The sequence below is a fragment of the Oreochromis niloticus genome, linkage group LG17 (genome assembly GCF_001858045.2).
Source record: "Oreochromis niloticus isolate F11D_XX linkage group LG17, O_niloticus_UMD_NMBU, whole genome shotgun sequence".
Taxonomy (NCBI): Eukaryota; Metazoa; Chordata; class Actinopteri; order Cichliformes; family Cichlidae; genus Oreochromis; species Oreochromis niloticus.
Genome location: NC_031981.2, coordinates 22,714,087 through 22,840,921, shown reverse-complemented (window position 1 = coordinate 22,840,921; position 126,835 = coordinate 22,714,087). Strand labels below are relative to the sequence as shown.

Below are 126,835 nucleotides of genomic sequence, written 5' to 3'. Positions count from 1 at the left end.
GTAAATGGAGAGTCCTCTTCACACACTAAGGTCAATTATGGTGTTCCACAGGGTTCAGTGCTAGGACCAATTCTATTTACATTATACATGCTTCCCTTAGGCAGCATCATTAGAAGACGTAGCATAAATTTTCACTACTATGCAGATGACACGCAGCTCTATCTATCCATGAAGCCAAGTATCACAGACCAATTAGTTAAACTGCAGGAATGTCTTAAAGACATAAAGACCTGGATAGCCGCTAACTTTCTGCTTCTTAATTCAGATCAAACTGAGGTTATTGTACTCGGCCCTGAAAATCTTAGAAATATGGTATCTAAGCAGATTCTTACTCTGGATGGCATTACCTTGGCCCCAGTAATGCTGTGAGGAACCTTGGAGTCATTTTTGACCAGGACATGTCCTTCAACGCACATATTAAACAAATATGTAAGACTGCTTTCTTCCATTTGCGCAACATCTCTAAAATTAGAAATTTCCTGTCTCAGAGTGATGCTGAAAAACTAGTTCATGCATTTATTACTTCCAGGCTGGACTACTGTAATTCATTATTATCAGGATGTCCTAAAAACTCACTGAAAAGCCTTCAGCTCATCCAAAATGCTGCAGCAAGAGTCCTGACAGGGACTAGAAAGAGAGAGCATATTTCTCCTGTTTTGGCTTCCCTTCATTGGCTTCCTGTTAAATCCAGAATTGAATTCAAAATCCTGCTCCTCACATACAAGGTCTTAAATAATCAGGCCCCATCTTATCTTAATGACCTTGTAGTACCATATCACCCTATTAGAGCACTTCGCTCTCGCTCTGCAGGCCTACTTGTTGTTCCTAGAGTATTTAAAAGTAGAATGGGAGGCAGAGCCTTCAATTTTCAGGCCCCTCTTCTGTGGAACCAGCTTCCAGTTTGGATTCGGGAGACAGACACTATCTCTACTTTCAAGATTAGGCTTAAAACTTTCCTTTTTGCTAAAGCATATAGTTAGGGCTGGACCAGGTGACCCTGAATCCTCCCTTAGTTATGCTGCAATAGACGTAGGCTGCCGGGGATTCCCATGATGCATTGAATTTTTCCCTTCCAGTCACCTTTCTCACTCACTATGTGTTAATAGACCTCTCTGCATCGAATCATATCTGTTATTAATCTCTGTCTTTCATCCTGTTTTCCTTCTTTCACCCCAACTGGTCACAGCAGATGGCCCCGCCCCTCCCTGAGCCTGGTTCTGCCGGAGGTTTCTTCCTGTTAAAAGGGAGTTTTTCCTTCCCACTGTCGCCAAAGTGCTTGCTCACAGGGGGTCATATGATTGTTGGGTTTTTCTCTGTATTTATTATTGTGCTATCTACTGTACAATATAAAGCGCCTTGAGGCGACTTTTGTTGTGATTTGGCGCTATATAAATAAAATTGAATTGAATTGAATTGAATTGAATCCCAGAATTCATAGCGCGGCCCAGCCAAATTTCAGCTGCCATCAATGGCGGCCGCTACTAAGTTTTAAAATTAGTCTTATTAATCTTTCTGGGTCACAAAATAAACTTTTAACATATTTTCAGGCGAGAAAGTAGCTGTGTAAACTTCAAATATCTGCTTGGTTTATCAAGACATCGCATATTTGCAAAAGTGCGCTGACGTTTTCGGAGATGTCTGTTACCCACCCGCTCGATAGCAAGCCGGGGGGGGTTCAATGGTCACTCCAGCCGGCGAGAGCAGCGGACTCCCGGCTTCATCGTTTTCAGACCCCCGCTTTTTCGCTACTCAGGTTAAACATGATATATAAGTCACTCGGATAACTTAAAAATGTAATTGTTTGCCTTTTTTCGGTGTTTTGTTCCGGAGTAAATCGGGTTGGCTGAGATCAAAGTTATTAGATTATTAGATTAAATAAAACTTTATTAATCCATCGGGTGGGTTCCTCCGGGATTTTCACACAGCTGAATAAACGTCAAACAGAAAACTGATTAAACCGAAGTGTGAGACGGTCGAGAATTTACGCCAGTGTCCTGTTATATTTTAGATAGCAAGGAGCAGATGGCCGAGTTTATTAAACTCCACAGACACAGCGGTGACGCAAATCTGAAGGCTAGACCGTCCCATTTCACAGCCTCGCACTTCCGGCCTTCTCGGTCTTTGAAGGACCCGGCCCACGTAGACCGCGAAGGCCCGGTCCTCAGAAGGATGCAGCCGACGTTTTGGGACACAGCTGGATCCGTGTCCGCGAGGCTCCTCACTACGGTAGCTGTAATGCTCCGACAATCCATGAAGCGGTACGGTTTGTAGCTTACCAAAGTCGTACTAAAACATTTTTGACAGATTTTTGAGCACCGTGTACCACATAAAATTGGTTCGAGGTCAGTAAGCACAGCCAGAATTCATACATACATAACGCGGACCGGATTATAAGGTGCACTGTTGATTTTTAGGAAAATTAAAGGATTTTAAGTGCGCCTTATAGTACGGAAAATGAGTGAGTGAGATGGTCAGAAAAGCTAGAATCATATTTGGGGTTTATATTGTGTACTCCATAAAGTTGATGTTTCAGTTGGTGACCTTTTGATTATATTGTTCTCTCGAGTAGTACTCACGACTCTGTTGTTCAAAAGAGCTACTGTTTTATATTCATGGTACTATATAAATCCATGTATTCATAACTATGGTATTTTAAAATGATATCGCTATTATGGCAACACACATGATGGTATCCTAAATTATTATGTAAGATCATACAGTTATACTTCTGTGTCGTGAGATTAAATAATTTGAAAATGCATGATAACTTTGAAGATGAATTGAACTGTTAGCCTTGTTTTTATAAATGTTTCTTTTAAACGATCGTAAAGTGTGACTCCACCCCATCATCGAGGTTGCACAGCTCTCTGAGCTCTGCGGCAGCCGTTCTGTTGGAGATTTGCTGCTGTGCTTGGATCCTTGTCCTGCTGATGACCCAGTTTGGTCCCAGCTTTAGCTGTGGGACAGACGCAAAAGTGACAAAAGTAAAGCACACACTGCTTTATTGCAACATTTTTATTTTGTTCCAACACACACAGTAAAACTCTGTGACGGCGACCCGAGCTCGGGATCACCCTTCAAACTGTAAGTGACACAATGCACAATAATGGCACCAATGACGTACGAGTTCGACTGGACACACACTAAGCAAGAAAGAACTGTAGAAGAGTTTCAGTGCTGAGCTTCACAAAACTGTCTGCAAGTTCTGTCAGTTTTTAAAAATCTTTTTTTGACAGTCATACCAAAGTGCATTTCTCAGACCCCAGATGCATCCTCCACGTCCACGCCACGCTTCTAAACGCTGAGGCGTAAGAACCGGCGCTGGCAAGAATTCAGCTCCGAGCTCAGAGAAAGACGATTCACATTTACAGCAACTTTTAAAAAACAAACCTCTAAAGCAACATCTCCACAAGAATAACTTTGCAATGACGAGTAGAAACAGAATAGTTAAGCAGTAGTAGTAGTATGTACAGTACATCTGATATCTAAGAGTGACATGGAAACTATTTCAGATCGAGCGGCGACCGAACCGAAGTACCCAACCGTCGAGGATCTGAGACGGCTGACAGGTAAAGACTTCAGGTGTGGTAAGCACAAGGCCACAAAGATGAATCATTTCACAAGTGGCCAGTGGCCTTTTTACACATTCATTGATTACTGAAGTATTTGCACAAACTTAATGCAAGGTGTCGTCAAAATAAAAAGCTGTACTTCAGCATTGAGTCAGAGTTACCTGGTTTAGTATTCATTATGGGAACAACTAGTAAAGCAATTTAAAAGCTTTGCTCGATGTGCCAAAATGTAATTATTATGGAAAAACAAACTGTAAAATTCAGTTTGGTATGAAATCAAACTGAATTTTGATTTCATTCATCTGAAATGTGCTCCGCTTTTCCCACCATGTATGTTGCAGTACACTTCCTAAAATGACAATAAATTTTGATTGTAGACTGTAGGAAGTGCAGAGTTTGGGTTATACATTTTATAAGCTTGATGAAACTTTTAGCATTTTACCAAATCTTTTATGTGGATTGTTCAATCAGCTTTTGTGATTCATTCTAAAGTCATAGCTATCCCAAATTATTACACTCCACCGTCCCCCAAAGTTGAGCTCTCATTTTGACGACACCCTGTATGTCCTGAATCGAGTGTAAAACTTTGGGTTCATTGAAGTCGACCACTCATCTGCTCAGTAGACATTCTCTACAATCATTGAGGAATGATGGAAATGTGAATATTCTTCTGCCCTTCATGTGAAATACTCGAGATGATGAACAATGAAAACTAAATCGCTGAATAGAATCTGATCTAACTAGCAGACACTGATGCTTCAATACTTTTCTGTACAGATCGAATTTGACGAGTCGGTCTCAGCCATTTGCAAACCGACAACAGGGGCCCAAAACCAGCAAAAACCTGAACTGTGGTGTTTTTTATTAAATGTCCGTGCTCACTGGTTTTCTTATAATGCCCGAAAAATCCTTTCAAAATTTTAAACTGTGGCAAAAACAAAACCCAACAAAATGCATTTTAGTGAAACGCACATGTTTAAAATACTTTTAGTCTAATACATACTAGACTGTAGTATGTGGCATGATAAAAATGTTAAATGACTAAATGTTGGGTGTTTTGCTCATTGGAAACACTACAAAAAATCTGTAATTAAAGTTAAAATAGAAAAAGCTTAGAGTTCAAAATGAACAAGAAAACAAACCGTTGTGAAGGAAGTTTCTTATAAACTGTCAAACAGGATGCGTACGCGTCTGTTTTGTTGCACTACAAACGCTGGATCACACATGACGTCCAGTGAAATGTACGCTAAACGTTTATCAGTGTAGTGCTTCTTTATAGGAAGTCACTGTGGGCATATATAAGAAAACCACTGACTGCATCGGGACATTGAAATGCAGATATTTTTGTAACTTACGTATTTTGTACTTTCTAGTCCAGATTCAAAGGTATAATTTGTAGTTGTGTAATAACTGACTGCACCCATAGATGGTGAAAAATCTGTTTATGTGGGACCCAGAAGAGCTCTGCTGATATGCTGAGCAGATATGTTTCCGTGACTTCGGGCAAGTAACGGGGAAACTTGTGAGATTCTGTCTCCGATGTCCATGCTGTCAGATACGGTCCTTTTCCTCTGCCAGTCCGATCGGACAGTCCAAAGCTCTACAGTAGTCCTAACGTTAATCTACAGCTCCAAGCATGGTGACTGCGTGCTGGTCGCCCACGGTGGGAAGCAGCAGCAGGATGCTTCCCTTCTTGTTCAGCAGCTCGGAGGCCTCAGTGCAAATACAAACTACAGCTCTACAACCACAGTCTCTAGCTTCTAAACTGGCCTCAAACACGCCGAGCGGCGACGGATGGCAGCGTGGGGACGGCGTTCCCCTTGACTCGTTTGTGCCCTCTTGTTGTACAGACCTAGCAAACATTCACACCGCTAGTTTGATCACGATAAAGTTCGGCTAGTGTTATGATGATGATATTCTTCTGCCGTAATTTGCAGCAGAAATCTGAAAAGTTTCTCATTTTTCACTTCTGAAGTTTGGTATCTGCAGCCATGATGGAAAGATGACGTAAGTGTCTCCAAACATCCGATTTGTGCTCATCTTGGGTTCGCTCTTTAGTGAATGTTTGCTGGGTTCTTCCTGTGCAGCAGTCCTGGCAGTTAATCAGCAAGCTTGAGCCATCGGGGTTTTTAATTATCGACGTGTGCGGTAGGTGTGGCAGTGCGTAACGATGGAATCTACCGCCGCCGACTCCTACGCCCCAAAAAGCCAGGAAAGCTGCACCACGCGAGACGACGGGCAAAGCAAAACCTGAACCTAAAACGAAGGTTTGAAGGGGAGAAAGAGGCCAGTGTGCTTGCTGGTTTTACAGCGACTCCTGAGATTAAAAACATAAATAAAAATGAAAAACCACTGACTCCGTTCCACCTGCGCCTCAACAGACGCAGCTCGTCAACGCTCCTCCGAGCCCACGTTGGTGTGAGTCAGTCCAGTTCAGAGGGCAGGGCTGTGGTTGAACATGTTGGTCAGTCAGTGAAGGCTCCTTAAGGCAAAACTCCATCCCATGCTTTAACACCAATTCAAAGAAAGAGACTGATAATAGTTTTCTCTCGCCCAGATGTTCTATGTTGTGGTTTTTTGATTTTGATACTGATGATGAAGTGAGTCTTCTTCTGCAGAGAATGGATGCCTGAAGCACAGGAGGTTGGGGTGTGTTCACAGCCTGCAAGACAAGCAGAAGGGTTTAAGCACAAAGGGAGGATTTAGTCTAAAACACAAAGACATTTGTTTGGATCAACAAGAAGATGATGGATGCAGAGGTAAATTCAATTTAAATTTAGGGTCAAACTTTTTATCACACATTAGTTTCTGAGGTAGACGGCTATCAGACCATGTCATTTATATTTATACACTTAAAAAAACTTTTCTTCATAACAGAGTTTAGGGTTGGCCTTACTCAGACCTGACTGGGTTCACTGAAACTAGTCCAAGATATTTACACACTTCCTCTAGAAAGATGTTGCTAATCATCATTGGTAGCAATGATGATTAGCAGGGTTTTCTCCGGGTACTCCAGCTTCCACCCACAGTCCAAAGACATGCGACCTGTCCAGGGTGAACTCTGCCTCTTGCTCTAGCTGGAAAAGGGTCTAGCCCCCCGCGACAAAGATAAGGATGGATGGATGCTTGAAATGATTTTTTATACCGTGAATAACCTTAAAGCATGTTACAAATCAGGACAAGCCCTGACGTTTCGGGTTTGACTCACGTCTGGAGGTGTCCTCATTATGTCTTGCTGGCATTCTCGTAGATGACGTCCGAGGTGATGGACTGCTGCTTTTTCTTCTGCCACATTAGCATGACGCACTGATGGATGAACACGTACTGCTCCTGCAGACAACAAACACATTTGAACTAATCGTCCACCCTTTGATACTCACGATCACAAATTCAGGTCATTGAGGACACGTTGGCAGAATCCAGTTGACAGTTTCTAAAGTGTGGACACTTAATGACTTCTTCAAGTAACTGTCTTATTTACACATGTATGTGTTGGTGTGATGTGCAAGTGTCTGACCTCAGTCTGGACCATCGACAGGCGATGCGATCGCATTTCCGACACCATGCCCAGGATGTCGACATACTCGTGCTCTCTGATGTGCTGCATCAGGCGATCCAGAGCGATGAAGGTCCCAGTCCTGCCGACTCCAGCACTGACACAGACAGGCGGCATCATCAGAAACCAAATCGCTCCTGCCGCTAGTCCACTAATGGACATCATAATGGCCATTACATCATCTCTCTAATTGCATTTTTATGACTCCGACTGTCAGGAAACGAGTCGCCTTCCTGCTCTGAGAAAATCAAACCTGCAGAAATCAAACTCGGATAAATAGATTCACTCCGAGAAAGAATGAGGACATCTACCCACCGCTCGTGGGACGTCAATGGCAGGTGGGTCAGTTTCCACTAATGGAGAACTGACTCAGTTCTGGTTCTAATACAGAAGCAATATGAAAAAACATGGACCTCATTGGGTACCAGAAAATACCAAGAGGAGGACTTTTTATGTCTCAGTTACAATAGAAAACCATTAAAAATCTGTCGAGCACATACCCATCTGTCAGAGTCAACATGGTTCCAAGTATTTCTACCGAAGAAACGCTCCACGGCTCTAAAAGTTATAAGTGACATCTAAGGAAGGGGGTGGATTTAGGGTTTTAGGAAAAGCCATGAAATACGAGATGATGGGGTTTGAATGTGACACATTTACACGATTTTTAAAATACCAGGTGGTCTAAATGACCCAGTCGGTGGTTCTAGTGTTAAGATGGCTACACAGCTCCACAGATTACTGGTCCTGAAGTTAGAAACACTGAGATCAGGGAAGGGCTACAGAAAGAACCTCTTCAATGATTCCCACATTGCCACAAACCACCATTTTCTTCCTTTTAAATAACCCCAATTTTTTGCCACATCACTAATTCTTGCGCTTACTATTTACTGGACCGGGGTTCGGTTTTTTACTTAATCCAATTCCATCGAGGATCCTAGGATCTTTGCAACCATCCAGAAAATCCAGCCCATGTTTGTAGAACTGTATTGAGTAGAACCATTAATAGTGGCATATATCGTGCACTAATGTTTTATTTTGAAGACCTTCTGCACCACCACTGGGTACGCTGTTTCATATTATTTCATTTCATGAGCAGGAATGATGAAAAGTTTCAATAATGGTGATTTATTTGAGATTTTCCATGTATCCACCAGAGGACGCTAACAGATGAGTCACAGCAAGATAAAACATCTACAGATGTTTTTAAGGAGTGGCCTTACCTGCAGTGGACGATGATGGGGTCTTTGGTCCTGTTGGCCTGCTGGCGGACGATATGGACGAACTGCAGGATGCTCTCGATGGCGTTTACCGTGGGGACGCCATGATCCGGCCACGAGGTGTAGTTCAGGTGGAGGACGTCCTGACTCTCATCAGCCTGCAGGTTGCAGTAACAGTTCACGTTAGATAAATGCACTAACTGGACGCTTTTGTCAGTAGCCATTTGGAAGTCAAAGAAACTCACATATCCAAGTCTGAACTTCCTGATGATCCACTCTGGAGACTCGCTTTCAGATAGCAACTCCACGCTGACCTCACCGTACATCACAGGGTCCTCATTGAAGGGCCAGTAATGATCACACTTCACCTGATAACATGAAGAAAATTACGGCCGCATTAACAATGACCACCAGGGGGCAGAACTGTGCAACTTCTGTCATTTTACTCCCACACTATTTTTTTTAAAAGAAATGTTCATCTTCAGAGTCCCCCCAAACACAAAATATTTGTGTGCATGTATTTTCTCCTTATTTATACTAATTTAGCAAGATGACATTAATAACTTCATTGTGCAAATAAAAAACACAACATCTTATTTGTTTTTATTCTTCTAATTAAAAAATAATCTTTTTCTGATCTGATGACGAAGCAGCTGAAAGAAGGTGAGGATTGTGATTCTGTGCTGAGCTGTAGGGGGATATGTGTAATGTGACTGTTTGTTGATTGTGTTAATCACATTACTTGTGCTCAGTTTTAATAAAACACCAATAAAAAAAAAAGTAGAACCCTTCGAAAACCATTTTTAGGAAGTATTTGCTACTACAAATTTTCTTCAAAACATTATTTATTAATCAATCTTTTAATACTTGTTCTAATGAATCATCTTTAATGGCAAATTCGTGGAATGTCTGTCTATTTTTACGTGTCTGTTATTTTTTTTGATATAAGTATAAAATTTGAAGCTGCTTGAAACCTCCAGATTTTCCACTTACAAAGAGTTCAACTGATTAAACCTAAAGTCTCACCCGGCGTCGTTCGCTGCACTGTGTGAGCATGACGATGATTGGGGATTTTTGCTGCAAAACCATCTTCCAGAAGTCATTGCGGGTCTCAGGCAGCGGACCCTGCGTGGCGATGTACTCCTTATTGTGTCTGTAGCCCTGGAATCCAAACACGAGCACAGCTTTACAGAAGAAAAAAGTAATTCATGCAAAACATGGACTATAAAAGAGATGAAAAACAAATGGATGCTAATTCCTCACGTTTGTGTTGTGGATGTACTCACGGGTATGTAATTGGCGTTGATGTAGTCTGAACCTTCGTCATTGTGCATCGAGATCAGCTTCACCCGACTGAAGTCATCTTAGAGCAGATTTTCTCTCGTTAGTCCCAAGATAAACTACAGGTTGTCACCAAACAGTAAAACTTGACCTCGTACTCCGAGGAACACGAGCACAAACGCTCACGTGACTTTAGAATCAGAAAAAACGAAAGCTCTCCGTTTCTATAAAGGCACTTAATAATGGCGTCTTCACTGTAGTGGTGTGCGCTGGTTTCATGATACAACTCTGTCGATTTGATTTTTAAGTCAGAGAAAAAGCACCGCGGGGCTCCATTTTACACATTTATTGCAGACCTGTCTGATGAAGGTAAATTTTCTCTGGGCAATAAATCAGTAAAAGTGGGGGCTCATGGTTGATTTTATAGTTTCACCATTATCAGTGTGTTGCTTTCAGTCCGGTCCCGCCTTCCTCTTTGGTCTGATGATCTTGTTTATTTTTTTTTATAAATCTAGACATATATACATGTTAGTGCAGACTCACAGGGGAGGATGTTGGTGTATCTGTTCTTGGGCCTGTTGATGGGAAGGTCAGCGGCATCATGGGAAAGATCCAAACCGATGCTCTTCAGATCCTGGGAAAAAAAATTAGTTCTTAGTAATCAGCACATTTCAGTTAAGTCCATGAAAATTAAGCATCATTTAAATCTGATTCAGATTTTAAAATTAAAATGCTCTTAAAAAGCTCAGAGATTATGTGAGATTTAGAATGGACCCAATGGTCTTCTCCTCATTTCCCGTTCCTGTGCTGGATGTTCATATTAAACATGACCAGAGTGCCTAATAATCAGCTCAGTGCATGTACACAAATCCCTGCAGCCTGCTCTAAGCAGTGTTTATCGCAGTTTTTTTTCTACTCTTGGAACTGTATGATGTAACAAAGGGTAGACAGAAGCCCCACCCACCTCCTGTTCAAGTTCAATCACAATAAAAGTGATTTGATTTTGATTTTGATTTCGATTTGATTTTTGTTTTCTGTTTCTGAGGGTTAGAAGAAAGCTGGTTTAAATGAAGAGGAGCTTAAACAGCTTGTTTCAAAGAGCAAATGAACTGAAGCTCGGTATCAGATAAAGAAGGATTATTCTGAAGTGTGAATCATGCATAGCTGCTTGAACAGACAACAGTAAAAAAATACAGGTGGAAATGAGGGGAATGGATCCACTTTGAATAAATTTATAATACTGGGTTTATCAAAAAATAATCAGGTTTTAAAAGGCTGTATTTTTTAAGGAATGCTAAATTTCAAAATACCTGGATGAATATAAAGTTTTACATAGAAAACTTTATATAATGTCTACATGTGTCTCCCCTCGAATGAGCGGCACGTGTCCATATGACAGTAAAATCCATCCCATGCTTTTGCAAGCAGGTCTGCAGCAACTGCTCTTGCCATGCTACCTACCAGCATGAATGTGTTCTAACAGTACATATTTTGATTGTTACCGGTGAACGGCTGTGGAATAAAGCAGTCTAAAATCAGATGACACGCCCACTATAGCATGCAGAGGTTTAAGCCTCAACACCCCAACACCCCTGAAAGGCACACCCATGCATCTGAATAAATATATAACTAAAAGACATATTTCATGTAAAATGTAAACATTTAAACGTTATATGTAAGCTGATGAAATATTTAAGATCCTGCTTACTTGCTAACATCAGGTGACATATGAGAGCAGCGTTCACTCCTGCTGATCTAAATCGACCTGCAGACGTTATTTCAACACTGACTAGCCTAGAAGCTTCTCAAGGTCATTTTGGGTCATTTATTTACTTCCTCTTTTGGTTTTTGCTACAGAAACGCCACCAGAACGAAAGTTAAATGATATAAAAAAACACAGAGAGGGTTTCAGATGCTTCCCTCTGCCTCTCAGGACAAACGTCAGGCCTGTTAGTCTCAGAAAACGTGATTAAAGCTGTACCTCAAACTGCAAGGAGAACTTGTAGGCAGAGTCTTTGCTCATGTCTTTGAAGAAGGCCTCAAAGTCGTCCAGCTGCACTGGGCTGAAAGCACAAAAAAAACACTATCAAATGGCTGACACCCACCACCGTCTTTACATTTCGCTTTTAATCTCACCGGGGACGAAAGCTCCGGGTCCTACAGGCAGACGTTTGCTGCACAAAACCTTTAATGAGCTCTAATGTTAGACCTGAAGATCTCTTCACCCCAAACAACCTGCAGCTGGTTCTATGAAACCCTCAGGCTTGTATATTCAGCTCACCTCGCCAACATTTCTTTAGCTCACACTGCAGCAGTGTAGAAGCCTTGATGCTGTCAGCTCATTCATCCATACGCCTCACAGGCCAGCTTGCCTTGTGCAAGTCATCTTTTCAGCTATCATAAGAGAATAACCAACGCCTGATTCAGAGTAGCTAAGCTACAGCTAGCTTGCTAATGTTAGTTTTTAAAACTGGAAAATTTTAAATTAAGTAAGTTTAAATAAATCAGTCAAGAAAAATAAAGAACAAGCTGCTGTAATACAATCCAATTGCCCTGAATGAAAGATAGATGGGCCTATGTCTATTCAGCACCAGCTCACAGGTAGGCAGGTAAGTAGGTAGAAAGAAAGATATATAGGTAGGAAAATAAATAGGTAGGCAGGTAGAAAATAGGAAGGACATAGTTAGGCAAGATGGGAATAATTAGGCATGGAAGAAGGCAGGTAGGTGGGAAGAATACTGAAGATGCAAAGGCAGGAAGGTAGGTAAATAGACATGCAAGTGGGGAGGTTGGTAAAGAGGTAGTAAGGCAGGAAGAAAATAAGGTAAGGTAGGTAGTTAGATAGGGAGATGCTAAAGTAGGTAGATAGAAAAGTACTGTAGATAGGAAGATGGGAAGAAAGGTAGAGAGGTATACGTGTAGGTAGGAAGGGAAGGTAGAAAGATACTGAAGTTTCAAAGGTAGGTAGGCAGGCAAGATAGATGTAAGTAAGGAGATAGGTAGGTAGGCAGTAAGGGAATAACACAGGGATTTGGTTAAGGAGAGGATAACATAGGTAGGTAGAAAGGAAGGTAGGAAGGGAAGGCATGTAGTAAGGCAGGAAGAAAGGTAGGGAGGTAATTAGGTAGGTAGGTAGGTAGATAGGTACTAGGAAGGTGGTTAAGGAGATAGGTAGATAAATGGCAGTTTGAAGAAAGTTGGAAAGTATCAGAAACATCAGGCTTCAGACTTCTTTTACATTTGTTGATCACCAAAAACTTTGCATTGGTTCTTAAAACACTGTTACAGGTAACCAGCATAAACAGGTAATTAACAGATAGTCACTACACCGCACAGGGAACACTTACTCCATAATAATAATAAGATGCAGCAAAAATGTGTCTGTTCCCACTTAAAGGTCGAAGGTCTTCCAATGCATTAATGGGTTCATCACTAAGGTAAAGCATGAGCAATTTCATGCACTTTAATAAATATTTTGTCCTGAAATAATTTATTAACAAACCTTTAAACACCCACAAAAGTCAGAAATCCCTCTGAGCACAAGTACACAGTTAATGTTGGTTCAATTTCTCAGGAGACTGCTGGATAAAACTGTTTTCTGGCTGAAGGATGGTATTAGTGGTGAACACACGCGCACACACACAGAGAAAGATGAAGCCCACAGGCTGAAAGCTGCATGCAGTCGTCGTTACCTTGTTAGCTTCCGTTTCTTTAAAGCAGTCTTGCTCCTATAAAATACAAACATGTCAAGTCCTTGTGATGATTTCTGACCCATCCTTCACTCACATCATTAGCTCATGTTGGGCTTTGACCGATGCAGGTTTTTACCCCTTTATGTAGTATCACCCCTTGCTGTGTGGTTTGTTTTCAGTTCGTTTGTAAATTGCTCATTAAACCCAAAAAGCTCCAGCAGAACAAACACAGTCCAGAGGTTCAGTTCAAGGACTCCAATTAGCTGAGGTGAAGCCTAGCAGACAGCTAGCTGCTACACCTTCCTGTGTTTCCATATACCTGACAATCAAAGAGGCCACACCCCTAATAATAGAAACTTTAAGCCATATTACAATTTAAACATGTGGGTTATAACAACATATAAAATCTCACTCCGAACAGTTTCATATTGTCTCTGACTCCTGGTATGCACCCCACTTAAGCTGTTAAAATCTTCTTCAATATATGATCATTCTGTAAAAAAAGTTTAATAGAGTTATAAAGGGGGAAATCACCTATAGATACGGCTGTAAACATGTTTGTTTCTGCTGTAAAGTTTTAACATGGGAGTCTAAAAAGTTGATTCTGTTAATTTGGATGTAGCGCAGTTTCTTGATGATAAATCCAAACTGTCATTACCATTGATCAACAACCACTGATCAAAGACCTTTGATCAATGTCAACTGATCAATGGCCATGAGTACCAATCACAGCATTGTAAGATGGTGACAGATGTACCCTTAGGCCTCCTCTTCAATTCAGAGATGGTCTTTCCCTTTTTATGTAAATGGCCTCCTTGACTCTGCGCTCACACCAGCGTTCCTCCCTGTCCAGGATCCTCATCATTGAAAGAGTGTCCACTGGCCTGTAGGCGTAAACAGGCCGTGAAGTCCTGCCTGATGAGGCAGCTCTTCTGTGTTGTGCCATCCCGTTCGCCAGAGGTTGTTTGGTTTCCCTGATGTATAAATCACCACAATCCTCCTGGCACTTAACAGGGTACACTATATTACACTGTTTGTGCCAGGGGACCCAATTTTTGGCGCAGCGTGTTTAGAGTAAAATGCATCTCGACTGTTCCAATACTCCTGATCACTAAGGGCCTTTGCCTAGGCAGCAGTTGTTCTTCTCTCCTGGATCGCCTGGAGCTTTCTCTCACCATTTTAGAATACTGTGATTGCAGCCTCTGCTAAAAATTAGAGGAACTGCAGGTTTTCAGCATTTGTGCCTATTTGGAGGTTGAAGGTTCAGACTTTAGTTCCACAGTTAAGAGTCATGGGCAGGTAAAATATTCTAATTAAAGCATTTCTTTTATACATTTCTTGAATTATGGTTTGTGGTTATTATTAACATGACAGGTTATTCAGTTTTAAGTCATGTGCTGCTGAGTTAAAGCCTTTACTAAAATATATGCAGACTTTAAGTGGAAGTAAATGGTCTATTTTAGATCAAATTTGTAAACTGCCACAATGCTTAAAATATTAAGATATTTGATAAAACACCAAATATCTTTCTTAAAATGTATTTAAATGTTATCAATAATCACTTAATTTTTACTGACACAGTACAAAAATTAGAAATATTATTTCTTTTTTGGGCCTTTTTTGATAGGAGCAGTGAAGAGTGAGAGGAAAGTGGCAGGAGAGAGAGGGGGGTGGGGGGTGGACATGTAGCAAAGGGCCACGGGTTGGATTCAAACCCAGGCTGGCTAGGTCATCCCAGTGAGCTAAACCAGGGCCCAGAAATATGATTTTTAAAGCTCCAATCAAATCAAAATCAAGTCAGTTTCCATTTGTAAGTACAATCAGTATGACAAAAATATAAAATAATATTTTATTCTACAATAAATCTTACATTTCATTTTTTGATGTGAATAAAATTTCCAGGTTATGATGAATGAGCAAATATAAATGCCTGTGTCAGTATTAGTTTGTTTTTTTAAATGATGCACCATGGCAACATTTCACAAAGGAGTCCATTAAATACCAAATACCAAAAATTTGGAAATCATCATCATATAAGCATCAAAACTGAGGGTTAGAACTGTCCAAAAATCAAATTTCAATTCGATTCAGCTGTTTCAGTGGGGTTTTTTCTTACGGGACCAATTTTGCTTCCATCATTATTTTTGGGTTATTTGAACAATTCTGAGTCATTTGTATAAAAATAAAATATCTAAACTGTACATTAATTATTCCAGACACTTACTGAATTGCATAAAAGCACCAAGTCATTTTGTTTTGATTTTATTCCCGGACAAAATGATGAGTTGTAGTTTTTGGAAATTTTTGCCTATCTGAAATCTTATTGAGGTTCCTATTCTGTCATATATCTATGCAATAATAAAAGTGACCTGCTTCAGTAAGATAGATTCACACAAATCACTTTTGCATACAAGGCCAATACCGAACCCAAGCATCGGTCCAACCCAACAAAGCAGAACTTCAAAAAAAGTCGACCCATCAAAGCAAGACAATGTCATGCTCACAAATACTGTCTTCATCTAGATCTGCTACCTGCTTAATGCTACAGTCACACTAAGGAAAACAAACCACGGCAAAACCTTAATTACTGCAAAGGTGTGCAATAAACTTGCCTTGCCTCTGAAATAATTTTTGAATTTGCTTTGGAAAAAAGGGACCAGGTCTGCAACCATTCAGTCAGTTGCTGGCTTCAAATGTATCAACACAGCTTTAAAATAACAAAAAAGATAGAGTCAGTCTGCTATCAGTTTACAATTACATTGGCTCAAGTTGGCAATAACATGCAATCTGTTTGTGATAATACGGCAATTAATTGGGATAAATTTGCTTAAATCACAAATCTGTTGCAGTCAACATACACAGAAAATAAACACACATTCATCTCATAGATTTAAAAATAACAAAAAATAACACAGCAGTTTACCTGTACATACAAGCTTACTTTTATGTAGGAATATAATCAGAGTATAATCAGTTGGCAACCAGTTGAGTTGAGGTCGTTATTACAAAGTGATGGATTGTAGATGAATTGCAATTATCAGTGCAGACTGACTCAGACTTCAGTATATTGGAAATCTTTCTGCATTTATACATTAGCAAGATCTTATTTGTGAATCTTCTCCAATTTTTTCTGAGAGTGATTGTAGTCAGTCCGAGTTGGAATGCGACCGTTTTTAAGACAGGTTGCTTCCTACCCGGCGACCTGTACAGTCACCTTATGATTGCCCAGAGGTTAAAGGTGTTACACAGTTAACCTGTGGATTACCCAGGAGGTCAAGGAGGTTGCCGTCCTATTTTCACCTTAGTGTGACTGAGCCATTAAGTATCTCCACAGTCATGCATCTTCTGTAATTTTTGCTCTTCATACTTCGGTATCTACGTTCAACCATTTAACACAAATTGTGTTAAATTGGGCCAAATTTCCCCCTGAATCACTCACGATGTCCTGAAAGTTCCTTGGTTTACAACCAAGTTTTCAAACATCAAGTGGGAGGAAATCTGGAGACGCTAAAACACAATCCGCTAGTTCATCTTGATCCATCAACATGCACATCACATCTACAATCTATGAGAGAACAGAAATCACAACTGAGTAACAAAGAGTCTTCTAAAGAGAAAGTCCACAAAGAGAGAGACAGGGAGCATGCAGACACCAAAGCCGGAGTTAGCATCGAGAGTTCGCTTCATGCTGAAGTACATCCAACATGTTAGTAGAAATACACTCAATGTGACTTTGAAGGTTTAACCACAGACACAGCATTGCAAGACAAAGTTCAACATGTCAGAAATCACATCTGACTACCTGTTTACGCAGGGAGTTCCCTGTAGTTTTAAAATGAAGTGTCAAAATGCTAAAGAAAAGTCTGGTGATGTTTTATATATTAAGTTTGATATATTTTTGTTCTTGTCAACAAACAGTCACATATCCAATCCAACACTGAGTGTTGTCTCCTGCTAGCAACTAACACTAAAGAAAACATTACAAATAAAAATAATTTATAACACAAAAAACCTAAAGGGTTCCAAAATGGATCCCTGAGGAACACCAGATTTCATATCACAGAGTATAAACTATTTATATTTATTTATATAAAATGTTTTTCTTGTTTCTTTCTTTTATTTGACTGGGTTTTTTTTTTTATGTTTATCTAGATATAAACATGAATTAGTAAACATGAATAGTAACAAATTACAGCTGATTATACTAGATAACTTAAAAATGGTCACATTTGTTTTTTGGTTTCGTCCCAAATAAACTGATGAGTTAGAATTTTGTGAGCATTAAGTGTAACACAATGCTATAAACACACACCCAAAATTGTATTCAAATTTGAGTACTGAAGGTCATGCATAAATAAAACAGTAAATCCCTGGTGACACAAAGATAGATCTTGGGTGCATTTGTAACATAAACTACGTATTGCGCTGAATTGAGGTAGCGGTTCTTACACAAAAAGTACCAAACTGAATATCCTGAAGCTTGGTGGTGACGTGGAGCATGGATTATTGAAGAAACCTGTTACATTTTGGTTTTAATCCCCATCACTTTAAACTTGCAAAAGAAGACAATGGCTTTACAATTAGGCTAATTCATCCAGTCATATTAAATGATTCTGTCCTGGAAAAACAACACAGGCCTTGAAATTAACCCTTGTGAAAAACTAGATTCAGTATCTAATCTAAGTAAATTTTCAGATAAAATCTTAGTGAAGACAATTAGAGAACCATCACAGGACATTTTCAGCCACACCATCCCTATGCAGTTGTGATATGCAATGAAGGCACTAGTTTCTTAAAAAATGAACGAGTGTAATTTGGCATGGATAAAACTGAGGGAGGAGCTCGAGGTGGTTGGATAGGTCTATTAATGTTGTACTTTTAAACAGGACATGACTATTTGTTTTCTGCCAACCAAAACAGTCACTGCCCTACTTTAATTCTGTGGTTATTATTTTAAACTTGATGAAGTGGTTATTTTGACCCAAACCACAATACTTTCCTGATTGAAATGCACCAGAACACTTATAGCCAATCAGAAGTTATTTCATTACTACAAAAAAGGATTAATGGTTTTGACCCATTAATCCTTCATTTCTCTTGTTTTATGTGGACCATTGTTGACCAATGAAAAGGACTCTTTTGTTGGCAATAGTTTGTTTTTCTTGGTAATTGATATTAAGAAAAATATTGGCCTAAAAATAGAAAATATGAATGATGAAAAAATAACAATAATTTTGTGACCAAGAGGAAGTATAACAACAAAAAGAAAAAAGATTAAGGGCCAGATTGAAACCCTGAGGCACATCACATTGACAAATGGATTGTTGTTTTACTCCATACAAAACACCACCAGACTTATTTGTGAACTCTGGATCCAGAGGTGATCCGTGACTCCTCACTTTGGTTAATTTTGAGAGTAAAACAATGTCTCTGATCAATACTGTCGGCTGTGGCTCTGCTTAGACATGCCCCTGAAGTGCAGTGTTTTTGGCCAGCAAGTGCTTACTTACCAAGGATTAATATAAAAAGCCAAAAGATAGTCAGTCCAAAGGCAGGATGGCAGTAGGGTAAGGAAGGCAAAGAGACTTCTTCGCCTGAAGGGGGTTCAAATAAAAACAAGAATAAAACAAAAAAGAAAAAAAAGAAAACAGACACGAGGGGGGTGATAGGTTGGGGACAGAACATGGTGCTCCATTAGTAAAGAGGCACAGAGCGTCGAGAGCTTCACATTAGTGCTGAACACAGAGTTAATGCATCATGCAGCCGCTCAGAGAGTGTCCTGTTGTGTCTCTGGAGGACAACAGGAGTCTGTATGCTGCTGGACGTCAATGGCCACTCTGTTTCTTTTACACAACCCCCCAGCCTGAGTCTGTGACATCACTGCGTCCTCCCCGCCATCCCACAATGCAACCCTCAGCCAGGACCGACACCATGTATAAACAGTTCTCAGTTTGTCACTTGGCAGTGACAGCCGCCTTTATGAACCTGATGATCTCATTAACATTTGTGGTGCCTGGGTAATGACCCCACTGATGCCGATACATTTATGAACTCCTCTTTGTCCGTCTGGGTTTTCCCGAGTTTTCTTGATGAAGCTCGCGAACACAAACATTAAAATTTAAGTCACGTCAAACTTCTACATTTTATTGGCACAGACTTAAATATCTCTGTAGTGTCAGGTAATAAAAACTGAGTCTAAAATTAAAACTAAAACAAGTTACTGGATTAATTATCTTGCTGACTTGTTCATAAAAATGAGAAAATATTTAGCCATTTTAGATAAGAAATTGTTTACACAAATTTATTGTCCGGCTACATACACTGGATAATGCACTGTTAGTTTTGTTCCAATTTTTATCTTTGAAAAATATTTGCATCACCTTCTTGCAAATAAAATGATCTAACGTATGTCATAAAAGTGTAAAACTGTGAATTTAAAAAATGATTGTCCCAGGAAGTGAGCTTTGAGGCACACCACACTGGTTAACACTGGTTAGTTTTGGACTTTTGTCAGGATTTGTTGAAAGCAATCAAAGTATTCAGATAAAAATCAGGTTAATTAGAAGGTAAATTACATTAATTCCAAGACTTATCTTCTTTAACTCTACAATCATTTTTGGGTTTCTCCAAGGGTAGGTCCATTGGAAGAGACCACCCTTGCTAAATTCCGATGCACTATAAGCAACAGAAACCGCTCACTTCATATAAGAACTCCTATTAGGCTTTCAAGGCATAAAGAGTTCAATCAGAATTAAACACAACATTGTACAAAACACATGGAGAATTGTTCATCATGATGTGTTTCTTGCTTATACCTTTCATATTTTACAACTGTAAATAATCTAACTGTACATCATATTTATGTTGTTTTGCTCTATTTTTTATGCTGTTTGTGGTTTTTGTTTTTCTTTAAGTGGTTTTATTGTTATATAACATAAAAAAGGATGATTTTGTTCTTTAAAACTTGATATATTCAGATAAATGCTCTCGAGAGAACTTCCTTTTGGAGCATCAGTGGGGGCATCACGTTTTCATCACATCCACACTGCTGTGACATCGCACAGTGAGTCTGTCCACATGCACATTAAAAGCAAACTGCACCGTCACATCAAGAAGAAGAAGACACTCTGATGGAAATGTGCATTTAGTGATGGAAGGTCAAATACAACAGCAGATGGAAGCCAAGGTTCTGCCTTAACTGACCGTCTTTCAGCTGTTATATTAATCACAAATCTCCAAATGTTTGTCAGAAATAACATGTGAGACTGAATCTGATCCATCAGCCACTTCACAGTTTAAAAACAGGCACTTTTTGCCCCTTCTGCTTGATTTTAAAGGAGAAATAAAATTGAATTATCTTTTCTCGTTTTGAACAAATTAACAGGACTGACTCAAAAAGCAACATTTTGTCCCTTTAATGTGAGATTAGGGAAAATTCAAAGCTTTCATCATCATCAAACACCCCGTTTCAGCTGGTCCAAACAAAGCAGGCAAGGATGTTGAGCTCTTTGTCATCATCATCACCATCATCATCATGGTCATCGTCACCTCACGCTGTATAAAGCACCACAGATGAGCTATAATCTGTGCCTATATGTTCAAATCCCTAATCTGCCTCTTCAATCCCCCTTCTGGGCTGCTAATCTGCCTCTGATTGGGTCTTTCGAGGGTGTTTGCACATCCAAACTGAGGTTGTGTGATTACTCTAAATCCAAGCTAAAACAACAGCGTGAACGCTTAATTTGTGATCTGAAGATGAACAAACACATGACGAGGCTCGTACCAGTTATATGGAAGCTTTCCGTCTCTCTCAAACGAAGCAAAGTTGACAAAGGTCTCCGCGCCACACTCTCTGAAACAGAAATTAAAAAGCACATGTGGTGAGAACAGCTCAGTTTGAGGAACTCAGAAATGATAGATGACTTATCAGGAAATGGAGGAAGCTGTGAAGTGAGTATGAAAAGAAACATTACAGTGAAGTAAAGAATTTATTAAGCCATCTAAAAATAATGACTTTCTTTGCTCAAACAATTTAGAAACATTTTAAAAAATAAAAATTAAAAAAGGTGAAAAATAAAAATTAAAAAGATTTTAAATTAACGTCAACATTTTTAAATGCACCATTTTAATGTCACAGCATTTATATCCTGCATAAATATGATACAAAAACTCATAAATTGAATGTGCAAAGTAGAAACCGATTTAATACATGTAATCATTTTTATGATTACATGTATTAAATTGATTTTTTTCACAATTTTCATGTTAAAAAAGTAAATCTTTTATTTTTGTCATACATGTAGTATTTTTTAAGTATTTTTTATTTTCCACATTTTATTTGAAATGCAGCATTAAGATACATTAAAAAATCAGTATTTTATTTTAGTAAAAAAAAGAATACCATTAATTTATAAATCTGTGAAACACACATATTACAGTACACACAGTTTGTGTAATACTGTGTAAATATTGTTTCCTCAATAACGTGCCTCGTAAACATCGCCCATGCCGCTCAGCCTTCTGACAAAAGGAAGTAGTTTGTGTCCTAACTCGTGCGTGTCATGATTCTAAGAATAAAAGGTGATGTGAATTGTGAATGCCGGTTAGCTGGGCGTTAACGGCTGAACCACAGCAGACCACATTGACCGCTTTACAGACTAGTGTACAGCATGCAAAAACGCTCTCAGTCATTTCCTCAGAAATTCAGCTGTGAATCACTCTGAAGCTCCAAGATTATTCATGCTCATAAACTCCAAAAACCTTGATCCAAAGTCCATCATTTCTATTCTAAATGAACAAATTTACTTTTCTTAAAACAAGAATAAAGTCCATAAACTGATCTTAATGGGCATTTCAAAAACAATGACATTCAGGACACTTGCTTTGTTTTTTCTATAGGATCTGCACACAGAAACTAAACTCATACACTACAACTCTTGCACAATAAACTCATACACTGTATCTCATTCACTATAACTGTTACACAGAGTGAAGCTGTGAAGGCCAAATGAAAAATAGATTACTGACTGACAGCAGGGGGCACTGCTGCCGTGCTGACTTTGAGTTACCTGGTCATCTGCAGGTGTTTCTTGCGCAGCACGAGCAGGAACAGAATGAGCAGGCTGATGAGCAGGATGCTGAGGACAGCCAGAGCCGAGATGGCAGCAACGCTTGGATTCATCTCTTTGGCTGCCGATACACAGACAGACAGACGCACAGACAGATGTTGTTACCTCTCAGCACAGTCCTCTCCGATTTCATCAGTTTTCCCAACACAGAACCCTTCCTGTATGGTACTTTCACATTAAAGTTCTTTTATTAAGCGGGTGGCCTCCAACTGTACTTTGCTACAAACATAGACTATAACCTGTAAATCAATGCTCATTGGTTAACACCTGTTAGAACAAGATGTTAACCAATGAGCTTGCTGCTCCTCTGTGACTAACGGCACCAAAACGTTTCACTGAGTCGCTGCAAGCAGCTGGAAAGAGTTCACTGAGCTCAGCTCCACAGCACAAATCTTCTTCATGTCATACTCACCCCCAGTGACTGCAGTTGACTTTACTGCTTGCTGGGGGGACTAAAAACTTTTTAAATCTTCAAATTAAAGAGCTGCACTTAGTTCAGTTTTCACCTTTAAGATGTTTCAGGCTCAAATAAAGACTGCCCTCCTATGGTGCAGGTAAATGTTGCCACCTACCAACGGTGCTGACGCTGATGTGTGTGGGTTTGCTGGGCGTGCTGTAGCTGAAGCTGGTGACGGTGCAGTTGTAGCTGGAAGATGGTATCAAACCAGAAATGGTCACCACGTGCGAGGTGGAGGTCTGTGGCTCGAGGGCCTGAGGAAGAGGAAGAAGATGTCAGATTTGTAGTCCAGATGAAGACAAAGGGCTGAGCGGCTGCTGTCCGCAGCCTGGTGCTGAGCAGGAAGACTGAATCACTAAAACTGTAGTTTTGTTTATGACCACACACTTCACATTTTTCAAAACTCTTTGGTGTTTTGTTGTTGTTGTTGTTACTACTATAACCCTGGTTCCAGTATGTGCTTCACTGCTAAATCTGCCAACAAGTTTAAAAAGAAGAAGCTAAAAATAATGATACTGTCTTAATTTTCCAAAATATTTACATGGTTACGTGGCACTTCCTGTTTCTGCAACTCTAAGTTTAAATTTGGTCACACGAGAGACTTCTCACTGGACAGAAACCACTGAGCAGTGCACACAAGTTTCGATCATTAACGACTGCCTGAAGCTTTCCTTGCCATTCTACGATCAGACGTCTTATCGACCTGCATCTCTGCACACGTGCTGCCAAATTAACCTTGGCAGCACTAGGCCTATCTAAAGCCTTTTTGTTAGTCACCTGTTCATATGGAACCATGGATGTAACCAAGTTTCTGTTCTCGAGGTTCAGACCTCCAAGACCAGGTCCTGCTAATCTCCCTGCAGTCATTCACCTTTATTTTACCTGAAAGCTGGACTCATATCAAAAATTTTCTCTGAGTGAGTCAGCTCCCGTACAAACCCACAGCATCCCACAGATAACACGCAGCACATCCATGTTATCTACAGCCATCCACAACGAAAACATGCCTCCTTCACCATGTTCTTAATTATGCTGCAGAAAAAAACCTGTCTGATGACTCCAAAAGCAGCTGTTTTGGAGCACAGCTGGAAACAGCTGGAAGTTTCCTGCTGTCAGAGGCTTTGGGTTCTAACGTGGAGATGATCAGAGACGTTGGGGGTCAAATCAACGTTCAGTTCTCTTTTTAAAAGTAAAGCAGAATTAATTTCCAAAATAAAAGATTTATTTCACTTTTAAGCCTTTTAATGAGATTAGCTGCAATTGATCCATATGGGAAGAAATGATCCATATAATCGATAAGGGAAGAAAAGCGTGTTTTCTAAACGCTTCTCCTTTAGACAATTTTTTAAGACTGACGGACGCTCTAAAAATCTGATCAGAAATCAGCAGATTTTTTTCGTTTCAGATGCCAAACATCAACAGATTTCCCAAACATTTGTCATTATTTAACTCCTTAAAAGGATATACGTCAGCTGTATAAAAATAATCTTGTTTTACTGTCCCAACAATATCAGGCCGATTTCAGTCGTGCTCTCTCCACCTCAGCTGGTGTGGGTCAAATACAACCGATCACAGCAGAGGTGAATATCAGAGTCCTCACAGAGTTGAGTTTGGTCTCAGACCGAAAGTGAAAAGTTTCAACTGGTTTATGGTGCTGAAGAGCTGGAGTTTTTGGACCTCATATAATTTGACGCTGACTCATCCTTTTACAGTTAATATGATTCATTTCGAGACGCCATGAAAGCTTTTCAACTCGCTGCAGGACACCCCAACCACAAGACCCAGGCCTTTCATGACATGTCATCATGTTTTACTGCAGACTTCAGGCTTTATATGAGTTTGTTTTGACTCAGTCTGCTCTCAAGTATTAAACAGCTGAAATAAAAGAAGAAAACAATCAATCATCTTCCCTTAGATGTGCACTCACTCTATTCTGCTTTCAGCTTTGATCACAGTTTCAGTTCTTTAATTAGAGCCGGCGTCCAGCTCGTTAGCTTAGGAACAAACTCAGTTTCAAGCCTGCAGGTAAAAACATAGGATTTTACCTGCAGGATTACGAGCTGCTGACCCAGCTCGTTATCTCTGCACACCTGGTCCCCTGTGTCTGTGTCGGGGTTCATTACTGTGTTCAGGGAGCTTCAGTTTGGGATTATTAATTACTGCATTTTATTATCCTTTGGGTCATATGATCAGAAAACTGTTAATACAGATCCCATGTGGCCAATATGAAACAAATTCACCAGCCTGAGAGAGCCTCAATGAATTTATTCTCGGCGATGCTCGAAGAACATGGCTGCGACTTCCGTCATTCCTCCTCTTTGTTTCTACAGCAGCTAAAATCTGATTTGCAAAAATCTAACTTTTTGGTTGTAGGAGCTAAAATGAGGCTTGGAGTTCCCCAGGGATCGATCTTGGGTCCTCTGTGGATCTGTCTGGTTTATTAAACAGCACTGATGAGAAATAACTTCCACATTTCTGCGGGATTATCACAGAAACTTTCACATCAGCAAAACACAAAAGTAGTTCCTTTATTACTGATTTATCTGCGCATCACATTTTTAATTTATTAACAAACAATTTATCAAACAATTGCCAAACGTTTGGTTGACTTAATGTCTGAACAGCATAGAAAAATCTTTGAAATGAATGAATTTGTATGAGTGGAAACAGAAAACACTTGCAGAGCTGAAACTAACTTGTAATCTAGCTCTTTTGTAATCCTTTCCTAATCGTCTCAGACCTGCAGCTGAGGCAATGAAAGTTGATATAGAGCATGGCTGAAGCACTTTTACCTTGAGCTGCTCCTTGCTGGCTTTGCTGGGTCTGCAGAGAACCTGGTAATAGTCGACCACTCCCTCCTCGGTCCACAGCAGAGTCACGGACGAGTGAGTGGCGTTGACGGCATACAGCGACCTGGGAGGAGCCGGCTCTGCAGGAAACAGCAGCCAAAACCCTTGATGAGAGCTTACAGTGCAGGAGAAACTGCGGTGGTGAACTGCGGGGCCGAGCCGAGCCGAAGCTTGCTAAAGACCCCGCACTTCCTCTGAGGAGGACTGAAATAGTCTGATACGCTCAGAAGGGGAAGTGGAGAAAATGAAGTTTCATGTTCACTCTGTGAGTCTAACTTCAGACCCACAGCACAGATTAACAAACAGAGAGGCCGCCGCTCGGCGATCAGCACCGAGGCGCCTTTCCCATTTACATCCTTCAGGTTTTAAAAATCCTGCAGCCCAGCGTTTCATTTTCTCAATCGTCTCTCTTCTAACAGACAGAAACAACAAACACGTTTTACACATCATCATTTCACAAGGACAGAATTATTACCCCCATGAAAAAGGGGCTCTTCCAAACATCCTGGTTTTATTTTGGGTGCTTGCATTGTTTTAATTTGCACACAGGAACAAAATTATTCCCCCCAAAAAACCTACAGAATAAATCTATCAGCCCCTCATGCTAACACTTGCTTGTCAGTCCATTATGCTGGATAACAGCCTGCAGTTGTCTCACACTTATCTCCTAAATGATCCCAGCCCGTTCTTCTTTGGAGAACCTCTCATGTTCCTCCAGATCTGTCTCCAGGTCACACAACACACTTCAGTCTGACGAGAAGGTGTCTCTTCTGCAGAAGTGGAGTTGTTCTCGGTCTGCGGCCCCATTACTTAATATTATAACTTGATAACTTTCTAAATCCACCTCCTGCTTTATGAGCATAAGTGATTCTTTTTCTCAGGTCTAAAGTGATTTCTTTGGTTTAAAGCGTGATGCTTTATCAGCAACAGCTCAAACTTTAACTAGAGTTTAATACTGAGTGTAATCGGGAAGCTAACCCTCCCTTTAACTCAGTTTTACAGTTCTGAGAATTACAGAGTTACAGGTCAGTCTTTCAGTGGGGTGAAAATATTGTTCAGTTATTGTGTGCTAATATAAATCATTTATGCTTTCTAAAGAAAACTGGGAATATTTTGTTGAAAAAGCACTCGGGGAACTTACGGGGGAGTTAGTCTGTTAGTCTGAACAGCCGGCTGCCTCTTTAAGTTTTACGTATGAAACCCGTTTTTAACCGTTTAAACCGGCCCGGCTCGTTTCTCCACACTCATCACATCCTGATGTAGCGGAAACCTTGTTAACAATGTATAGCTGCATCATTATTGCACCATCTTTAAATTGCAGTGAATGCTCTCGAAACCTCGCGCTGACCCAGTTTGATGATGTTTGGCATGGACGTGTTCCTGCTGCGCTCCGTGCATGCCGTCACCGTCAGGTTGTAGATGTCTCCGGGAGGCAGAGGGAGGCTTGCCCGCATCACGTTCCGAGTCACCTGACACAGCACAACATGTAAACAGCACGTAAACAACATGTTAATAACACATGAACAGCGTGCACACAGCCAGTCCAGAGTGCCCCCTTCCTCCCTCTGATGGGGTCATATTCTGCTCTGCCTCTGTCCCACGCTGAGCTGCTGAAAGATTAACAGTGCAGGTATTTTCCTAAAATATCTTTTTAATCTGCCCTGAATAAAACTAAAAATATCCCTGCAGTAAATCCCCACAGCTGTCTGTGTCTCCGTTTAGTCACCGTGACCGTCTGCTTCCACCACGAATTAACGATTAAATATAAATGATCAGCTCTGAGTGTGGAAGCTTCATTAAACTTCTGCAGACCTGCTGACCGCAAACACAACAAGTCCTCAGTCTTTGTATTCTTATATCTAATTATAATTTTAAATTACATTCACCCTCAAAGACCGAACAGACTGTATATAAAAGATGGACATCACCAATGTGACATTAGCCATTGCTTTGTAAAGCCATGTCCTCTAACCTCCAGCAGAGGCCCCAGCACTGATGGAGTCCCCAGAAACTCTCAGGTTACATTATTAGGGGCGTGGCCTCTTTGACTGGCAGGTGGCTGTAGCTGCCAGCTGCCAGCTAGGCTTACATTCAGCTAACTGGAGTCCCGGAACTGGACCTCTGGACTGTGTTTGTGCTGTTAGAGTCTTTGGAGCATTTTCAATAACATTATCTGACCAATAATAAAGCTGCTGTGAGGTTATTATAGAGACAAACTTTGCTAAACAATGCTAACCAAGTTAGCTAGCATTAGATAATAACTTAGCATGCCACCCTCTTATCCAAACAAAACAAACACTTTATAAAACAAGAAAACAACGAGCCGGCGTCCAGAATGCTAACAAAACTAATGGATGATGTCATGGTGGCTATGTTCATCTTTTATATACACATTTGACCACATTTGGAAAAGGAAGTGTAATTTTTGGTTTCAGTCCTCGAGGTCAATGTTCATTACTGATATTTCTATTTCACATAAATTCTTCAAAATGAAGTTACATTTCTCTTGTTTGTTGTGTTTTTGTAAGCTGGTTCAATTTTGTACACATTTATCAGAATTATCAGTAGCAATCTAGTAGAAATGAAGACTGCTTAACATCCTGAATATAGCTGACATCTACACGCCATCTGTGTACGCTCTCAATTAAACCTCCAACATGGCTTGCGACCCTCAGACACTTGATCACAGAAGCGAGCTCAGGCTGCGGTGGTAATTGGACTCGTAGAGCAGCGACGTCTGCAGGTCATTCTTCTGCTGCTAATCAGACCATTGAACCGACCCGAAAGAGAGAATCAATATCAGCTCAGCTCGACCCTGAAATAATGAGCTGCTGCTGGAGACACACTCATCACCGCAGAAACGCACAAATAAACCTAAAACAGCGAGAACGTGTCTCAGAGTGTCGTGAACACCTAGACAGATGTGTCTGGACTCACGTCAACGGAGTACGTCTTCTCCGGTCCCTTCTTCCCGACAGCGACCACCTGCCAGTGCAGCATCCTTGAGTGTGACAGGTCAATGAAGAGCTCGCCGTATGTCCAGCGGACGTACAGAACGCCATGAGAGTAATCCACTGAGGATATGTGAGGCGCCTCGGGAGCTGAGAAGAGGAAGAGGAAGGAGACCTGCATCATACTTTTGCAGATACATTAAAGATGTGTCGTCTGAAGCTTCACAAGGAATATCAGCAAATAAAAACAATAGAAACAATAAAAATGCATAAGTTTTGTTCTTCATCAGTAAGCTGCATTATCAAATGAAATGAAATGAAATGATGTTTGTAAATGTGTCTTTATATAAAAACTAAACAAATCAGTAAAAACAAATCTAAAAGTCTATTTATTCTATTTTTAAGTCTAAGTCTGTTTCCTGGTGCAGCCTCCCTCGCAGCGTCCTTGCTGTGGTGGAGCGTTACCTGTGACGAAGCTCACGGTGGAGCTGTCGCAGCAGCTGAGCGGCGGGTCACCCCACGTCACCATGGAAACACGGAAATTATAATACCAGGCAGGCAGCAGGTCGGTCACCCTCTGAGAGGAAATAGAGAGAAATACGGTGAGGTGTACGCAGCATGGCGCCATGACATGTTTCTTGTGACGGAGACAGACTGGTTACCACTGAGGCGATGACGGAGGCAGTGGCTGCGATCTCGTAGTACGTGGTCCACTCAGAGGCCAGCGTGACAGGGTTGAAGAAGAAGGTCTGCAACACATACTTCCTGAAGGCAACGTGGTACGGACGCTGCCAGCTGAGGATCACCGCCGTTGGACTCAGGGGGTAAACGGTGAGCTCGCGCACGCCGGTGGGCTCTGACACAATACACCAACACAGGCGGGATTTAAGAGTGGAACAGGAAGAACAGGAGCAGTGAACAGGAAGTGGGACTGAAAAAGATGCATAAAGTGACACTCACCGATATCGATTATGACGGGCTCCGAAGGCGGGCTGATCAGGGGTCCATTGGTGTGATAGACGACCACCCGGTATTGAGCACCTGGCGTCAGGTTGGTGATGATGTCACTCGTTGAGTTTTCCTGTGATTAAAAAAAAGTGAAAGGTTAAATGTACCCGGCCTCCTGCCCAGAAGCCTCTGACCAAGGCCCCAAAGCCCAGAGGTCCAAAGTCGAGGGTTGAAGCTGGAATTTTCAAAAACTATTTCAAAACAAAAACATTTATAAAGTTTTATGAAGACATTTAAAAGAGAAAAAATAAATATATATGTATCATATATGTATTTATTTATTCAATTTTTTTTATGTTATACATACACATACAAAATAAAAAGATATACAAAAGAACCTCTGTGCACGGCCGGTGACAAGTGTGGCGCCTTACCTCGCTGCAGTAGGTGTTTTCCATTCTCTGGCTCAGGCTGGGTTTCAGGCAGGTTGTGGAAACCACTGACACCAGGCTGCCATTGTGGTTCTGCGAGGATGGCGCCCAGGAGATGGCAGCGGTGCTCGAGTCCAGCAGCCTGACGCTGACGGCTTGAGGACGCTCCCGCAGATCCTCCAGGAGCTCGCCGCTGGGACCTGTAACCATTAATAAACCAGAGAGATGGAGCAGGTCAACAGGAAGTGGATTACGTTAACAATTACATCACTAGAACAAAGGTGCATTTGATTGAATCCATCCTTCATTGCCATACACTGCTACATGCGCCATGATCACTTCCTGTACACCTACTGAGGTAGAAGGTGAAGGCGGTGTCGCCACTGCTCTCTCGGGGCTCGCAGTCTCCAGACGAGCTCAGTGTGGTCACCTGCACATGGTATATTCCCGGCTCCGTTAACTCTGTAAAGAACTCGTGAGTGTTTTCGTCCACGGTCGCTGTTTCTGTCGAGTTACCTGAGGAACAGAGTGAGAGATTCAGACGCCAACACAGAAACATCTGAGATGTTATTTATTCAGATACTTCCTGCTTACCATCTCTGTAGATGTAGACGTTGAAACCGTCGTAGCTGGTGGGTGGGCGTGGCGGCAGCCAGCGCAGTTCCAAAAGGATTGGAGGAAGCCTCGTGGGCAGAATGGAAGGCTCGGCAGGGAGTGCCATGGCCGAGCCCGGCTCGTTGGAGTCTTCATACTCAGGCAATACGCCATTAACGAACTCCTCATCCTTGTCGGTGGGAGATGGCTCCGTCGGATCCAGCCAGTAGCTCGAAGGCTCTGGCTCCTCCGTGCGGCTGCTGTTCACATCAATGGGGGCGCTCACTGTCAAGACTTTTGTGGAGTTGAAGGGGGCGTAAGTGACTCCTATTACTTCATCTGAGGTGTTCTCCTCAGCCTGGGTCTCCTCCTCCTCCCGCTCCTCCATCAGTGGGACATCCCGGGCCTGGCGGGGGGATCGCTGCCCGCTATCAAGTGGGAGCATGTCTGGGAGCTGACCCGGAGCCACCCTCTGGCTCAAATGGATGATCTTATAGGAGATATTGAGGGGAGGGTGGGGCACTGCGGGGAGAGAGGGGAGTGAATTATTCTGAGCAGGAAATGGCTAGTCAGCTCGTCAGACGAAGCTTCTCCCGTCTCATCGTATATCACTGTTTAAAAAAATGAGGCAGCAGGTCCTTGCTGGAGGCATCTGAACCGGGCCGCCATGTTCTCCAGACCTGATCACTGTATTTACTAAGGCAACGATTCCTGAGAGCAGATCTTAGAGCTTCATGCAGGAAGGTCTGCCTCAGAGCCTAATCTACTCAGTACAGAGCAAACACTGGACTCTCACAGTGGGAGGGGCCTCACCTGTCCGATGATGCAGCGGTGTGTGAGTGATATCACTGTGGGTCACCAGTGCAGTCTGGTACACCGTGGCCTCTGAGATCAGCTGGAAGGTGATGTTTCGGTAACACATCCCCGGTAACCAGTGTTTAAACACTGTCTTCCCTCTGTAGAAATCTACAAAAAACAAGCAGAAAGAAACTGTTAGCACAAAGACACAGCTCTAAAGCCACCCCCAGTTTCTGAGGAAAGTCAGTATCTTATTTCTGGAGCTGTGTTAACATCTGTCAGCAGTCAAGACACGAACACCAAAGCACTGAGCAACTATGAGTCTGGAGCAGCTGAAATCAGGTCTGGTCTTTCTCACTCACCATGTGTTAATAGACCCCTCAGAACTGAATCATACTTGTTATTAATCTCTGGCTCTCTTCCACAGCACGTCTTTTATCCTGTCTTCCTTCTCTCTCTCCAACATGTTCGCAGCAGATGGCCGCCCCTCCCTGAGCCTGGTTCTGTCGGAGGTTTCTTCCTGTTAAAAGGGAATTTTTCCTTCCCACTGTCGCCAAAGTGCTTGCTCATAGGGGGTCATATGATTGTTGTGTTTTTCTCTGTATGTAGGGTCTACCTGACAATATGAAGCGCCTTGAGGTAACTGTCGTTGTGATTTGGCACTTTATAAATAAAATGGAATTGTATTGAATTGAATTGAAATGGAGTTCCTCAGGGGTCGATCCTGGGTCCTCTTCCCTTTATATTTTCCTCCACTGAGGTGTGTGCACAAGAGTAGATAAACTTGAAATAAAGTGGTCCCTCGATATATTGCGGTTCAGTTTTTGCGGCCTCGATGTTTCGTGGATTTCTTTTGGGGTTTTTTTTGGGGGGGGGGGGGGGGGGGGGGGTTTACAGCGCATTGATTTCTGTGTCCTGATCGGCTGGTAGACCATTTTCAATCAATCTCATGCTGTGTCTCCTGTACAGTACAGAATGCGTCCAGCTTGTCAAATTTACATAACTCTTCGCTAGCAAAAGACAAGAAACACAACATTATTGACATCAAAGGATTATAAGGCGCATTATGTGAAACCAAACAGTCAGACAAGTCAAACTTTACTGAACTCATTCTTCTTGCTTCCTCTACTTCCGTACCATTGATTCATTAACATTGAATTCTCTAGCAGCTTCTGTATTCCCATGTTCTGGACCTGAAAACAGGGCTTGATCTTTGGTTTCATTCTATAATACTGGACTTATTTTTCTACGAAGGTTTGAACTTTGAGAGTGTTTAAACAAGAGAGAAATGTGTGAAAATGTCGATGCCTGTCTGAGAAAAGTGTATAAAATGTGTAGTGAGGGCTTAAAACATCTATAATAATTGTAAAAAATAAAGTTCACTACTTTGCAGATTTCACCTATCGCAGGTTATTTTTAGAACGTAACACCCACGATAAACGAGGGAACACTGTAACTTGGTTCAGCTCAATTTAGTTTTATTTATATATAGTGACAAATCACAACATCAGTAGTCGCCTCAAGCCACTTTAAGTGGAGTAATGTGTTTTCAGAAATGCTTTCCATTAGAGAAAGGCAAGGGCCTTCTACCCAATGAGAATCTTCAGTTTGGAATTTCGCTACTCAGGTGCCTCCACCTGCCGGTCAGACTGTGAACTACAACACTGTCCTCACACTTAGGCAGCAGGCTCATATTAGTTTACGAAACACACTAAATTACACTAAATAACACCACTCATACATGCAGAATGAAATGTTTTACCTTTATAGAGCATCGATCGGCGCTCCTGTCCTTCAGCGTAGCTGATGTTGACTCGGCTGAAGACGTTTCTGGTCGGAGGATCAATTTCAAACACCACGCCAGTCTCTGGAGCCTCCTTATAGTCCAATATCTGAGCGCTGCGGACAGGAAGTGGCTCTAAGCAGATAAACGAAATTGAGTCGAAGATCACAATCATGGAACTGCAGAACAGAGATATAGGCCCTTCATTTGAACGACATGTCGGATATGCAAAATAAAAGAAAAAACATTTTCCGAATACTTACAACAACATTAAGTTTTTTTTGAAGGAGAATTATCCTCATGTTAAGAATAATTCTCCTTCATATATGCTCCTGTATTACACATTATCAATTAAACAAACCTGAAACACTTTTAAAGCCTAAATCTACAGAATAATCCAGATAAATCAGATTTCTACAGCGTTGACTTCTGCAGTCACTGATGATGCTCAAGCTAACAGAATTTGAAGATAAAAATAGTCTGCTGATTATTTCAGATCATCATTTAACTGGTTTGAAAAACATCAAAAAACAGAGGAAATGTCCAAAATGATTTTTCAGGTTATTAAAAATAGAAAGCAGTGACTCTCAGGTTTATTTCCTATAAAGTGAACAATGATGGCAATTTCCTCTAAAGACCAGCAGCTAAACATGGCGTGATCCTGTAATATCAGAATCAGTGATTTTGAACACCCCAACCCCCCCAGCCCAGTGATTGGAGAGGTTCTTACTCGTGAGCACGGCAATGGTCTTCATGGGGCGTGACCAAGCCTGTCCCCGTCTGAGCAGCAGCCCCACCGTGTAGCAGAGGCCATGGAAGGAGGCGTTGTACAGCAGAGGGTCGCTAGTGTTCACGAACTGGATCAGGATGGTTCGAGGTTCTCCAGAGATCTGCACCGCATACGCCGTGACATTCTCCTGCAGGTCTGAGCTATCCAAACTCGCCACAATCAAACCTTCATCGTTTACGGTCGCTTGGAACGCCGTCGTGCTCTGAAAAAGAAAGATGTGACCAAACAAAGAGGTTAACGTTGATTTCAGCTCAGATGAAGCAGCTCCTTTCACTCCGCTGAGCTCCGGTGAGGTCCAAACGCACTGGATCCTCCCCCTCAAGAGGCTTCCCAGAATGGGCCAATCAGAACAAAGTGGGCTCTAGGAAGGGGGTTATTAAAGAGACAGCTTGGTTCAGATAAAGAAGGATTATTATTAACTGTTCATAATGCAGAGCAGCTCTGGTGGAGTCCAGGAAGAAACATGGAACAGAATATGATTTATTTCTGAAAGTAAAGAAATGAAAAGTGAAAGCAGCTGAAAAGCTGCACAGCCTCTCACATTTACTGACAGCAAACCATCAGTTTTACCCCCTGCAGTCTCAGTGTCCACAATACGATTTCCCATCATGCTTTGGCCCCGGTGCTCTGAGAATCAGGCCAAAGAGAAAGAGAAGACACAATACTGAGGATGCAGAGAGGGCTACCATTGGCTGGTGATCAACAAATGACCAACATTACAAAAGTTTGACTGGGTGGAGCATCGTAGTTCCTGTCGTCTCGGCCTGTTTTATTCTGTTCTCTTCATTCTGAGCACAAAGATGATGTGTTTCCTGTCTCTCCTGTCCTGAGCTGAGCAGGTTGGTTTGCCTTCATTAAATCTGACATCAGGAGGTCGACTCCCCGCCAAGCACCATCCGTGTGCATAAAGGTCATGCTGCTGATGGAATTTACATGATCACAACACCAACCCTTTTCATTCAGTTACAACCCACTATCCGATACTTGTCAATGATTGGTTCCTGCTCTGAAACAGGAGACGTCAGCTGATTCCATCTTAAAGGTTATTTTTTAGATTTTCCCTGATGATAAAACCATACAGAAGTGTCAAACTAATTCTTAGATTCATGTGTTTTGGTTCTGTGTATTTATTACGCTGTCAGTTTGCATGTACAGGGAGTGCAGAATTATTAGGCAAATTAGTATTTTGTCCACATCATCCTCTTCATGCATGTTGTCTTACTCCAAGCTGTATAGGCTCGAAAGCCTACTACCAATTAAGCATATTAGGTGATGTGCATCTCTGTAATGAGAAGGGGTGTGGTCTAATGACATCAACACCCTATATCAGGTGTGCATAATTATTAGGCAACTTCCTTTCCTTTGGCAAAATGGGTCAAAAGAAGGACTTGACAGGCTCAGAAAAGTCAAAAATAGTGAGATATCTTGCAGAGGGATGCAGCAGTCTTAAAATTGCAAAGCTTCTGAAGCGTGATCATCGAACAATCAAGCGTTTCATTCAAAATAGTCAACAGGGTCGCAAGAAGCGTGTGGAAAAACCAAGGCGCAAAATAACTGCCCATGAACTGAGAAAAGTCAAGCGTGCAGCTGCCAAGATGCCACTTGCCACCAGTTTGGCCATATTTCAGAGCTGTAACATCACTGGAGTGCCCAAAAGCACAAGGTGTGCAATACTCAGAGACATGGCCAAGGTAAGAAAGGCTGAAAGACGACCACCACTGAACAAGACACACAAGCTGAAACGTCAAGACTGGGCCAAGAAATATCTCAAGACTGATTTTTCTAAGGTTTTATGGACTGATGAAATGAGAGTGAGTCTTGATGGGCCAGATGGATGGGCCCGTGGCTGGATTGGTAAAGGGCAGAGAGCTCCAGTCCGACTCAGACGCCAGCAAGGTGGAGGTGGAGTACTGGTTTGGGCTGGTATCATCAAAGATGAGCTTGTGGGGCCTTTTCGGGTTGAGGATGGAGTCAAGCTCAACTCCCAGTCCTACTGCCAGTTTCTGGAAGACACCTTCTTCAAGCAGTGGTACAGGAAGAAGTCTGCATCCTTCAAGAAAAACATGATTTTCATGCAGGACAATGCTCCATCACACGCGTCCAAGTACTCCACAGCGTGACTGGCAAGAAAGGGTATAAAAGAAGAAAAACTAATGACATGGCCTCCTTGTTCACCTGATCTGAACCCCATTGAGAACCTGTGGTCCATCATCAAATGTCAGATTTACAAGGAGGGAAAACAGTACACCTCTCTGAACAGTGTCTGGGAGGCTGTGGTTGCTGCTGCACGCAATGTTGATGGTGAACAGATCAAAACACTGACAGAATCCATGGATGGCAGGCTTTTGAGTGTCCTTGCAAAGAAAGGTGGCTATATTGGTCGCTGATTTGTTTTTGTTTTGTTTTTGAATGTCAGAAATGTATATTTGTGAATGTGGAGATGTTATATTGGTTTCACTGGTAAAAATAAATAATTGAAATGGGTATATATTTGTTTTTTGTTAAGTTGCCTAATAATTATGCACAGTAATAGTCACCTGCACACACAGATATCCCCCTAAAATAGCTAAAACTAAAAACAAACTAAAAACTACTTCCAAAAACATTCAGCTTTGATATTAATGAGTTTTTTGGGTTCATTGAGAACATGGTTGTTGTTCAATAATAAAATTATTCCTCAAAAATACAACTTGCCTAATAATTCTGCACTCCCTGTATCTTATCTAAGAGCGGCTGCACTCCAGCTGAGGTCGGGTCTGTCGGTCGGAGCGTTTCCTGTTTGTGGATCAGCAGCAGCTCAGTGACACGGTTGCCTGCAGCAGCTTCATGAAAGCACTGCGACCTGCTGTGACTGCAGAGCAGCAGATTATCCATCCGCACAGAACCTGACCCACATTTCAAACAGTCACGAACGTGTGCTGCACCGAGGCATGATGGAATCTACCGTGACGCCGTGAGGACGTTAAATATTCAGCGACAAACAGAGAAAGCGAAGCAGGTTTCTGGGTTAAATGTTAGTAAATGTAAAGTGTAGCAGGAGCTGACCTACATCCAGGAAGGAAACATTTCTGAACCCGTCAGCTTAGAACAGTCGTTATCACAGCTCCTCCATGAAGGACAAAGGCTCTGGTTTCACTGTTTTTTAGCACCGTGCTTAATAGGAATACAGTGAAACCTCAATCTAGACTTTACATACATTTGGATCGCTGTAAAAAAAAAAAAAAAAAAAAAAACTCAGGTTGATAACATCAATTTAATTCTATTTAAAGAACATAAAAAACACTGTGTAAATATATATGATCTAAAAATGATAAAACTGTTGACTTTCACACAAATTCTTTCAAAAAGCAATTAAAAAGATGAGGGAAATGTTCTGTATGATGTAAGCAGAGTCAAATAAAACTATCAGTTTTTATCAAACAGTCATCTTTGTCATTGCTGTGGCTGACATAAAACTTTTGTATTTTCCTTCAACTGCTGTTAAAACTCTCTGTGAACGACCTCCGCCCACGAAGCTTCACCTCCTCTAACAGCACGCCTCCACATTAGACTGTAGAAGACAAATATCTCTCTCTCTATATAGAAAGGAGGCAAATAAAGACTCGGCCCACTCTGGTTTGGCCTTTTAAAATGCCAGGCCGGCACTTAATGACTGCTGTGGTATTTGGACAGAGCAGGTTAATAAAGATGGGAAGGGAGGTGGGGGAGGAGGTGCTGAGGTCTATTTGTGGAGTTAGATAAAGAAAAAGGAAGAACATAGCTTTGTTTGTGGAGAGGAAACTGACTGTGTGGTGCACCTCAGGGCACAATCCTGGGTCCTCTTTTCTGTACTTACATCAACAGTACATCTGAGCTTTTTCCTGTATGCAGATGATACTCAACTGTACCTCTTTAATTTCCTGAAGCTGGAAGTCAGGTTATTTGGAGGATGTTGAATCCTTAAAAAGAAATATACTGTAAAAACAACAAAAAAATAAACACTTTGGGACTTTCATGCTGCATCTGTGGTCTATTAATCCTGCAAGGCTGAGATGGTTTATGTCAAAATTTCTGACCTGCTCTGAGCCCAAACTACATTTCTCTTTAGAATTGATTCAATCTGTTTTATAGAGAACATTTATGTGATAAAGATCTTTCTTTATTTTAATTTGGCAAAAACTACAAAAATTATGATGCTTGGCAGGTTTATACATCTGCTCCAGAAAAACAAAACAGGAAACCATGTAGGCATCTTCAGAGCTAAAACTAATGGTATTAAAAAAGAACATTTTTATTTTTTAAATCCCTCAAAATGAAAATGTTCTTCTGTCTGTGTAGGTTTTCTTTCATTAAGGTCATTGTAATCTAAGGAGCTTGGATAGAAAGGAAGTGGACTTCTTTAAGTTTCTTGAAGGCATTTCACCTCTTATTCAAGAGGTTTCTTCAGTTCTTAAAATAGTGGAGAGTCCCAGCTACCTAAAACCTAGTGGGGATTGCCCCTTATTTTGAACAACAAAACTTTTTTTTACAATTAATTCATTATTATGTCTTTTTTTAAATTTGATTCATATGTGGAACATGGCTCTCATTGTTTAGAGTTTAATCAATAGCCTGATGGAGGTGGTAGATGAGCTCATACTCAGGGGAACACGAACCTCCAGAACATATTTAATCACAATCCAAAAGCCGCTTTCTACTTTCTAAAATTAAAGGGTACCTATTCTTTATTTTCTTATTATCTGTCATGGATATATTGTTTCACTGTAGTACACCTCACAAGCTCTGGGTGCTGCCCCTCTCCAGGCCTGTGAAGTTAGTCAATCAAAAGACAGTGTGCTTTCAGGGAGAAGCTAAAACGTCTTGTTTCAGAGGACCAGTTAAGGGGCTGCACCAAGATCTCAAAAATCTGTCAAAAATGTTTTAGTACAACTTTGGTAAGCTACGAAGCCGCAACGCTTAATGGATTGCCGGAGCATTATGGCTACCGTAGTCAGGAGCCTCGCGGAGTGATACAGACTGTGCTTCAACATAATATTAGCGTATTGTGTGTGTATAACCTCTTTTCAAGTTTTGTGGATATTATATATGGTTATGCTGAGGATATGTCGGCCAATTTCCACTGGAAATGCCTTTTGGTTAAACTGTCAGCAAGGAAATTGCATTTGCACTGTTAAATTTTTATATAGCTTTAATGCACATAAAAAACAGCTGCTTGTTTAAGTGAAAATACATTGATGGTTTTTTTTTTCACTAATAAAGTTGTGGAGTTGTAAAGTATTTTGTCTTGCGTCAATTACATCGTCAGTTATATCGTTGTCGCAAATTTTCAAATATATATCGTGATAAATATTTTTGGACATATTGCCCTGCCCTAGATACTCAGAGTTGATATTCTGAGTTGAAAGAACCCTTCCCATCACTAACACTAAGCACAGTTTAGAGGTCAGTGGACAGACCAGTTTCTATTTATGACAAAAGCAGAAAAGTCAACCAGAAGCTGCACAGAAACAACCTTAAAGTATCGGTCACATAGTTACTGATGTTGTTGTTTGTATTGTTGCAGTCCTTATTTTAAAAAAACAAGCCTCTCATTTTTCCTGTGGTACTGCAGTATTCCTATATATGTAGTACTCTCTTGGGGATCAGTGATGAGTTAGGAATTCAAGTATCGTGACAACCCGAGCTGTCGCCACATTGCAACCATCGACATCAGCCTGGGTGAGAGTGGAAGAGAAAATCCACACTGACTCATTCAAGGCTCCACTGCTCTGCTGTCGCCATGGCAACAGAGATGAAAGGCGCACCACGTTTAGGGTGGGTGGCGACGCCGCAGGATTACCACGGAGACGCTGCAGAGCATGGGGGCTCAGTGCTACTAATGTACCCCAGCCCCCACATCGGGGCAGAATCACATGACCCCCGCTGTTTTCACTGCTCAGCGAGTTTGGTCAATAAGAAGATCCTCTGAGAGCCTGAACACCAAAACCTGCAACACATTTCCTCAGGTTATCTTTAGTTTCACCCACTGTTCACTCATTAACTGTCCAAATGATCCTCCAACTCCCAGAGCTACACACTCAGCACTGCTTACACTTTTCCAAAGATAAAGGTCTTCGACTTCTCTGCAGATCACAGACTCTCTGAGGGTCAAGCACTGCCGCACATACTCATACAGGAAAAAAACTATATCAATGGTCTGTCAGCACTGATCAATTTTCTTTCAATCAATGATGTCTGTAACTACACACTGTAAATAAAAGATGGTAGCAGTCACTGGTTTTTGGACTCATCTTAGAAAAGACTGTATGGGAACATCATACAGACACTGACGCCTGCTAATCAGTAACATCCAAATAAAATCCTAAAACTGGTGCTGAGACTTCCTGAATAGTGTGTTAGCACAGTGATCTCACAGCAGCCATATAGAGATTGAAAATGTGACGCCATTTCCGGGGTAAAAACGCAGGCTTTCACAAGAAAACAGTCACACAGCGATAAAAAGAAACACAAAGAACGGCAAGCAGCTGTTGTATTATTAACTGCAATAGCCGGTTCCATGACAGCCACGGGAAGCCGACGGGTAAAGAGATCGGTTTTTATCGGATTCCGCTGTGGAAGAGAAATTGTTCAAGCCATGTTTCCGAAGTAACAAAGAGCCGACGGATGGCCTGGATTGCAGCCATTCGAAGACCAAATATAACGTCCCAGAACACTCCAGCTCACATGTTAGTCTGCTCCAAGCATTTCCACAAAGGTACATCTTCTGTTGTAGTTATTACGTAATTTACCATAACATAATTGTTGATGTAGGTTACAAATAAGTCTTATATTGATTTGAATTGAATTCGTTGCGCTATGCTGCTTTCTTCACTGTGGCTTTGCGGGCTAATGTTTGTTGTGTTTTGTAGGAAAACCAGCCTACAAAATGCTGGAATGCGATCCAGACTGGGCACCCTCTATCAACCTTGGTCATACCGAGTTTTATTTGATCAGTTAAGAGGGAGAGCGATATCAAAATAATAACTATTTTCCAGTATGTTGTTTTGCAATGGTTTAGTTTTTTTTTTTTTGCATTGTTGATTTGTTTTTCACCGAAGCAGCTAATAAAGAATAATGGAATACAATTTTGCCTCTTTCTTGTAAGATTCTATAATAGAATGAAACAATAATGCCAGTTATAAATAAAGACAATAAATTGAATGAATTGGATCTGAAAATGTTGTGTAATACTACAACCTGAAACGACAAATGGATTGCGTTGGCCTGTACAGGAGATAAAGAAAAAAATTTTAACAACAGCTGTGAAATGGAATAGTCCCAATCACCAAAGTAAACTGGACCTGGGCTTGTTGCAGGGATCTGAAGTTACTAAACATTTTGTGAGTGTATGCACTCACACTTAGGACCATATAATTATAAATATGTGCGTGATGCAAGTTGGGCAGCACGCTAACGTCCTTACTCCACTCTGTATGCTCGTATGGTCAAACCCTTTCACTCCTTTGATTTTTTCCTAGTACTTTTTTTTGCGTTTTTGTCAAGTCTTTCTTTGTACCTGCCGTGTTCTCCTTCGTTTTGTACATAACTGTTTTTGGGGCAAATAAAATGCAAGTAGGGATTAAAACCGCAGAATTAACGATTACCGGTGCTGGAAATGCTAGTGCTTGATGCAGTGTTTTGATTTTGCTGCCACTCGTACCCACAATGCAATGCGCGAAAGTCAGGTGGTCTGTCGATCTCTATTGTTGGTCCAATAAAGTCATTAAAAATGCTGCCAAAGGCTCCAACAGCACAAATATGGTCCAGAGGTCCAGTTAAGAGACTCAAATTAGTTGACATAAAGCAGGTTTCAGGTAGAGGTCACACTTCTAATAATGCAATATTTAAGCTCTAATGCAAGTTGAACAGGTGACCTACAAAAACATTCTCTCCTTGTACAGTTGTTGTTTGTCTCTAACTCCTGATATAAACCGCAGATAAACTGTTAGTCTCCTTCTTCTCCCTTATATAAAACGGTGTCATCTGCGTATAGAGACACTTTTCTTGTCATTACTCTCTTTTACTTACTCTTATCTTTATTCCTTAACAAAAGTTTGGTAAAGTTGTATTGAAGGGGGAAAAATATCTATAGAGACCACAACACTTCTGTATCAGGCTGTAAACATGCTTATTTCTGCTGTAAAGTTTTAACATTACAGTCTATGGAGACTGACTCTGAGACTGAACTGCAGGTTTTGGCTTCTATTAAACCAGGGGCGTCCACTCTAGGCCTCAAAGCCTGGTGTCCTGCAGGTTTTAGATATCACCCTGGGTCAACACACCTGTATCAAATGATTAGTTCATTACCAGGCCTCTGGAGAACTTCAAGACATGCTAGCTGTGTCCCAAAACCTAGGCCGCATCCTTTGGAGGACCCGGCCTTCGTGGTCTATGTGGGGTGGGTCCTTCGAAGACCGAGAAGGCCGCAAGTGCAAGGCTGTGAAATGGGACAGTCTAGCCTTCAGATTTGCGTCACCGCTGTCTCAGTTGAGTTAACTCAGCCGTCTGATCTTGCTATCTAAAATATAACAGGACACTGCCGTAAATTCTCGACCATCTCACACTTCTGTTTAATCAGTTTTCTGTTTGACGTTTTTTCAGCTATGTGAAAACCCCAGAGGAACCCACCTGAGGGATTAATAAAGTTTTATTTAATCTAATCTAATCTAATCTAATCTAATAACTTTGATCTCAGTCAAAGCGATTTACTCCGGAACAAAGAAAACACTGGAAAAAGCCAAACAATAATATTTATAAGTTAGCTGAGTGACTTATATATCATGTTTAACCTGAGTAGTGAAAGACCGCGGGGGTCTGAAATCGATGAAGCCGCTGTTCTTGCAGGCTCTAGTGAACCTTGAACCCCTGGCTAGCTATTGAGCGGGTGGGTAACAGGTGTCTCCGAAAACGTCGGAGCACTTTTTCAATTATGTGATGTCTTGATAAACCAAGCAGATATTTGAAGTTTACACAGCTACATTCTCGCCTGAAAATATTTTAAAAGTTTATTTTGTGATGCAGACAGATTAATAAGAGTAATATTAAAACTTAGGAGCGGCTGCCATTGTTGGAAACTGGAATTGGCTGGGCCACGCTATGAATTCTGGGATATGGTGGGCCATGACGGATACACCCGACCCATTCTTCAAATTCGGGGAAAAGGAGGGGCATTTGACGGCTGGATTCGGAGGAGTCTACGAATTGGGACAGACTTCGTTGCGTCGCTGTGACGTAATCGGTCTACAAATGCGGCCTCAGTAGGATGCAGCCTAGGTTTTGGGACACAGCATCAAGGACACATCTAAAGTCTGTAGGACACCGGCCCCTGAGGCCTGGAGTTGGACACCCCTATATTAAACTGTGTAAATGAGCAGGTCCTGCTGAGTGTTTCTATTGTAAAACTTGTTCTGAACTTCTTACAACTGTAGGCTGATCATAAAAAAGATCAAAATTAAAGTAACACTAAAATGTCTAAATAATAAAAATGAACTGAAAGAAGCAAACAGAGCGTAGAAATTAAAACTAAAGACACTGAATCCTCAGTGTTGTGTCAGGACATCAGCTCGTCCTTTCATGAGGGAAAAGCGATTCTGAGTAAGTGAATGAATGTGACCCTGTGAATGGCTGCAGACGGGCGGGTGGGGGTGGAGTCAGGGTCAGGAGGCTTTGGCCTCAGGCAGCTGCCAGCATTATCATGCAAACCTGCAAAGCTGTGTGGAGGCAGGTGGGGGAGAGGGGGGGAAGACAGTGGGAGTTTTGGGTGGGTTTTTTTTCTTCAGACTTTTATGGCTCACCTCAAACTTTTTTGGCTTGATTAGAGCAGAGTAAATATTCCCCTTTTTGAATGCAGTCTGGTGAGGGTTCATTTCATAACTCTAAAAACAACCTGAGCCTCATAGTCCAAATTGTCCCTCTGTCACTGCTCATGTTTTTGGTTAGACTGCAGAATAGATTTCTTGTGGTGCTTCATTATTTTTGCTATAAAACAAAATCAAAACATTTAAAAAAAGGAGGAATAACATTTAATTTTCAGCAAAATCAAGTTCCTAAATAAAAAACAACTTAAACAGATTCCTCTTGACTCTATTTTTCCTGTGTGGAAAAGTTCAGCTTGGTGGGGGTTTTTTTTGATGAAATCCAATCTGAGGCCTTTCCTCCATCATGTTTCTGGCCTCTCTCTTACAAGAGTGTCACACTAAAATCTCCACTTTTCTTTACGGAGCCTGGTGAGGCTCAGAGGTCTTTTCATGCAGTGCTTCCTTTCACCAGGATAACAAAAGATGGCTGACAGCTTTCTGCCTCATTCACAGAACAATGAGAACCTTTCCAACGAGCTCTCCAAAGCAGGTTCCCACAGAAGAAGCTGCTGCAACAACCAAACCGAATGAAGCGGAACACGGAGGTACAAACATTGGGCATCAAACGCCGGGAAACGAGTTTACGGCTCTCAAGATCTGTGAAAAAACTGAAAGAGAGTGAAAATGTTTTTCCCACACTCAAGAAGCTGGAACAGGGACTTGATTGGTTGATTATTTCAAGAGCTATAACAAGCCTAATGAGGCAATATGACCACATTAAGATAAAATGTCCAACATTTAGGGCTGGGACTCATTGCTCCAGTTATCAAAAAATGGAGGAGAGGTGGTCCAAAAGGGAAAGTAAGTATCAACTCCAAAAGATGCAGTTCTTCTAATGTCCATTAGGGATCACCATATAATGAGCCAACCCTGCACCCGTCATGTTATCTGATGGTGAGGTCATTGAGGTTTTTCTTGACCCTGAACCAAGGGGTTCAGTGAACCTCGTTTTCATCGGCTGTCATTAGAAAAGATCCAGAAGGATCTCCAGCTCCATATATATATATATATATATATTTTAGATTTAGCCAATCAGACGGCCCCATGTGAAACTGTTGACCAATCAGTAACAATGCGTCCCTCCACGGGACTTTCTGTTCTCACTGTCTGAATTCTGAAATGAGACAAAGCTTAGGGGTGAAGTTGATCATTTTGAAGGACACTCGCTCACCTCCCCCTGTCTTCCAGCGGGGGGCATGCCATCCTCGGCCCTCTTTGTTTCCTTCAGTCCTTCATTAGATCCCAATGGATCACGGTGGTGGAGCTAGAGGTGGAGGAGCTTCTTTAGTGTCCTTCCTGATCGTTTCTTTAGAGCTCAGCAGGAAAAGTGACAAATCACCTTCTCCTCATCACCTCACCATCACCATTATCATGTGACTAACAAGACGTAAAAGGTTCACCAGCTTTGACAAAATCAAAGCCAACAGGAAGCATATCTGATTTATAGGACCTTTCAAAATAAACGCTCCCATCAGTAGGGAAATAAAAAGAAATAAAAAACCAAACTCGAGCAGGAAGAACCTTCCATGTTCTACAGAGAGGATGAAGGATGAAGGCGGGTCGTGTGTGGCGATTGGCTCCGGATCATTCTGGCACTTGCTCTTTATAAACCTTTGACCTAAAGAAGCTCGTCCAGCCTCTTTCTGGGTGTCTGAGGTTGTTCTCGTTGTTATTCCACTCAGCTGCAGCTGAATCCCCCATTTAGCCATCGAACATGGGCAACGTGGTGGCTCAAAGAAGAAGCTCAGTGTTTGCTCTGCAGATCTAATTCACTCTGATTAAATTCTAATCAGGCCTCTGTTAACCCTCCGCCGCTCTGATTATACCCTCACGTTATCACCCTGTGTCACATACAGGGATTAACCCTCCGCCGTAATCCGAGCTGCACATTAAACTCATGATTGTGTGAATATTCAGAGACCGTGTGGAGCGCTGACTTAAACAGATCTCTCAGTCACAGCCAGCGCCACGCAGTTACTGTGGGCTTACAGTCCAGACATAACCCCAGAACCATGATGCAGATCTGAGGACGTGATGGCTCACGCATTACCCATAAATCTCACTGATGATGTCACAGCCACAATAATGAGAACAGCTGACTGACATTGAACAATTTCCTAAAAATAAAAAAACTGCTGTTATTATCTGACCTCTGAATTCCAAGCTCATCCACGCCCCCTATTCCCACCTCTACACCCGCATGTACGAAAGTCAGCCATCCATCCATCCATCCACCCATCCATCCATCCATCCATTCTCTGCCGCTTATCCTTTTCAGGATCGCGGGGGCGCTGGAGCCTATCCCAGCTGTCTTAGGGCGAGAGGCAGGGTACACCCTGGACAGGTCACCAGTCTGTCGCAGGGCTAACACATAGACACAGACAACCATTCACACTCACATTCATTCCTGCCTTCACACCTATGGGCAATTTAGAGTTTCCAATTAACCTTACTCCACTACCTGCATGTCTTTGGACTGTGGGAGGAAGCCAGAGTACATCAGTAACAGCTAAACAGAAAGTTCTCTGAAGTTTTCAGGTGTCAAACTCAACATTTCATCAGGTCGCTTCCATTTTTGGTCAGCTTCATCTGAAGGCATAGGCTTCACTGGGGGGCGTGGCCACAGCATAGCACAGGACATGGTCATAATTTAGACCACCGAGAGGCACTTTAGAGTCCATTGAGACACTGATAGTGCCACTTCTTGGTGCTAAGCTAACTTAGCTGTTAAAGTTCCTGTTCAGACCTGAAATTACACCTGCACTGAGGAGCTTCAGGCTCGTCTCATTCTACCGTACAGCATGAACAGTGGATGGCTGCAGTGGAGAGATGAACAGTCTTTGTTCATCACGTGCCACATAAAACCTTCCCAAGGCCTTCAGCCCACGGGCCACAGTTTGGGAATCCACGGTATCTGAGGCCCTGGATGCAGGAGACCGAGAATATCCAGGAGTACCAGACCTGGCTTAGTGACTATCTCCTACTCTTGGAGGGCAGTCCTGCCTTCTGGGCAGTCCTGCTAACAAATCAAGGAGGTAAGTTACTGCTAAACAGTTAAATGTCCCATCAGCCAATCGCAGCACTGTTTATACAAATAGTGAAGAACTGAGTTGATAAACACTGACTCCCATGGTGCATTTCAGCAGGAACCAACTAATGAAGGAGTTCAAATTCAGTCTGAAGATGGCACTGATTTTAAATATGTTTTACTAACAGCTGCAACATATCAGTGATTTCACTGTGTTCCTCAGGATTGTGGCCAGATTTTAGAGAAAAAGCAGCAGATTTGGATAAAACATTTATTCTTCGAAATAAAAGTTCCTCACACGGTTGAATTTTTTGAAATGTGCGTCACGTTATGTCCAAAAAAAATTCCAAAACTTAAGATGCTGATGTCAGTGAAACAGGAAATGCTTCATCAATTCTTCATCTTCATACTCTTTTTATTCCGCGCCTCAAATCAGAGCAGCTGTCAGAGAACAGGAAATTGGAAGCTTGGAGCATCAGATAGCGCTCAGAGCAGGATATTAACGCCGCATACGGATAGCGAGGATAACGAGGATAACGAGGTGGAGGAGAACCCGTAACACTGTAAACCCGCCACGTTACTTCACAACTATCTCGACCCTGAACAGGAAATAAAAGTCTGCAGCTTCCAGATGATTTTACAGGGACAGGAAACAGAAACTCGCAGACAGGAAGTCGCTGGTCCTTCACAACACGCTGACTTTAACTGTGAAACCAACGCGTGCTTTATAAGTGTCCACAGGTGACATGTCACAGGGCCATTATCATCTCGCCATTTTCACTCCCGTGAATAGCGCTGCATGACAAAAGTGACATCATGTCTCTGCTGGTCAGGCACCTCTCTGTTTTTGTAATCTCACTTGTTTTACTGTGCCCACAAAAACGACACACAGTAAGCCCAAATGGACATGTCTGTGCGATGATGTCAACAGCTGATGGACTACACCCACAGGGGGTGCTATAGTAACCTCTGGCTTCAGCAGAAACATCAGGAACATCTGGCTTCACACATAACCACTCAGTTACTTTATAAAGAACAGACTGAGCATGTGCAGGAGGTGTTCCTTCACTCAGATTGCAGGAATAAAGGCATTGCTCTTAATACTTGTAAGTGTAAAGTTGATTTACCCATATACACCAGCTAAGTGTGAGTCTGTATGTGTGTGTGTTTGTGGCATGTGTGTGAGACTGTGTGTGCATGGGGGGGAGAGTGTGTGAGTCTGTGTGTGTCTGTATGTGAGTCCGTCTGTACGGTGTGGGTGTGAGACTGAGTGTGTGAGTCTGTGTCTATGTGTGTGTGTGATGCTGCAGCCGACTGACCCACTTTCCGCAGACACATCGAGCTGCTAGCTGTCGCGTGTCCGCCGCGTGCGCGCGTGCACACACACACACACATACACATACACACACCTCCCTCCTCCCCCTCCCCGGTTCCTGCGGTCGAACAAAGCCGCTGCGGCCGGAAGTGCGGCTCGTTACCTGGGTGAAGCAGAGCAGGTGGAGCGCGAGGAGCAGCGGGTGCACCATGGTGCGCGTGTCCCGGTCAGCACGCACGATCCCGGGCCTTCTTCCTCTCAGTCTGCTGCGCATCCAAACAATGGCGCCTCCTCCTCCTCCTCCCGCTGCTGCATCGGAGCGCGAGCCGCGCCGCGCGCACAGGTCTGTGTCCGCTCCGCTTCTCTGAGCGCCCACCGCCTTCACCATCAGAACCGCGGGAAGCAGCACTGGACCGGCCCACACTCAGAGACAGGCCGGGCAGCGGGGTCCATGCCGCGGCCCGCAGACGCCAGCAGGTCGGTGACGGTGTCGGTGATGGAGCTGCTGCTGCTGCTGCTGCGCGCTGACGCCCCGCCCTGCGCCCCGGAGCCGCTCCTCCTCCTCTTCATCAGCTCCCACTGAGAGGCGCTCAGTCTGAAATTACTCACGACATCCTGTCTCCAAACTTTATTTCACCGCAAACATAAAAAACACAAGGAAGAAAGCACAACCATCACGTGATGTCACATCACACATTAACATCACATCGCATCAGAACTCAGAGTAACAATAACTCACAGAAAGTAACTGTAGCTCAGGGTAAGTAACTGTAACTCAGATTAAGTAACTGTAACTCAAGAGTTACTGTAACTTAAAGTAAAGAGCCAGCATGTCTGGCTGTCTCTGTACTCAACAATAAGATTTTAGTAAAAATGATGATTCCAAAACAGATTTGTTGTTTTTTCAGATGGAGACAGAAATGAACAGCGCCTGAACATGAAGCAGTATCCACATGGAAGCCAGGCGTCTTCACACAAACCAATGTGCAAGCACAGAGACAAAAACATGTCTGCCTTTAGAAGCTGGAGAACATCTCTCACACATGGCTCCATGTCCGTTTTTAACGACCAACACTATGAGAGGTTCCAGTATAAACACAAGATCATGATGAAAAATAACTGTTACCTACCAAAGACCCAGCACAAAATACCTACTCCCCTAAGAGTTCTGTGGATGTCCACAAACTGACCACACTGTCAGGTCAAACGTGTGATACCAGCGGAGCTCCACAGCGCCCTCTCGTGTGGCAGTAACAAACAAGGTGACAACCAGCCGAGCTGGGTTAATGCTGGTCAGCGTTCTTAGAACCAGAGACAGCAAAGAGTGATGAGAAATCCAGGTTAGCCCGCTGATCGCGTGTAAGTCCTGTTCCGGCAGAGGCTGCAGACCAAGCCAAACACTCTGTTTATCACACACTGTCTGCTCTGGGATCTCTGTGACGTCATAGAGGTCAGACGTCCTTAGATGTGAGGGAAAGTAAAAAAAACAGTCCTTCCATTCAGAGCAACTGGACTTTGATCAGCTGTTTGTGTCACTGCTGTTTCCTTCTCCATGACGCTGAAGCGACGGAAAATGAATTTTATTTTGAAAGGAAGAAATTCTTTTTCCAAAAGTTGCAAACAGTCATAATGATCCTGGAACAGCAGCAGGAACTGGAAGCTTTGTCTGCTTCAGGTGAGTCTGTCTTCACGACCTGAAGACTCATCATGAGCCTGCTCCACCCCCTGCTGGTGGAAACCACGCATTACCAGACTGCTGCTTCATCTGCTGTCACCACATCCAATAAACATCCAGAAAACATGACCACTACACACGTGAGGTCTGTAGTCATGGAGTATTTCTGGGCAGATAGTGTCTCAGCACATCAGAGACTGCCTACCTCCTCCCTCGAACCCCCCCAATTTGCATCAAGAGCAAACGGCAGAAGCCATCACCCTTCACAAAATGCTGAGCCATCTGGAGACTAGGAAGAGCTAGTGAGGATTCTCTTGGTGGACCACAGCAACACCATAATCCCAGACATCCTCACCTTCAGATCCCCTGTGCCATCTGCTCCTGGATCAAAGACTTCCTACCCAACCAGCCTTAATCAGTCCGACTCAGCCCCCACCTCACCCCTCAACTGTCACTCAGCACCGCACCCCTACTGTACACCCTGTACACCAATGACTACACACAACCCACCTAACCAATGTCCATGTCAAGTATGCCAATGACACCACTGTGGTTGGGCTCATCTCTGAAGGAGATAAGACAGCATCCAGTATAAATACAGTGAAGCAGAACATCTTTAAAACAAAAAAACTCATAATGGACTTCAGGAGGCACAGACAGGCTCCTTCTCATCATAAATGGAGAAGGGTTGACTCTGTCTCCACCTTTAGGTTTCTGGGCACCCACATCTCACCTGGACCCACAACACCATTGCCCTGGTAAAGAAGGCCCAGCTGTGTCTGCACTTTCTCTGTGTTCTGAAGAAGAATAACCTGGACCAGAAGCTGCTGCTGGCCTTCTACCGCTCCTCAGTTGAGAGTGTGCCCTCCTACTGCCTGGGTGTTTGGTACCCAGGAGCCACGACTGAAAACAGGAAGGCTGCACAGAGGGTAATTAACACCACCCAAAAAATCATTGGCTGCCCTCTGCCACCCCTGGAGGCCATCGTCAGATCCTCCTGTCTCAGGTAAACCAGGGCCATCACAGGTGTCTCCTCGCTGGAGACACCTGTGATGGCTGGTTTCACCCTGCCCTCTGTTCACAGGTCCCACCCATCAGATTCACTAACAGCTTCTTCCCCTGGGGCAGGGGTCGGCAACCCGTGGCTCCGGAGCCGCATGCGGCTCTTTAGTCTTTATTTTGCGACTCCGGGTGGTTTGGGAAAATAAATTAGAAGTATTTAGCTGAAGTGCATTTTGTTTGTGTTTAGTTTTTTTTTAACTTGTAGTTCTAAATTGGAAGATTAGTGTGATTTTGAAATCTAAAACTAAAATTATATCTTATTATTTTTTTTCATCGCTCAAAATAAGCGTCACACTGGCAGAAGCCGGTGTACCCGCCGAAACGCCGTGCATTTATCGAGACTTTCAACCCCAGATAGGCCAATTATGGATCTTCGGATCCACATTATGTCGGCAGCTGTTCTCCACCGTGAACTATGTTAAAAACAAACACCGCTCCCGCCTCACAGATGACAGCTTACAGTCCTACGTAAAGATGAAAGCCCCGATTTGCAGACGCTGTGCGCCGAGGTTTGGGACCAGAAGTCTCATTGTAAACATATCACGGCAGACCCGACGATGTTTTACATGGACATGCTTTTCAGCATCTCTTTATTGACCGCTTTTCACACACGGTTGCCGTACGCATAAAGTCGGCTGTAGCTTTTCAGCTCACAGCCCGACAACACAACAGCAGAAAGAGCACAGACTTTAAGGCGGCGAGGCGCGATTGCGGGTGCCGCTCAGGTGCGTCCGACTCCCATGCAGCGGCGCTGCAGACCACGCCCCGCCACACACATTAACAAGGTAAAATAGATATTTAGGCAGAATTTTGCAAATATCTATTTTTATTTTTTTTTTGCGGCATAGTGCTTTTTTTCCAATTACTTTTTAGGTAAAAAGGGTGGCGGCTCACAACAGTTTTTGTTTGCTACATGGATCATTTTAGTTCAGCTGGGTGTCTTTCCTTTTGTTATATTTCTTTAAGAGTTCAAAATGTGTTAATTACATAAATAAAATGTAATTTTCTCTGTAGCACTTCATGGATTACATAAGCAACACACCTTAGTTGCTCTGTGGATTCTTTTAAAAAGCAGTTAAAAACTTTTCTGTTCAAACAAGCCTTTTGTTGATCTACGTATTTTATATTCTTTACATTATTTACATTTGACTTTTACATTGTGTATAATGTCTATTGATTGTATTGTTTATTTTAATATTTGTGTACAGAGCTTTGTGACTGCCTGTCTGTGAAAAGTGCTTAATAAATAAACTTTACTTACTTACTTTAGTTGTTCGCACAAAGCACAAAGGTAAAAAAAACAATATATACAGTGTTATCTTCATTTTAGATTTCAAAAAGTATTTCAGACTGTTAGCAAACACTATCCACCCACACCCCACCCACCAATATGAGGCAAGGTCTGAGTAACCCCCATCACTCAGGTCACTCACACACAGACTCTATTCAGACAAAGTTTTTTTGCACTCCTTTCTAATGTGTGCCTTTCTGTTGTTTTGTATATATTCCTCCGGTCTACTATTTATATTTTATTCCTGTAGTTACTCTGGAGCACCCATAATTTCGTTATACATGATACGTTGTACAATGATAATAAACGGCTATTCTATTCTTTTCAGACATCCAGAAAAAAAATCATATTTATTCTGACTTTATTTCCGAGATTTCTTATGTATTTTTCTGAAAATCCTACAAATGTATGATTTTGTTCTGAGATGTTTAACTATTAACTCTCACATTCATTTGATACATTTTGACTTTAATCAAAGTTTTCAATCTGAAAATTTCCACTGCTTGGTGAAAATACTGAGATTAAACCCTGTAAACATTCCTCAGAACCACCAGTTCAAAGGTTAAAGGTTAACCCGGGAGCTGGTTTCACTTTTTAAAGTCTTTTAAAAACTGTTAGAAAAAGCAAATTCACTAAAGTCCAGGAACTGAAGAAATGTGAACTTTTCGTGGTTTAAACCACTTTTTTCAGACAGTCACTGTGGAAACAAAGTTCAACTCTTCAGTCCACCTTAAAAACTCAGAAAGCCGTCCCTCTGCAGGCTGTTGAGGAATTAATGAACAGCTTCCTGTGTGTGTCACAATGTTTTATTACATGCCTTTTAGAGTGTGTATTACTGTGTTAGTGTGTGCGGCTGAGTCACACTGTTTTATTACATGTGTGTATTAAAGAGCGCGTTACTGTGTGTGCGCGCGCCTGTGGTTGGAGGCACAAAGGGCTCTCTGAAGGTTTTCCTCGGACTGAAATATTTGATTTTCTTGAAACAAATCTGGGTTGTCTTCCAGGAAGGAGGAGGTGGCAGAGGAAGAAACACAAACACTGCACACACAGTGTTTTACAGGAAACATTTGATTTAATTTCTCAGGAAAAAGATCAGTCCAACTGTATTTGTTCAGGATTTAAAGGGATAGTTTCATCACAGTAACTTATTCTGTTCGCTTCCAGCTGACAGACCAGCTCAGCATGACTCACATTTCACAATAATCCTTCTTTCTCTGATCCCAGGCCTCTGCAACAATGAGTGAAGCATGAAGCAGAGCAGGTGAGGACACTCCTGTATGCGGACGATTCAGCTCCATGAAGAAACTTCAACCTGTCACTTTACACACTTCAGAACAAACTCAGGATTTAAATCTCAAGTTCTGTCTTTAAATTTCTGCTCTTTCTGTCAGACTTCCTGCTTCAACATTTGAAATGAAGTCTCTCAGAATCCAGACTTTTATCTTCAAACATCTAATCTCAGACTGAACTTTAATCCTAAACCTTCAACGGGTTATGTCGTTGACATGTTGATGTTTATGCCACAAATTTACTCTTTTTGTTTCATATTGTAGACGTTCTACAAAGTATTCATCTAAAGATGTGTTCTCTGGATATAAAGTTTAATAACAGGATTTTAGCATCACACATCAGTTTTTATGTAAAGTTTGAAACCCCACAGACAAAAGCAATAAAGCCACATTTTAGTGTTTGGCGGCTTCATTTTGTTCTAAATTAGATTTTTCTGATTTATATACTGAAAACTCTTCAAAACTTTAACATTAGTGTAAAAATGAATATTTTTCCCTAATATCTGATTTCAGAATTCAGTCTTTTTCTTCAGAAATCTGAAATGTGTCTCTCTGCATTATGAAGAAATCTTCAGAACGTCCTCCAGGACCGCTGAATGGATGCCAGCGCTCTGCAGACTCTGCAGTAGCCTCTCCACTGTCGCTCGCTTCCCTTCAGCCCGCCTCCACTGAACCAGCCCAGCGAGCGCCGCCACCTGAGAACTGAGGCTGTGATCGAACCGGCATCGAAACAGCGCCTCTGCCGACAGACCCAGATCCAATAGTACTGACTCCCACTCGGCACCGAGCCGCAACGCCAGCTTGGACAACTCCTGATCTGAGGGAACCCGCCGTAGAACTGATTCCGGGAGCCGACAGGCGTCTACAGACAGATGGAGAGCAGGAAGGTCAAAGGAAATAATTTTGTAAAGTTTCACCTATAAAATAAATAAATTAACAAAAAAAAAAAAAATATCAATGTTTACCTTTTTCTTTTAGTATCATAATGTCATTATCATCTCAGAACTAGAGGCTCAGTTCTAATTCAGATTGTGGATTTAATCCTGACTTATTTCTATTTCACAGTTTTTGTCATTTTTATTTCAAAATTTAGATTTTAATTGACTTTGGGTTCAAATTTCTAACAATAACACGTGACGTTTCTTAAAAAAAACAAGAGTTTGTCATTCTGAAATATCACAAATTCAGACTTATTTAAAATCTGGACTAAATTTTCACATTTCAAGAAGGAAAAAAAAAGCAGACTTTGATGGACTGATTTATATTTGACCTCTTCAGGTTTATTTTATAATATCAAATTCATCTAACAGATTTCCAGTTTAAACTGTTTTAGATCTGAACATTGTTTTGGTTTGTAAACATCTTATTTTAAAATGTTATCTCTAAATGTTTGGTTTGTAATCTCAGGATTGTGACGTTTTCAGATTAACACCCTCATGAGGACAAACAGAAGTGGATGGCTGTTTGGATGGCGCAACTCTGAGCCCATTGGTGCTCTGCAGGGTGCCGTTTGTTTGTAACCTCAGCTGGTTGAGCAATTCGAACTCTCCGGGGGTTGAACAAACGGTGAAGTGCGGTTACTGTGACCTCACAGGAAAACATGATGCCAGCAGCTCATAGTATTTTTTCTGTTGTTGTTGATGCCGCCGTCCAATGGATGAAGACCAAATGGCACAGCCCCGGCACCACCGCCCGCCCACGTTAAAATACTGAGAACTGAAGTTACAGCAAAAACCAGTGACAGCAGAACAAATAAAGTTTAGTTTAGACTTAGTTTTTGTGTGGCTGTCAATATTAACATTAAGACATTTTTAACAATATAAAATGTAAGATATACAGAATTTGAAAAAGAAACATTTCCCATGTGAAGAAAATAGTTAAAGCTAAATGCGTTGTAAGTAAATGTTTCCATTTAAAGCTCTTGTTGACTCTTTGTAGATTTGAAAGATCTTCCTTTAAAATCAAACGATGTGATGTTTAGGCTCCGACAGCCTCCATGCCGCTTCTTCGGCTAAGCATGGAGCAACGTTTACAAATGTTGCTAAGAAACAGAGTCTACTGATCACCAATGAGCGGCCGACAAAATGACATCACATCCATGTCAGCTTGTGTTCAGTATGTTAAAGAACATGGATGATATACTGAACATACAACAGAGCAACATGCTAAGTTGAAGTCTATGCATGATGCAGTACCTTTTGGTTAGTGCCAGCGAGTGTCGGGCATGGTCAGTAAACAGGAAATTGTTTGTTGTTCTGTATGTTGCTGGTTGGGTTTTAAAATCTGTGATTATGTATCTGCCAGTCAGAGAGGAAGGGGGAATTTAAAGTGTCCAATCATGTTATTGACCGTGAGTTGTTTCCACCTGTCAGGTAACGAGCTAACATTACCATGGTGATGATATTCTTTGTAATTCATTGTAACCAACTGACAAACTGTCTGAGGTGGGCGTGGCTCTCCTCTCACCGAATGACTTTTAATATCCAAACTTGTTTGCTGCTTCTTTAAGAAGCGGCTCTGCAGGTGTGAGAGGGCCCCTCTGCTGCCGCTGATCAGACCGACCCCACACCAGATAACTAGTGATGACCAAATTCTGACCGTCTGAGGGGCAGTTAGACGCCTCAGATGCCTACAGATCAAAAATAGAACATGTGCTGGCATCCGTCTGTCCGTCTGATCACTTCATTAATCACTGAAAGGGCTTAATTTTGTCCAAAACACAGTTTACCATCAGCTCTGACAATTATGGAGCATTAAATCCACAAACGTTGGGTTAGGCGGATAACTGTCGATCGCATTATAGTATTAATAAATGACTGCTGTTGCTTTTTACTCAGCATCTGATGGGAGCTGCAGATTATTTGTTTCATTAACTTTAAACTGAAGGCATCCACAGTCCCGAGATGAAGATGTGCTTCGGGCTAGACTGAAGCTACTGAGAAGAAGAGGAGAATCTTCCTCTCAGGCTTTAATCAAAGTCAGGAGGGTCGTTAAGACTAATGCTCTGTGTTCAGACTTCCAGCTCACAGGATGACTTCAGCCTACAGGAAGTCCTGTACGATTCATTTGGATTCATTTTATAAATAAAAATCCACATTTTCAGATTAAAGTAAAAAAACAAACAAACAAACAAAACCCACACATTTAAAATTCCAACATTGTGTGTCTGAAGTTTACAATTTCTGGATTAAAAGTGATAAAGTTGTGAATTTATGAATCCAAGTCATGAAATTAGTGTAAACTCTACAAATCCAAGATTTGGATTTGAGGATTGAGCCAACAGACAGAAAGTTACATTTAACAATAAAGGTGTGAGTCTTTACATTTTAAAGTTCAGATTAGGACAGAGATGACAGGATTAGACGGTCAGGATTCCACATCGATACTTTGTCAGCACGACGCGGGACTTTCCTGGAAAAAAAAATTAAAATCACGGAATCCAAGAACGGCTGCAGCGGGAAAATTCTGGGAAACTAAACTCAGATAAAAATAAAACGAGAGGATTCTGAGAGGCTGAAAACCCTCCACTCAGAGGAGGAGGAAGAAGAGGAGGAGGAGGAGGAAGAGCTTGTTTTCCTGCCCAGGGCTCCCTCGTCCACCTCCTCCTTTTATTGCCTCCCTCTTGGTTTCCAGGAACCTGATAGCAGCCTCCCAGCCGGATGTTTGGGATCCCGTTCACATGACGCTGATTCTGCATAATCCTAAACCTCCTCGGAGCAGACCAGTCTGCTCCCATTTTTCTAAGTGGAGAATTTGTTCTGCCGAACACTTCGACTCCTCTGATTTTAATAACTGTTAAATAGTGTATCATATTTGAAACATACATTTTTTTGTGAGTTTTTGAGACTTCTACATCATCAGTGGGATTTTCCCCCTAAAAATAAATGGCACTATCCATTTTTAAGCAATTTTTTTTAAAAAAAGAAAAAGCCAAATGCAACAAATGCAATACAAATTAAAAGTCATGTATAAAAATTAAAATGTAATGGATGGATAGATGGTTCAATAAACTGTCCATTTTCAAAAATTTTAATTTTCTGGGAATTATTTCATGGTTCAGTCCTAAAATCAGACAATATTTCCATGAGGTTTGGTTGAATTAAATGTGACCCAGTCACCCCGGTCAGAGTCTTTGATGTAATCCAGGTTACAGAGGTCCAAGTGAAGTGGTCTTACACTTGGACCTGGTCACACTGAATGTAGTCTCCATCCGGTTGTTCAGTGATGACGTGACGAATCCTACTTCCGGGCCTAAAGTAGTCTGCCTTTAATATGGCTTTTGTGTTGTTAACATGTTTAATGTTTTGTATTTTCTTCCATTTAATCTCAAAAAGCTCATAAAACAGTCAGTGATCACTGTTGACCTCCCTCGGCTTTTATTACCGCTAATCATTTATTTAAGCTCAGTTTTTAAAACCTTACGATGTAACTACAGCACAGCCCATGCAGCAGTATATGAATGACTAACCTCGTATTGTGGATGGATTATCTCAGTTGTTCTCCTGGCTGAAGTTTAGTCCTTTTACAGCATCCTGCCATGCGATTACATTTGTTCCTGACCACCGAGAACACTCACGTTAACTTTTATCGAGTGGAAAAAAAGTTAGTTTGTTTATATTATGCTAACATAGCTGTGTCGCTAGCGGTCACGTAGCACATCATTATATACCAGCTAGCCAAACTTCAGTAACCCTACAAACGTCACTGCTGTTTAGTTTTCTGTCTTCATTTATGTTGGAAGTGATAGCAGAGCTGTACGTTTGAATTTGTTTCCAAAACCCCGCAGCCAGGACATGCTATATTGTATTTAGATAGAAGCTAGCGAGCTAACTTCCTGCTAACTTCTAACGCCGTTAAATGTCATAAATTCCATTTTCATGGATGCCTGGATGTTAAACTCAATTGTTACACCTGGTAGAGCAGAACACTGATCATTTTATTAAAGATGAAAGACTTTAGACAGTTTTTCAACTCTCAGTAATGCCACAGTGATCGTTTGATATATGGACCTGCAGCGGAGTTTAGGCCCAGACACGGCTAGTGACGTCAGACTGAACAACCGGATGGAGAAACATCAGTGACCTCTGACCCTCGTCTGATCCTAAAACAAAGGCCAACACGTAACCTCTGCCACGTGTTTCTGCCAACAAGACTTCTGGGTTTATGCAGTGACGTATGATTCCACCGCACCCTGATTGGTCTTACCTGTGGGTCCGGGTTCAGGTGGGGTCTGGAGCTCCTGCAGCAGTAGGTCCCGGACCCAGCTGAAGTCCTGCAGGGACAGCAGGAAGGACTGGAAGGCCCGGGGCCCGCGGCTTGGCAAGAGGTCCAGGAGCCTGAGGGTCTTCTGTCTCTCCGTGGACCGGGACTCGATGTCCTCCACCTGCGCGTCCGTTAAAATCTCCTCCTGGTACAGAAACGGAACGATGGTGTCGCTGACCAGTAGCTGGCCGGACAGCTCCAGCCGGTGTTTTCGGAGGACGGCTCTGTGCGCCGGGTCCATTTCACCGAAACCCGACTAATTAGCTCACATAAATAAGCAGTTCCACATCATTAAACTAGTCATTTGTGTCAGCTCACCGCCCGTACAACTACCTTTCAACTGCTCTGTGTTTTTGTGCTCGGGTGGAAACAAGCAGGCGGAACGAAAGTCTTTGCTAATCATGTAGCTTTCACATTTTTCATGCCAATACAATCGCATTTGCTTAGATTGGTGGTTAATTATGGGAACTATTTGCGTGGAAGGATTCGTTAATCATCGATCTTAAACTCGGCATGCGTTTCTACCCCAGATAAAATCAACTTTGAGGGAAAACAGATGTTATGCAGATTGCTTCTGATAAGATGATTTCTGGTGACGTAAATGTACGCCGAAGTTCGGTGAGAAGCCTCGCAGAGCGTTCCACTTTACTGATTAATATTCATAATTAATAAATCCACGAAGAAACCTCAAAAATAAAGTATTCAATTAGGTTCAGCGTACCAGAGCGTCGAGCAACGTTAGCTAACACACAGCATGAGCTAAAACCAAGGGTAATTTTATAGATACAAGATAAATAAAGAATAAATAAAGTTTATAAAATATCTGCCGAATTCATTAAAAAGCCACAATCTGACCAAAGAAGTTAATATATTTATTCTATCAGATACTTACATTTAGGAATTCAACATAAAATTCCCAAACTGAAAGATTTTCCATGGAGTTTACAAAACCTCGTGTCACACTGTCCTTTATTACGAGCTTTTATTTTCAGAAGATCAATTTACAGTTAACTGAATCTGTTTTTGACATTGTTACTGATAATATGTGATTCATATGTTTATTTGTGCTTTCATTTCTGTTTTTCTGACTGAAGGATAAACTTCGTACAGCCAGCCAACATGAAAAAACATGTTGTGTTTTTTAAAATATATTTGGCAGTGATGGGGATTTAAACTGAAATTAAAAACCTTTTTCACACTTCAGAGTTTTGTGTCTATTTTTCTATTTTTCACGTTTAATGACATCACTGAGATTTTTTTTTTTTTTACTGATTTAATTTCCAGTCAGACATGAGGTTCTATTGATAAATCTGCAAATATGTATGTAATATGTTTTTAAATTAATCCTGTTTCTGGATTTAATGTCCTTCCAAAAATGAACCCTCTATGATCTGTTGAAATAAATTTTGCAAAACACAGCGTGGTGTGTTTAAAGACTTCTAAAAAGAAATATCAATAAGAAAAATCAAAAAGGAAAAACATCAATAATTTATACATAGCCACAAAATAAAACACGGTACACTGAGACAAATTCATAAAGCTGACTACTGTACAATGTCTCATTTGCACATTTAAAAATGTGGGGGAAAAAGAATCTCAATTTTTACATCTTTAATTTAAAGGACCAGGAAGTTTCATCTGTTTTAATCATGAACTTTTGTAATTTCTACAAATCTAGAAAATGGATGGAATAACTTGCAGCAGTTCTTGCTAAATGAACTTCAACAACAATTATGACTGTTCTGGCTTCCATAAAGAATAGGCCTTCATAAACTAACCCAGAGAAACAAAATTTAACAGAGCTTTTATTAGCATCATTTGTTTCTTTGTATTATACTTTTTTAAAAGTCTCATTGTTAATGAAGATATTCAGCTTTTTCCTCTCAATAAATGATAAAAAAAAACATTTATTACACACACACCTGTCCTGTTTCGTCCTGTGGATGTGAATCAATAACAGCATGAAATATAAGCAGCAGTGAGACGTTATTGATGAGGCACCATATAAAATTTATTGATCTCCTGGTGGGAGCTGATCAGTTCATCTTTTACATGCTTCAGAAACACAGACATGATCAATAAATACTTTATCAAATCACAGGGGCTGCGATATGTACAGGAACGCGCACACGCTTCGCCTGCTTGGCACATCCATGTTTAATTCAGCTGCTCTTTGTCATCTTCATCATGGAACTGGTCAGATATCAAGGCTGAAGCACAATCAAACACCCTGATTGGCCCTCCTTATACACACACACACACACACACACACGACACACCCTGTTTACCTGATCAGCTACATAACCACACAGCTCTGCCCCTTCTCCTGTAGAACAGGAAGAACAACCCCAACATGGCCGATGCTGAGCTGTGATTGGATGTTTGAAGATGATTTTAAAGAAAGGTGACAGAACGTGAGCATGCAGCGTCGACGCCCCGTCCTCGATCAGGGACAACTGGGTAAAAACGTAACCCTTTAAAACTGTAAATTTCTGACAGTCACTTGTGTAACCCCCATTTCTATGGTAACAAACAGGTTGGATTCATGACTAAATTATTTTTTTTATTAAATTGCATGCTTGCTTGCATGCCTGTTGGATTAATGAGACAACCACAAGATTCCGCAGGCCCCCCCAAAAACATGCAATTTTTGAATGAAGTTTGGTTAAAGCATTAACCATCAACACTGGTGGGTGTATATGAATCCTAAACGCAAAAGCTTTTTAATAGGGCTTGATCAGGGTTGTTAAACATTGTCCAGTCAGTCATAAAGATGTAAAATGAATTTGAATTTCTGAGGTTTGGTCAAGGTCGGTGTGACTGAACATGTTTGTGAAGCGTGGTGGTTCAGCGGGTTTGTTTTCCACGAGGCGACAGCGCATGGAAGCATGATGGCTGGAGACATAATTGAGACTAAGACTGTTTAATCCAAATCACACCCGCTTGCACCACATTCCTGGGGATTTTTCTTTTACACTGGGGCTAAAACAAGAACTTTTTGTAAGCAGGAAAAACCCCGATGAATATGACGACAACAACAACAAAGATGGTGCTGAAATTACCGGACTATCACAACATTTCTAAGAGGCATAAAGCTAACTACTAACACCAGCAGGATGTATTTTGATTTTTGAATTGAGTTTGGCTGAATTGTAGTTAAAGGTTCCTTCCTGAGTAAGGGCTGGAAATTAGAGATTTGGTGTCAGTGAGACTTCCTGGTAAAATAAAATAAAGATATAAACATTTTTTTAACCAGGTCTTTGTGTCTGTGCTGAATTTAGGAGACCGTGATACTGGTCCTAAAAATGTGGGACTTTTAAATCGAGTTGGGTTGGAAGGTCTTCACACAGCCTGAAGCTGGTTCATTGCTGCAGACTGAGGTTATTTGATGAACTGAGCTTTGAAAGTGTGACTTTCCGTCTCCTTACTACGGCATTAACAGGTCCTGCACCTTTGCAGCTCTGAGCCAATCACAGAGTAAGAAAACTGAGTATTTACTACATGCAGGTACAAAGTCTGAGGGGGACATCAGCTTGTTTTCATTCAGAACGTCAACGAGGACACCTCGACTCTCCACCTCACCAGCGTTCACTGTCACAGGCTGTCCATCGGCCAATCACAGGGCTCTGTTTACTTGTGTTTACAGGTGGGACTGACAGGCTTTGACTGGTGGAGAACAATGGAAAATTATTCTGTTTCCTGGCTTTTGTTTTCCTTCTGTTAATTATTTCCATAGAAATCCTCACAGAAACTTAAATCATGAAGAGGCCAAATAATCAAACAAAAGATCAATTAGAAAATCACTGGAACTGCTGACTGGTTTTAGAATATTTTCAGGTTCAGGCTTCTTCAAACTGTTGAATTGTTCTTGTATATATTTTTTTACTGATCAAACAATAACTTAATGGGAACAATTACTAACTTGATCAATAATAAATATTTAAAAATGTGAAAAAAAGGTTAATCAATAATGGATTAATATTCATGTTTCAACACTTAAATTTCTGTGACCAAGTTGAAAGAGGTCACATATGGAGGTACAACATCGCCAAAACTGTGCACAAAACCATTTAAAAAAAAAAAAAAAAAAAAAAAACCCCACACAAAATAATGAAGTTATGAGATGGGACATTTTGTCTCATTTTATATTAATACCTCCATTTATTTAATTTACGTTTTCTTCAATTTTTGAATTTATTTAAAAATATTTTAAATAAAAATAATCATTTATATTTTAGTTTTGTTTCTGTTCTTTTTTGCCTTTGTATTTCCCTCCATATTTTCAAAGCTTATTTACTTTACCTTTTATTTTAAAATCTTACAAATAAAAAAACAAAAACACATTATATAATAACTATAAAGTTAATATTTGTTTTTACTTATTTTGTTAAGTCATTTCAGTCCTCGTCTTTTAAAAGCATACTGTCTTCTGATTGGCCAGCTTCTCGACACCCACTGTTTACTTTAAATTTGAAATAAAGTGAAAAGCTAGTAACCCATGAAGCCAAGCCCCCACAATTTGCTGTGTTTACTTTCTTCTCACACCAGACTCCATTTAAAAAAAAAAAAAAAAAAAAAAAAAAGCCATTTTAAGTAGGCCTGCTACAATTGAAGTTGACTGTGACGCATCATATAGTAAAACCACATGAATGTGTTTTTATAACGACAATACACTACAGGAAGCTACGGGGGCAGTAATGTTGCTATCATCTGGCAAGACTGGACTCACTACTAATGAAGAAGCACATCGTGTAAACAGCAAAAGTGGATGACAGAAGTAAATTGAAAGGGAGATTTAAAAAAAAAAAAAAAAAAAAAAAAAGAGTGCAAGTATTTTACAGAAATTAAACAGTTAAACCAGACTGTGCAAAACGGAGCTTTCCTTCCACGACAGCAGTGCACAAGCATTTAAAACGCTGCCACCCTGGAGCTGTTACATCAGCTCTGATGAGTCCATTATTGAGAGTTAAGTCAGTGCGTCACATTGATACCTTGTTCATGTTTGTACAGTAATGTTTATGTTTACCGGTCAGAAACTTCTCAGGATGATGAAGCATTTAAGTTTCGCTAGCCAATGAGTGAAAACCGATAGCAAACCAGTAAAACCTCTGAAAAGAGGCTGGTGCACCTCTCAAATCGCTGAAGTCATGACAGAAAGCATCTTCAGCATGTTTATCAGCAATTGTGAACATCATCTTAAAGACAAGAGCGAGCCTTACTCCATGAATAATCTTCAAACTGGTTATTTTGAACCTGAAAAAAAAAAAAATTTTAAATTTAATTTAAAGCTTTGAGCTTATGGAAAAAATTTGTTATATTTTTTCCCACTCTTGTTTAAAGTAGCACTTTAATTTATATTACTTAATATTTTATTCACTTCACTTTTATTCCGACTGTCCTAATAGTAATGTTAAAGATACATTTGATTATTTTCAAATTCACGTGCTTCCTGGGTAATTATTTAAATTTGCTGTTGAATGAGACAACAGGATGACATTCACAGGTGGGCAGACCTGAGAAGGTGAGGTCCTGGAGCCTAGAACAGGTTTGCCCACAGAGACAAGAGTTACTGAACTAATCGTTGACCAATTTAAGAAAAATTGGCAGATTAGTCAACTACCAATCTTTAATTGCAGCCCTAATTTTAAGGGAATATTTTCCAAACCTGTTTTTTTTAATCTACAGGGTCATCTGTGATTCATCTGCAGACACACCTGAGAGCTAAAAGAATAATTTTTTTTATTGTTTTCATGAAAGTAAATATAATACTGTTTTTATTTAAAACCCCCCCCCAAAACAAAACTAAACATTTTGGGGCAGCCCAATAGTGCCACATTTGCCCCTCTGCATCACTCAAAGTGTTGACAAGCAAAATTAATAACAAAGCTTGTTTAAAGAAAAAAAGAAAAAAAAAAGAAAAAAAAAACAATAGTATTTGTGTTGTGGTATGACGTTTCATAGAACCGTGGTAACATCAGTGACTCTTGAACCACCGTAAACATTAACACCTTAAGATGCCATGAGGGGGGCTTACTTCAGATTTATCTGGTCCACTTTAAAATCAGCATACGGATTCAGGTGAAAAGTTTTTAAAAGTGATGATCTGATAGAGGTGGGGGGACAACGAGGTGTCAAGTCATCACAGAGCAGAGAGGTAGCTGTGGTCAGGAGGGGTCATGCGTTTCCATCAGACCTTTCCCCTCTGACTCTGCCGTCATTGGCCGCAGACTCACAGAGCGCATCGACAATGCAGCTTATTGCGTGACCCTGTAGAGCAGCACACAATGAGATTGGTCAGCGGTAAGATGACATCAGTCCTTACACATTGTAGGCGTAATCCGTCAGGTAGTCCTTTAGTCTGTTGGGCAGTGGCAAATCCTGAACCTGCCGTGTCCTTTGGTTGATGGCGATGCGACAGAGGTGCTGCAGGGACGGCGTGGAGGTGTACACAGGTTTGGTAAGTAGCAGCTGCACCGTGCCATTAGGCGGTACTGGAGAAACCTGAGAGTTTGATGCCGCCGCCTTGTCTCTGCTCCTGGACAGCTGGACGTAGTACTCGACCAGGTGGACCACGCTGTCAAACTGCTTCAGCTTGGGCTTCACCAGGACCACCGAGTCCAGCTTGAACTTGCCGTGGTTGAAAACTATACGCAGGTTGGTTGGACCTGCTGATGTCATGGCGGAGATGGTGAACAGGTAATCCCTCTGAGAGCTGTCCCGCAGCAGGAAGGTGCCCTCGGCGGTGTCCTGCAGGATCTCTTTGGCTTCATTAGCCGTCAGACTGCCCCAGTACCAACCTGACAACAAGCAAGAAAATGAAAAGCAGACATCAGTCTAAATGTGATACGTTTTCATTCTAGACTAAGAGCAGATCTCTATGATTCACACTTAAAGGGCTTTTTTTTTTTTTTTTTTTTTTTTAAATCATCTAATACTGGGCCCGCTCAGCTCATCTCTCTGAAACCAGTTGTTTTAACCCGTCTCATCAAAAGCTTTCTTCTGATTGGACAACTTTTGGAAGCCTGCTGAGGGGGCAGCACCCAGTGACTGAGCTGTCTGTATGTGTCAGTATTTGGAGATACTTAATGGGAACTTAAGAGGTTAAAACCACAAAGTGGCACAAACTAAACAACCAATCAGGATGGCTGCAAAAGAGCGGCTCCCGTTTGTTTCACAGTAAAATGTTTTTGTGAATAGAGTCTGGTGGAGAGTAATGGCTTCACCTAGACCCACACCGATTCTTTCAGATGTGTGAAACAGCATATACACAGTGCACACCTTTCACTGTTGGCCTGTCTGTCACTGAAGGTGCACTGCAGCGCGAACTGCCCAAACCAGCCAAGGAGACCTTTAGAGGTGCTCAGAAAATTAAATCAATCAGCTGATTTGTGGCTGTTGGGTCCCTGATGACTCGCTGCAACGTCTCTGCAGCTGTTAACCATCATGCTTTAAAGAAAGATGTGCGGTGTTCGTGCCCTCCTAACTCTGCCAAAAAACACAAGAGGACGGAAACTCCAGCTGCTGGACTCTGGTTTCCAGCTGTTCTCCTCTGGATGAGGACTGGAGGTGGAAATCTTTCCTACCCGTGTTTCTGAGCTCCTTCATGGCAGCGGCAACGCGGCTCTCGTCAGATTCCACAGCTCCGGTGTTGTTGTCGGCTCGTCTGTCACCCTCGATGGTTTCCGTGGACTCGGAGGACTGGCAGGTCATTGGACAAGTCCAACCTTCAGGCCCACAACTGAGACATGTACAAGGTCTGCAGGGCACGACTGCTCACACCACGGTGTCAAAGTCCTGGAAGTTCAGGAGAAAGACCAGTGAAGATGAAGAATCTGACAGGAGGCTTGCACACCAGACTCCACTCAGTGATGATTTAAGACAAAGCTGATCAAAAAATACTTTAGAGCCTGAATGAAGTCTGAAAACATTTTTAACCAGAAACTCAACAACAGAAAGTTTTATTTCTCAACATTTCAGTGTTTAAGTTCTAGTGAGACAGTAAATAAAGGAGCTTTATCTTTAAGACGATATTACTTATAAAGACAGATCAGACACAGGCAGATTTATGTCTCAATAAATAATCAGCTAACTTTAAGACACGAGACTGACTCATGAGCTAAAAATAATAAATACATTCAGGACTAAAACAAACAGGTCTACCATCTCTCTCGTACCAAACTCCAGTTTAAAAAAAAAAAAAAGAAAAAAAAAAAAAGTGTAGATTTAAGACAAAACTGATTAAAACAGTTTAAACAGTTGGGTGTCAGATTTGTAGTTCCCCCCCCCCCCCCCGGAGGCTGAATGTTTTTGGACAAAACTTGGCATTTGAACTCAGCAGAGGATTGTTTTTGGGTGCAAACTGAGAGAAATTAGTAAAAAAAATAAAAAAATATCATTTAGTCAAAATCAGATTCTTTTCCTGGCTCTACATCATTATTTAAACATTTAAGTTCATATGAGACAGTAAGAAAGGAATTTCAACTTTAAACCTTAACCACAAACACATCAGCTAAAAACAAAAAAAAAAACACAACACACAAGACAAAACGAAGAAACCTTCAGGACAAAAATGCCAAAAGACTGACGATGTAAAACAAAAAGTGTACATAGTGTCCATCAAAGAGTATTGTTTATTTCTTCGTTACTGGAAAGTTTTCAATGGCTTTAACTGAGCAGTCTTTTCTCTCTTACCAAACTCCAGTCAAGAAAGTCCAGATTTATGACCACTGGTTAAAACTGTTTTGGTGTGGCAAATAGTTTTAACCAGAAGTCACCATAGTTATCATTAAAGTGTTTTAAAGACTGGGGAGAAAAAAAAAGCAATAATAAAAACTAAGTTAAAACATTTTAGATGAGCACTCTGACAAAACCCCTTTAATGCTTTTATATTTGAGTAAACAGCGGAAATCATTCAGATGAGAAATGTGTTGAAGGGCTCTGTGTTACTCGCGTCCTCTGTTAGTTAACTGTGTTATCTCAAATTCCTGCGCGCTTACGTAACTCACCTCTGCAAAAACAAACCTCCAAATGTTTTTCAGAGACCAGCTCCTTTATTCTCTGCAGCAGGTAAAGTGGCAGTTTTAAATTAATTCAGGTGGAAGGTGAAGTCTTATTAACTAAACTAACAGAGTAAAGAGACACCTTAAAAACTTCCTTGTCTGTCCATCTTGAAACAAATGCTGTTTTGACTGCTTTGTGGTTAAACAAAGTATATGTGAATGTTTCAGCACATAACAGCAGACTGAAGTTAGATTAATTCATTTTTCCACCTTTAAAAGCAGTCAGGTGAGGTGTTCCTTGTTTAAAGGAGACTTTAGAAGACAAGCCACATGTTTACACTCCAGGCAGCCTTAAAGCAGCTGAATTTCGTGGAAGATCACCATGTTTCCCCCCGTGGAATAACCCGCTTAGTATTCAGGCCAGCAGGGCAAACACAAGAAGAAACTGAATAAATACAGGCTGCTTGTTCCTGTGTGCACAAATCAGTACTGCACTCTGATGTCTTGTTGTTTACAGCAGTGGCTTCCGTGAAGAATGAGAATTACCAGAATTTTAACTGAATTTGGAAAAACTGGGCTATTTGGAAAAAGCAAACTAAGCGTACAGTTTAAAAGCCTGCTGTGAGGTTTTTTCTGACTGCAGAGGACAAAGGACGCAGAAATCACTGTTTTTAAAAGCGACTGTGAACTCAGTGACCTCGTAACAAATCAAATTTGTCGATTTTACAATAGAATTTGGTAAAAACAAATAACACCACAAAAAAAACAAACAAAAAAAACCCCACGATTAATTCTGCATGTAGAACTTGAAAACAAAACGACACCAGTGTAATATTTAGTGTAACTGAGGAACAGACTGTCAGGAAATAAAAAATATTTCTTTTTTGTTGTTTTTACGCCAAGGTCATGAAGAAATATTACAGTGGCTTCGAGTTTAAATTGTATTTGGCGAAACAGCAGTGAGTAATGCAAAATGAATTTATTTAATTACAATTAAAATTGAACGCTGGTGTAACTTTGTGCACGGAATAGAAAGGAGAGCTGTGTAAAGCAGGACGCATAAGTCTGCTTTATTTAATCCAAATCTACACAGCTGTGGGCACGAAGTTAAATTAATTTGGAAGAATTTTGAGTCGATTTGACATAACATGAACAATTCTCCAAGTATGATTGTAAAAAAGTGCCCTTCCTAAAGCAAAACCTGAATAGGGAGTTCGTTTGTGTGTGCCGAATTTAAGAGTGGGCTGTAAAAATACCGGGAAAATTAGATTATTTCGTTTAAATCAGATGCGAACACCACGGTCACCGAGAAGCTTTAAAATTATTCTAAATGTGAACGCCGTTCGACAGGCAGTGGAAGGGCTCCCATTATTCTGGGTGAAATAATCGAATTTGGGAGCAGAGGTCAGTGCAGAAGCCTCTGTGCAGTCTGGAGCGTATTACTTGTCCATGGGGTGCGTGTTTACCCACCTGGGTTGAGTTTTGGTGACATGTTGGTGATAAAAACAAGCACACGCACCTGACTGCTTTACGTCCTGCTAGCTGCTATCTAGCTAAAAGCCACGGCGGGCTCAACAGCACTGCCGCCGGTGTGTCCTCCCCGGGGAGCCCGACATGTCCACATGAACACTTCTAGTACAAATCCCGGGAAAAGCTCCGCTGCTGGAGCTGCTTCTTCGTTATTTTCTTGTCTTTCCCGAGTTTCAAATGGCGGGTTACAGCGCAGACACACGGAGGTCCCTGCCGCCTCTCTGACACCCAGTCCCACCCGGGGACCAACCGCGCACCGGCAGCTACTGGAGAGGCCGCAAGGCACCGATGGGGGTCCCAATCCAGCCGCCGAACGTCCGTCAGAAAGCTGGACACAACCGAGTCCAGCAGCTGCCTAAGAACCGATATCACCATAAACACAAAGGCAGCATTTCCAGGAACTTTCCAGGAACACGGTCACGTGGTGCCACCCGGGGACAATTTAAGGTGGACTGACGCATGCGGCTGTTGGTCCTCCTATCTCTGTAAGAACCCACCTGGAGTCACTCACACGCACACTCTCTCTTTCTCTCTCTAATTAAACTCAAACCAGGTGTTAATGCCCACACAGAAAACAAAGTGAAGATCACCCATGTTGCAGTGCTGCATCCCTTAGTCTCCACTAGTGCCCCCTACATGTCACTCAGAGTAACACAGTTTAATAAATGATAAGAGTTACCAAACCCGACATCCTCATTTTGAAGCTTACCTCCCTTTACCTACTATATGGCGTTATTTTTATTTCCAGAAGCGAAACAGGTGCTAATGCTAACTAACTTGGTAATCAGTCTGTATCCGCAGATTGTATGAGCCACACGTGAAGTAAGGCAAGCTTTAAGCCTCAGTACAATTAAAACAGTGAGATATAAACATGCTGTAAGCATGTTTATTTCTGCTGTAATTTTGATCACTTTAACATGGGACTGACTCACTGCTGGCGCCCCTGCTGGACGTCAAAGGAACTGCAGGCTTTAGTTCTTCAGCGTCGCACATACGAAGTACCTTCACCGCACAATAGTTTCCCGCTGAGTTGACTGTAGCCCCTGGCAGGTTCAGTTGAAGTTTGACATCGGTGAGGTATGACGTCTATATCTCAGACTGACAGGTACAAAACTTGTCGTAGTACAAGCAGACCGCTGCAGCAAGTTCAACACAAAAGTTTGGCTGTTCGCTCAACCAGCACTCGCCACTTCCTGTGTGATCAGCCTTTAGAGCAGGAGTCTCGAACTCCGGTGTCCTGCAGATTTTAGATCTTATCCTGGGTCAACACACCTGAATCAAATGATTAGTTCATTACCAGGCCTCTGGAGAACTTCAAGACATGTTGAGGAGGTAATTTAGCCATTTAAATCAGCTGTGTTGGATCAAGGACACATCTAAAGCCTGCAGGACACCGGCCCTCGAGGCCTGGAGTTCGAGACCCCTGCTTTAGAGGTTGATTGGCTGGGCAGCCAGATTAAGAAATGGAAGAACTATACTTTTTTTTTTTTGTAACTAAGATCTTTTTAAAGCAGAAACAGGAAGACAGAAATCCATTAAGCAGATTAAGACAAGTTCAGCCTTCCCAGGAGGAATTTCAAAGTGGGAAACTTCACAGAGACAGAGTAGATATCTGTTAGTGAGAGTGATGTGAACACGATTGCCTTCTCTTCTCTGTTGGCCAGGCTGATATTTTTAAATAGGACTCTTTCCCCCCAAGATTTGGCCACTGGATAAGAGAAGTCATGGGTCATGTTCATCTAGAAAATATCAGCTACACCATAACAGGATCTATTGGAAAATCCTGTGCTACCCGGTGGCATTCATATCCTTTGCTGAAAGCATGGCGGCTGGCATTATTAAAACATACTGTGATGTTATTATTGACCTATGCGACATAATTATCTTTAAAAAAAAAAAAATATTACTGAGAAACCATGTTGATGATTCCTAACTATATTTATATGCTTAATAATCTGGTATTGTATTTTTTTCGTTTATATACTCTGTATTGTGTTTTTTTCTCAAAACAAAATATAATAAAGACTTTGTTTAAAAACAAAAAATGTTTCTCGGGTTCTATTTGCTGTTTTTGCTGGTTTCTGCTTCCACCTGCTGGTCCTTTGCAGCACTGCAGTCACACAGACGTCTTCAGATCACATTCAGCAGCTTTTCTGCTTTAGTCTGCATTCAGGAGAAACTGTGAACATGATTTTCACACTGCTCATCCTCCAGCCATTTACATAACAATATCTAATATGACTAGAAATCGGCTCCAGACAACCTCAAATACATTGCCCCTGTTTATTTAATCAGAGTACTGGACCCTTCCTTACCATTTTTGTCTTTTATTTTTCTGAAAATTGGAACAAATTTGACTTTTCATCTGCTTCCATTTGAAGTAGCTGTAACCTGAGTCTCTGATAATGGGCCTGTATTTGTCTTTCTGTCTGAAACAAGCTGTTTCACTCCTCCCCCAGGAGGACAACTTTTGTACTGGTTGGCTACCCCTCACAATCAGAAGGTTTGAACAGCAGGTGGGCGGACTTCTGTCTGACACGATCATAACAGAATACACCCTCTGCATGACATTATATAGCAAGAGTTTATGAAAATGAGATCTGAGAGCAGTCTATTGTACCAACACAGGAAAGAGGAAAAGCACGGCAGATCGCCCTCCATCATGAAAATGAGATGAGGAATGGAGATTTCACAGATAAACTTTTATTATGCCTGCACAGTGTTGCAATACAGAAGGTTAACATATCAAACACTTAAACTTTGCTTCACTCATACATATAAAATCACTATAAAATGTCACTCTAATATCTGCTGCTGTTTTTCCAACATTCACAAAGGAAACTCCACTGCACTTCCTTCCTGTGGTAAAAAAAAAAAAATCCATTATCACCTGCTTCTCTCAACAGTAAGACCATTTTCTGTCAAAGAAAATCAAAGGAGAGAAAAATGCTGCAGAATAAATAAAAACAGAAAAGTTTGTTAATCTCACAGCACAGCTCATCTTGATCATTCCACATCCCACAGCTGGGCCCACACCACATGAGCAATTGGGACAAACCCTGACATACAGAGACCTGCCGAGTGCATCTGATTCAACCTGGAGGGAAGATAGTCTCTCGCTCACCTGAAACTGAATCCTGAGGAAAGGGAGACCTGCTGAGGCTAACTAAACACCATCTTTCACTCAGAGATTTATTCCAACTATGTGACACTAATATCTTTGAAAGACATTTAACTCATCCATGAGAAAACATGAATGCTTTTAGGGATCTGTAGTTATCAAGCTAACTTCGGGTTTAACTCTGTCTTTTCAGGGTTATGAAGGTGGTATGTCACCATGGTAACTGATGCTACAGATCAAAGCTGCTCCAGGTTATGTTGCAGATAAGAGATCACCATCTACTGACCAATCAGATTTTTGGATGATAGTCACCACGGCTGGAGTGCAGACAGTCCGAGGGTCAGAAGTGTTAGTGTTTATTGGATGAGCATCAGTAAGAAATAAGGATTCTTAGAGAAAGTTTATCGTTTCCGGTTTTTACAGATGGAGATAAGAAACAAGGGACTCTGAAGCACTTTTTTCCTCACTGAAGATAAAACTGTTTCTTCTGTTTAAGCTAAGTTGTCTGAATTGTTTGGTTTGTGGGAGCAAAAGAGCAACTTGCGGCTTGAATTTTTCACTAAATATGAGATTGTGTTTGTGAATTAATGCACATACTGTACACAATATGAGATGTGATGAAAAATTTCAGGGAACTGGACACACACAAAAAAGATGGAAATGTATGCAGTCTCCCCTTCATGGTGACCTTCTCAGACACCTCTGGACCTCTTTGAGTGCTGCATATCTTCAGAAATACTAACAGAAAACCTGTCATCAAGAAAATAAACTAGTCCAGATATTGCAGATCACATTTAAATCCAGTCTTAATGTTTGCATCCTGCACGTTTGTTTTTAGCTGCTATGAACCAGATGTTTACACCTGCATAGTTATCCACATGTTGGCAGGAAACAAATCTTCTCAAATAAAGGACGCATGAAAACAGGTCAAATTCTGAGGCGTGTGGGCTGTTGTCAGTTTGAACTCTTTAAATTCTCTTTTCTTGAAGTTAAATGGGACGATGTTTAAAAGAGCAACTGACAGAAGAAAAGCCTCGACGAACAACCTGTGGTTACTGAAGCTGTGCTCTGATGTTCGTATTTAGCAGAAAACAGTAAGTGAAAAATCGTCAGTGCATTGCAGATGTTGAAGAGGCTGGAGACAGTGAAGAGTTCAGTTTTAAGGGACGGTGACATGGAACGGACTGCCAGGGACGTTCTCATCTCCCCACTTCACAATGAGGATGTAGCTGCCCTGCTCTTTAACAGTATACGTGACATTGTACATCCTGTTGCCCATGTGTTTGACGTACACTTCCTCGCAGGGTGTCTTCGGCCCGTGGACACCGACCATCAACATGTTTGTGCCTGCGAGGAAAAAAACAGAAATATGGAGAGTGGTGAAGAAAAATCTCAGATTTGACTTTCACAAAAGACAGGAGGGACGAAATGGTCACCTGCTTTACTGCAGTCGACTGTGAAGGTGTTCTTCTGACCAATGAAGGCCTTCGAAAGGCCAGCGCCTCTGGAGATGACTTTACTGGCATCTGAGGAAAATTTAGGCAAAGAGGCAAAGGGGCTGCCCATTGCTACCGACTTGCTGACGGTCTCCACGAGAACAGACGACGTCTCATGCAAACTGTGGCCACCTGACAGACGAGGTCCTGGAAGAAGAACAGTTAGAGTCAGCTTTCTCCAACAGTATGTGGACATCCCTTCAGGTTTACAGGTCATGGAAAAGGATTCATTTAGTCAGTATCACCAGCTATGTAGAGCTTGGTGTCCTACAAGTGCATAAAAAACAGTTGGTTCCAAACAGGAAGCTTTATTTAGAACTGCATGTGCTCTTCATCTCTGGAGGGATCAGAGGAAAGTGATGAATCATGCTTTATTTCCAGGAATCACTATGCCTGAAGGCAGCATACAGACTGTGTATACAACAAGACCGAATCACTTTCATCCTCATTTCCAAGGAAACCCCAGGAAACTCTATACCTGTGAGTATCAGGACAACTCACGGACTGACCTCAGTAAAAGGTCAGTGGTCATTGACCCACCTGATACTTTGGCCTTGAAGGGGCTGCCTACAATGTGCTGGGGTCCTCCATACTTGATGGAGATCAGGTAGCTTCCAGGAGCCATAGGTGTGTAGGAGACCTTATACCCCTCAGGAGACTCCTGACAGTCCATCTTAACCTTTGATGGGCCATCAATTGTCACGGACAGTGCTCCTGAGCCGGCGTTACAAGTATTGACAATAAACTCTGATGCCACGCCTAAACGAAGTGAGAACGCTCATTAAAACCCACCTTCATCAAATGACTTCAAAGTTAAAGACTTTGTTTTTCGTGTATACCTGTGGTTCCTCCCTCGAGACCTGGTCCAAATGCAGACACCATTCCTGGATCTCCGACCTGACCCGGTTCTCCTACTCGGATCTTGAAGGGACTGCCGGGCACATGGCTGCCGTTAAAACGAACATCTATAGAATGAACTCCATTCTCCTTTGGGATGAACCTGATAGCATGCTGATCTGTAGAAACAGGAAATCATTGATTTATAATCAGTTCTATAAGCACTATAAATTCAGACTTTGAGGAGGAGGTTTCTTATACCAATGACTCCATAATCCTGTATTTAATATGAAGATTAAATACAAGAAAGATTTAAACTGCCAAACACTCTGTGAAAAATTACAAATTAAAATTAAATTAAATAGTTAAGCGGTAAATAACAGTATTTACAGCAAATAAGTGATGTGACCCTGAAAAAATAAAAGGTTGTGGACCCAGACTTGAACCTTGTGGAACTCCACATATAATTTTGACTTTTGCCTGGGTTAGGAAATAGTGGTGGATCCATGTTTGGTTTTTATTGTCCTCAAAAGTCCTAAAGATCACTTCACTAACAGCTATAATGGGGTCTTACCACTGTCCAGCTCAGTGATGTAACACTCTTCTGTGGCTCCTGATGGCGTGTGGATCTTGGCATCAATCAGCCCTCTTGCTCCATTGAGCTGCACTGCAAAGGAGGCCTCCTGACCCACCTTCAGACCCATCTCCTGGTAAAGAAAAGGGATTCAGTGCTTTGGATCATGGAGGTTTAAAGTGTTCAGCAGACAGTTTTCAGTTATTTTAAACAAACTGAATATGCTTCCTCAGTACTGCAGATACTCCTTTAAGTGTTTTCAATATTTACAAGATTTCTTTGGTGGTCTGATTAATAAACTTTGTAGTGCCCATTTTTATATTTATGCCTATGTTTTAAAGATTTGGGTTTAACTATATATTGTTTAATCAAAACTATTTATATATATTTTTTTAAATTTTTTAAATAGAAATTTGTCAGTTTAGTTTTATTTCTGTCTCTTTTTTGTGAGATCCTCCATAGCCCTTTTTCCTGTTAATGTTACCAGCATAATTTGTTTTTATTTCACAATTTAACATATTGTGATTTTGTGTTTTTTTCCTACTTGTATACATGTTTGTTATATCTCAAGAGTAAATGTGTTGCATACAAAGAAAGAGGACAGCGATTAAATATACAGAGATAAATATACACAGCTATGAACACAGAAATACAATCCTCAACACAGCACAGTTATTGAGACTAAAAATAAATCTATTCACAGAAAATATAATTGTCAGAGGGATTGCATTTCTGTGAGCTCAGGTGGTAGATTTAGATCTTTCCTCACCTGCAGGCTGGTGATGGTGAGGCGGCGAGCGTCGTCTGACAGTGAGGCGATGGGGACGGTAAAGGGGGAGTCTGGGATATGTTCATCATTGAATTTAATGGAGACCTCATAATCACCTGAACAAAAGAAATATATTATTGTTGAACAGAAATCCTCATCAGGGATCCATTCTAGGACCATCATCATCATCACTTTCTCCTTTAACACTTTAACGATCACAACAATTTGCAGATCCAATGATAAAAAAATATTTTTATAACAAGGAACTTTTAAAAAATTTATACCGTCATATTTTTAAGTTCTAACTTTATTTCTGTGAATCTGCAAGTTTGTTTTTCAAAAGTTGCCCATTTACCATGAGTTCTAACTTTAATCTCTGTTTTTTTTTTTAAATATCATCTCAGAGGCAGAGCATGCTTACACTTTTACAATTACAATAATTATACTGTGACATGGATGGATTTGAACTAAAATGGTCCTGGCAGAATTTCTGGAATAATAAAATTCAAGTGGTGATTCCAGGCTTGTGCCTTTTGTCGCTATGCAGGTAGCAACCTAGTGGAATATAAGTTTAGTCTTTGTAAGCAGATCAAACCCTTTACCATGAGATACAGAATCCGAATGATGTTTATTGTCAAGTTTTTACACAAATAAGGAATTTGTCTTGCTGTTATGGTGAAAAGAGTGATACAATTAATCCGAGTATTAAAAGCAAAACAAATAAATAAACAGCGCAATAATCTGTCAAAGAGTATTAAAACTGTCAGAGAGTATTAAAAGTATTAAAATTAAAATTATAACATCACACAGAAATATGTTAGGCTTCTTTTCATTGGCTGGAATAAATCTCAGAGGCTTAAGCCAAATATCTCTTGAGACTTACCAGGTTCCTGCACTACGTAGGTGACTCCACAGGATCCGTCTTTCCTGTCTTCAAATGTTATCTCAGCCTTGCTGGGTCCTTCTACAGCAATTGAGAGACCTCCAGCACCAGCCTCTCTGGTCCAGATACTGAACTCCGCTGCAAAACAACACAAACTGTGAGAGCTGCAGTTCCTATGGTAGCCACTAGAGGGCCTTTTTTTTTTTTTTTTAAAGAAAATTTAGAAAATTGAACAGAAGTAGCAGACATATTGTCAGTGAAACAAAATTAGGAGCATTGGTGTTTCAAGAGTTCATTTGACACATCACAGATGGATGTTTTAGTGTTTCCTGTGACCAAACCTTGCTGACATGTAGGAGCATGTCATCATGCTTCTTCATCCAAAGATTCAAATGAAATCAAAGTTCTTACAGAAGAAGCAAAAAGAAACTGGTTCATAAGGACAGAAGAAGAGATAAGGAACAAATGTAAATTCTACAGCCCACCTGGGATTCCTGCCACTCCGCGGTCCAGTCCAGTGCCTCCTGCTCTGACCTTGTGGGCCCCTCCCTCTCCCAGGGGCCCCACAGTGAACTGGAAGGGGCTCCCAGGGACGTGCTGGCCCCGGTATTTGACGTTGACAGTGTGAGGTCCCATCTCCTGAGGGATGAAGCGGACGCTGTAGGTGCTGTCCTCTCCTTTAATGATCTCTGCGTCCTCTGTCTTTCCTCCAGGACTCGTCACTTGAGCCGTCATCTCCTGGTTAGCTGCCTCACCTGACAGGATTAGGAGGATGTTACTGAGGATCAGATGATTCACCCAGCAGATGTTTCATAGTTAGTTTTTACATAGCATGCACCAAAAAATCTCATGTCATGCATTGGTTAACATGTCACTGATTTAGATTTTGTAGGTTTTTGGTCTATGGCATGTTTATTTTGTAATTTCAGTAGCTAAAATTAGGTTTGGTGCTCCTCAGGAATCAATCCCAGGCCCTCTTTTCTTTTTTCAATTGTTTGTTCAATTTGAACAAATCATCTCATTCAATAGTAACATTTAAGTGAAAATACATTTTATGAAGAATTTGATAATAAATAGTGATGATAAATACTTGAACTGCAATATTTTAATAATTTTACAAGTTTAAAATGTTTCCTTGAGAGTGTGTATTTCTACTAATATTCTTAATGGATGTTTGTCTTTGTCTTTCTGCTTTAAGATAGTCTTAAAGATGAACAGAAATCAGTTCTTCCACGTCTCAGTCAGCAAAAGAACCATTAACTTATAAGAAAACCTGCTTTTCCTCAAAAGTCCACGAGAGGCTCCAACAGTACAAACATGGCCCAGAAGTCCCTGAACTGGACTTCTGGACTGTATTTGTACTGTTGGAGCCTTTTTAAATTATTTTATCTGACCAATGATATGACTGCTGAACCTGTAAGCAGCTCCCTCCTTTTACTGCAACCATGAACCCAACACATTTCTTTATTGGTATATCTGAGATTAGGCACAGTGCCCACATCAGGCCAGACTCTGAATTACAATACTACCTTAATCCAGACATTTTGACAGCAGAGTGCAGACAAAGGGAAGTGAGAGAGCTGGAAGAATCAGAGCAGGTTAGAGGGTTAGCATGGGAGGCCATTACAGCACAACACTCTGTTAAATCAGCCACTCTCACTTACTGGAAACACACACACACACACACACACACACACCGTTCTGCAGCGGCTGTCGGCTGCCAGTCGGCATCCCGCCGAAGCCGCTAAGACTCTCTCGCCCTAGAAAATCTCCGAATACGTCTCTAAAGGGATCTCCTCCGACCTGCGTGCTCTCCTCCACCCGCACCTCCCTCTTGGTCTCTCCGGCTCGGGTTTTGCTGATCTCTGTCCGCTCGGTCCGGGTGTAGGTGTGGCTGCTGCGGGTGAATGTCCGGGTCAAACGCTCCTGAGCTGAAACCATCTGAAACCAGTTTCCTGCGACCCAGAGGAGAAGCAGGAAGGAGAAGGAGGAGGAAATAGTGGACAAAGACGAGGAGGTGAAGAGAAGGAAGCAGGGAGGACAGGAGCCGACAGGAGGAGGATGAGGAGGAGGCAGATATCACAGCTCACCTGGTATTTTGAGGTTGAGGTCACACGTGCTGCCCACGGTGGCAATGGAGGGTGCCTGACGTTTCCGGGTGATGCTCTCTTTCATCCGACCTTCACCAAACACCTTCACCGTGAACGGACTTCCTGTTCACACAAACATCACAACACACAACAACAAACTCTGAGATCCTCATGCTTTCTCCAGAGCATCAGATCAACAACTAGATCATCGGATCTGAACTGATGATCTATCTAATTCTTTATGGTAGTTTCAACCAAGAACTACTTCAGGCATCTGCATTTATGTTTTATACCATCTGCAGTGGTATGTTCTCTTTCTGCAAACTAATTTGCCTCAAATCAAACTTAATAATTTTTCGTACCTGGCACATGCTGGTCGGCGAACTTGATGTTGATGATGTAGTTTCCTGGTTCTGTGGGACAGTAGGTGACTTTACATGTCCCGTCCTCCACGTCCTCACAGTTGATGTCCACCTTACTGGGACCCTCGATGGACAGACCCAGACCTCCATAACCTGCCACAAACACAGACATCGAGGGTTAGAATCTGAACTCCTGAGCTTCAGCGCTCTGATTGTGTGGATGAGGGCTGAATCCTCGCCTGCATTCCTCGTGTCCACAATGAACTCGGCCACCTCGAACGTGTGTCCCTCCACCAGCCCCTGACCGTAAACCTTCACCTTGCTGGCATCTCCAATCTCCGACTGACCCACCATGATCTTAAACGGACTATTGGTCACATGCTTCCCGTTCTTCTTCACGCTGACCACGTGTTCACCAACTTCCTTTGGTGTGAAGGATATTCCTGCAGGAAAGAGAGATGTCATCAGAAACGTGGAGTCTCTTGTACAGCTGTCCGAATTTTTTTTACTGCAGAAAATCATACACCCGTGTAGGAACTGGAATCGAGATCTGAGTAGTTCAGTTCCTTTGAATCGTCTGCCTACCTATCTATCCCACTTATCGGTTTTTGCACTCACGCTACAATCTGCTGATTTCAGTTTTTGTGTCAGAGGAGGAAAATAGTCGGGCAGTCTCCAGCATGGATGTGGACATTACTTTTATTTTTATTTCACAAAAGGACAAAAACGCGATGGTAAAGTGCAAACTGCATCCAGGATAGACACAACTGCATTATATGCTGATAACACAAATTTACCTCTTTGCTAACATCTGCACAGACAGCATGCCAACACTAAGCTAGTATACAACCCAGAAACATGTAAAAACTGAGTGTTTGCTGACTGTGGCGATATTCTGATCCCTACACCTGTGTCACCTCCAAAAACATGAACCAAAGTCTCAGATCTCGCCTACTTCAGACTTTCAGGACCTGAAGGTTTTGCCTTTCAAGTCCTAATAAAGACATTATTATTATTTAGGGACAATAAGGTAATTTTATCACCGATCGATCAGTGATGGAGAGCTACCTTTGTTGACTGGGTAATAATTTTAAGAATGTAGTATTTAGAAAACCAAATATTTGATGAAATCTGGATAATAATAAAGATTCTATGTTGTTTGGTTTTGGTCCACTTTTTGCCAAAGGATGACTGAGAAGCAGTGAAGAATAGAAACGGACCGATATGTCTGTTGGGCAGCCTCTTCAGCAGGCAGGGCTCCTCGTTTCCTGACGGAGCTCTGATCGTCGCGGTCAGGCTGCTCAGGTCTGTCTCCATAATCTTTAAGGAAACATCTGTTGCCGTGCCAACGTTAAGCTGGGATGTTCTCATAGAGTCGTCACCTGGAGATCAAATGTGAGAAGACAAAGTAATAGTGAAAACCAGCTTAAGCTAAACCTTTCTCACAGTGCAGCTTTTCATGCAGGTTAGAGCACCCACAGACAAGCCAGCACTGACACAAATGAAACAATGTGCAATGACATAAACAAACTAAAACAACAAACTAAACTGGCATTAATTTAAAAAAAGAAATAAAGCTAATGATTGGGCATGTGATGGACGTACTGTGGGTAACAGGTGTTGCTTACTAAGCAGCACCTGCTTAGTAAGCAGCAGGCTTAGTAAGCATTGCCATCACCAGTGTGATGGTGATGGCAATGTAGCTTGCCATCACCAGTGTGTGAATGTGTGTGTGAATGGGTGGATGACTGGTTGTGTAAAGCGCTTTGGGGTCCTTAGGGACTAGAAAAGCGCTATACAAATACAGACCATTTACCATTTACTACCGTGACTAATTTGAAAAAACTACACCGAAAAGTGGAGCATAATGAAAAGGAGCTCGGGAAATTTAAAAGGTGAGGGGGTGTCTCGGCAGGGGAATGTGCTCTCCAAATGCAGACGAAATCAACATTCACAGCTCGATGCCAGCCCACATGAGGCCAGGGTTTGGACCAACTAAGCAGAAAATCTTTACTCTTTTGATTATGATGGTGATGATAAGCTTTTATGTCTGACATATAAAACAAAAACCATATACATACATACACATATACACTGATACCTGCATACACACAATAAGTACGCAAAAAACAATACAATAAATAAAGAAAATCTCAGTGACATGAAATAAACCCCTTAATCATCAAGTCCAAAATGGAGCAGGAAGAAGTATGTACATGCTGATTAATCCCTACCACATGCTCAGCACTCTACTGATTCATGATATTCATCATTACCCCCACTTTGCCTCAGCACTTGTATACACGTAACACACAAAAAAGAAAAAAGACAGGAAAAATCTACGTGTAAATATAAATAAAATGATAGATATGATTCATATATAGATACTTTTCTATACCTTGATAGCCAAGACTTGGAGGAACAATTAAATAAAAACCTAGACAGGTTAACAATTAGCCAGTGAAGGTCAAGAGGTTAAACAATGTAATTAGGAAATATTTTAATGACAAGGAAGGATGATTACAAGAAGTTAGAGAACCAAAAGAAGAACACATGCCACGTCATGGTGTGACAAACCAAAGAGAAACTTTCCAGAATATTTTAAAGGTGTTAAAGTTAAAGTGAAACCTTATACAGGAGTAAATGACTGATGAATACTGAAAATAAAAATGTTGGATAATTAATTTTCTGAATTTAGCTGAAGAAAAATCTGATCATTTATATCTGCTTTGATTGGAAAGGATTTTGTATATTTGGTGTTCCGCAGGAAGATAGAGCAGAGTGTTATCTGCGTACAGAGTTAGAAATCAACTAAAGGCAATCCACATGTGACCAAGTACACAGTTAATATCTATCTTTTTCTGCACATGCTTCATAATTAATGTGTTTTGAAGGTACTGAAAGGCATTGATTGTGGGGATATTCAAGCTATGCATGTTAGTTTTCCTAAAATAAGATTTTCTACATTTTTGAAGGTAGTTCTGAAAAATTACACATTCAAATTCAAATTAGATCTTTTGTTAAAATCATCTGAAAAATGTACATCCTCATCCGTGCTGCATCTGCTTTTCGATGAACAATCATGTAAAAAGTGTTGTTTAAAACTGAGCTGTGTGGATAAAAGCCCGACTTTCCTGAGCAGAGAGAGAATTTTTTACCGGTAATCTTGGCGGTAAAGGGGCTGCCAGGGATGTGTTTGTCATCAAACTTGACGATGATGTTGTAGTCTCCAGGTGCCGTGGGCAGGTAGGACACTGTGCACGTCCCGTCCTTGTTGTCTTTACAGCTGATCTCAGCTTTGGATGGACCTTCAACCGCCAGAGACAAACCTCCTGTAGAGAGAGTGGGAACGCTTACTGCCTTTCTTATCTTCAGTTTCACATGTCGTCTTCTTCTTTTGATTAAATACACATTTCACATTTCAGGTAAAAGATACAGCCATAAACACAGTCTATGTGCCCGAGAAGAACTGGGCTCTTATATCTACGAGTGTACATATGAGGGATACCTTCTCCAGCATCTTTTGTAACTATAGTGAAAGTGGCTGGTCGGTTCATGGTGCCGTGGCTCAGGCCGGGACCGTATGCTGTCACATGACCACTGTTAATAGCATCAACATAGAACTGGAGTGGACTTCCTGTCACAGAGAGAATGATTTTCACATTAAAGGTTGAAAGTATGTTTGCTGATAACACTGCCGAAGACGAAAGAATGTGAGCCTCAGAAACAGAACAGATATTCACTGAGGAGGGATCACCTGGGATGTGGTTGCCATCGTATTTGATGTCCATCTCATGGAGGCCTCGTTCAGTTGGCGAGTACTTCACAGTAACTGTCCCGTCCTTGTTGTCGGTGATGTTAGGTTGGGCTGTTCGGCCGGAAGGCATGCGGACTTCACCTGGAGGATAAAACATGCACAAGTTCAGTTATTCTGACTAATTTCATGTTTAGACTGAAACCATTCTAATCATAATAACCAAAAGGTTAAAATTCATTAGAGTTTTTTAATTAGATTAAAAAACTATGTAAGCTATCAACCTCTAGTAATGCTTCAAGTGCATCCTTTGATGCAAAGTCACCTGGTTAGAAATGATATGTCAAAGCTAAGAAACAGCATTTACTGGGGTGCCAACTGAGCATGAGCTGGCGACCATGTGCAGCATGGCCACACAGAAGACAGCAGATTCGAGTCTGACCCGCTTTCCTGTCTGCCTACACTGTCTCTGTCCAATAACGGCTAAAATGCCCAAAAACTAAACTAAACTAAACTAAATTAACACGAACGCAGCTGCTGCATAAACACTGTCATTAGAAATAAAGACGTCCTACCTGTGATCTCTCCTTTCTGCACCGTAAAGGGAATGACCAGACTGAAGGGACGCAGCATCGGCTCCAGCCCGTCCACAGGGCTGATGGGATCATCGGTGGCCTGAACCAGAGCAAGAGGGGAGGGGCGTTAGTGGCACCATACTAGGAACTCTGGGATTTCATCCAGAGAGAGGGGAGAGGCAGAGGAAGCACAGCAGGGCTGCAGAGAGGCTGACAGAGACATCTGACTGGTCCAGTTTAGGTAACACTGGTTTAAGAGTGGTGAAAGGAAGGGAGCTTCTAACGATCAGATCTGAACTGGAACAAATGACTGCTGCACAGTCTCTGAGAAAATATAAGAAATATTAAGCTATATAAGCATTTTGATATAAAGAAGCAAAATGAATTAGAGACAACAGCTCTGAAAACTATAACGAAACCATAAAGCAGCTCAAAAAATGATAATTAAATACATTTAATGAAAAATAGAACAAAGTAATAAAACAAAATTTAAAAATTAAAATAATGTGATACTAAAAAATAATATGAAAAACTTATAAAAGTATAAAAATAAAATTATAATTTTAAGAAAATACACAATTCTCTGAAATAATACAAAACAGATCAAATCTGTCTTGAAACTATTTCTCTAAAATCATCACATTGTCAGAACATCTGGATCAGCTGCTCTCCAGATGTTGAAGAAAAGTTGACACGCTGAATTGTCTCTGATATCAGCCAGTCAGAGGGTACAAATCAGAGGGTAGTGTTAATAAGAGTAGCCCCCAGCTGCCCTCCCAGCAGGAGATGATGATCATGCAGATTAGACATGCAGCCTCATGCTGAGCCAGAGATCAATCAATAAGTGAATGTGGGTCGGTATCGACTGTGGGACAGGAAACGCTGCAGTGATGGAGGGCAAAGCGAGGAACAGATGACGGTTTTTATGAAGAGGAGACGCAGCGGCAGATAAACAGCAGGTGTGGAGGTAATGCTGATACCCATTGAGGGGAGAAGGCCGCATAGGGAGAGTAGGGCTGCTGTAACTGAAGCTTGTCACATGGTTCCTCTATTATTGGGATGGTATCACTTGCCTGACGAGGAACAAGGTGCAGCCATTACAAATACAAGCAAACCAGAAACAAACACACCGAAAAACGCAGCAATTTTCCACAGTTTCAGGAAATAAATCTGAAACATTATTAAAATATGGAATAATACAACAAATAAACAAAAATAAAAGAAATAGTCAAAGTAAAATTCAGGATAAAATAGACTGCAACTCAAAATCAAATCAAAAAGGAGACATAAAACATATACATACATAAGATACAAAAAAATACAAAAACAGCCACAAAAATAAAAAACAAAAAAGAAGAACAAAATAATAAATAATAATACATTTATTTTCCTTAAACTGGAGATTTCTCCATTGTGTCAATGCTATCAAGAATTTATGGTTTCACAGTTTTATTCAAGGAGTTTGTTTTGTTTGGGGGTCAACTAACTGATTTAAATTTTTGTTTTTTCATAGTGACAACTAATATTCATGACAAAAATCCCAAGATCAGTTGTAAAAGACATACAGAGTGTTAAATAAATGAGTCATTAGCTAATCGATTTCCAGTGGCTCCAAATCTGATAGATTCAGATGGATGGATTGAAACCCAACTGTCCAAAATAAACTCAAGCTAACTCAGCTAAAATAAATCAAACTATCCCAAAACCAACCCCAACAAACACCAAACTGCCCAAAACCAGTTCAAACCATCCCAAATCAAACCTAACTATTTAACCCTAAACAAAAACCAGACCAAAGCCAAACCAAACTCATGCCAACAAACCCCAAACAAAACCACTCTGAACCCCCCCGAAAAATCCTAACCAAACCGAAACTAAACCCCAACCTAAACTATCCCAAACCCAACCCCATAAAACCAACAATAACAGGCCAGAACCAGTCAAAGCAAAACAAAGCTAACCTACCCACCTAACCCCAACTCAGTCCCAAACTGAAATCAGCCAAGCCCAAATCATGGTGTTTTCAGGGTGGCGACTCACCACGACATGGAAGGGGCTGTTGGGAATGTGTTCCCCTCCGAAGCGGATGGTGATGACGTACTTCCCTGGCTCTGGAGCCGTGTAATAAATATCGAACGTCCCATCTGCGTTCTCCACTACATCCACATCCAGCTCCGCTCCGTCCGGCGTTGACACCTTACAGGTGACTTTACCTTTCCCTGCAGCCTTTGCATCCACGGTGATGACAGTTTCCTCTCCGATCTGGATGGTTGGTCCAATTCCTGAACCTGACAAGACGTTTGTGGAACCAACAGAGTCAAAGCAGTGATTTCAGAAGTGATTAATGTTAATGAAAGAAAGCATACAGTAATACCAGAGAGGTTAAATGTTTAGAATGATGCTGAGTTGTTTACAGGAAGCTTTAAGAGTGATCATGAGCACTGATTATATGAAAAAGGTTCTGATAACTGTGGTGTACCCAGCCTCAGAGTGAGTGCTGCTCAACGAGCTGTTAGAGTGTGGGTTCTTAATCTCTGTTGTGTTTATTATCAATGTGTTTATTGCACAATAGAAACCCTTAAATGAAACAATAAATTAAAGTTTTTGTCATTTATTTCAGTTTGCACTGAATGTGTTTGATTTTATTTGGGTGGGTTTAAAGTGCAAAACATACTTATAATAAATCTTGGATTTCCTTCTGTTTTCCAGATAGACTGACTGGACAAATACAGTGACAGTAATTGTGGGTAGTTACACATATATCAAATATAGATGACAGAAAATATGAGTGCAGAAATGCCACAGATAGTTTTGGTCTCATCTGGAGGCCACAGAGTTTATCCAGTGACCTCCAAGCATTTTTAATTCTCCACCCTACCCACCAAAACATCTTTAAGTAGCTTCAAGTTGCACTGACAGATGTCCAATTCCCAGCGTGTACTGGGATTTATTTTAGCCATTGCTTAGCGAATGATATTTCCCATCACTCATTCAGAAATCTCAGAGAAACTCCCAGCCCATCTTCCGGCCTCTGAGAACAGAAATCACTGCATATTTAGCTTCTTATTTTATTCAGTTCCTTCCATATATAACAGCTTCCAGCTAATTTTATATTGTTATTATTAATAATAATAACTTCTGAGGTGACCTTAATTACTAGGAATGGTATCTTTATACCTTTTAAAGCAAACTACCCCAAAAAAATCAGCTGGTTTCCAGTCACAATTCAGAATCAAATTTTGAGAAAACATTAAACTCAATGAATAAGTGTCCATTGTAAACGTCTAGCGTTCAGTATATATGTGTAGCTGCTGGTTGGTTAGATAAGCAGCTGTTTTTTTATGCAAAACTGAAACGCTGCTTATCTGTTGGCATTCAGTGAGTCTAAGAAAGTTGAGGCCACTCACCGAGTCCGTGTCCTCCGATTGACACTGTAGGAAAACAACAACAATCAGCGACGCTGCTAAGCTTCCAAGCGATAAAGTTTAATTCAGCGCTGATGGGTGGAGCCTAACCTGTGACCAGACACTTGCTGGCGTCTCCGGTGGGCAGGGCGTGGATCCGGTAAGGTGAGTACGGGATCTCATCTCCTCCGTATTTGATGGTGATGGTGTAGCGCCCCGTCATGTCCGGCACGTAGGACACTGTGTACGTCCCATCTCTGTTGTCTCGAATGGTCGCCTTCTTGGGTTTTCCCTCTGGATCCTGGAAGTGTACAGACAAGAAGTTAGTCACGTTTGGGGTGCAGAAAACATAAATAGGTCCCACTGCCCATCACTGGTCTCCTACCATCTGCCATCGATAGTAAGAAAAGAGAAAAGTAATATAAAGTCAAATTAATTTTATTTTTTGGAGAGCAGAGATCTTCTTGGTCAACAGACCAAGTGGACACAAACAAACTGAACTGCAGGGTGGAAGCAACACTGAAGCTCCAAACCTGCAGTTCCTCTGATGTCCAGCAGAGGCTCCAGCAGTGAATCAGTCCCCACAGACTCCCATGTTAAAACCTTACATTAGAAATAAACATCTTTACAGCCTGATACAGAAACTGTTTTGGTCTCTATTGATAATTTCCAACTTTTTTTGATGGTATTGATTTTTAGGAATCTTTGTGATGCACTAATGCAATCAATGGATTGTTTAGTCAGAGACATTCACACCAGTAGCCTGCTGCAGGTCATTCTGTAGGGCTCTGGCACTGCTCATCCTGCCCCTGCTCTTGTACAAAGTAGAATATACTTCTCATTGCAGTAATGGTAATACCCGGTTTCTGTATCTTGCACAGAAGAAGAGGACAGAATAGATTTTCTGGATAAATAAATATGTTAGGGATCAAACAACTAACGTGAAATTCAGACTTCTGGATCTAAAACTTTTCACAGTGTCAGCGATGAGCAGTTTGATGTAAAAACAGGCGCAAAAAAAAAAAAAAAAAAAAATCTGGTTTAACCTCCCTGTGCAGCAGCGCCCCCTGGTGTGTGGAAGCAGGTATCTACAGCTTATATCCATGTGAAAAACTAAAGTGTGTATCAGAAACATTAACAGCTACAGCATTATGAACACTATCGTAGACCTGATGGCCGCTGATGGTTTGAGAGCAGTGGGCTTGTCACGTCCACAAGTGTTCTCACAGGATCTAACTATTCACTGCAGCAGTGACAGGTCAGACAGGTGGATGGATGGATCATTGAATGGAAGCAGGTTTACCAAAAACTCTGGTTAGTTAAGAACTCAAAATCAAATATATCTGTTAACACGTTAAACAAACTGAATGGAGTCAGTGCACATGCAGACCACAGAGGGGTGGAAGCCAAGCAAAGTGCTGCCAATAAAAATTTGCTTCTAACGTTTGTTTGAATCTGTTGTTGATTTGATGAACATTCAAAGCGATATTCCAAGTATTTGGACTCTAACACAGAAAACTATGAGCTTCATTTAAAAGGCTTTAACTAAGATATTGCATTTATTATCATCCATGAAACTGATAATCAGTTTCATGGATGTTATTAGCGTCACAGGATCTACACAGGGAATATTCACACTTTAGATCTTATGCAGAACATAAGAGCAGTGAAAACAGCCAAAGGCTACACGATGAGGAGGCAGCCAGCGGGGGAGAACAGGTGGGGTGGGGGTGGACATGAGACAGGTGAAGGGGGAGGGAGGTGAAGGGAGAGAGTGCAGGGCTTACAGAGCCTCTCCTAAGAATACTGAAGGGGATGGTTTTCTTTACTATGTGAGTCTCCCACACCCTCCTGCCCCAGTCTTCCACAAACAATGAAGCCTCGCGACTGCAGCCGTCCGGACCCTGCAGTGACAGCAACAAGCCCGCCGGTCTGCGTTTGAATCGGGGTGAGTCAGAAACAGGTCACAGAAGAGCAACAAGACACGACAGACACCTCCCTGCCAAACACTGACCGTGCAGCACCATGATGATTTCAGGACAGGAAGCAGAGACTCACCAGAATCTGGACGGTGAGCAGTCCTTCTCCAGCATCTCTGGCATCAATGGTGAACTCCACTGGCAGGCTGGCTGGAACCCCGGATGCATTCAGTCCGGGACCGCTGGCTCGAACTTTGCTAGCATCATGAGCCGGTAATGTCTTGATTTTAAAAGGACTGAAGAGACAGAAAGGTTAAATCTGAACCCGAAGGACCAGAAATTTCTTGTACACGCTTCTCTTCAATACTAACCTCCGGGGCACTTCCTGGTCGGCATACTTCACGCACACTGTATATGGGCCATCGTTTGCAGGAGTATAGTTGACCGTGTGAGTGCCATCACCATTATCTGTGATGTTGAGGGGCTCAGCTACACCTGAAGACAAACCAGAGCACAGGGCAAGGCCACGATGAGGTTATATCAGCTGATTAAACCTAATTGGAGAATTTCATGTCAATACTACTAAAGAAAGATTTAACTCCAGCTTGATAATGAGTTGGTCTGACTGGAAATCCTACGGGTATAAGGTAAGGTAGGTACAGCCTTTCTGGAACAGCTTTTCTGGTTACCAATGGCCTGGGCTAATGTTATGAGGTTAATAAGTCTTTGTAATCTTACCTGTTGGTCCATATAGCTGAACTGCCAGGGGAGCCACCCCTGCCTTGCTGCTGTCTACAGTAAAAGTCTGAGGAACATGAGCCCGGACTCCACTTCCAAGGCCAGGACCTGAACACCTCACCATACTGGGATCAACCAGCTCTCGCACTGGGACCCGGAACGGGCTCCCTGAAAGACAAGTGACGTAATAGACGCTCTTGATTGCAGATTTCTTTACCTTAGAAAAGCGCAGAGTCAGTTATTTCCAAACCATACCCTACAGGGTTAAGTGACCTTCACCTGGGATCGGTAAGCCTCCAAAGGTGATATTGACATCATATTCTCCAGGCGTGAAGGGGATATACTCCACACTGCAGCTGCCATCTTTGTTGTCCTTACATGACATTTTTGCCTCTGATGGACCCTCAATGGCCAGGCCAAGTCCCCCAGTGCCAGCACCTCTGAGGCACGCAGGTAACAAAAAGGAAGTTTAGGACGTTTAAACAGAGATCTATGGATGCTACAAAATCTATCCTGGATTTAAAAACAGAGCGACGATACCTGGTCTCAACAGTGAATCGGTTTGGTTTGTTCACCAGTCCTTCCTCCAGACCTGGACCGTAGGCTCGGACTCGACTGGGATCACAACCCTCGCTCACGGACACCCTGAACGGACTCTTCGGCACCGAGACGTCATCCAAAAGAACTTCAATCAGATGCAAACCTTCAGCAAACAAGAGTCCATTATAAAAGTGAGTATTTTAATGGATAGAGTCAAGATAATGTGGGTGAAAGCATTCTGCAGCGATCTGGTGTGTAGATGTCAGTATCTACAATAAGTTGATATCATAGTTTTTTCACTGAATATTAACCTCCTCATGGCTCTGTAATTTGTTTATTCTTTTAACCTCTATACGAAGAAATACAAATTAAATGCTTTTTACACATTTATTTATTGATCCGTCTTCAGCTGTTGAGTGCATTGTTTCAAAGGAACCCGAACATTTAATGGTCACTCATTTTTCACCCCACGGTTCAGTTTTTAACCAGCAACCTCTCAGGCAGAGTGGGAGTAAACCAGACAAAGAATCACCTTCCATTAAAATTCCAGTCTGACTGAGTATTTCTTTCCCACAATGCAATGGACTCCAACATGTCACACTTCACTATCAGTGGAAAACCATCTGCTGAGCGCCGACAGACTGCAGCTATAAATACCCTTGGTCCAAACCCGCTCCTCACTGAGAGGTTAAAGGACCAGAATCCAGTCATTGCAACCGATGTTCAGTACATTACCATAACTGACTATAACAGTAGCAAATGCAGGGTTAAGCTTTGAGCAGCAGATATTTGTTTGAACTTCAGGCACTTAAATATTAAATCAGATATATTTGCTCTGGAATGGTAATTATACCCTGGATGTTGATTGCTGCTAACCCCTCTGTACACAGGCTGACTGCAGTTCAGCCAACAGTCCTTTATGGCTGGTGAGGGAAAACAAGCCTCATGAAAGCCACATGGAATTTTATTTCACAATTAGGAGGTGTTGCAGTGGAAAAACACCCACAAACCAGCAGCAAACCGTGGTCCTGCCCGTCCTCTGTCTCTGCTGACGATCTGCAGCCAGGCTCACAAACAACACACAGCGCCAGGAGGAAGGTCTGAGGCTTACCGTCCTCGTAGGGTGTGTACTCGACTTTGTATGTCCCATCTCCCTTGTCGGTGATGTAGGCGTCTGTGTTGGTGCCCGACGGATTTGAGATCGAGGTTTTGATATGGCTGCCACCGCTCTTGTAGTGAGCTCGAGCGTCCACGATGAAATGAGTGGTTACTTCCCTCAGGACGCCTGCGGAGAGGAAAGCAGCACGAAGACACAAAAGTAGAGAAGAAAGTTAGTCAATGTCTCTATGAAATATAACATGCCATTTTTTATCAAGATGCAGAGAACGACTCATCACTTATAATCATATCCAAAGACAGTAAAATATTTGAAATATTTCACTGAATACAGTCATACTGAACAGATTATTTAAACTGCTATAGAATTCATGTTCAGTCTAAAAACAATCAGCCATATTAATCACTTAATTTATATTGTTTTGGTTCCAGTCACATAAAAAAACAAAAAACAAAACATGATAGAAAACGTGTATCATTAACGCAGACCATCGTTATTACATTACAAAAGATGGACTTTAGTGTCTAATGCTGCCTTCTCTGTCATTTCAAGCAGGGGGCGACTCCAGTGAAGTCTGATTAGATAAAAGTCTTCCCTGTTGAGTTTATGATCTCAGTCGCTGCTTTCAGGTCTGACTGAATAGAACAACAAGTTCATTTTGGACGCCGTGGCTCTGTTAGAGGGATGACGTTCTATCACTTTCCAGCCTCATATTTTAACTTTCACAGCATGACTTAGATCAGGACCAAAGGTTGTTTCAGGATAAATCCATCAGTGTAATGCAACAAGCACTCATTTCTTCTTTGCTGTTTGTTTATTGATTAAATTAGTAATGTGAGCATTCAGCAACTTTTCCCATTTGTTCTCATTATAAGACTTTATGACTTCAGTGCTCTTTTATTGGTTTTATTTTAATCTCAACTTAATAAAGACTGCAATCCAAATACGGAAAGAAAAACGTAATAATTAAAAAAAAGAACAACATACAAACTAAATGTGCTGTTGGGAGTTTATTAACTGTGATAATGGAGTCTGGTGGCGTCCAGGAGGCCAATGAACAAACCACAGAGAGCCGAGCCTAAACCAGATCACACTGGAAACAGTCCTGTCGTCGTAAAAACAGACCTCAGAACAGCAGAGAGTTTGGAAACTCTAATCACTGATGTGATGTTTGAGAGTTTAAACACAGTGTTCATATAAGCTTACAACAATGAGACGGATAGGCTAAGTAGGGCTGAGAACAAGTTAAAGGCTCCCCTGTGGTTTATTAAGGAAAATAGAAGGTAACGTGTACCCCGTAACATAGAGGAGCCAAAACCCCTGCATCTTTAGTGGCAGACTTTCTGTTAGGTTCAGGGGCGTTTCTGGACATGTTTTTATATCAGGTGCGTGTATCATATTTTATACACATACATGAAACATGGCAGTGGAATTATGTCACTGAAATTTTGTAGGGGGTTCTGTGGAAGCATTTTGCACCCCTGCATGTTCACAGCTAATAAAATCAGTACATTTTCACAGCTTCTCACACGTGTGCAAAATCTAATGAGTTTTCTGTCGTGTTTAGAGTACAAAATCAATGAGCAAATTTGATGACTAGATATTGTTTTACATTTGTGTTTGATTAAAGTATACAAACCTCAGACATCCTTCTTTTAACTGGGCATAAAAACATCTTTAAGTGCTCACCTCTGGGTTCCACTCCCGGTCCATAGATCTTTACCCCGCTGGTGTCAACAGCTGGGTCCACCTGCAAGCGAATGGGGAACTTTGGCACCATGTGTTCTCCATATTTAATGGTGATGGTGTACATCCCGTGGCACTGGGGGATATATGTGATGGAGTAGGTCCCATCACTGTTGTTCTGAATGTGAACTTCAGCTTTGGCCCCAGAGTCAGAGATGATCTCGATGGTGAGCTCATCCTCCCCGGCTTTGGAGCAGTCCACCGTGAAGGTTCCAGCCTCGTTGACCTTGCCTCGCTCCAGCCCGGGGCCGCTGGCTGTCACCTTGCTGGGGTCAAACACTGACTGGACCACAGCCTTGAAGGGAGAACCGGGGATGTGCTGGTCTGCAAACAGGATGTTGATGGCGTATTCACCAGGCTCAGTCGGCAGGTAGGACACAGAGCAGGATCCATCACCATTGTCCTGGCATTCAATCTTGGCCTCACACGGCCCCTCCACTGTCAGACCCAGACCACCAGTACCAGCACCCTTTGTGTCAATGGCAAAGGGGGCTGGTTTGCCTACCACACCACCCTGAAGGCCTGGACCATAGGCTCGCACCTGGAAAGTAAATGGCAAAACCAGAAGAGACACAAGGAATACTTGGTAAGGCTGGTTAGCAGAAGACATTAGCTTTAAGTCTGAGGTTTGCACCAGAATCAGCACAGATGATCGACTGAATATCCATGGAGTACTAAACTGGTAGGCCTGAAAAACATTCACACAAGTAAAGATTTACACACAAGTATACTCATTTTGCTTAGATTGAAAAAAAAGTTTACTCAGATTAAGAAAAGGCTACTGGAATAAACAAAGGCTTACCAGGACAAGGAAAGAACATTATTCTTATTGGGATCAAGTCTTAGAAGACACATGTTCAGGCTTGTCTTAGGTTTGCCAGTGAACATCTAAATAATTCAGAGAAGGCATGGGAGAAAGCACTGTGGACAGGTGGAATCAAACTTGAGTTTTCTGGTATCAACTCAACCCATTATCATTGGAGGAAGATTAAAACTGAGTATGACCCAAAGGTCACCATGGATGGGGCAATGTGCTGTAAAATCTTTCAATGAGAACCTCTTTAACTCAGCCAGAACACTGAAGGTGAGTCTTGGATGGGTCTTCCGTCGTGACATTAACCCAAAACATACTGCCAAGGTAAACAAAGTAACAGCCAAAGTGGGCCAGAATCCCTCCCGTGACGTAAGAGCTGCCAAGGATTTCTCAACCAAGTACTAAATCATGTTTGCTTGGGGATCAAAGAATTATTTTATTCAATGACATGCAGGAAGTTAGTGAGTGACCAAAGATAAATTGCTTGAAAATCTTTGAATACCAATCTGTGAAGGCTCTCAGTCATCCAGGTCATTGTAGTTTAAGGAGCTTGGAAAGAAAATCGTCTGGACTTCTTTAAGTTTCCTTGAAGACATCTCACCTCTCATCTGAGAAGCTTCATCAGTTCTAAGAACAACTGGTGGAGAGTCCCAGATTTTAAGCTGTATGCGAGTGTCCCCATGAGGGTCATGGACCCCCTTAATGATCCTCTACCTAATCACATAAGCTGAGGTGTGAAAACGAGTGTGGGTCAAAATCAGCCAAGGCTTCGGTTGAACCCACTGTGAAACCCAGCCCCACCCTATCATGTGATTTACTGAGGTGGAGGATGTGAGTGGGCATTAAGGGATCTGGGAAGGGATCTCAAAACCGGATTATAGATACAGACAGTTGGTTTTGTAAGCAACCACCTCTGTTGTTGTTCCTACTGTAACTTTGCACTGTCCACTTTTTGGGTCCTTTGGTGCATTTAGCAGAAAATACACACTAATTTACTTTGAGAATAATAACTAACTTTTGAGCAAACATGCTGTGGATCCCTGTGTTGAGCACTGTGTTGATGGGAAGTTCGATTTCAAAATCAAAAACGTACCATTTGTAAGTGATCCCAACAAAAAGACACACTTATCAAGGTTGCTTTAGAGGTACCGTGTGCTATAAAATGGCCTCCACAGGTGTACACACGGGTGCTCACACGGCTATAAAATGCCTTTAATCAATTGACAGAAAAATATCAATACGGTCGTTCAAAGTGGACATAGATGGCTTCTTTCACTCCTCTTTCACAAACCATCTGTCTTCTCTGTACAAAGTGTGAACATTGGCATCCTTGAAAGAGTGACCTTTGTCCTTTAGATGCAGATGGACAGCTGAGTCTTGTCCCGTGGAGGTGGCTCTTCTATGTTGTGCCATGCATTTATGAAGTGGTCTCTCCAATGTAGAGATCTGAGCACTCCTCGCTACACTGTACAGCATAAACTACGTTGTTAAGTTTGTGTTTAGAAGTTTTGTCTTTGGGATGAACCAGTTTTTGTCTAAGTGTGTTGCTGGGTCTGAAGTACAGCTGGATGTCATCCTTGGAGAAGACTCTCCTGAGTTTTTCTAAAACACGGCTACATAGGGAATGAGAATATTATTGTGTTTGTCTTTTTGATCCTCCCTGGTTGGTGTCTGATACTTTTTTCTGTGCATCTTTGCTGACTTGATGAAAGCCCAGTTAGGATAACCGCATGTCTTTACTTATTCTGACAAATATTAAAACTCTATCAGTGTGGGTTTTTGTGATCTTAACTCACCTTTGAAGGGTCAGGGGGCATGATACCCTCCATAGTGAATGGACTCCCTGGGACAGGATTCCCGTCGTAGCTGATGTCCACTCTGTATGGTCCTTCCTCGGGAGGAATGTACTTCACTGTATGAACCTCATTGGCTGTCCCCGACTCCACCTTGCAGGGGATTGGTCGACGCGAAGGGGAGGTGATCTTCACGTCTAGTTTGCCCTGACCTCCAGCACCTCGAGTACAGACGGAGAACTCCTGATCCTTCCCAACGTCTACTTCTGATTAGTGCACAGAAACAGCAGGACGGTCAGCAGGAACAGGGGTTTGGGGTTTAGGATGTTGATAACAGCGAAGTCTAAACATCTGTTTAAGCAATTCACTCACCGTTCATCGCTTTCAACCTGACGGTTGGTTGCTACCAGGCTCCATTTGCCTAGGTAACATTCTAATGTATTTACTAACCAGTCATATGTCATTCACCAGTATCCTGAACTAATTAGCAATCACTTTAATTGCTCTCCTTAAAGTTAAGAAACGTTTATGTTAGGTTACATCCAAGCGTGGGATCACTGAATGTCATTGAGTTTCCTGTCACCATGCGACTTGCTTCCTGTGTGGATGCAGCTTTAGACATAAAGATGAAAAGCTAATTTTTGGGAAATGCTGGCGTGTGTTCGGCTGCACATTAAGGGATATTTCTGTTGGAATCCTTTACAGTTTGATACCGATTATAAACGAAATGGAAAAGCGGTCTAAGCAGTTCAAGGTTGTTTCATGTTAAATGATTCAGAAAGAAGAGAAATTTCCACTGCAGCTCAGAATTACACATCAGTTAGATTAAATTTAATGAAACAGAGCTTGAATGAACAGCAGCTCAGAGTCATTAAGGATCCCCATGAAGGGGTTGTGATTGTCTTTCAGAGGAACTCTTGGATTCTTTTGTTTACTTATCTAATCCATCATTTACTCTCCACCTCACTTATAATTAGTACCAAACTGTGCAGGACTCTCTATGGAAATATCCTGTAATCTAAAGCTAAACAGCAGCTCGTATTTAGGAATTTGTGATGAATGATTCCAGGAATTTAGCTGGAAACACGCATTCTGTGCTTCATCTGCTGCGTCATGAAACCTGATCAGGGCTCCGTATGGAAGCACTTTGCTTCTGTATGATAAATGTTCCATTTTGTCCTCACTGACTTACTGTTGTTCAGTCCCTGAACTTTGACCTTGTTGAGGTCCAGTGGGGGGGCCACAACGATGGTGAATGGGCTTTTTGGGATGGGGTCTCCTCCGTGACACACAATGATGGACATGCTCCCCTGAGAGAAACACAAGCAGTGCTTAACTTATGTCCATCAGTCACCTCACAGGTAATCCATCACACGTGTGAAGTTGTTGTGTTACCTGCTGCACCGCCGTGTAGCGGACAGTGTATGAGTAGTCATGGTTGTCGATGATCTCAAAGTCTCGGACGGCATCACCTTTAGCTGCTCCGGTGAAGTGGACCTCGGGTTTGGCTTTACCAGCTCCCTTTGTATAAATGGTGAAGTGGGTGGGCTTACCCACCTCCACCCCTGCAAAGTTCAGACAGAAACTTTATTAATAAGGTTATTCTATGTGCAGCACTTTGTGATTCTCTGTCTAGAAAGGTGCTATATAAATAAAATTTTATTTTACCTACTTTTATACAGATAACAAACTAAAACCCGCTATTCCCCTGATGCCCAATAGGGGCTCCAGCAGTGAGCCAGTTCTAACAAACTAATTCCGGGGCCTGGAATTGAACTCAGGACCTTCTTGCTGTGCAGCGACAGTGCTAACCACTGTGCCACCGTGCTGCCCATCAGTAGAAAACAACCAATAGAAAACAGAAAAATATATACAATCAAGAGGGTAATATATAAAATAAGAGGAAGGCACACATTAGAGAACAAAGTGCTTGGAAGTAGTGCAAAAAGACTTGGTCTGTGTGTGAGTGGCCTGACTCATGAGGGTTACTCAGACCATTGCTCAGATTGGTGGATGGGTGGACAGGGGTGGGGGCAGCCAGTGACTTTTTGGGTAGTGTTAATTACCCTCTGCACAGCCTTCCTGTACACAGTTGTGGCCCCTGCATACCAGGGAGGAAGAGAGCACGCTCTAGACTGAGGAGCAGTAGAAGGCCAGCAGCAGCTTCTGGTCTGGGTTATATGACATCATCCAACCAATAAAATGGCTGCTGTGTGATTACTGTACTAAGAGACCATCCAAGAAGGCTGAGCTCTGGTTTAGTAATTACCAGGTCTCTTTGTGGACCCCTGTCTGTGGACGTGTTTAGTAACTCTTCCACAGTATTGTATCTGATTTTTGTGTTGTATTGATCGGTAATGTGATAAAACCCAGCTCACCTGTCCTGTTGAGTCCAGGTCCCTCTGCCCTGACTTTGGCTGCATCATGGGAAGGATCCACCTTTATTCTGAAGGGGCTAATAGGGATTTCCTGTTTTACACAATAAAGTGAGAAGTTTGTTTAAAGTTCAGTTTTAACATAGATGTGCATTTAAGATTTGATCCAACTGTTGACCCTTCATTTACCTGATCAGCGAACAGCACCATGATGGTGTACTGTCCGGGACCTGGAGGCATGTACTTCACTGTGAATGTGTCATTGTCGTTCTTGATGATGTCAAAGTCGATGTCGGCCTCGGCAGGTCCAACTACACCTGGAGCGCACTTGATGCCAATGCTGACATCACCTAGAGGGAAATAATAATTAACTCTATTACAGAGATTCGAGGTCAGATTTCTGCAGTAATATGCAAACATCATGTCAGTATTCCTGTACTTTTTAATTTCTTCCTAATTACACTCATAAAAACAAAACTTGGCATTACAACATGTTCGCCTTTGTGTGCTGCACAGCTGGTCTGAATCTCAGTTAAAGTCATTCATGGGAGATCAAGCTCATCGATCAGAAAGACAAAATAATCTCCTATGTGTTGTGCATTGTGGTGGCGGGACATGAAAAGAGGACATAGGACATCAAACAGGTCTCACCCTGTCCGGCTTCACTGCAGTCCACAGTGAAGTAAGTCGGCTCGTTGGCCTTCAGTCCTGTCTTCTCCACACCTGGACCATAAACTTTCACATTCTCTGGATGGCTGCCCTCTCCAATAGTCACCTTATTCACAACATCACGATCATTGTTAGAGACAATAAACTGGGCTTCTTTCTAGACTCTAACAAATAAATGCAAAATCTGAAATATGGAATAAATCATGGAATATAAACATCCATGCTTTTAAGGAAAATTTTAAACTCATCTTTTTTTGCTAAGAAACATTTGAGGTGATACACTGAGCTCTTGACACACTATTATTAAAACACTGCAGCCACTGGAGTACCTCAAGGCTCTATCATGGGTCCCCTAAAGTTCTGTATTTACATGACAGCATTTTGTCCTTTAACCAATAAAAATAGTGTTCAGCAGACATCTGCTTAAGTTAAGGGTTAATTTAGTTTTTTCCATTTAATGTTTTACTGATTACTAACAAAAAACAAAGCTAAAACTAATCTCACATAGTGTCTGTTGTAAGCTGCTAATAATTAAATTAACAAACTCGTGTTAATGATTGACCAGTTTACACTGCAACAAACTGCAGACACTGTGAGTGGGATTAACAGATTTAAAGGATATACTTCAGTGACTTTAATGTGAGACTATATTTGGTGTTGGTTTTATACCCTGAACGGGCTGTTAGGGACGTTGACTTCACCCCAGGTGATGATAATGGTGTGTTTGATGGGTTTTGTGGGAATGTAAACACAGAAGTAGGTGCTGTCTCCATTATCTGTGATCTGGATGTCGATGGGGAAACCATCTGAATCCTGCAACACAAACAGATTTTACACTGGTGTGATTTTGAAAAGATGTTAATGTGTTATTAAAACATTACGAAGAGGCTGCCTCTGAATCCTCACCTGAGCATAGAGCTTCAGCTCTCCGATGCCAGCTCCACGGGTATCAATGGTGAAATCAGCAGGTTTGTTAACAATGCAGCCCAAAGGCTCCAGACCTGGACCGTAACATTTCACCTGAGGAAGTAAACACATCACATGTTTAAAACTCAAACATGTAGGAAAATGTTTGAAACTCAACAAGGCTCTGATCTGACCTTCTCAGGGAAGACGTCACTGGCAGCAGGGAGAATGTGGGCCATGAAGGGACTGTCCTTGATGTCCTCGTCATCACAAACAACATGGACGGCGTAGTCGCCTGGTTCAGTCGGCCAGTATCGAACATCACATGATCCATCGCCTTTATCATCACACTCAATCTTAGCCTGGGAGGGCCCCTCGATAGAGAAACCTGCACATACATGCTCTTATTTATACACTGCCTATCAGTGATGAATGTGAAAACAATGGGATCTGCCCATGGAGTTCAATACTTTACATGACACACAAATATTCACAGAAATAGCAGTATATACCATCAGATGCAGAGGCTTTTCGACAGTGACAAACATCTTACACACAATCCCCTGTTTTCAGACGCTCAAAAGTAACCGGACTGTTGAAAAGGCCTAGGTCTGCAGCTTATTCCATAACCATTTAAACAAATAAAAGATGTGGAGCTCTGTTTGGTAGCTGTTTACTGAAACATACAAGGTTTTACATTTCCTGTAACACGATTGGCCTCCTTTCGATTGATAGATGCAGCAGAAATGTTACATCCTTATTAAAGTTAACAATATTTTTTCAACTAGATGTTGAAGTACTGTGGATTACTTTTGACCATAAGTGGGCACCTTAACCTCTTAATGTTTTCCTGAGTCCCATCTTTATGTTATTGTAACTAACCGAGAGTTCCCACTTCAGTTCCAATGGCCTCCACCACAAAGTCAGCACTCTTCCCGACCATACCGGTCTCCAGACCTGGACCCCAGGCTCTCACTTTCTGAAGCCCTGCCTCCTCACTGACATAAACCTCAAATGGGCTGGAAAAACAGAACAAATTGTTTAGTTTTTATATTTACTTCAGATAAAATTTTTTTTACATACATGCACACAAGCCACTGGAGTACCTCAGGGTTCAATCTTGGAGCCACAATATCTTTTGTTTTATATGGCATCACATGGCCAAATGATTAAAATGCATGCATTTGTTACTATATGTGACATAATGCACAAATGTAAGAAACACTGTTAACTCCCCAAAATGTAGTATTATGTATAATCACTTCATCAACCTCACCTGCGAGGGATGCTGTGTCCGCCCCAAGTGACGGTTACGATGTACTTTCCTGCCATGATGGGGTAATAATTACACTCATACAGGCCATTTTCCATCTCAAGCACCTTCACCGGCTCCTCCAGGCCCTCTGGATTAAAAATAAACATAATCCACAATCAGTCCACCTTTATTGAGCTGAATTTCAAATGAAAATAAAGTCAATTACCAAAAATAGAAAATTATTGTAAAATACACTCACAAATGTACATACACAGGATATTCTGTAAGGGTCTGACTGCGCTAATTCCATCATTAAAAATCTCACAAATATCAGCTGTAGTCAGTGTTCTGTATTAAAATGTGTTTGATGTGATCTGACCCCCCCCCCCCCAAAAAAGAGGGGTTCTCTTCAGTTTTGTGTTTAAATGTGTTTCCTAAAAGGGATTTTAGCTCCAGTCGGTGAATCTCATGGGTCGGTGAGTCTTGCTGTCTTACTTGGTCCTTTAACGGTGACTTTGAGCTCCCCGCTGCCGGCTCCTTTGGTGTAAACTCTGAAATCTGCCACTTCTTTCACTCTCAGACCCTTCGGCTGCAAACCTCTGCCAGATGCTCTGCAGGCGTTTGGGTTACAGGCTGCGAGGACCAGTCAGATGGAGGTTAGACTGGGAGACGACGTTCAAATGATAATGAAACTCACACAAACACACAGAGCCCGTTTCATACTTCCTATGTAATCCTACACTGAACCTCCTGGAGAATCATCAGGATCTGTCTTATCTGTCCAACTGCCTCCTTCAGCTGAAGCCATAAAGTCTGCTGCTGTCATGGAGGAGCTATGAAGCTTCAAATGGAGGATTCTAAGATCAGGAGTTTGAGTTTGAGCTAATTTGGTCTCAGAAATTAACAGTTAATCTCACAGATTACTCATTTACTCTCAAACTGATCAGTGCACAGCTGATTAAAGTCAAATGATTATTGTGTGTACAATAGTACACAGTGATTCTAACTAAAATATACTAACAACACACACCCACACACACACACACACACACACACACACACACACACACAGAGCAGCACGAGCTTCTCATTAGTCAGCTGATCAGCGCCATAAAAAGCAGTTTGCTGAGGCTGAAAGGGAAAAGCAGCAAAGATGAAGACGAGATAAAATCAGAATTCAGAGCTGCAGATTCAAGATAAATACCAAATACACACAAACTTAATAGCAAACAGAAGGAAAAACTTGCTATAGACCAACATGTTCTTTAAACTTAAACTAAAGTTTGAAGCATCAGATTTGAGAACACGATGCACTCAGAGGATAGAGCGTCAGTTAGCTGCAGAAGGAAGAGTTACTGAAGGCGACGTGAGGAAGAACAGGCAGGGTTGATGATGATGTTGGGGAGGAGTGAGTAGAAGATCACTCGGGCATTTAAGCCTCTTCTCTGATTATATATAATTATATAAAGTCACTTGCTAACCACTTTATTTTAAAGTGGTTAATTTTGTTGTTTTGCTAAGATTTTATTAACACTTCTTATTCTGTTTAGTTGTTATTCAAATTACAGATTCAAACCAATAAAACAACCCAGATTTTTAACTTTTTCATAACACACTTCTTCTTAATACCTCCTTATACAGCTGAACCCTGTTCAACTGTACTAAATTCCTTCAAATTAAAACTGATACCAAGAAAATCTGAGCTGTTCTTGGGCTACTTTGTCAGTGTCATTTTCCAGCCTTCAATGGTTCTTGTAGAGTTTTTTGTTAACCGTCTAAACCAAACAAAAGTCTCCAAATGTTTACAAGAAGTGACCCACCACACATACTAACCCACTCAGGAGAATATTCTGGATTTTTGCTGACACAGTTGAATCTGTGGGCAATGGAGCTAAAAAAAACAACCAATAATGAAGAAACTGAGCAGTAAATAGCTTAGCTCCAAAATTCTCATTGCATGAGGCACTTTGAGTTACTTGGAATTGCTTTCTTTGCTGCTTTTATCAACCTACTGACCTAACAACACGTTCTCAGGACAGATAGTTTTGACAAAATGCATCCCAGAACACCACCACCAGCCCAAATGTAAATTAGTTAAGCTTGAATTTCTATAGAAATAAAGTGTAATAAAATAATATTGATAAAATAATGATGAAGTTAAATAATTCCTAATTATTTCTGATGCCATTCAGAGAGGGCTTTGGACCACCACATTCAGCTTCTGAGGTGTAGAAAAAGAACAAGCTGCTCAGGATGAAGCAGTGCCAGGACATGCTGTAAGGCAGGGAAACCCCATCCATATGGGGCCAAAGTGAAGACAGTTGACAGCTGAAAAGACCAGGCTAGCGCAGGCAGGCTCCAGTCGCATCCTGTCAATGGCCTGTACTAACTTGGTCGCCTGGGTTTGGGTGGTGTTGGAGGAGGAGCTCTCCTGGTCTTGTCAGCAGGTGGGGTGCGTATGGACTGAGGTACAATCTGCACTGGAGACCCAGGAGGAGGGACACTCTGTGAAACTGAAGGAGGGAATAACAGTATGATGCATTTGTACATCAGCAGAAGGAGGACAGAACCCAGATCGGAAAAAGGGCAGCGTCACCAAAGCAAGACGAACTCTCCAAATTCAACCAAATCAACCCAACCCAACCCAAACCAAACTAAAGCTAAGCAAACCCAAAATAACCCAACCCAAATGAACTAAAATAAAGCAAACCAGCCAAATCAATCCAAACAAAACTAAAACAAAGCAAACACAACCAACAAACCAACGCTAAATAAAACATAGGAAATCCAGTCAACCCAAAACAAACTAGCCCAGACCTAACCACCTAACCAACATAAATTAAACCCTTAGATAGCTGAGATAAAGTTTAATTCTGCATCCAAAGTTAGTCTCAAGTCACTGGAATTTTCTCAAGTCAGTTGAATCAGGCTAGTCCCATTTTCAAAGATAAGTCAAGTTAGACTTCAAATCAAGGCAAGCTATTCCCAAACCCAGTGTCCCGGATCAACACGGTCCTGATTTATATCTTAAATCCTTGGAAATCGCAGATAATTCTTAAGTGCAATATTGAAAAAAAAATTCTCATCTAATTCCAAATTAGTTTAATCCAACATGACATCCCAAGGCTACTTCTGCAACAAATTACAAGACAAGACCAAGTTGCCAATAATACCCTAAATTTAGGCTCTAAATTAAGACAAAATAGGAACACTCCAAACATGGCTTACAAGTCCTGACCAAAAGTAGCCAAATCCCAGATCAAGAATAGCCAAGTCAGACATAATCCAGTCCATATAAATATCCATATCCTGTTCCAGCAAACCGGAGGTGATCAAACACCACAGCCTAAAAACCTGAAAGTCCACAGAGTGAACCATAAAGGAAGTACAGACCTGGACTTGGATCATACCATAGGTTCCTGTTACAAAGTCCATTGAAGTTTAATGTTACACGCATGCTGATCAGAGATCTGTGCTGGTGAATGTATTACAATAAGAGGCAGGGTCAGTTAAATGTTTAAAATAAATATTGTAAATATTTAAGTTGACTATATTAAATGAATGAAATAAAAATATATCTGCAGATATAAAGAATTAAATATAAGATAGGACATGCTTTAGGACAAAATTCTGGCTTTAATTTTAAATCATCGAAGGAACTGCCTAGTACCTAGAATGCAGGAAAGAGTTAGAAAGGTCAGTTTGTGGTGTTGTAGACATAAAGTAAATGTGAGGAGCCCACCTTCGGAGATGTGGACAGTGAAAGGACTCCTGGGAATCTGCTGCCCAGCAAAAGTCACACAGACGACGTGAGGCCCCTCCAGGACAGGGACATAGGTGCACCGAAATACACTGTCGCCTCTGTTCTCCAGGACAATCTCCACTGTATCCCTGCGGCCATTTGAGTCCACAATGATGACGCCCACATCTCCAGCACCCGCTCCTGGTGTACAGACAGAGAATAACAAGACCTTTAAACACTGTAGGAGGAATGTGACAGTCACTGGAACAGTATCAGACAATGAAGGTCATCTGCAGGAAATATAGCTGTGGATACCCAGAGCTAATGGAAATATGGAGTCAGAGTCCCTCCGAGAGACTGCCATTGATCACGCAAAATGTTTTTGTGCATAATTTTGGTTTTAATTTGTTCTTTCAAGAGTAATGATGGAAGAAAAACTTGTCATCAGTTTTCTTTTATTAAGGGAATGTAGTTCAGACAAACTAACAGAGACTTACCTGCAGTGTAAATATCAAAGTATGTAGGTTTGTTGGCCACATTTCCCATTGGCTGCAGTCCCAGCCCGCGGGCCTGGACTCTGGTTGGGTCGCCCATGGCTTTTGAAACATTTACAATGAAGGGACTTCTGTCGATGTCCTGACCAGCAAACAACACCTTTACCTGAGAGGAAGAGGAGCGCAAAGGCCTGTTAGGTCCACAAACATAAATCTGTGTTTCCATGAACTAACCAAGAGCTAAGACTAAGGAAGCAGGAAACATTCAGAGCCTGTCAAAAGGGCAAAACAAGAAACATCTCCTTTATCCACACATGATCCATGTGAGTTATTAATTTCATTGGTTCAGTGTTCCCCAATCAGGGGTATAAGCATCACAGGGGGTTCTTCTGCAGAAAGATTAGCTCAAACATAAACATTTAAAAAATTACAGAGACTAAAATAGAGCATAAATCACCAGTTAATAAAAGGAACTGATAAATGATAGCAAATAGATATGCATACATGACTAAAATTGATAAATGGTGAAACAGTATGCAGTTATTCATGAGTCGTTGAACTATTATGCTATTATGATTGTGCATGATGACAGAATCAACTATACATACATATATATATATATACATATATACATATATATATATATATATATATATATATATATATATATATATATATATATATACATATATATATATATACATATATATACATATATATATATATATATATATATATATATGTATATATATATATATATACATATACATATATATATATATATATATATATATATATATATATATATATATATATATATATAAATATATATATATATATATGTATATATATATATATATATATATATGGTTCCCCTTCAAACATGAAGGGTTCTGGGTCCATGTTATATCCTGTGCAGGTCCATCAGATGAAGAACGTTGGGAACCATGGCCCTGTATTTCTGATGAATAACGTAAGAACCACTGTACTTCTTTCAGCTGTACAGTGAGAGCATCTTACTTTATGAAGCCCCTCCACTTTGGGCAGGTAGACCACAGAGTAGGTTCGGTTCTTGTCATTGTTGGGGATGACTCGGGCCTGATGGAGACAGAAATGATTCAGCATCATTTCAGTTATATTGAACTTTTTTGTCCTTTTAAATTAATGTCAGGGTGTTTGGACCTCTTCTGTGTGTCCCTCTGGATCCTCCACATAAACTAGAACTTCTCCCAGTCCAGCCTCCACTGTCTCCACCAGGAACTCTGCTGGTTTCAGAACCATGTTACCTCGAGGCTCGATACCTGCAAACACAGCGATCACACGTAACTTCATTGTTTGAAGTAATGAATGGAAATGTTTGTGAAATTCCTCTGATAGCATCGAACTACATAAATGGCGACACAGTTTTTCAGATGTGGTATTCCCGTGTTAACAACAGAAGCTACAATAAAGTTAACTGTTTCTGTATTTAGGGCCGTAATGTGTTGATGTCGATAAAATATTTAGAAAACTTGATTTAATTCAGCTAACAGTACAAATAAAATTGCTATTTGAGCATGATTTCAGTTTAAATGTGCATCTGCAGTTATTAAACATTTTAATCTTCTGGAAATCTAGCAATCATCTTTTTCCACTTCAGTGTTTCATCTATGAAACATAAAAAGTAGTTAAACAAGCCCAAACACATCCTCAGATCGCTTCTTTGTTCTGAGTAATGAGACAAAAACTAAATGATGATTGATGGAATTTTGAGGTGTCACAATAAGTTTTTTGTACATTCCGAATGAGTCGATTCTACCAGAAATTTTTCTAAAACTTCGATAAAACTTGAGGTTTGATTAATGAACTTTGTTCCTGTGCACTTTCCACTCACCTGGTCCGTAGGCCTTAGCCCTCTTGGGGTGTAGCGATTTGGCCCTCAAGGGGGCACCGGGCTTCAGTTTGGCTTTAGGGAACTGAGACAGGTAGGTCATGACAGAGTGCTCATCCACGTTAGGATCGACGATCTCCTCAGGAGCAATCACCTGGAGAGGAAGACTCAAGCTTTATCGAACTGGAACTACATGTCCTTGCTAACTGTTCTCCTGTATGACTGGTAAGGTAAGTTTTCCATTTACTGACGATTTCTTTAAAGTTTAAAAACCTTCAAGGAAAATCGTTTTGCAGCTAGAAGTTTGTTTTCTCATATTATGCTTAACATCTCCTGATTTTGTTGCAGTTTTATTTGTTTGCTTTGCTTTTAAGTTGGAACTATGTTAAATGGACTGGTCCTTTTATAGCAGTGTTCTACTCTAACTCAGCATTCAAAGCACTTTTCACAACAAGTTATAATAATTTCCAACTTTAAGCACTTTTTAACTAACCCAGAAACACACGTACACACACAATAGAGGCACTGAGGATCGAACCACCGACCTTCTGATTAGGGGATGCCCTACTCTTTCTCGTGAACCCAGAGTGGTAGGACATAAATTAGCTGATGAGCTTGTGAACATGTCAGTAAACCTGTTACAATCAATACATTTCCAGCTGCAAATACTTATTTAAAAAATAACAGCTGGAAATTTAAAAACGATTTCATTTTGCCAGAAACACAACAGACGGCCTCGATAAAGATGTCTCTAATCTCCAACAGCCGAAGTGAGTGAGTTCATAAGAGATCGAGTGAGTCGAGTCCAAAATCCTCCATGGAAGAGAAACTGGAGGGAAATCAAAATGAATGGTTTCATCTGATCAGAAAATCTGTTTTTTAATGACATGAATAACAAAGGAACAGAACACATGAGGGGTTGGTGAAATGGTAAACAGCTGCTTGCTCAGTGCAGGAGAGTGAGAAGACGTCTGAAATCTCAGAGGAAAACAGCCTGAATCAACCTGAGAACAGTGCAAAAAGCTGGAGGAGAGTTTTATCATTATTATCATCGTTATGTGGTTTTTCCACTTAAGCTCTCCTTATCAAATCATTTCCCTCTAATTTCTTGTGAAAAAGTTTATACATTATTCCTCTCATTACAGGTTCTGACTAAAAGATTTCTGCGTTTCTCATTAACATGACTCTGGCAGTTGAATTTTAGGATCAGACTTTCTGGGAAATTAGAGAGTCTTAATTCACCTCCGACCTGCAGAAATTAGTCAGCAGCTGAACTCAGACACAAACTCTGACTTCCTGCCTCAGACTACTGATTGAACAATCGCTTTGACTCATCTGCTCTGCTGCTAATTTAAACCTGCTCACATCTCTGCAGGCTGAAAATAGAGTCAAGTGTGTGAATCCTCCACATGGATCATGGCTCAACCACGACTGCTATTTCTGAAGTTCAGTTTAATCGTAACAAATATATCCTCTGAGCCTGAATTCAAAGGAACCACAAAGCTCACCGGCAGATAAAAACAGCATGCAGGTCAACTTATCCCTGATTCTTCCATGTTCAGTAAAGCAGAGGCTTTTATTTTGCAGCTGTTTCCTAGATTTTGGCTCTGATTTTCTCATTAATCAGTAAGAAGAAGCTCAGAGAACAGACACTGAATGTGTTGCAGTCCGTGCGGAGGTAGGTGTTACCTGTGGCACTCCCAGCCAATCGTCAGCCTGTTGCATGGCTTCCCGGGCGTTCTCCACCGGCTGGCTGGGATCCCATGTTTCCCAGTCGGGACACAGACCTGAAGGCAGCACAGACAGAGAGGTTTCATTATACACAGGAGACTAGTCTGTCCTCCAGGACGGCGTTCAGTCAGAGCAGTCATAGTCGCCTCTGCTGCAGAACATCCGACGAGCTCCTGCTTAACAGTTTGCAGAGAAAATATTTCAAAATAAGTTTTTTTCCCCCTGATTTGTGTAACGAGCTCCTTTTTGTTCAAGCTTTAGAAACTCAGAACATGTCTGACACAAGTTCATTTCCATAAGAGACAAAGTTTGAGAGTTAATATCAAACAAGCATGAAAAAAAAACTTTACATATTTGATTTATGCCACATATTAAATTATGAACATAAAAATATGTGATATGGGCTCTTTAAGGACTTTGACTACTTCAAACGTACTTCCAAGTTACAGAGTACTTTATAATTAAAAGACATTTTGACTACTTCTGTTTCATGTGCACAATTTTCTCAAACTTGCTGATGCTTCACTGTGAAATTACAGAATATTCTTGAGAAAACAAACAAATGTCTAAAATTTGTTGTAATTATGTTTTACAGATTTATAAATGGATGAACGGGTTTACTTTGTAATCTAGGAGAAACCAGCTTTATAATTAAACTGTAGGTTTAGTTATTACAGGTTTTAGGTTTTATTTTGATTGCTCGTTTCAGTTCTTTTTGGTTTTACATCCAAACAGAGGCAGCAGACGCACATGGGCATCATCAAACCTCGTCCAGGGTCAGACTTACAGAGTCAAACTAACAAGATCTTCTCAACATTTCTATTTTAGAAACTTAGAATTATTTGTGAATATTTTCACAGTTTAGTGCTGATTACAAACTGGAAATGGAGGAGGTGTTGCAGTTAGTTAATGCAGGTCTGTTATAAGGAAATATTAAAGATAAATGTTTCCAATGGTGAAAGAGAAAGAAAAAGCATTTATGAAACTGGAGCAGAAAACATGAATAAAATATGTGACTGTTATTAAACATAAAACAGGAGGATTCTTCTGTTAGGCCTTAATCAGAGAGAAATGATGATCAAAACAAAGAATATGGAACAACATGTTCAGCCAGTTTCTTATAATCAGCCCTGAGCACGCACACTTTGTCCTCATAAATTACTTGAACATATTTCCACAAAGGTAATGAGCCTCTGGCTGCATAATAAGCTTCACAAACTCATAAATGAGATCAGAAAATATCAGGCACACCTCACCCTGGACTGAAAAACTCAAAATCAGCTGAACATTAAAGCTGATGAGTTATAAATATTTGTCCTTCGCTGCTCTCTGATGAGGATCAGAGCAGAAACTGCAGATTTCAGCTGCTGCTGGTTTCCTGAAGCTGCTGACATGAAGCAGAAACACAGAAACACTCTGAGCCTGAAGCTGATAAGAGGATTAACTCCTCCTCCTCCTCCTCCTCCTTCACGTGTGCTGTACTAACTTCCATGTGAAGATCTTAACTTTTCCTGCAAAGTCAGGACATTTTTACAGCCTGACTCCAGGTTAGCGGGGCTGGATCAGCTCCAGGACTATACTTTCTTTTAGTTCTTGTCTCCTGTCTTTGAGTCTGGTGGGCCTGTTTGGTAAAATGTCAAAGAGCAGCTTCACAAGTAGCTGAATGAAGCCAGAGTGAAGCGCTCAGCCGATGACCAAAGCCTCCAGACATCAATACAGGAAGTTACATATCAGGTTTTCTGGAGAAATCTTTGACACAGGAACAAATCAATAGTTTAGATAGAGCAGCTGCCTCACATCAGCTCACAGATGATTTAAGCAAATGTTCACTTTAACAGACAGTTTGACGGCTTCAGGGAAAGTTTTTATTTGACAGCGTCTATATTTTCCTGGAAGCTGAGGAAAGCTTCCTGGAAAACCGCAGCTGCTTTTCTTTAAATCACAGGAACGTTTTAAAGAAAACCAAACTCAGTCAGCTTCCTGTCTTAAAGAGACATTTAAACTACTTTTACTGATCATTTTTTAACTTAAACATCAGCGTCTCTGCGCACTGTGTGCAGTGTTGGTGGGATCCTACCGGGGGCACAGTTGTCCACCAGAGCTCCCAGCGCCTTGCCGTCCCTCCAGTCTCGGTGAAAGTTAGTGATGGGGAGCTGGGGCACCTTGTTCTGGATCCAGCCCAGCAGACGCTGTTTAGGAGTCAGTTTCTTGGCGTCTTCGTCATCCTCATCCTCCCACATGGGCATGGAGATGGAGTAGTGGAGGATCAGGGTCCAGATCAGACCCAGGATCAGCTTCAGATTCCCATCCACGATGGCTTTGGAGTCTGAAATAAATACAGAGTCATTCAGGTGTGTTAATGTGACAGTCTTTCCAGGAGTGAGCGCCCCAGCAAATCCACCCTGATGTCAGACTGAGCAACAAAACCAAGAACTACACTTCAGACTCTACAAGCATCAGTTAGCAGGTTAAAGGGCTCAGAGAGCTGTGCATGAATGAATGCTGCAAACCTCAATGAACTAAAGCATGGCTGTGAAGAAGAGTGGACTGAAAATCCCCCACAGTAATGAGACAGACTGATGAAGTCACACAGGAACCATCAGTGCAACTTACTGCTGCTGAAATATGAGATGGACTCAGTTTTATTAATTAAATAAAGACACGGTGTAATGTGTCACGGTTGTTTTCATATGAGGTTGTTTTTAACTTTCCCCTTTCTTTGTATCATGACTGTAGATGATTATATTTTTATACTTTTACGTGTGCTGTTGTTGTATTTTGATTCTGTGACGTATGGAGAAGTTTTTCCTACATTAGGCTGAAATAAACTTGTGCCCGCAGAATCAGTGAACAGATGTTAACAGATGGTTTTGATTAATTTAAAGTCACGTTCAGCTGAATTTGATTTCCAACGTTTCGTGACCCAGTTTCCTGTTCTGCCAGGGAGTGCCAAAATAAAAGTTCACGTCTGCTCTCTGTTTATCTTTCAGACATCAGGAGACTTATTTTTTTCTGTCACCGTTCAGAAAAGTTTCATCCATCGACAGCAGCGAGCAGCATGATGTCATGCAGCCCCCGCTCTGAGGAATGAGGTCAGTTTAAATAGGAAACACATGCGCGCACACACACACACACACACACATTAACATGAATCTGATGGAGGACACCCTCAGACACATTTCTCCTGCTGTGCTGAACACTGCTGTTGTTTTCTGTCACACACCTGAATTCTCAGGTGAATCTGCTTTCTTTCTATATTGAGGTCAGCTTGGCATGTGAACGTGTCGTCTTTAAAACAGCAGAAAACCTTGTGTTTTCCCCTGAGTGTTGTTAAAATTTCTGAAGGCCTGCCCAATCAGGAGGCGAGGAAACCGACTTCTAAACACACAGCTGGAGTTTCACTCACGCTTCGGCTGCTTTCAGCGCCTTTAACTTCACATTACCACGCACATACAACCAACACGAACACTGCATGCCAGCTTATTTTGATGATGTGGGCTTTATAGATAATTGGGTAACTTTCTGAGGGAAACCTGGTCTTGTTAGGAGAGATGGTGTCCATCCCACATTGGATGGAGCAGCTTTCATTTCTAGAAATCTGGCCAAATTTATCAAAACCCCCAAAACGTGACTATCCAGAGTTTGGACCAGGAAGCAGAGTTGCAGTCTTGCACGCCTCTCTGCAGCTTCTCTCCTCCTGCCCCATCCCCTGTGTCAGCTCCCAAACAGACAAAAAACAAACTAAAGACCAACTAGTAATGACTCCATGAACTTCTTCACAAATAAAATTTTAACTATTAGAGAAAGAAATATTCATAATCCTTGCACAGATGTAATACTATTTATTTAGGGTCTTTTACTCCAGTTGATCTTTCTGAGTTAACTTCAATTACTTCCTCCAAACCATCAACGTGTCTTTTAGACCCCATTCCTGCAAGACTGAAGTCCTGCCATTAATTAATACTTTAACCTTAAATATGATCAACCTATCTCTAATAATCGGCTATGTACCACAGGCCTTCAAGCTGGTAGTAGTTAAACCGTTACTTAAAAAGCCATCTCATGACCCAGCTGTATTAGCTAATTACAGGCCTCCAACCTTCCTTTTATCTCAAATATTCTTGAAAGAGTAGTTGTAAAACAGCTGACTGATCATCTGCAGAGGAATGGCTTATTTCAGGCAGGTTTCAGAGCTCATCACAGCACAGAAACAGTTTTAGTGAAGGTTACAAATGATCCTTTTATGGCCTCTGACCAGAGTTGGCAAAAGTAAAGACATTCTGTACTTAAGCAGAAGTACAGGTACTACTGTTAGAAACACTCCACAAAAAGCTGATTTAACTTTACTTCTACACTCAAGTAAAAGTAAAAAAAAATAAATAAAGTAAAAGCAGATCTTTGGAAGACATTTCTATTTTTGTGCAAAGCTAACTGAACCTTGTGCTATATTAACATAATGATAAAATAATATCAGTAGATGGGAATACAAACTTTAATCTAACCTTTTTAATCCTAATTATTTTCAGCTTGAACCTGAAGAAAAAGAAGGAAAATAAAAAATATCTATATTTCTGTTGCCTGCATTGCAGAGGGTGACTTTACCTCTAAACAGGAAATGTGTACAGTCAGGAGTTCAAGTGGATTCAGGTGTGTGTGTGTGTGTGTGTGTGTCTACTGGAGCTCTCAATTTCTACTGAGAGCTCCAGTAAATTTTCTTAATGTAGAGGCTGTGATCAGCTGACCTGCTGCTCTTTGTGGATTTACACACCTGAATTCAACCAGATGTGAGCAGATGTTTCATGAGTTGTCCTGGCTGATTTCCATACACTGACAGTACACTGTTTATGCTGTCTTTATATCAGACACTATAAAGTTGGTATGAAGGTGGAATTCAGTGAATGATTCTCTGCTACACTTGATGTAAAGTAACTCTGTAACCACAGTCACTGTGCGCCAGTCACACACTGTCTTTACTTTAAATTACAGGTGGGACTCAAATAAAAAAATTAATCAAGTTAATTAGCGACTTTATAATTAATTAATTTCAAATAATCGCATTTAATCACACGAGAAAATTTGTCCAAGAGCGCTTTTTTTAATTAAAAAGGGTTTTAGTGGGTGGACATGAACTGTATTATAAACTCAACCTCTTTTAATTTCTGGAAAAAAAGCATTTAAACTCAATCAAAACAGAAAAACCTAATATCCCTGGTCAGAATTGGGCAGACTTAAAAATAAAGTACCATTTTATGTACATTTTCAAAATTGTATTGTCTTTAAATAATAATAATAATAATAATAATAATAATAATAATAATAATAATAATAATATCAACATAAAGTGCAGTTTTTCTTCTTAAAAAAGATAAGGCAGAAACATAAAATGTTATTTCAACAGCTTCACCTTTAAACTCTGAGTAACCTTAGCCAAAATTATTTAGACTAGCCTGTTCACATTTTCAGCTCTCTTTTTTGTTACTGTGTGACCTGCAACTGAGAACAGTCTCTCACATCTGACAGAAGTGGCAGGACTAATCAAATACTTTGGGGCTCTTTGCACATGTGAAAACATAATTTCACATGTGCAGACCCAGTATCTGATTTAAAACATGAGGACTTACAAGGAAGCTTTAAATGAGCCGTCCTTTTAAATCTAAGCTCTCTTCTTCGTTTCCTGTCCTCTTTCGTATCTTTCTCCATCTCTGAGTGTAGTTAGCTCTCTTTCTTTTCTCTCCCTGTGAAATACAGCAGCTGGACCTTTAGCTAGCAACACACTGTGTGACAAACTGCACACAAACAGTTCGTGTGTTTGCTGATGTTTGTTGAGCTGATAGAAGCGCTGCATTTTAAATTACCTAACACTTAAAAAACGTTACTCCCTTCATGCTTGCTCCTCTTCTGTAGCTAGATGCTGCTTATGGCCACCTGCAGTGGTTGTGGTACAAAAACCAAACAACGCCCCCCCCCAGGATTTCTTTTCATGTGTTTGACGTGAGTCACTGATGTGAGTGATGAAATAATAACTCCCCTCAAATGCGTTGAAGCAAAAGTAATTAGTCTGCTTTGGAAATTTAAAGAGTAGAAAATACAGATATTCGTTTAAAAATGTGGGCAGTAAAAGTAAAAAGTATTAAGAAAAAAACTACACAGGAAAAGTACAGATACCTGAAAATTGCACTACAGTAACAAAGTAATTGTATTTCATTTCTTCCTACCTCTGCCTCTGACAGTGGACTCATCTCTGTGCTTGTCCAGCTAGACCTCAGTTCAGCGTTCGATACTGTCGACCATAATAATCTATTAGAGCGATTAGAGCGTGCTGTAGGTGTTACAGGCTGCAGTAGTTTGTATCATATCTATCTGATAGACTCCACTTTGTTGATGTAAATGGAGAGTCCTCTTCACAATCTAAGGTTAATTATTTCTTAAATATAAATGCAAAGACTGGTTTTAAGATAATTTTTTAACTATAATTTATGTTAGTTTAAGGTTTAATTAGTGTTACACCTCCAGGAAATTAAATAAAGTCAATGTAAGGTCGTGACTGCACAAATAAATAGATAACACAAAGATATTTTCTATTAAGTTATATTATTAAGGTTTAAACTGACATTAAGTTAAGTCTAACGAAATAAGTTTCTTTCATATCTTCCTGCTGGAAGTGATTGAAACACGACTCTGCATGTCTGAAACCACAGCAGCCTCTGCAAGGCAGATAAATTGTTCTGTGTCTCCTGGGATTAATGTTATTTTAAAGTGAGATTAAGGTTAGTTTAAGGTTAAACCTGAAGGAAATAAATCTCAGTGTGATGTCCTCTGAGGTGATGGAAACACCACTGCGTGTGTTCCCAGTCATTAAATCATATTTTCCTTCTCTGAGCTCAGATGACCTTTCTTCACCCCTCAGGAAACTCGGAGCCCAAAGATTAGCCCGGTCCAGCGCCCAGAGAGGAAATGTGTTTGGAGTGTCGCTGTAATCTTTCCCCAGGAAACCGGAGCTGCTGCAGCAGCTGGCCTGGCCTTCCCTGCCTGATAAACACAGTTTATTTTGCGATCATTTAAAGAGTTTATGGTGAAGCACAGAAATGAATATCGGCTCATATTCAGACATGATCGTCACCACTGATTCTTATTTCCTGTGGCTGGAAGGCTTTCTGGAAAATGTGAACGTGTGTTCAAAAAAGTGATTTATAATTTGGAGAAGGTGGGTTTGAGCTGCACGTGCTTTGAGCGCCGCCTCCTGTAAACAGAAGCTGAGTTGAGGTGAGTTTTCTGTAAAAAAACCCCTAAAGGCTCTAAAATCAGGACTCTGCCAGCCGGACAACAACTCATCTGTTCGTTAATGTCCGACAGCCACGCTTGCCGGTCGTCATTGGTTACCAAACAAACAGGCCACGGAGAAACAATGGAGTCCTGATAGAAAGCCTGCAGCGTGAGAGGAAAACAACCCCCCGTCACCTCCTCCAGAACAGGCCTGAGGGTGACGGAGAAGCTGTGTAATGTGACATTTAGAAAGAAAGGCTTTATGAGCTGCAGAGTGGAGAGAGGAAGAGATGGAGGGAGGGTGGAAAAAGCAAAGAACGAGGATGACGATGTAGGGAAAGAATTAAAGAGGAGGGTCTGAGCTCTGCAGGAGTCCAACAACAGGAAGTTAAAACAAGTTGCCAGCCAATCCTCTGGCTACCTGCTGACATGGCATCCAGTCTGCTGTCGCTCTTTATCAGCACGTTTTTAAAACGCAGCCCCGAGAATAGAGTCACTGCTGTAAACTCTGCTCTGTGACTGTGAGAGGAAGATCGTCTACGCTTGGACTCACCTGTGTCCACAGTCTGCTTTTACAGGTGGTTTAACCACCAACCTGATATCACCGCGTTCTCTTCCTCTCTAAAGAGTGAAAGTTACTGATCCCTTCATCTGATTCCTGTCAAGCTGAATTTGAAAAAGGAGAGTTCAGCAATCTAAGACCAGGAGAAAGTCTGAATGTCTCCATCACTGGTTTAACTGGAAGCAGACTGGTGTCAGACAGTCTGAGGCCAGGCTTCCTCTGAGCCCTCACAGTGTGACATCAGTAAACTGAAGGTGGTTTAAAAGGATGAATGAGGTCGTGACAGACTGATGGACTGCAGATTGTTTGTGCGATCGCCCGTCCGAGGCGCAGGCTGGTACGCTGATGTTCACGTCTGTGTGGGAGGATTTCTACTATCTGCTGAGCTGCAGTCACACAGAGGTCAAAGCGAGGTCACGCCTGCAGTACGAAGGCAGACGAAACAAAGAAAACCTCAATCCTCAACATTCACACTGAGAAAAGGGACTTTTAAAAGCTCTGTGTATTTTTTCTGTAATTTTTATCATGTTGCATGGTCACATGATCACAGTGAACATCAACAAAACTTCAAACACTCTCAGATTAAAAATTTTTTTTAATGGCAAGCACCACGTCATCTTCACTCAGGCTGATACCAAAAAAAAAAACCCCCAAAGAAAAACAAAATCAGGCAGTGCTGTTCACAGTTACTGGGTAGTGTCCCTCAGCAAGCTTCCAGAAACTGGCCAATCAGAAGAAGGTTAGCTTTAAAGTGACAGGAGCTAAAACAGTTCGTTTCAGACAGAGTATGAACTGATGGGCTGCACTGATGCGCAGGATCAGATAAAGAAGGACTATTACAACATTTTGAACTGTGAATCATGCAAGTTGCCCTGGCACAGTACGAAAACAGGCCGCTGGATGTGAGCAGAGTAGGAAAGTATATGTAGGTCGTTTAGTGTCGGGGGAAGAAATGAACATGAGGTGAACCCTGACTGCAGGAAGCTGAATTTAACATAACATAAAGTAGATTTTACACTTTTTAGTGCTTTTAAGCAATTTGCAGTCTGATTTTACCAGTGAAGCATTTTAAACACTACAGGAAGGAGTGTTTTTTTCAAAATAAAAGCCTGAAAAAAATATTTTTGGACTGCCTTTGAGTGGGTCACTTTTGTAAAAGCTCTTCCTGGAGCTGAAGTTTACAAGAAGAAACAGAACAACAGCCTGCTGTCACACAAACATCCACCCCGAGCACCTGCTGGATGGAGCGAAGATAGAGCTCATTCAGTCACTGATCAGCTGCTCCTGAACATCGCTGGACGCTCAAACCTGATTTCTCTCTGAGCAGATGGACGGCAGCTGAGTAAATGTGATGTTGTTGTTTATCCTGGGAGACTTCACAAAGACCACAACTATTTAAAGACACACACACACACACACACACACCTGTGAGCTATAAAAGACCAAAGTCTGCTGATCGGGCCAGCAGCTGGTTAGGATTTTTGAGTGTGCTGATGTAGTGTTACCCCCTCAGAGTCCACACAGTGACAGCAGGTGTACACTGAACTTTTATCCCTATATCAGCTTAGTACCTCAAAGCATGCCCAGGTGTGAGAAATACGTGTTATTACTGCAGTATTCAGTGCACAAACATGTACTTTATCAGTAGTTTAACACATTCACTTCCTCTGAACGCTTCCTTTAATAAAGGAGGTAAAAGCAGTTAGCTGGACACTTCAAATGCTCTGCTAGACACAAGCAGGTCAGTCAGGAGGGAGCTGATCACCCACCAGACCTAGAGCAAGGATCTACTGGATTTCCAGGCTGTGCATGTCATGCACGATGTTCAGGCCTCCGTCCTCCTCAGTGAGGACAGCTTGATCCAGGAACAGTAACATTTACATCTCAGGGTCCTGCTTGGTTCTCTGAGCTGCTGAAGACCTGAAGCACCATCACTGTACAAAGGTAGTGGCATATGACACCAGCCATCAACCGCCTATATCATTCAGCCCCACTCACACCTTCATGCATTTGATCCGCCTCCAGGTTAAATACCACTGACTCCCTCTCATCTGTCAGGACTGAAGAAGACTTTTGGATGAGCCGTGAAACGAGTGCAGCCAGCGCCAGGCACGAGGAGCTTAGATACGGAAAACATCCACATATGAGCAGCAAACAAAGGACTAAATGTACCTCAGAGTTCTGGTTAAACGAGGCGAGGAGGGACAAGGAGATAGACAGGAAGTCAAAATCAATATAAGACACCAAACAAAACTATCCAAGTAAAACAGGAAACAAACAGCTGAACAGACTGAGAGGAGTATGAAGACAAAAAAAAGATATATATCAGAGTTCCAATAACACAGCTTAACATCTCACCCTGACAGACAAACTTCAGACACCCGAAATCCTGCCAAGTGTCCCTGGCTCCACAGGGAGGTGTCCCTCCGCAGGGACACTTGGCAGAAGCCGGGAACCGTTTGTCAGATGGCGTGATAGATGTGAGGTATATCCTCGTGTAGCAGTGACGCTCTGGTGTCATCCTCATACAAGGCGCCTGCCGTCTGACAACACCACCCAGAGAAACCCGACATGTGAGACGGCTCAGAGGCTGTTTGGAGCTGATATGAATAAAGCCGTGATTTCATGTGAGATTCCACAATTTAAAAACCCCCCCACTGGATTGCAGTGCAGGTGAGGGTCAAAAGAAACAGGTGGGTCAAAGAGAGATGTGCTGATCTGAGAGGCGATCAGGAGGAAGAACGGAGAGCAGGAAGTTTGCTCATCACATGATCCACACACTGCTGCAGTCTCAGACAGTGTTGGGTGTAATGCGTTACTAAGTAACGCGTTACTGTAATTAAATTACTTTTCCACTGAAAAAGTAGAGTAACTAATTACTGTTCATTTTTAGGTATTTTAATTACAGTTACTTACAATGTACTTGCGTTACATTGTAAAATAATTAAACTCGCTGAATATCATTATTTAATTTCAATAATTTATCTTCTAAACGTAGAAGTAAACTCTGCCGCTTTAACATCGCTGTAGTGCAGCTGCACCTCATTTCGCGCCAGTTTGCTGCATAGTCGTATTCTAAAGCGGAAGATGTCGGACTCGGCTGAAGCGAGTGGCTGTTTTATGAAATGGACATATTCCCGTCTCTTCACTTTTCTGAAACAAGCAGACAAGAATATTACAGTAATATGTAAGCTATGTCCTGGGGAGAAAAAGCAATCGGCTGCTGTTAATAGCACGAGTAATCTACTGAAGCGCCTGACACGAGAGCATAGACGAACACTCCTGAGTGATCCTTGTTCATCATCCATGGATAACACCGCAGCAACTCCTGCTAAGCAGCAAAACGTGATTTTACTTCAGCAGCACAGAAAGCGTCTGAAGGTGAGCTTAAAAAATGATTGCAGGCTACACTGTGGAAGAGATGCTACCGCTGCGTACTGTAGAGTCTTTTAAAAATATTATTATTTAAAGAGTTTACTTTAAAGAGTTTAGTTTTCTATTGTTTGCCCACTCAAGGTTTATAGGGATTTTAAGAAGTATTTAGTAAAATTACTTATTTAGTAATTAAGTTACTTTTCTGACACAGTAATTAGATAAGTATTTTAAATACAATATTGACTAAGTAATTAGTAATTAATTACTTTTTTAAAGTAACTTACCCAACACTGGTCTCAGATATTTAAATATGTTCACTTCAGTTTTTATATGAACAAGCATTTAAAACTGCAGCTAGTTTACAGCAGCCATCACTATGGCCTTTAACCCCCCCATAAAAATAATCTGTCTAGATATAGATACAGTACTATGCAAAAGTTTTAGGCAGGTGAGAACAAATGCTTTTTCAGGGCTCTGTGGGGGCCATACCATCACTTCCACTACTTCTTGTCTTCTTTACGCTTAAGACATTTCTTAATGACTTTGGCTTTATGTTTGGGGTCATTGTCCTAGGGGCAGCAGTCTAGGCAGAGAAGCCCAGCTTCCTCCTCCTCTGAGGGTGAGCATGGAGGCATTCACAAACCAGCTGAGAGATCAAATCTCTCCAGCGTGGAACTTTTCTCAGTCTGTCTGATTTTTTAGGGACGTGGCTCTGCAAACAAAGCCAATGTACAACTGTTAGATACTCTTAAATACCCCAGATCTTGCACACACACACACGACACACCAAACACACCACACACTAATCAATAACTTATAATAACTCTGTCAGCCAGAGCCTGAACACATCGTTCCCCTCGATGTGTTCGGGCTCCGGCTGCTGCTTCAAATGCTTCACAACAGCTGTGACGACAGCTGACACACACACACACACACACACACACACACACACACACCCTCTCGTCATGTGGTTGGTCTCAGTCTGGGTGGGGGGGGCAGTAACTAAAGTGAGTCTTTGTTGTTCAGACTCAAACTGGACGTTACTGCAGAGACTACAGTGTGACAGTCAGCAGATCACACCAGATCTCTCTCTCTCTTCTCACACACACACACACACACACACACACACACACACACACACACACACACACACACAGGGGAAGTCCGGGGCTTTGAAATCTCTCATTCTTTTCCTGCAGCCCATTTGAAATTTTGCTGATTTTAGGGTTAGCTACTCCTCCTTGATCCTCCTCCTGTTTTCCAGTTTAAAGGGTGTTCTTCCTCCCCATCATCACCAGTTTTGCTCATTAGCTCATCTGGTAATGGGCTCCTCCTCACTCACATCACCCTCAGTTAGTTTGAACTGTGATGAGGTGATTTCTGCTGTTTGTGCAGCTGTTCCTCTCAAACTTCACAAACATCCAGTGAGGCTCAGAGGGAACAAAGACCAACTAGCATGTAGACGCCCAGCACTGAAACATCTGTCTCCAACAGTGGCTTAAAGGAGCTCAGACATCTGGAAATGACCAAACAAGCTCACTTTAATCTGGTTAAGCTGGACCCCTGATGTAGTTTCCAGCATCCAGCTGATGTCACGCTGCCTCAGTGATACTTAAGAGATGCTGAGCCATCGTTAATGAAAGCTGTCCCGCTGACTCATAACAGAGTGATTCTAAGGTTTCCAGGAGCTCTGAGAGAAGGAAGGTGCAAACACACCATAGCTGTTTAAACCATCTAAACCCAACAAGCTCATAACAAAAGAAAAAAAGTGCAAACATAAAAGTCCAAACGGGGCGTGACCACAGCCTCCTCATTCAGTTTGCCGGTGCCTGACAGGAAGTGTTCAGCAGGGAGGATCAGGACAGTACGAGGGTGTCCTGTATAACAGCCTGTGACGTCCTCATCAGGAGCTTGGAAGGAGCCCTTGTTTGGAGGTCATGGCTTGAGTCCCGCTGGGAGCTTTGAGTTTTTCTTTAGTATGACTTTTTACTCTCACAGGAAGAGGTCACCTCCACACCCGCAGATGGGTATGAATGAGGATTTAAAGAAAGGCTCAGACTCAACTTCGTTATTTTGGTCCTAATGAAGCCGACAGTGTGACGAAGTGAAGCTCCCAGTACTTCCTAAAAGGAGAGGCGATACCACACTCACGCTAACTCTCCCACAGACGACCGTCTCCACATTGAACCTCTCTTCGTCGCCTATTCCACCCTGACCTTTGACCTCTGAACTGCTGCCACACACAGACTCGGTATCACAGTTTTCACATAAACGCTGCACAGGTACAGTCTAACCTGTGACCTCACAGTCAGGTAGGATATCCTCAGCTGTAACAGGAAGTTAGTGTGAAACACAGCTCAGAAATCAGCAGCGTGTAGTGAGTTACTATGAGGGGAGGGAGGGGCGGGGTGTCCTGGCCTCAGTTTAACATTCCTGTGTGCTGACTGCTGCAACACATGGCAACCATTACAGAGACACAGCCAGAGAGGCATGGAGGTAAAATTAGCCGATATTTGAATGAAGTTTGGCTGAAGGAATCCAGGTTTGAGAACATGCGCAATTCAGCTCAGCAGCCTCAGCCACACAAACACCACATTAACCATTTATACACCCACCTCTCAGGTTTGGAAACAAGCCAATCAGGTTACAGATCACGTCCTGTCACACATCAAGTGTCTGTGTATCAGACACAACAAGCAAAGCGCATATATTAGCTAACCGATGATGAGTTCCTGGTGGCCCCACTACTAGTGCTAAAACATTATTAAGGCCAGGCCTCTTATGAAGCCTGTCAGCTGTGGTTGGTTATGTATAATGACGTTTTATATATTTTAAATATAATTATATATATAATTACTATAAAATAATAGAAAAGCATATGTATTTTATTAATAAAGTTTAATTAAATGTTCCCCTGTATAGGGGGTCCTGAGGAGCCCTCAGCAGGTCTCTGCCCCCGGGCCCCTCAGCAGGTTAGCGAGGCCCTGCATTCTCTGGGTTTATTTTCAGCAGCTGTTGGCTGAGGGACAGCAGAGCTCAGCTGTGCTGCTATCAATCAACTCCTACTCACACCGCTCCTCCACCCCTCCACCCCCTCACCCCAACAAGTAACTGCGCCCTCCAGGCCTCGCAGCCCCCTAACAGCCCCCCCCCCCTCCCCATCAGCTGCGGAGTCACAACAGCAGGTCAAGCTTCAGTTTGTCCTGTTAGACCCTCAAAAAAAGTAAAACTACAACACATGAAAACAAACTTATCTCTAGAGCTGAGTGCACAGCTGGACAGAGGAAAACTTTCACCTTTAACCTTAACCACCATGTCTCGTTAGTGATGTCAGTATTTTTCTTTAAATATTTTAATATTATTTCCATGAATATCTGAGAGGTGTCTACAAGTTAAATACACAGCTGGGTATTTTCTATTAATCCGATACAAGAAACATTCAAAAGCCCGAAACTGAAAACTGCTCAATGAATGAAAATGAAACATGTTTTTCCTGAAGTTTTTATCATAAATATGACATTATTATAAAAAGTGATTTTCTTTAATTAAAGCATTTATTTCCAGCTGACAGTCACTATGACATGCTCAGTCTAAACCCAGTTTAATCCTGATATTTAAATCCAGTATAAACGTGTGAACCTGGTGACCTGAGTGAAGTCATGTCACACATGAGACAAACTTATTGCCTCAAAAACGTAATTAGACTCAATTAAAGAGAGTTACAGTGACTAGTTTACTCTGAGTGTGCAGTGCCTCATGGGCTGAGGCAGACATCTCATTTGTGTCCCGTACAACGCACAGTTACAGGACGACTGGTCTCCGTCGTAGTGGATGCTGTTTAGTTTTGCACATCTGCTCATGAATGTAAGAAAAATTGATGGCTGTGATTTTTTCTTCAGTGTGTGGATTTTTCCTCTCTCTCATTTATCTTCTTTTATTTCAGGCTCTCTCTTTGATTTTGCTATTTATGTTTTTGATCATCTGTCTTTGCTTTTTTAAAATCATGCTATATGAACAAAGTTATTGTTACTGTTACTACCTATGTTTTATTTAATGAAGGTAAGTCTGCTTAGTCTTTGTGTCCTGCACAGTTACAGACAGACTGAGTAGGAACAATTACTCTCAACAGGAGTCTGTTAACAACTAAACCTTCACATAAACACTGAAAACCATGGCACACAGACTCCAACACACCCCTGCACAATGAATTAAGCAGCACAAACACACTGGGTCTGCAAATACTGTCCTTTAGTCAGATTAGTGCATTTAACTTCATCTATACTAGTTTTTTAATGCTGTACTAAGTAACGTGGACTTCATGTCTGCAGACTGAGCGGTAAAGTTGAACTTCTTCAGGATTTATAAAACCCTGTAATACTTTGGCCACTCATCATTCACATCCACTCCAAAACCTCTGCAGGCTGATTTACGTCCATCTGGAGGGTTCCAAACACTTCTGGATTTCTTGAAGGGTTCAAGAGCTCAACAAGTTTCTCTGAACCCTCCCGACACCTTTGCAAAAATCACACACTCTGTACCTGGATGAAGTTTAAAAGCAGGCTTTAATAATTCTGACTTTTTATCCTTAAAAATAAGAAACTCTTTGAATGAATCCACTGATGAAACTGTACGCACTGAACAGCTGTGAACACCTGGATCTCCACACACCTGTGAGCCACACCTGTCACGTGTCAGTCACCAACCGATGCCACACGTGATTTCCTTTGTAAAAACCCCTCTTATGAAAGAAACCAGCAGTTGGGCTGACTCTGTTTCCAGGTCACACACACACACACACACGCCGTGCGTAAACTCTCCAAACGCGCCTCTGTCTCAGTTTTACTCACTCACCGATGGAGACCAGCTTGATGTGCTCCCTTTCCAGGAACTCCAGCGCCACGGAAACGTTCTCCAGCTTCATCTGCCTGAAGTTGGGTCTGCTGTGGTACTTCCGGTACATCTTTTTCTGGCTCAGCACCTCCAGCAGCCCTATTAACTTTAGCCCATCGCTCAGGTCCTTCTGCAGGTCGTTGATGCGTTTGTTGATCACCTTCAGGTGCTCGTTGCACCACCTGGTGAAGGTGTTCTGCTGGATCTTCTTCCACGGGGCGTCCTCGGCCAGGTCCTTCTCGGTGGCCGGCATCTCCTCCTCCTCCTCCTCCTCGCCGATGTCCGCGGTGCTCTGGTAGAACTGCTGGGGCTCCAAGTAGCTGTTGTTGCTCATCATGGACATGCCTTTTATAGCACCGAGCGCAGTGGGAAGAGAAGGAAAGGCAGAAAAAAAAGAGAAACGGGGCAGTGGAAGCGGAGGGGCAGTGCCCAGCGCGCGGGGAGGGAGCTTCACGGAGCTGTGCGTAAAGAGGCGCGCATGCAGACCCGCGGGCACTCCTGCGGACTCACACTCTCAGAGAAAGAGGAGGCTCAGGAGGAAGAGTGAAGAATAGTCTGCTTTTGTCCTCCGGCTGGCTTGGCTGTGGTCACGCACGGGCGGCGGCGTGGACAGAGTGGGGCTGTGCAGCTGCGGGAGCGTGAAGCGAGGTTTAAAGGCTCGGCGTCACTGCGCAGGACTTCCAGGAATGCCCCTGCCATGACCATATACTACTGCGACCCGGGCATCCTCCGAGCCGCAGGACACCGAGACCGCAGATCATTGGTCGGGCGCGGAGCAGGGGGTGGAGACACGCTGGATACCCCAACCAGGACACCCCCACCTACCCCACCCCGACAGCCGGACCCGGGGCTCCACAGCCGCTCTGACACCTCCGGGTATTTTTAGTCCTCAAACCTGGAGAGACACCCTGAGGAGGGACATGACATCACCATCAGGCAGCCAATCAAATCACTGCGTGACATTTAAATAACAAAGCAGAAATAAACAACATCGAAGTTTACTTCAGTTTGGAAATACATATCAGATCTGAAAATACAATAGACTCTGTGATAATGATTAATGACAATTAATGGTAACTACAATGGAGGTTGGGTGTTTACAGTTAACTGAATGAGGTGCTGCTGCTTCCTGCAATTCCATTGGCTGCCAAATGGAGGCAAATGGAGGCGCGGCAAACTGGAGCAAGCGAGAGAGGAAGAAAAATTTCATGCTGCGTTTAATACAAGTTTTTTGAAGAATAAAACAAACTGAAGAGATTTACTGACGTAAACAGCAGCGCCCCCTGCTGAGCACGGTCTGCTTCTACGTGAAACAAGCTGAACTTGACCCAGAGTGAAGCCCAAGATCAGCTCTGCAATAATCACATACAGATGTGTGCAGTTAGAGCTTTATAAGAGCTGCTGGTTTTATCCCAGCTGTGTTGAACATCAGCCTGGCTGTACAGAAACACATATAAATAGTCTTTATACACAAAAAATGTCCACAGTGATGATTCTAGTGGGTTGAGTCGATTAAAAAGTGAGAAGTGGCACAGTGGCTCACTGTAGCATCATTGCATTCATGCTGTGGAATCGTGGGCTCGTTGAACATGTGTGAGGAAACATGAAAGTAGTGTTTTGAGTTAAAATGTGTGGCATCAGGCGTATTTCCTATGTGTCACGTTCAGAGACTTACTATAAAAACACAAGACAGGAATACAGACTCACCGTGAGTCTGAAAATATCTGCGTCCAGCTCAGATATCACGAGAGGAAAACAGCAGCTCACATCTAAAGTGTAAATATGGAGCCAAACTAAA

General features: G+C 41.7%; 4 protein-coding genes and 1 long non-coding RNA gene across 19 annotated transcripts; all 5 read right to left on the bottom strand.

Annotated features, from left to right (window-relative positions):
- Positions 1-3,000: 3,000 nt before the first annotated feature.
- ptpro (protein tyrosine phosphatase receptor type O) lies at positions 3,001-48,835 on the bottom strand. 3 transcript variants are annotated; one of them, XM_005475716.4, is made up of 27 exons: positions 48,429-48,835; positions 33,988-34,249; positions 33,237-33,392; positions 31,490-31,642; positions 30,677-31,198; positions 30,437-30,598; positions 30,086-30,282; positions 29,664-29,784; positions 29,366-29,559; positions 29,169-29,280; positions 28,690-28,853; positions 27,101-27,221; positions 25,696-25,832; positions 23,019-23,157; positions 22,387-22,507; positions 21,102-21,170; positions 18,829-18,912; positions 13,319-13,354; positions 11,608-11,689; positions 10,170-10,260; positions 9,632-9,708; positions 9,372-9,506; positions 8,591-8,713; positions 8,349-8,503; positions 7,090-7,225; positions 6,781-6,902; positions 3,001-6,234 (listed from the first exon to the last, which is right to left on the bottom strand). In XM_005475716.4, exons 1-26 carry the CDS (start codon positions 48,651-48,653, stop codon positions 6,798-6,800), a joined length of 3,879 nt encoding a protein of 1,292 aa, XP_005475773.1. In that variant the 5' UTR covers positions 48,654-48,835; the 3' UTR covers positions 3,001-6,234; positions 6,781-6,797. The 3 variants fall into 3 exon arrangements, with proteins under 3 accessions (XP_005475773.1, XP_005475774.1, XP_005475775.1); XM_005475717.4 differs by lacking the exon at positions 18,829-18,912; XM_005475718.4 differs by lacking the exons at positions 13,319-13,354; positions 18,829-18,912 and having other exon boundaries at positions 48,429-48,834.
- Positions 48,836-53,343: 4,508 nt separating this feature from the next.
- On the bottom strand, positions 53,344-59,987 carry cradd (CARD and death domain containing adaptor protein). Its single transcript, XM_003448799.5, has 2 exons — positions 58,788-59,987; positions 53,344-54,444 (listed from the first exon to the last, which is right to left on the bottom strand). The coding sequence occupies exons 1-2, from the start codon at positions 59,083-59,085 to the stop codon at positions 54,140-54,142; spliced, it is 603 nt and encodes a 200-aa protein (XP_003448847.1). The 5' UTR covers positions 59,086-59,987; the 3' UTR covers positions 53,344-54,139.
- LOC112842628 (uncharacterized) lies at positions 54,925-57,891 on the bottom strand. Its single transcript, XR_003214489.1, has 2 exons — positions 55,778-57,891; positions 54,925-55,298 (listed from the first exon to the last, which is right to left on the bottom strand). It is a non-coding gene; the product is annotated as an uncharacterized LOC112842628 (long non-coding RNA).
- A 4,756-nt stretch (positions 59,988-64,743) lies between the features above and the next one.
- socs2 (suppressor of cytokine signaling 2) lies at positions 64,744-70,621 on the bottom strand. Of its 5 annotated transcripts, none has more exons than XM_019346354.2 (3): positions 70,302-70,621; positions 66,428-66,638; positions 64,744-65,641 (listed from the first exon to the last, which is right to left on the bottom strand). In XM_019346354.2, the coding sequence occupies exons 2-3, from the start codon at positions 66,552-66,554 to the stop codon at positions 65,163-65,165; spliced, it is 606 nt and encodes a 201-aa protein (XP_019201899.1). In that variant the 5' UTR covers positions 66,555-66,638; positions 70,302-70,621; the 3' UTR covers positions 64,744-65,162.
- Positions 70,622-72,054: 1,433 nt separating this feature from the next.
- Positions 72,055-126,568, bottom strand: LOC100698591 (filamin-C). 9 transcript variants are annotated; one of them, XM_019346599.2, is made up of 50 exons: positions 124,999-126,558; positions 111,025-111,273; positions 108,906-109,003; positions 107,220-107,370; positions 106,529-106,647; positions 106,367-106,444; positions 105,350-105,512; positions 104,853-105,053; positions 103,501-103,623; positions 101,606-101,743; positions 101,132-101,258; positions 100,738-100,874; positions 100,050-100,243; positions 99,856-99,969; positions 99,619-99,762; positions 98,932-99,055; positions 98,470-98,630; positions 98,284-98,374; positions 97,301-97,470; positions 97,098-97,215; positions 95,909-96,171; positions 93,242-93,839; positions 91,547-91,720; positions 90,436-90,598; positions 90,175-90,335; positions 89,896-90,063; positions 89,529-89,652; positions 89,297-89,453; positions 89,026-89,142; positions 87,350-87,539; positions 87,242-87,265; positions 85,875-86,122; positions 84,815-84,907; positions 83,835-83,934; positions 83,263-83,403; positions 83,014-83,142; positions 82,664-82,837; positions 80,726-80,887; positions 79,745-79,948; positions 79,506-79,658; positions 79,144-79,266; positions 78,751-79,008; positions 77,539-77,808; positions 77,054-77,191; positions 76,171-76,286; positions 75,402-75,534; positions 74,830-75,006; positions 74,531-74,749; positions 73,931-74,137; positions 72,055-73,841 (listed from the first exon to the last, which is right to left on the bottom strand). In XM_019346599.2, the coding sequence occupies exons 1-50, from the start codon at positions 125,378-125,380 to the stop codon at positions 73,654-73,656; spliced, it is 8,454 nt and encodes a 2,817-aa protein (XP_019202144.1). In that variant the 5' UTR covers positions 125,381-126,558; the 3' UTR covers positions 72,055-73,653. The 9 variants fall into 9 exon arrangements, with proteins under 9 accessions (XP_019202144.1, XP_005475779.1, XP_019202145.1 ...); XM_005475722.3 differs by lacking the exon at positions 78,751-79,008; XM_019346600.2 differs by lacking the exon at positions 84,815-84,907 and having other exon boundaries at positions 124,999-126,557.
- Positions 126,569-126,835: the final 267 nt, after the last annotated feature.

What these genes read in the sequence shown, in the direction of transcription:
- ptpro (XM_005475716.4), bottom strand. Translation starts at nt 48,653, where the DNA reads ATGGTGAAGGCGGTGGGCGCTCAGAGAAGCGGAGCGGACACAGACCTG. An exon ending in CCTCCGTCATCGCCTCAGTG is followed by an intron (nt 29,281 to 29,365) that starts GTAACCAGTCTG and finishes ATTTCCTCTCAG; the next exon opens with AGGGTGACCGACCTGCTGCC. An exon ending in TCAACGCCAATTACATACCC is followed by an intron (nt 9,507 to 9,631) that starts GTGAGTACATCC and finishes TTTGGATTCCAG; the next exon opens with GGCTACAGACACAATAAGGA.
- LOC100698591 (XM_019346599.2), bottom strand. Translation starts at nt 125,380, where the DNA reads ATGTCCATGATGAGCAACAACAGCTACTTGGAGCCCCAGCAGTTCTAC. An exon ending in GTGACGTCTTCCCTGAGAAG is followed by an intron (nt 99,970 to 100,049) that starts GTCAGATCAGAG and finishes TTACTTCCTCAG; the next exon opens with GTGAAATGTTACGGTCCAGG. An exon ending in ACAGCCCCTTCCATGTCGTG is followed by an intron (nt 84,908 to 85,874) that starts GTGAGTCGCCAC and finishes GTTCCTCGTCAG; the next exon opens with GCAAGTGATACCATCCCAAT.
- socs2 (XM_019346354.2), bottom strand. Translation starts at nt 66,554, where the DNA reads ATGACCTGCCAGTCCTCCGAGTCCACGGAAACCATCGAGGGTGACAGA. An exon ending in GAAGGAGCTCAGAAACACGG is followed by an intron (nt 65,642 to 66,427) that starts GTAGGAAAGATT and finishes GCTTGTTGTCAG; the next exon opens with GTTGGTACTGGGGCAGTCTG.
- cradd (XM_003448799.5), bottom strand. Translation starts at nt 59,085, where the DNA reads ATGGACCCGGCGCACAGAGCCGTCCTCCGAAAACACCGGCTGGAGCTG. An exon ending in ACCTGAACCCGGACCCACAG is followed by an intron (nt 54,445 to 58,787) that starts GTAAGACCAATC and finishes ATCTGTCTGTAG; the next exon opens with ACGCCTGTCGGCTCCCGGAA.